The sequence below is a fragment of the Falco cherrug genome, chromosome W, assembly GCF_023634085.1.
Source record: "Falco cherrug isolate bFalChe1 chromosome W, bFalChe1.pri, whole genome shotgun sequence".
Lineage (NCBI taxonomy): Eukaryota > Metazoa > Chordata > Aves > Falconiformes > Falconidae > Falco > Falco cherrug.
Genome location: NC_073719.1, coordinates 8,239,033 through 8,383,211, shown reverse-complemented (window position 1 = coordinate 8,383,211; position 144,179 = coordinate 8,239,033). Strand labels below are relative to the sequence as shown.

Sequence of the window (144,179 nt, the reverse complement as noted above, 5' to 3'; positions counted from 1 at the left end):
TTGTTTTTACTCGTTCGGTTTCAAAGGTTCTTTTTGTGCAACAGGAAGGGGGAGATGCAGGAGCGGGCTGGAAACTAGGACCATGCGTGGCAATCAGTTAGCTGAGGGGAATGTGCTCGAGCTTGTCTAGACAATAATTAACATGATGAGACATGTTTACAGAGCACAGGGGAGTGGGAGACCGATGGCACCAAGGATGGCGCCAAGGAAAGGTAACACCTTGCTGTTAATTGCTGGTAGTTAACCACCAATCAGGGATTGCCTAGTATGCAATGCTTAGCTTCAAGAACCAATCTGTTTAAAACGCGCAGCTTCTGAAAGTGTATAAAAACTCGTGCTTCTGTACAATAAATTGGCATTTGCTTGCATCAAGCTGCGTCCCGTCTCTTCATTCGCTGCAGAATCTGGCATTTCGACTTGTTACATTTCATGCCACTGATGATTGCCCAGTGCTCCAGCCATCTAGATCCCTCTCCAATGCCTCTTGTCCCTCGAGAGAGTCAACAGCATCTCCCAGCTTCGTATCATCAGCAAACTTGCTAATGATGCATTCAGGTTCTGCATCCAGATCACTGATAAAAAGGTATGTATGTGGGCAGAAGCTTCCCATTATAGGTGTTATGACTGAAGTTATATTCTATTCTAAAGTACAAGTAGAGAAGGCTAGTTGTAGAGGTTTGTTTCTTTGCAGGTGAATTTGTATCATCTGATATGATAGACAAGCTGTTGTGGTTTGTTACTATGTGAATTATCTATTTCAACAGTGAATAATGTAGGGAAAAAACCTCACAGTTTAATAATAAGCCTGTTTTTCAATGACCAGGAAGATGAAAATTACTATTGGAGATATGATAATTTCTTTTGCTATCATTTGTCCATGTTTGTAATTGGTGGAGAATGAGGAGTACCTTGGCAGGCAGAAGTCAGGAGTGGAGATTCAAAGTGAGAGAGGAATAGCTGGGGATTGTGTTTGAAAGATGGCAAGAAAAGCTGTTGGCACAGTGTATTGACGTGCGGAATTAGACTCTATAACTCGCAAGTTATAAAGTAGGTATGTTTATTGCGCGCAGATGCACGGGGGATCGCTCCTCCACAAGCGTGCATACCCGAAGTGACGAACCATCTCACATTTATACAATGAACAAATGAATATTCAATTAACGCCTATACATATTCGTTACCTAAACCCCGCTTCGTATGTTAATTAGCTTATCAGTCCATTTCCTGGAATGTGGTGGTCTTGCAGGTTTGTAGGTGATTCATGTTCTTGTGACCATCCGATCTTCTTCAGCAAGGAAAGGTGATTCATGTCCTTGTGACCATCTGATCTTCTCCAGCAAGGAGACTTAGCACTCCCTCCCTCTAGATAGCATTTGAATGTCTCTCATCCTTTTCTCATTCTCTTTTAAATAGCCCCTTTGTTAGAGGAAGAGGGGCAGGCATCTCCCCGTCTCCCCTTTGTTAGGGGAAGAAGGGCAGGCGTCTCCTCAAAACTGTTATTGTCTCCTCAGAGCTGTGTGCCTATGTGACCAGACACCGCACGCATGACTAGTCACCATACCCACATTCCTGAGCAGACATATACAATCACAGTCCGTGTCCATTGTCCTCATCTCACACTATTTCTCCATATCAATCCCCCCTTTTTCTATTAAATTAAGTAAATTCTTTTACTTAAGCAGTCTTCCCGAATGATATAAAGCATCATACATAAGTGTTACCCTTTTAAACATTCTCCAAACCCACAAATATAACATAATGGTTAGTATTAAGGAAATTCCTAAACTGATCAATAAGATCACAATGGGGTGTACCATAGTGTTAAGAATTCCTGTTGCAGAAGGTGACCAGCCAAAGAGAGTATCCCACTGATATGGAGAAATAATGTGAAATGGGGATAATGGACATGGATTGTGATTGTATGTGTCTGCTTAAGGAATGTGGGTATGGTGACTAGTCATGGGTGCGGTGACAACTACAGTTTTGAGGAGACGCCTGCCCCTCTTCCTCTAACAAAGGGGAGACGCCTGCCCTCTTCCTCTAACAAAGGGGCTATTTAAAAGAGAATAAGAAAAGATGAGAGACATTCTAATGCTATCTAGAGGGAGGGAGTGCTAAGTCTCCTTGCTGGAAAAGATTGGGTGGTCACAATCACCTGAAGAAGATCGGATGGTCACAAGAACATGAATCACCTACAAACCTGCAAGACCACCACATTCCAGGCAAAGGACTGATAAGCTAATTAACATACGAAGCGGGGTTTAGGTAACGAATATGTATAGGCGTTAATTGAATATTCATTTGTTTTATTGTATAAATGTGAGATGGTTCGTCACTTCGGGTATGCACGCTTGTGGAGGAGCGATCCCCCATGCATCTGCGCGCAATAAACATACCTACTTTATAACTTGCGAGTTATAGAGTCTAATTCTGCACGTCAGTTTGGCGAGCCAGGCAGGAGGATTTCTGCTCGGCTGAGGGACCAGCTGCGGAGCGGACGCTCCTAGGCGCGCCCCGGGAGATTTCCTCGGAGGAGCCTCCTCTTCTCAGCTGTTCACCCGGGAGCAGAAGAGAAACCCCTGGATCCACGGATAAAACGGTATGTTTAGTAACGGGGCGGCTGGTGAGACGCACGGAGACGTCCGGCGCGCAGCGTAGTCCCCAGGAGGAAAGGTACCTTGGGAGGGGGTTTGCTGACCAAGGGGTGGCCACTAGCGATCTTGAGGGCAGATCGAGCAAACCCGAGGTTACTGCCATTCCTAAAAGCCCGGAGGCCTCGTGACGGAAAGCGGGGGGCGGGACGCAATAAGGCGGAATCTCACAGGAACCAGAGGGACCTCACAGCAAAAGTAAAAGGGAAACTTTTGCGTAGGAAAAAGAGGAAGCTAAAAACTTCCTTTAGGTTGTTTTAAGAATTGGGGAATTCCTGGAATGTAACAACTGAAATAGCGCTCTGTGTCTTGTTTGTTCTATGTGTTGTCTTGTTATATGTTCAAAACTCGGAGTTATGAAATGTATGTTGAAAAATATTAACATTCTGGTAATTCGTGGCAAATAGCGGAAAACTTAACACTCTGCTTAAGACCAGGAAAAATTGGTTTTTGTTTATTGTTTGGTTTTTGGCAATTCATTGAAATGCATACTTTGTGAACTGTTAGTGTTCCTAAGAGTTTGTACATAAGTGCACGGTACCGTATAACATACTGCTTGCGTGACTGCGGGCTGCCCGGAGAGTGTGAATGGTGTGATTGAGATGCGCATTTTGATTTTCCGTGTATAGCTTAATTATTTTGACTGAGTGTGAGTGCAAGAGTGCTTGAGACAGGCGTTTGAGTGCAAAACGAGTAAGAAGCTCTATCCGCGTTTCTGACCTTGGGTGGCTAAGGCGGCCGGAGAAAAACAAAGTAATTAAAATTGCAAAATGGGAAATGGAAGGAGTAAGCCCTGTGAAAAATCGCCCTTGGGTTGTATATTAAAACATTGGAGTGATATTGTAGGACATGGTGGTACCGAAAATAGAAGGAAATTGGTTAAATATTGTAATCAGTGGTGGCCTTTGTATAAATTGGAGAGCGATGCGAAATGGCCTCAGGAGGGAGGAACGTTAGATTATAACACTCTCCTGCAATTAATGTTGTTTCTGAGGAGAGAGGAAAAATGGGATGAAGTATCATATGCAGACATGTTCTTCGTCCTCCGGGACAAACCTGAGTGGCAAAAGGACTGCAGCTTAGTACCCCCTCGGGATCCTATGGTACTAGCACTAGAAAGAGAGGACAGGAGGGAGCGTAAAGGAAAGTTGAATAGATGTTGCTCAGCATGTAGTATTGGACAAAGGTGTATCAAATTAAACGGAGAACAAGAGCCCGAATTAAATGATTTATTTAATCCACCTTATAGAGTGGAGAGACAAGGTTCGGCCGGGGCTCCCAGTCCACCCCCAGGCGAACAAGAGGAAGAAATTCCACAAAAAAAAAGAAAGCCAAACACCCGGTGCCACACAAGGAAACACAAAAACTGCCATTACGGCTCCAAATAGTCCGGTGTCTTCACGCACCAGACAGAAGTCTATTTTACAGGCACCCCTCCGAGAAGCTGTAAATCCGGACGGAGGAACAATGAAAATAAAAGTTCCGTTCACGGGCGCTGATCTGAGAGAATGGAAAGAGGCTGCCCGAGAATACCGTAATGATCCGATAAAGACAGCACAGAATTTTAAATTTCTAATAAAACAGCACAATCCTGACTGGAGTGATATACAATTATTATTAGATTGTTTGACTGAAACTGAAAAACAATTAGTCATAAAAACAGCGGGGGATCTCGCAAAGGAACATTATAATATAAAGGGAGATAATTATAGAGAATGGTTTCCTTTGTTGGACCCGGAATGGGACCCAAACCGCGCCGCTGAAATGGGAAGATTACAGGCATACCAGGAATGGATATTCAGAGGAATGGAGAAAGCAATTCCTAGAACAATAAATTGGGCAGCGTTATATGAGGTCAGACAGGGTCCTTCTGAAACACCTTCAGAATTCTTAGACAGAATAAGAGATGCAACGCGCCGGCACACGTCTCTGGACCCAAATTCGGAGGTAGGCGCACAGCAACTAATATCCCTCTTTTTAGGACAATCACAGGGGGATATTAGGCGCAAGTTGCAAAAATTGAGACCTCCTGAAAATAGAGACTTGGAAAAATTAGTAGAGGAAGCATGGAGAATATTTAGTAATCGAGAAGAAGGTTACAAGCAGGACCTAAAGAAAATATTAGCAGTAGTAAGAGAAAATGAGAATCAAAAATCTAAAGTTAAATCAAGGCGTGGGCTGACACCCCTGGGTAGGAATCAGTGTGCAATATGCAAAAGGACAGGACACTGGAAAAACGAATGCCCTGAACGCAGACATCAAGAAAACACTAAATGGCGCAATAATCAAGGGAAAACAATAGCTCACATGGAAGAAGAAAATTGACTAGCCGACCCATTAATAAAATTAAAATTAGGAGAAGAACAGGAGGAGGTGGAATTTTTAATAGACACAGGAGCCACCTATTCGGTTTTGAACCAGGCTTTAATGCCTTTGGGAAATGATTATGTTTCAGTAAAAGGTGCAACTGGCCAAACTGAAAAGGCTTATTTTTGTAAACCTTTAAAATATAAGTTGGGAAAACAGATGGGGATCCATAAATTCCTATTTATGCCAAATTCCCCAAAGGCCCTTCTTGGTAGGGACTTATTAGAACAATTGGAGGCAACAATCAAATTTAAAAAAGGGGAAGTTACTCTGGAGGTAAATAATCATCAATACATACAGGTTATGAGCCTATCTCTGGCCAATACTCCTATAAAAAGGGAAATCGATACCAGAATTATTGATCAGGTATATCCCGGAGTATGGGCAATTGACATACTGGGATGTGCCAAGAATGCATCACCTGTAATAGTAAAATTGAAGGATGGACAGAGTGCGGTAAGAATTAAACAATACCCACTGAAAAGGGAAGATAGGGAAGGAATTCGTCCAAACATAGAGCGATTCATAGAACTAAAACTACTAAAAGAATGTGAGTCAGAATTTAACACACCTATCCTCCCAGTTAAAAAACCTGATGGGTCTTATAGGATAGTTCAAGATTTAAGGGCCATTAACAAAATAACAGAGGATCTGTATCCTGTAGTAGCTAACCCCTATACCTTACTAACCACCCTGACACCTGACCTAGCTTGGTTCACAGTTTTAGACTTAAAAGATGCCTTCTTTTGCCTCCCTCTCCATGAAGCCAGCCAAAGAATTTTTGCTTTTGAATGGGAAAATCCCAGAAGCGGTCGAAAGACCCAGCTCACATGGACGGTGTTGCCACAGGGGTTTAAAAATAGCCCCACAATTTTTGGAAACCAATTAGCAAAGGATTTGGAGTTATGGGAACCACCGTCAGAAGAAGGGAAAGTGTTACAATATGTAGATGATCTTCTTATTGCAACCAGAACCGAAGAATCTTGTATTATTTGGACTGTGAGTCTGCTGAACTTTCTGGGACTACAAGGATATCGAGTTTCTAAGAAGAAGGCACAGGTGGTGTTACAACAGGTCACATACCTGGGGTACGAGATCAGTGCCGGACAACGGGTCCTGGGGAAGGCCCGAAAAGAAGCCATATGCCAAGCCCCCCGACCACGAACTGTAAAGGAACTGCAGACATTTCTGGGAATGACAGGATGGTGCCGGCTTTGGATATGTAATTATGGCTTGCTTGTTAAACCATTATATTCCCTGATAGCAGCTAATCAGAAGGATCTTCAGTGGGATGCTGAATCAGACAGAGCTTTCCATGAACTGAAGAAAGCCTTGATGTCGGCACCAGCACTAGGACTTCCTGATGTGAGTAAGCCATTTTTCCTATTTTCCCATGAGAAACAGGGAATGGCATTAGGAATACTGGCACAAGATTTGGGACCATACAGACGGGCAGTGGCATACTTCTCTAAACAGCTGGATGCCACTGCAAAAGGGTGGCCTGGTTGCCTGAGAGCAGTAGCAGCCGTCATCCTAAACATCCAAGAGGCCCGGAAGTTTACCCTGGGCCAGAAAATGACTGTCTTAGTATCCCACACAGTGTCTGCAGTCCTTGAAACAAAAGGGGGGCATTGGCTCTCCCCACAGAGATTCCTAAAATACCAGGCCATAATGGTGGAACAAGATGATGTTGAGATCGTGACTACAAACATCGTCAATCCGGCCTCATTTCTTAATGGGAATATTGGAGAATCAGTCGATCATGACTGTCTAGAAACAATCGAAGCCACTTATTCTAGTCGGACGGATCTCAAGGATGTTCCTATTAATGGAGCTGAACATTGGTTCACGGATGGGAGCAGCTATATGCTGAATGGAAAGCGACATTCCGGATATCCTGTTACAACCTCTGAAGAAGTGATAGAATCGGGGCCGCTACCGGCTGACACTTCGGCACAGAAGGCTGAAATCATAGCCCTTACTCGAGCTCTGGAGAGAGCTCGGGGAAAACCTATAAATATTTGGACTGATTCTAAATATGCCTTTGGAGTGGTACATGCTCATGGAGCAATATGGAAAGAAAGGGGACTGTTAAACTCCCAAGGAAAAATCATCAAACATGCGGAAGAAATTTTGAAACTCCTAAATGCGGTCCAGCTTCCTGAAAGGGTGGCAATTATGCACATTAAGGCACACCAGAAAGTGAGCACAGAACTGGAAAGAGGAAATGAACTGGCAGACAGGGAAGCAAAACAGGCAGCCTGAAAAGCAATCAAGGTAGAGGGTGCGCTAATACCCGATGGACAAATATCTCTAGAAGGTAAAACAGACTATACTAAAGAAGATCGCAAACTGATTTCCGACCTAAAGGGATCATATAATGAGGAAGGGTGGGCTATAATCTCACATGGGAGAATAGTGATTCCTTCCTACATGGTATGGTCAGTAGTCAGGGAAGAACATAGAAAAAGGCACTGGGGGGCAGAAGCTCTATATAAGGATCTCACTAAAAACATAATAGCACGAAATTTGTATACTACTATTAGACAAGTAACCCAACAATGTGATCTTTGTCTCCAGACTAATCCTAAGATTACCAAGGGGCCAAAGTTGGGAAAAATTGGGAGAGGAAATGTTCCTGGGCAACATTGGCAGATCGATTTCTCGGAACTTCCTAGAAAAGGGGGGTATCGATATTTATTGGTACTAACAGATACCTTTTCAGATTGGCCAGAAGCCTTCCCGTGCAGAACTGCTAAAGCCTGGGAAGTGACCAAAATACTACTGCAAGAGATAATACCTAGGTTTGGAGTCCCAGCGGTAATATCCTCGGATAGAGGACCACATTTTGTGTCCAGAATAGTGCAACAGATTAGCCACCATCTAGGAATAGATTGGCAATTACATACCTCATACCGACCACAATCGAGTGGCCAGGTGGAAAAGATGAATCATCTAATCAAACAAATGATTGTCAAGTTAGGCCAAGAAACAAATCTAACTTGGCCCCAGTCTTTGCCATTAGCTCTTACACGAATTCGAACTAGACCGAGAGCAAAAGAGGGGCTTAGCCCATTTGAAATTTTATATGGACGACCCTATGGGGTACAAAAGGGGATGTCTTCACAGATTGGTGAAGAAACAATGACTTCCTATATGGTGGCACTAAACAAACAATTAATAAGAATTGAGAAGCATGTGATGGGAACACGCAGTAGGGGTCTGGATGGACCTGTTCACGATATACAACCAGGAGACTATGTATACGTTAAGTGTTTTGCAGATAAAACCCTGGAACCACAGTGGACCGGAACTTTTCAAGTCCTACTCACGACCTACACTGCAATCAAGGTTGAGGGACAGAATTCTTGGATTCACCATACCCGGATTAAGAAAGCCCCTGCAACTTCGTGGAAAGTAACCCCAGATAAAAAAGAACTGAAACTCAAATTTACTCGGACAAATGGGAACAATGTGGGTGGCAAGTAAGTGAACCTGAGCGGTTGCGGATCCACCATATGGGAAGGGCACCACAACAAACAATATAGAACAAAAGAGTCGGGGACTGAGCCAGTGGCCAGTCTTGCCCAACTTGTTATCAGTAAGCCCCAACTCAAACAAAGATATTTTTGATCAAAACAGATTTTAACGTTTAGATTCTTAAAATGATCAATAGTGGGTTTAAACCATTTGTGGTTTTTTGCACCCTCTCTCTTGCCTACAACCAAGAGCCTGATAATTGGCCTTGGAATCATGCCCAGAAAAAACACACTGGAATAATGGGAAAAGTGGACTCAAAGACGAAACTAGCTATGGTGTTTTTTTCTGAAAATGAGGTGTACCAAAGGAATCAATGGGATTGGGAGGATGTACACAAAGTCGACCAATTATGGGGAAAATTAGGAGATAGGATAAAAGTAGGATGTCAAACATATAATGAAAAGGATAACACCAAGATTTCAGGAGACACCCTGATTAATGTCAGAAAGGTAGATAAGGAATTTACCCTTCTAAATACAACCATGTGCTTTAATTCACGGGAATGTTGGCACAATTTTACCTTAACCGAGCCCATCTTTATAATATGCCTAGGAAAGGAATCCCCAAGAACAGCTCTGACTTATAAGATCAAAATAACAATCATGCTAACCACTGTTCCTACCACCACCACAGTTACAACAACCCCATTAACGCTTGATCTTAAATTAACTAAACCAGATCCAAAAATTTATACAATTGGACCATATGTAATCAGAAATACAGGTCAGCAACAAATGTTGGTTAACCCAGAATGGTCTCTTAAAAGAATAGAGTTAAAAATACAAGTCAATGTTTCTGATGTTAAGCCATCCTGTTCCCCCTTCTTACGAACCTCTTATGAGGGATGGACAACTTGGTTAAGAAAAAGGGGAAATATTTATCGAAACAGAATAGTGAGAGATGTAACTGGAATGTTGGGAACAGGACTCGGAGTATTAAATTCCATAGACTCAGAGGTGATAATGAATAAACTAGCCGCCACCACGGCCGATCTATCGAAACTACAACAACCACTAAAATCTTCATTATTGGCATTAGGGGCACATCAATGGTTGATATCGAAGGTACTCCCCAGGTGGGAACAAATAAACATGGAAGATCATCAACTCATCACTAAGGCGTTAGGTGGTTTACAGGATGACGTCGCCCTGGCTCTAAGTTGCATCCAAGCCCAAATGTGGGTGCAATCAATAGCTGCATCCATAATAAGAGAAGGAGAGGAAGGCATATTTCCTACAGAAATTTGAAAGATGGTTTGGGACAATGCTACGGAGGTAGAAAGAAAACTCCAGTCATGGTGGAATATGGTGAACTTTACCTATGACCCCAACACACACACCATCACAGCTTTTGTATTAACCATACATAATGCAGTAATAATTACCGTACACCCCATTGTAGCCCTTGGAATTAACCATAATGGGGTGCTCCTATACCCTTTTGAACATAGAACATGGGCCAGAAAGATAGGAGACAAGTGGCAAACAGTAGATTTAGAATCTTGTATTATGCGAGAACAGCAGGGCTTCCTCTGTGAAAGCAATACTATAATGGCTCAGGATACTTGTTTAGATACAGGTCAGAAAATATGTCATTTCGAGGCCCGACCAAATGCAAACTTGAAAACAGTAATTATATATGCAGGGAAGGGATGTGCGTGTTTGAGAACTAAGTGTAACACAATAACCATAGATGGGGAGGTAAAAGAGACTGCAGAGTATTCAAATTATTGTATTTGTAATTTTACTACTATCACAGGATGCGATTTTAGTTACTCAGCCCCAGTAGTGTCTCATCAATTCTTAAAATCCAATTTTACCCTATCACAGATAATAATTCCTACCCCCATAGGACTAAATATAAGCAGTATAAAAGAACTATTAAAACATGCAGGTTTACAACGTATACTGGAAGAAACCAAAGAAAAGGGACACGAAACTCTTCTTATGATCCATCATGATGTAGAGGGGATCAAGAAAGTTTTAAAAAAGGTAGAACAGGATGGAAACCATAATTGGTGGCATACTCTCTTTGGCTGGTCACCCTCTGCAACAGGAATTCTTAACACTCTGGTACACCCCATTGTGATCTTATTGATCAGTTTAGGAATTTCCTTAATACTAACCATTATGTTATATTTGTGGGTTTGGAGAATGTTTAAAAGGGTAACACTTATGTATGATGCTTTATATCATTCGGGAAGGCTGCTTAAGGAAAAGAATTTACTTAATTTAATAGAAAAGGGGGGATTGATATGGAGAAATAATGTGAAATGGGGATAATGGACATGGATTGTGATTGTATGTGTCTGCTTAAGAAATGTGGGTATGGTGACTAGTCATGGGTGCGGTGACAACTACAGTTTTGAGGAGAGGCCTGCCCCTCTTCCTCTAACAAAGGGGAGACGCCTGCCCTTCTTCCTCTAACAAAGGGGCTATTTAAAAGAGAATAAGAAAAGATGAGAGACATTCTAATGGTATCTAGAGGGAGGGAGTGCTAAGTCTCCTTGCTGGAAAAGATTGGGTGGTCACAATCACCTGAAGAAGATCGGATGGTCACAAGAACATGAATCACCTACAAACCTGCAAGACCACCACATTCCAGGCAAAGGACTGATAAGCTAATTAACATACGAAGCGGGGTTTAGGTAACGAATATGTATAGGCGTTAATTGAATATTCATTTGTTCATTGTATAAATGTGAGATGGTTCGTCACTTCGGGTATGCACGCTTGTGGAGGAGCGATCCCCCGTGCATCTGCGCGCAATAAACATACCTACTTTATAACTTGCGAGTTATAGAGTCTAATTCCGCACGTCACCACCAATTATGGTTTCCATCCTGTTCTACCTTTTTAAAACTTTCTTGATCCCCTCTACATCATGATGGATCATAAGAAGAGTTTCGTGTCCTTTTTTTTGGTTTCTTCCAGTATACGTTGTAAATCGCATGTTTTAATAGTTCTTTTATACTATTTATATTTAGTCCTATGGGGGTAGGAATTATCATCTGTGATAGGGTAAAGTTGGATTTTAAGAATTAATGAGACACTACTGGGGCTGAGTAACTAAAATCGCATCCTGTGATAGTAGTAAAATTACAAATACAGTAATTTGAATATTGTGCAGTCTCCTTTACCTCCCCATCTACAGTTACTGTGTTACACTTAGTTCTCAAACACGCACATCCCTTCCCTGCATATATAATTACTGTTTTCAAGTTTGCATTTGGTCGGGCCTCGAAATGACATATTTTCTGACCTGTATCTAAACAAGTATCCTGAGCCATTATAGTATTGCTTTCACAGAGGAAGCCCTGCTGTTCTCGCATAATACAAGATTCTAAATCTACTGTTTGCCACTTGTCTCCTATCTTTCTGGCCCATGTTCTATGTTCAAAAGGGTATAGGAGCACCCCATTATGGTTAATTCCAAGGGCTACAATGGGGTGTACAGTAATTATTACTGCATTATGTATGGTTAATACAAAAGCTGTGATGGTGTGTGTGTTGGGGTCATAGGTAAAGTTCACCATATTCCACCATGACTGGAGTTTTCTTTCTACCTCCGTAGCATTGTCCCAAACCATCTTTCAAATTTCCGTAGGAAATATGCCTTCCTCTCCTTCTCTTATTATGGATGCAGCTATTGATTGCACCCACATTTGGGCTTGGATACAACTTAGAGCCAGGGCGACGTCGTCCTGTAAACCACCTAACGCCTTAGTGATGAGTTGATGATCTTCCATGTTTATTTGTTCCCACCTGGGGAGTACCTTCGATATCAACCATTGGTGTGCCCCTAATGCCAATAATGAAGATTTTAGTGGTTGTTGTAGTTTCGATAGATCGGCCGTGGTGGCGGCTAGTTTATTCATTATCACCTCTGAGTCTATGGAATTTAATACTCCGAGTCCTGTTCCCAACATTCCAGTTACATCTCTCACTATTCTGTTTCGATAAATATTTCCCCTTTTTCTTAACCAAGTTGTCCATCCCTCATAAGAGGTTCGTAAGAAGGGGGAACAGGATGGCTTAACATCAGAAACATTGACTTGTATTTTTAACTCTATTCTTTTAAGAGACCATTCTGGGTTAACCAACATTTGTTGCTGACCTGTATTTCTGATTACATATGGTCCAATTGTATAAATTTTTGTATCTGGTTTAGTTAATTTAAGATCAAGCGTTAATGGGGTTGTTGTAACTGTGGTGGTGGTAGGAACAGTGGTTAGCATGATTGTTATTTTGATCTTATAAGTCAGAGCTGTTCTTGGGGATTCCTTTCCTAGGCATATTATAAAGATGGGCTCGGTTAAGGTAAAATTGTGCCAACATTCCCGTGAATTAAAGCACACGGTTGTATTTAGAAGGGTAAATTCCTTATCTACCTTTCTGACATTAATCTGGGCGTCTCCCGAAATCTTGGTGTTATCCTTTTCATTATATGTTTGACATCCTACTTTTATCTTATCTCCTAATTTTCCCCATAATCGGTCGACTTTGTGTACATCCTCCCGATCCCATCGATTCCTTTGGTATACCTCATTTTCAGAAAAAATCACCATAGCTAGTTTCGTCTTTGAGTCCACCTTTCCCATTATTCCAGTGTGTTTTTTCTGGGCATGATTCCAAGGCCAATTATCAGGCTCTTGGTTGTAGGCAAGAGAGAGGGTACAAAAACCCACAAATGGTTTAAACCCACTATTGATCATTTTAAGAATCTAAACGTTCCTCATATATACATATAAAATCTGTTTTGATCAAAAATATCTTTGTTTGAGTTGGGGCTTACTGATAACAAGTTGGGCAAGACTGGCCACTGGCTCAGTCCCAGACTCTTTTGCTCTATATTGTTTGTTGTGGTGCCCTTCCCATATGGTGGATCCACAACCGCTCAGGTTCACTTACTTGCCACCCACATTGTTCCCATTTGTCCGAGTAAATTTGAGTTTCAGTTCTTTTTTATCTGGGGTTTCTTTCCATGAAGTTGCAGGGGCTTTCTTAGTTCGGGTATGGTGAATCCAAGAATTCTGTCCCTCAGCCTTGATTGCAGTGTAGGTGGTATACTTGTTAAAAGTTCTTCTGAAGTTCAGTGAAATACTCATATTGACTGCCTTTGTATTTCTCAGCAGGTGAAGGGTTGAGCCTTGAGAAGCAGGAAAATCAGTACAGGTCCCATCATCAGCTTTTGGTGGTGATCCCCCTAGTATTGCAAACTTGGGAGCTCGCGAGCTCTGAGAGGATTTATAGGTTAGGAGATGATTGACTTTAGTCACCAGTAATTTTCCATCCTGGCCACAATCCAATTTGGTAATTAATGGATTTTTTAAAAAAAATTCTAGCGACAGTGGTACCATACCATTCAGAGTCATAATAAAGAATGTTCTCAGGCTTGTTAGGGATGTTGTGTTCCAGATAAGGAATCCTCCAAGGCTAGCAGGTGGTGGTGGTGTGCAGATAAGGGATGTTTCTGGTACAGCCAGTGCAGTTTCCCACCTCAGCTGTGCGAGAGTTGCTAGAATGGTCAAGGGACACTTAACCACCCAACTCATTATACAGAGGCTAAGTCCTAACAGGGATTCCTGAGGTGGTAAAGTGGCCCAGGGGAGGGGGTGACATGTACCACTACAAATATAAGGTTCATGCTTCTGGGACAGAATTAGATCCCTAAGTTGGTTCAAGATGCTTCTGTTCAGATGACATACAATTAGCAGATTAATTATCTACTTTATCTGATTTACCCTTTAGATAAAAATTATCTGATTTATCCTTTAGATAAAAATTACAAGTTTTGCTGTAGTCACTCCAGGTTTACAGGATTTGTCAGCACCAGTGTGACAAGTAAGCAGCTCTGCAGCGCAGATTAGAGCCAGGAGAAGGTTTTATCTCCTTGCTTTCTTACCCTGTACTTCAGAAATGATTCATTGTCCTGCTGTAGTAATTCCTATAACATGAAACTCAAATCATGGGTGTTTTGCTGATTGACTGGATACCAAGCAAAAATGAATTCCAAATCAAATACAAGAATAAATGCAGTTTATTATATTACACTATAAAGGAAAAATAGCATGCAATGTGATAAAAGGAAACAGTACTACTTATTATGCACAATATGATAAAAGAGCAATAGAAGTAAAGCATCAGATCATTACTGCAAAGCATTACAGAGACTAAGAAAAGAATACATCACCAATTATCGCCTTAACATCATCCAGGCCCACACTTTGGCTGGGAAGCCCCATTGCAGCTGGCACCAGGAGTGTCTCGGTAACTGGGAAAATTCCTACGTGGTGCGTCCACCCATAGGTGAGGCTTCTGGCCCAGTCCCAGAGCTTGCTCGCCTTTATATTCAGTGAAAAACAAAAACAGTTTACACACCTAGTGTATGCAAACTTTTAAGTTTAGGCTAAGTGCCGGTGTGCACTATTCATGATTTGTAAGGTTCACACATGCCAGGGATGTTGGCCAGATGCCCGGCATGGTGGAGATACTGTCAGGACATAGCTGCAAACAATATTTATTGTCTGGATGGTCCTGCTCACATCTTGCTTGTTCAGGGGACTCAAGACAAACACCACCTGCTCATTAAAGTTGCCCGTGAGCTCCCTGAGCTCACTGTCCAAGTTAAGCGATCCCTAAAGACAAAGGCTTTTTCATAAGCAGTAATCAATTTAATAAAATTTTACCACAATAGGTTAAAACAATTTAAAGTTATATCCATTACAATCAACACCCCTGGTCCCTTCGGACCAGCCCATAGGGTTTAACATGGCAATAAATTCCTCCCCTTGCCCCTGCTCTGGCTTGGACTTATCAAAAGACTGCTGTCCCTTAGGGTTGTACCTGCTACAAGTGGAGCCTCAGCTATGAACCACAGTCTCTCCAGCAGCATACCTGCTGCGGCATAGACTCATCCACAGCCACAGTCACTTCAAGGTGCACCTGTTCCAACATGGCCTTATCCATGGGCCATCACCATAGGCCTGCTCCAGTGTGACCTTACCCACAGCCGTAGTCCCTTCAGCAGTAAATCTACTCCAGAATGGCCTTATCTCTGACTGTAATCCCTCCAGAGGTATACCTGCTATGTTGCGGGCTTATCCATGACCACATGCTTTGAGGTGCTCCAGCATGACCTCATGCACAGCCACAGATACTTTGAGGTGTACCTTCTCCAACATGGACTTGCCCTTGGGCCACAATTCCTCCAGAGGCATACCTGCTGTGGCACAGACATAACCATGGCCACAGACGCTCCAAGATATACCTGCTTGGGCATGGACTTCTTGGCCACTTATGCTTCAAGGTATACCTGCTCCCACGTGGACTCATCCACAGGTCACAGTCCCTTTGAGTCAAGTTCACACTGGAGTTCCAGCCTGTCCAGTACAGCAGCACGGAAACAGCAGTGATGCCCTGGCCATCTGCCAGCTCCGGTGCATTGCCATTGCTGTTATCAAAATGTTCCTGGGCCCAGCACAGTGAGATGATAAGCAGTACAGCAAGCAGTGAAAGCAAGAAGCAGCCACTAGCAAGCACTAGACTAATATACAGTAAGACAAGCAACCCCCATGGTAAGCACAGAAACCTGCCCCTTCATAGCTAAACAGCAATAACAGCTATTAATTTGAATTAGCACATTCCAATCAAGTCTGTTATTATCTCGAACCCTTCGAGCCCCACGTTGGGCACCAAAAAGGACTGTTGTGGTTTAATCCCGGCCGACAACCAAGGACCACGCAGCTGCTCCTTTACCTTCCACAGTAGGATGGGGGAGAGGATCGGAAGAATAACTGAGAAAACTCAAGGGTTGAGATAAGAACAATTTAATAGGTAAAGCAAAAGCCACGCATGCAAGCAAAGCAAAACAAGGAATTCATTCACTACTTCCCATCGGCAGGCAGGTGTTCAGCCATCTCCAGGAAAGCAGGGCTCCATCATGCATAAGGGTTACTTGGGAAGACAAACGCCATAATGCCAGATGTCCCCCCTTCCTTCTTCTCCCATTTTATATACTCGGCATGACGTCATATGGTATGGAATATACTTTGGCTAGTTCAGGTCAGCTGACCTGGCTGTGTCCCCTCCCAGTTTCCCGTGTCCCCCCAGCCCTCTTGCTGGCAGGGCATGAGAAACCGAAAAGGCCTTGACTTAGTATAAACATTATCCAGCAACAACCAAAAACATAAGTGTGCTATCAGCATTGTTCTCACACCAAATCCAAAACACAGCACTGTACTAGCTTCTAAGAAGAAAATTAACTCTATCCCAGCTGAAATCAGGACATCCATGAGACCTGATTTTCAAGAAATGACATTACTTCTTTTCTGTTGGAAATGTATTTGTATGGGATAGATTGGTTAGCAGCATAAGTTGATGTTTGGCACGTCAGACTTGGGTCTGTTGAAAAGATATCCTTACTTACAACTCTGATATCACCTCAAGATATCTAGTCGAACATCAAGATTCACAGGAAGTAGATTTGCGTATTTTAGAAAACTCTTCTGGAGACCACGTATTTGTGAGAAAATATGTGCAAAGGCAGTTTTATGTTTTATTATCTGAGGAGATTGAGACACGGACTCCTGAATCTGACCAGAAGACCCTTTATTAGTCCAAAACCCATTTATATATCCTCGTTCATTGTTCACGTGCAACATACTAAAATATTGGTTAATTAATACTGTTCACATGCTACTTGGCTACTTATAATTGGTTAATTACTAAGCTCCAAACACACTGAATTTGTTGCATTTTTTTTCTCTCTTCTTTCTTATCTCTGCGAGTTTTGTGTTCTAAGCCAGCCGCTTAGACGTGGCATCGCACATCTGTTTCGGCCTCACTTCATATCCCATTTTTCTTCCAGGCGTCCAGCCAACCTTATCTTACTTTCTTTCTTGTTTAGCCTTCAAGGTCCTTCACAGGCATCATGGCCTCCAGCACTTGCCATAAAACTCTCTACAATTATAGAATTGTTTTGGTTGGAAGGGACCTTTAAAGGTCATCTAGTCCAGGGGTCCTCAAATTTTTCAAACAGGGGGCCGGCGTGCGGATGAAGTGGCAGGAGGTCATCTGCGGCTGCTTGGTTTCTCCCCCCAACCCCCGGCAAGGGGGGGGGGGGGGGGGCAGAGGGGTTCTGTAAATACAAGGGGCCAGATTGAGGACCCTGGAGGGCCGTATCTGGCCCGTGGGCCGTAGTTTGAGGACCCCTGATCTAGTCCAACCCCTATCAAACCAGATGTACCTGTAAAGGGACTCATGGCCTCAAGAATTGAACAATATGGTAGACAAAGCATTTCTTACATGTTAGGGGATAGATAAGTCCATTTTTGAGCTGTTCTGAGGATAGAAACACTTCCCTTCTTATAATTCAGATAAATAATGACACAGCATGAAACTGGTTAATTGAAAGTTCATATTACTGAAACCATTGCTATTAGAAGTATGCCTGCCAGTATTTGCAGCCAGGCATCTTGTGGCTAGCAATTTGGTTTCTCAAGATTAATTGTATTGGGTCCACTGCTACTTTTGTGATAGTAGCATTACAGCATCTGATTTGCTTACTTAGTTGAAAGTATTTTCCTTATGACTTATCACAACTTTCTCAGTTCTTGAGTTTTGGAAAACACTTAAGCAATTTGTTCAAGGACAGTTGTTGGCATGGTTAATCCATACAAGGATTATAATAGCTAGACTAATGCCCTGACTGAAGAACAAGATAAAACCCAGCCTTAATCATTTTAAGCATAAGATCATTCTTTAAAATGTGAACAGTTATAGGTTTTTAGGAAGTGTAGGAGAAGAATTCATGAAATCATTTTGTTTATCAGCCTATATCAGTCTAATATTTGCAAGTATGTCAAACATCTAATTTCCAAAGATGGAATGCACCCACAGCAGAGTCATCTACAGGAACTCAGGATCTTGCAGACTTAATCTCATTTAAAATCTCTATAACTTTGCTGTGGAGATTTAATTTAATTAAAAACATACTACAAGTTAATTTATTCCTGGAATTCACAATGAAAAAACAATAACAGATACTGGATATATCTTTTCAGTTTAGCAACATTGGTTGTGACCTGGATGATGCCTATGATGAAATTACAGAACACACAGCCACATCTCTTCTGTTACAGCCCTTGGAGAAACATGCAAATTCTCATTTAAGTCAACGGGAAGGAGACATACACATATCTGGTCCACAGAGGTTTTTTGTTTGGTTTTTTTTTTTTTTTTTTGTGGCAGAAAACTAGAAATACAAAGTTATAATGGAAGAAAATTGGCTCTTGTTAAAACTCCTGTAACTCATTTGTTGTAGAGCAAGACTTTCTACTCTTTATTTTCAGACTGCAGGGTCTTTCATTCTGGAACTGCAGAAATAGTAATCAGTTGCCCTGTTTTTGGAAATGTTTGAGGATTATTTCATCTGGAAAAGCATATTTTATCTGCAATAGAGAGTGCAAAAAATGGAGCCATGTAATTAAATAGATAATTACTACCCAGCAGCAAGAAGGCCAGGCAGACTTTCATTTGAATGTCTTTTGGGGGAAAGCATTCTCTTTTTACAGTCTGTGAATCACTTGAAATGCTGAGGCTAGAAGAGGCAATATGTTATTATATGGTACCTGATAAGAACCAATTCAAAGTAAATTTTTACAGTAATCAGCTAGATATAGGAAATAAATCATTGATGATCCCCTATTGACATATTTTGGTATGTATATAGGATAGTTGTATATATGTTTACAAGTCTTGTTTGGGCTTTGGTACTTCACTGTAATATAATCTAAACATATCCTGGCCTCAAAAGGAAGGTAGGGGGGAGCTTAGGACAGAGGCTAAAATAGGTTCAGCCTTCTGTCTCTGACACAATTTCCTTTATGAAGTTCATCAATCAACAACTTTTCTTGACTTTTTTTTTTTTTTTTTAACTTTTAAGGGCACAGCTCAGCACAGCTGGGCCCTGGTTTTGTGGTTGGGCAGACACAGCCCCTTCCCCACAGCTGATAGTGTGGCCAGCAGCTGACTGACATGAAGGTGAGCCACGGACTGCCAGCGACATCTTGACTGTGTGTCAGGAAGCAGAAGCTAAATTACGTGCATATACCATATCTCAACCTCAAAACTTGAGCAGACCCCTGTGTTTCCTTGTGGGGAACTACACTATTCTGTGCCTTAGAAAGCTTTGGCAAGAGCAGAGGGGAAGGGGTGCTGGCATGTTAGGAAGGGAGCTCTGTTTGGGAATTCAGTTTTGGTTATTCCTGCTTTTCCATGCCAGAGCACGACTATATTCCCAGGCAGGTTTACCAAAAGGGGATAAAATAGCTCCTGTTACCTAAAGTCTTTCCAGAGTGTTGATGACTTCATCTTGGAGGCCTCTTACAGGTCACCCCTCCTCTCACCACTTTCTCTGTTTGCAATCCACAGTCTCCTAGTTCAAACAGGGTTTTTTGCTGTCTTGTGACTTAGCAGACTGGGCCACTGACAGTTACAGCTTTAACAGATATATGTTCAGTCAGATGAAGCAGAGGCTTTTATCTTCAAAGGCTGCTGCAGGCAGGCTGGGAGTGTTAGGTTCCCCCAGCCACTTTCAGCTTGGACTGAACGCTGCAGGTTTGGGATTCCCTCCCTCACCTCAGTAGTTTCTCCACCATCATTGCCAAGAAGATGACTTGGCTTCTTCCCACAAGAAACCTTTGTTGGGTCCCACTTTAGTATTCTCTTCTCATTTTCCAGCACTGAAGTTTCTGTAATACTTTACCCTACTTTATTCCTGCTCAGCATTTCCTCTTGTACTCCTGCTTTGTTCTGTGAGGCTGTTTCCCCCCCCCCCCCCCCAGCACTTGTCCTGCTCAGTCCCAAGCAGTGAAGTCTCTTCCCTGGTACTTTCTCTTTTCAGGTATCCTCACAAGCTCTCCTGCATTAATTCTTCATTTCTTATTTTTCCCTTGTATTACCGTTCATGCCTTCTCCTGTTCCCTGCTATGGTACTGGGGTGGGGTGGGGGTGGGGGTGTCCTTAATCAGAAACTACTGCAGTACCTGGGCAATAGTTCAGTTACAGGAGTACAGCTTTACCCTCAAATGCAAGGAAACGTCTTGACAATTTTCTAAAATGAAGAGTTGAAACCCAGTTTGAAGCCAGCTGTGTCTGTAACAGTCCATCTTTTCTGCTGGAAAGATTTGTTTTACATCTCTTGCACTAAGAAATAATTTAGCGTGTTATACTTATTGGTTATCATTTCCATTTGGGAAGTTGGGTGATTACAAGATGACCTGAGCAGAGCATGATGGAAACCATCTGAAAGGGAAAAGGATCTGGAGCTGCTTGTGGAGGTATACAAAGTAGGATCCATCTGAGCAGGGAGGGCTGGGCAATTTCTGAGGACTTTGGGTGTGTGGAGCTGTGCAGCTGTGTGCTTCTGGCTGCTGGGAGATAAGGAGGCTATTGGGAGTTGCAGAGGAGGAAGATGAAGAGGAAGCAAGAGGTCAGCCAGGACTTTCCTCAGAGAGGTGAGAAAACACAGAAGGAGAGCAAACTCCTGTGAAGAGGGCATGAGGCTGCCAGAGCTCTCTGATGCTCAGAGCATGACATGAAAGGTTATCATAGTTGCAGAGTAGTTTAGGATATCCGGTTGTAGGCAGCGGCACACTGTAAAGATGCATTATTTTGTCTGAGAAAGGGCCAAGCTGGCAAGCAAGGGAATGCCAGCACAACATCTAATACACACTTGGCTGCTGAAAGTCCAAGCTAAGGGGACTACTGTGTTGGAATATGGCAGGGAAGGAAAATGAGATAAAGTGCTAAATTGCCATTGAGCATGGGGGAGAGTATTAGTAACTTCAAAGAAATAAAGTGAAGGTTTCAGTGTTTGGTTAGATTGGTCAGCTCATCTCCAGTGGTACCAAGATGGGCATGTGGGAACCAGTAGAAACCCAGCAGATTGTAAATAGAATAGAAAAATAGACAAAAATTCAGGTTTTCACTGATAAAGTTTTGCAGCTGATGTTCTCAGCAACCATAAATTTCTTCCATCAAACAGTGCTCAGTGTGAGACTCTTGTGCTACCCACTGAGAAACATTTTACTGTGGCATATGTGCATGCCAAGGTCCCTTACCTCTATTGGAGTAGGTGAGATGCTGAGAACTTCTTTACACCCCCCTGTCCTAGTGATGCAGAGTAAGAGAGTGCTGGCTGCCCCCCAAGAGGGTGGGGGGATAGTGGGAGAGTAGCAGAGCTCCTTTTTAGTTTGATTTTTGCTTCCAGGCCTCATATCCAAGACTGTTAGTGCTGTTATATATAGGTTGCAAACATTAGGAGAATATTTAAATTCAACAATGGCTGTGTTTTCACTGAAATGCAATAAAAAAGATGGAAGTGGCTCTTTCAAGATGGGGGGGCTAACTGATGCTTAGCTCCTCTCTTCAGTGTGCCTGGTGCGGTGGTGAAGGAAATCGGTGGGTTTGAGCTGTGCTTCCTTCCACAACACAGGCAGCCGGCACTCTGATGCTGTACAGCCCACCAAGCTACCCAAAATTCTCCCCTTCCTGTGTCGCCCTTCACCTTTTCCTTCTCACTGAGCCTTAGTTCCTCTGCAGCCCACTCCAAGGTCTTTGCTCTGAAGGATCAGTATTGAGGGAATGTAATGCCATGAAAAAAAATGGCCCACAGCCTTTTTACCTGTTTAAGCTGAGGCAGGTTGTTGCTTCAGCCTCCTTTATAGAACTGTGGTTGTGAGGTGGTGGTTTTCTTTCCTTTTCTGCTGATTCAGAACAAGCAACTGATGGTTTGGAGGGCACTGATTCTCACCAGTTGGATGGCAGTGGAAAAGGTTATGGCAAATGTTGTGAAATGCATCTTGTCTTCTCTGCTTCTTTTGGGGACAGAATAATTAACACAGCCTGATATTTCCTTCCCTAACTCAGGAACCTCTCAAATTTACTATCCATAATTTAGTTACTTATTTAGCAGTTTCAGACCTGTTATTGGGCTGTCCTGAATAGAACCACTTGATGCTTCATTGGCTTTTGAAGCCAAACATGGGCAGTGACCAGCCCTCATAGCTGTGCCTGAGCAATGGCCCCACAAGAAGAGAAGTCTTCCATTACCTCTGTGTTGCTGAAAATTCAGAAGCATTTGGCTTTTCCCCTATACAGTGCTTGATCTTGACTTAATTGCAAAGCTGGTGTCTGCTGCACAGAAACCCCATGCAGTGACATGACCTAATATGGCTGATAGCCAGCAAAGGAGCTTCGGTATCATTTCAGGGCTTGGTGTCCTGATTTCAGCTGGAATAGAGTTAATTTTCTTCTCAGTAGTTAGTACAGTGCTGTGTTTTGAATTTGGTGTGAGAACAGTGTTTATAGGACACTGATGGTTTTAGTTGTTGATGGGTGATGTTTATACTAAGTCAAGGGCTTTTCGGTTTCTTGGGCCCTGCCAGCCAGAGGGCTGGAGAGGCACAGGAAATTGGGAGGGGACATAGCCAGGACAGGTGACCCAAACTAGCCAAAGGGATATTTATTCCATACTATATGACGTTATGCTGAGTATATAAACTGGGGGAAGAAGAAGGAAGGGGGGGACATTTAGCATTAAGGTGTTCGTCTTCCCAAGTAACTGTTACACATGATGGAGCCCTGCTTTCCTGGGGATGGCTGAACACCTGCCTGCCCATGGGAAGTGGTGAATGAATTCTTTGCTTTGCTTGTGTGTGCAGCTTTTGTTTTACTTATTAAATTGGTCTTATCTCAACCCTTGAGTTTTACATTCTTTTCTTTTCCCCATTCCTCTGGATGAGGGGGAGTGAGCAAGTTGCTGCATGGTGCTTGGTTGCCGGCTGGGGTTAAACCACAACACTTGGGACGATCTTTGAGTCTCCACATTTCCTTCCCTCCCAACTAATGGGGACTCTCACCACATATATAAAATTTGTTAAAAGCTAATGGGAAATTTGCCCTCCCCTCTCCTAAAAACAGGAGTCTACAGGCTCATGCTTTGTTTTAAGAGAAGTCCAATAAGTAAGATCACACCAATATCAAAAAAACAAATCACAAATCCTCCACATGCTGTCATTTTGCCAAAGCAACCCACATGAAGGCTTATAAATTGACTCTTTTTTGGCTTTTTCTGTGGGTAGCAAAATATACTTAATAGTCTGAGTCTCCCATCAGTAGCTTTCCCTTCTACCTCCTGTCCCCTGTGCTGTATTCCTGTCCCTGTTTCCATATTCTAACATCAGTAATGCCATCAGAAATAGTATTTTTACATGGGTTTGGTCATGAACAAGCATCTTTTATTTGCTTAATAAATGGGAAAAGATGCATGAGCAAATGACATAGTTAATTTACTGTTGAAAAGAGCAGGGGTCTTATCCTTTTCCTCAGCTTGAAGTAGGCAGTGGTAACCTCTTATGGTAAGTGCTTCACCTTATATGACCCTAAGACAATTTTAAAGGGAAAAAAAATTGTGCAGGTTTTGAGAGATCATCTGTTTATAATTTTAAACAATTAATTCTCCTGCCTCAGCTTAAGGTATTTCAGGTACATCGAAATCTGCATATGGCTGCAGTCCTCTGCAATGACTGCAGGTATGGAGGTATGGACTTTGCCTTGGAGCATTGTCCATGAGCAACCCTTCCCAATGCCAACAGCCATGCTTCCAACTTAATCCCAAATCCCCTCTGCTTGTGTCAACCTGCACTGAGTACGGTGTCCAAGTAGGCTTTTTAATCATTGATCTTCTTATTGTTAGGAATTTTTCTTCTGTTTGTTTTGCAGCATTTCCAAGCGGGCCAGGGGTGATCTCCAAGGTGCTTGGGCTTGCAGAGGCTCCCCTTTCTTTTTGTGCAAGGACCTTTTTGCCTCTGGTCAGCTTCTTGTGTTCAGTGGGGCCTACAGTCATCGAGGTGGATGGAAAGCAGCTGTGGAGGCAGGTCTTAGGCACCACTCTGTGGGTAATGGAACTAGTGCTCCATTCAGCTCCTTGGCACTACCCTCACCCCTTTTCCTATAACCAGTGTGGAGTGCTGTGACCACCACATCAGCTGGTCTGTGCCTGCCTCGTTAGCTCTGGTCTGATTAAAATGGGATTCCTGAATCATTTCACAGGGCTGAAGGCATCTGTTATGCATCTGCTGAGTAGGAGGCCATCACTTTGGTTGTCTGTTGGTGGATGAAGCAGTCAAAAGCACATGAATGGTGACCTGGTGGTATTCCTGCTGGATAGGAGTTTGTCAGGGAAAGTTTGCATATGTGAAAGCCTCCTTGGGTTAAAGTAGCATAGTGCGTATGTACAAATATTTTAAGCATGAAATTATTCAGGTAGCATATTGACACATTTGGAAATATAAGCAATAAAGGCAGGTTTATTTTGCCTGGCTGGTGCAATGCCCTTGGGCTGAAGCGTTAATCTCTTGCAGTTGTGCAGAATGATCAGGATCATTGCCACTGAGGAAGCGACCTGCCTGTGCAGTGTTTGGCAAGGCTAATTCCTCCCTGCCTGTACCCTTTTATCTCTTCATCTCTTAAAATGTTGTTCAGTTGTGCTGCTCCATGGGAGCCTGTTGCGTTGCCACCTCATTGATCACAGCTGCTAAATTTCTTGTTTCTTCAGCAGCATTTAAAAGCTTTTTTGCTATTTTTCTAGGAAATGAGCAGATAGTTTCAGGCTTTGCAATGAAAATTGGCTTTGTTAGTATACACTGTTGTTTAATATGGCATGACAGCAACTGTGCAGGAGACTGTCAAAACTAAATAGCATGCCTTCACTTAGCTAAACAAGCACCTGCCTAACCCCTGTCTCAAGCGTTTGCAAGGATGGAATGAAAAAGCTTTTACTCAGAACTGACCCCAGCACTGACCAGCCTATAATATGACATACAAATGCACAATCAATAGATCAGTCTGTTGGTTTTCCATGATGTTAGCCTAGCAGCACTACTGCAAAAAAAACAAGGAGGAGCAATTGCTTCCTGCAGTTCCAGGCCCTTAGAAGAGGAAAAGTTCTTGGTGTACAAATACAAAAAGGATTCTCCTTTAGAAAAAGCATTACTAAACTGTCTTCAGAAACGTCTCACAGTGGTGCATTCTGCCATATTCATGTTGTTATTTAACAGTATGCTGCATTGTTTTGCTTTGGTGTTTTAGGAGAAAGGAGTTGCTTTTACATCATTTGAATATAGAAGGCCTGATGTTTAATAGGTTGTCTATGTTGTAATCAGGATCAGTAATTTTAGTCTAGTAATCCAAATAAAATCTAAACCTCATCAATTTTTTTTTCTTTGAAAGCAGGTAATTAGGAATTGATAATAAAATGTTATGTGGTCAAATTGCCTTCAGTGAAACATGGTAAAATGGTATAAGTCTGTCAGCAGAGAACAAAGAGTTTTAGACGAGGTCTCTGGTTTAAAAAAGTCACTTAAATAGTTTTCTGTTGTCATTCCTAGGCATCTGGTGGCATTGTGTAGCAGTCTTTCAGACCTCTATTTTAAGGTAACTGAGAGCTGGCAACAACTAAAAAGAAGTAAAATGTAGTTATGAAAAATTATCATACTGATTTTAAGAAGTAGGATAGAGCTAATTAAGAAGTAGAAACAAGAGTATGCATACAGCAGAAACTGCAACTCCCAGTAGTGAAGCTATGCTCAGAGAGAGGGTTAAATCTAGAACAGAGAAAGCCTGAGCTCTGAGAGCCTGTAAAGAAGCATAGTGACAAACAGTCTGTAATGTTCTCAAATGAATTTGTTCCTCCCAGAAGGTGGAACAAACAGTAATTAATCCACAGGTAGATTGGCTGTGAATTAAAACTCTCATTTACTGTATGTTAGCACGAGGAACTGGAAGTATTCCTTGCAGAAAACATTTATTCAGAGCACCAAATTTTTGTTCCCTGTTCTTTCTCTTGAAGATTGAACACAAAGACACTGGGACAAGAGTAGAAACTGATTTATTAAGAAAAAGAAATCTGTATCATTAATATTTACTGTCTTCCTGCCAGATCTGTCTCAAGGCAAACTGTCAACAGGAGATAACTATTGCTTCATCAGATTATGCTGACATAAAATTATACAACACAAAACTGAGCTTTGTACTTCCACAACTAACAAAAGCTTAAGTGCTTTAACCTTAATGTACAGCATTAAATGGCTTAGAAAGCAGCACAATCAGATTAAATATAGAATATTTGAATGAGTTAAATTTAAGAATAAGTAAAATTTAAGAAACCTGAGAGTTATAATAGTTAATTGAACCAGAAAGCAACTTTTATACACAAATCAGTAGATTGTGCTAGGAGCTGGTCTTGTGTTCCTGTGCACTGTGAGTGTAAATGAATGCCAAGGATAAGGTGCTTCGCTCCCCTTTCTGGTCCCTTACAAACTCCAGGCCATGCTCTCTGACAACTTTCATTCATTAGTGGGATACTTTGCTCTCTCCTCCACCACCACCACCCCCCATCCCCCAGGGACTCTTCAGAAAACAAAACCATGCACCCCCATGCTGCTTTTTGCTGTCCACAAGCAACTTAAAACCCATATATCTTCCTTTAACATTGTGGTGGGTTGACTTTGGCTGGATACCAGGTACCCACCAAGCTGCTCTATCACTCCCCTCCTCAGCTGGACAGGGGGAGAAAAATACTATGAAAGACTTGTGGGTCAAGATAAGGACAGGGAGAGAGCACTCACTAATTACCATCACAGACAAAACAGACAACTCAGGGAAATTAATTTATTACCAATCAAATCAGAATAGGGCAATGAGAAATAAAACCAAATCTTAAAACACCTTGCCTCACCCCTCTCTTCTCCCTGGGCTCAACTTCACTCCTAATTTCTCTACCTCCTTCCCCTGAGGAGTGCAGGGGGATGGGGAATGAGGGTTGCAGTCAGTTCATCACACATTGTCTCTGCTGCTCCTTCCTCCTCACACTCTTCCCCTGCTCCAGCAATGGGTCCTTTTCACTTATCCTTTTCATGGGGTGCAGTTCTTCAGGAACAGACTGCTCCAGCGTGTGTCCCCCACAGGGTCATAGGTTCTGCCAGGAGCCTGCTCCAGTGCAGGCTCTCCACAGGTTCACAGCTTCCTTCAGGGCACCTTCACCTGCTCCACCATGAGGTCCTCCACAGGCTGCAGGGTAGATATCTGCTCCACTATTAACCTCCATGGGCTGCAGGGGGACAACCTGTTTCACTACAGGCTGCAGGGGAATCTCTGCTCCCATGCCTAGAACACTTTCTCCTCCTCCTTCTTCACTGACCTTGGTGTCTGCAGAGTTCTTGCTCTCATTTATTCTCACTCCTCTCTTATGGCTGCTGTTGCACAGCAGTTTTCCTCCCCTTTCCTTCTTAAATATGTTATCATGAGGTGCTACCACCATCGCTGATTGGCTCAGCCTTGGCTACCAGTAGGTCCATCTTGGAGGCAGCTGGCATTGTCTCCATTGGACATGGGGGAAGCTTCTAGCAGCTTCTCACATAAGCCACCCCTGTAGCCTCCCTGCTACCAAAACCTTGCCACACAAACAATATATAATATTTTCTTGTCTTGTTGCAAAGTCTGTAAAATAAAACCTTGGTAATCATTGGGTTATGGATGTGATGAAACTATTGCTGGTGTACTGGTTGCGGTTGTCTCACTTCTGCCTTGCACTCTGTGTGTCTCATCTGAAAAGTAGGTTGTCAGCTATTGGAGGCAGAAACTGTGAGCAGAGCTGCCAGGCTCTGCAGTAACACAAATAAATAACCAAAATGAGAGATCTTCAGGCAGGTGAGTCCCAGGGACTGAGCAGTGGCTACAGAAAGGCAGGGATATAGGTAATTAAGCAAAAACTATCAAAGCAGCAGAGATGTAAGGGACCTGGCCAGGCTCTGCCCTGTGGATGCTGGTATGAGAAATCAGTGCTGAGGATTTACCATGGTTTCCCCTTGTGGATCGTCTAGCCACAGACTGGCCTGTAAGTGGTTTTTGCTCAACTGCAGTTGCTTGGATGTGTGTTAGATGTAGATCAAGGCTACAGCGTTAGCCATAGAAACAGCTCTCTGCCTTTTTCATGTTGCATAAAATGGTTGTGCGATGCTCCTTAGGTCAAAGGTGGAAGAGCATAGAGACTGCCGAGCTAGTTGTATCACATTTAACCATTTTGCCTGTTTAAAAGCAGACCTTGCCTTTCCAAGCATCATCATAACTTCTGACCTTGCTACCCCTGCTATATATTATCTTGTTATTTCCACATGGGTTTTTTTCCTTCCCTTCCCTCTGCATCTGTGTTCCCAGGAGCACAGAGGTGTTGTGGGTTTTTTGGGGTCTTTGGAAGCTGCTGCTCTGGTTGAGATGGTTGGACAGTTAAGTGCTTTGAATTGCTGGCTTCTGCTTTAGCCCACAGTTTGCTCTGTTTGTGAGTGGTAAAGCATCTTGTGTGTATTTTGATTAAGCTGCAGAAATCATTGAAATGAACTCTGTGGCTCTTTTGTAGTTACTAGGAAGCAGGAAGCAAAGCTCCTCTTGATCTTTTTATACACACACCCCTTTTTGGGCAGGGAGAGAGAGTCAGGAAGGGATCTTTGTACCCTGTGCAGCTCAGCCATTGTGCTGGGTACTGGAGCTTTGAGCTGAATATGTGAAGAGGAGTCTGTGCCTCGCCACTTGCTGTTAGTCAGCATGAAATCCAAAGAGTGTTGTTTCTGCTGTGGGTATGTTGAATTGGCTTAAATGAATTATCTTTGTTCACTTTTCCTAGCAAGTAGGAACCAGGTATTAATGAAATGAGAAATTATAATAAATATTAGTCATATTGAGAAGAGGTGCATGTCCTGAGAAGCTTTCTGTCTGCACTGAAATGGAGTAGAAGTGTGGTTCAGTAGTGAAAACATTATATATTTTTTTTCTTTTATTATGCTAGGCCAGTATAGGATTCACAAAATTAGCTATCTAAAGGAAAAAAAAACAACCCAGGTGAGAATCTGACTGTATTGACGGCCCATAATTAAGACTTTTCTCCACATTTTGTTTTCAGCTGTGAGAAAACAGCTGTAGTTTATAAAATTGTAAGCTGTAGTCAATATATATCCAGGATTTTTCTATACTCTTAAAAACTAATTCAGTAAAGTCCTGATGAATAGACTTGACAGTGCTGCAGCCTTTTGAGGGGGCTGGGTTTTGGGTAATGGCTTTTCAGCTTGGGGTATACATACAATGAACCAGTAGCTTTTAAGAGTTGTTCAGTGCTTTGTGGCATCTAGGTTTGTTAGTGACGGGAGGGGTAAACTTCAAAGGCTTCCTTGGTGACAGCAGCTACATTGATGTTTCAGATTCGGTTTCTTACTTCAGTGATGGTGATATTTAACTAACAAAGGGCTTGTAATCATTAGAGAAAAATGGCAACTGGACCATACCAATGTACAGTCAGAAAAATACATTGTGTAGTCATGCTTGTTATGCAGAACAGGAAACTAGTGATGAATAGAGGAGAAGGAGCCATTGGTTTTCAGTCTGAAACAGCTGCTGGGCTCAGCAGGATGAAAGCACAGCTTATCTGGGTCTGTCCAAGATAAAGCAGTACTTTATACTTAATGTAGTTTGGCCAATCAGCCAGGAAACACTACATAAAATTTGTCATTGGCTCTTAAATGTAAGCAGTGATGAAATTCCTTCACAGAGAATGGATATCATTCACTAATAGATTTTGCTGCCATGAATAATGACATTTAGTTTATTCATGCCCCTGGTGTTGTATCATTGTTAGAAAAACACTGGAGGAAGGACTCCCTTTTGTGAACTGTCTGGCATTCATAGACACTAATTTTAGACAATTGGATGGTAGGTTTTGCATTTTGTGTATATTAACTGCTTACTAGCTAGGACCCAGTTTTTCTTTCTCAATGAGAAAGGTTTTTTTGCATCTGGCTGAATTTCTTTAAACAAACAATTAAGAAAACCTAATATACTGCAGAATGGGCTAGTCTAACTGAATTGAAGAAGATGCAAACAAGTCTTTACAGCTGTTCTTGGTAATCTGTTAGTATAGGGTAGAAAAAAGACTACTGTTTTATTACTTAGTAGAAATTTTGGGATTGGATGAAATCTATGGATGAACCAGTGCCGTACATAAAAAGCACAATTTTCAGCCCACTTCTAGAAGATGATAACACCTTAACCAGCTATTTTCCTCAAGGTGCCAGGTTGAATAAAGGGCTTTACAGTGCAGGAAAACTAAATCAGTAACATTTATGGGATCTGGAAGGCTGTATTCATTTTCTGGATAAACTGGTTGTGTTTAAGCAAAAACTATTTTGCATAATTGTTCCTCTTCTTATAAGTAAAGTGTTAAAGAAAACAGAAATAAAGTTTTGATAACTATGAGCTGTCCTGATGTTTGGTTACATACCTTGTAGGAAGGAGATCTGTTTTTATCTCATTGTGTCTCACAGAAGCCACCCCTGTAGCCCTCCTGCTACCACCTTGTTGTGCAAACCCAGTACACAGGGCTCTTATGAGAGCATTGTCACCACTAGCACATTAGGCATTTTGATTAAATCTCTTACCTTTGTACAAAGACACATCACATGTACAGGGACTCTAACCTATAACGTGACTTTTAATTTCCTTAATGAAGCCCTTCACTGCTTGTATACAGACTGGTCCTCATAGGAGAAAAAATTATCCATATGAAAAACAATCAGAAGGGCAAAACATCTAGTTTCAGCTTTTTACTTCCTGGCTGAGGCACAGCAGAGTGTTCAGGTGGTTTAGCAAGATCAGGAGTTGAGGGTTTTGCTCATGCATGCTAGAAACGTGCTTTCCTTCTGCAGCAGTTGATCACCTGTTTAAAGGATCCCAGTGTTACCTATGCACTGGTGGTGGGTACTTAAATCCATTAGTTTGTCACTGACTCCAGAATCCCTTCATTGTGAAAGCAGCTTATTGAACTGGCTGTATTATTTGTCTACTATGTCCTACTGTGGCCAAATAAGCAGATGCAGTTTGAGATTTTATTTTTTCCAGGCAAAAAAATCAAGGTAGGAAAAATCCAGAGGAAAAAGGCAAATATGTTTTTCATGAATGACTACATGTCATGGTTTAACCCCAGCTGGCAACCAAGTACCACACAGCCACGTGCTCACACCCCCACACCCAGAGGGGTGGGGAGGAGAATCAGAAAGGAATGTAAAATTCAAGGGTTGAGATAAGAACAATTTAATAGGTAAAGCAAAAGCCACACACACAAGCAAAGCAAAGCAAGGAATTAATTCACTGCTTCCCATCGGCAGGCAGGTGTTCGGCCATCCCCAGGAAAGCAGGGCTTCATCATGCATAACGGTTGCTCAGGAAGACAAACACCTTTATGGCCAGATGTCCCCCCCCTTCATTCTTCTTCCCCCAGTTTTATATACTCAGCATGATGTCATATGGTATGGAATAACTCTTTGGCTAGTTCGAGTCACCTGTCCTGGCTGTGTCCCCTCCCAATTTCCTGTGCCCCCCCAGCCCTCTGGCTGGCAGGGCCCAAGAAACCGAAAAGCCCTTGATTTAATATAGATATCACACATCACCAACTAAAACCATCAGTGTCCTATAAACATTGTTTTCACACAAAATCCAAAACACAGCACTATACTAGCTACTAAGAACAAAATTAACTCTATTCCAGCTGAAACCTGGACACTAAATGTTGTGGTTTAACCCCAGCTGGTAATTAAGTACCACGCAGCCGCTCACTCACTCCCCCCTCACCCAGTGAGATAGGGAGAAGAGTTGGAAAGGAATGTAAAACTTGAGGGCTGAGATAAGAACAATTCAACAAATGAAAGAACAAAAGTAACAATGATGACAATAGCAGTTAGAATGAAAAGGGGGAGGGAAAGAATAAGATCCAGAGGGAAAGGAAGAAAGGAACATGTGGTGCACAATGGAACTGCTCACCACCCACTGACTGATGCCCAGCCAGTCCCCCCAAAAATGACCTGCCCGCCCCGGCCAACCCCCCAGGTATGACATCCCATGTATATACCAGGCATGACATCCCATGGTATGGAATACCTCTTTGGCTAGTTTGGGTCAGCTGACCTGGCTGTGTCCCCTCCCAATTCCTTGTGCCCCTCCAGCCTTCTTGCTAACAAGGCCTGAGGGACTGAAAAGTCTCACATCAAAACCCAAACACAGCAGGGTACTAGCTCCTAAGAAGATAATTAACCCCATCCCAGCTGAAACCAGGACAATAAATAAAGGTGAAAAGGACTACCTAAATATGAATTCAAAAGTGGATGCAAACATTCCTAAGTATTTGAAAAGTGAAAGTACAAACAGTAGGTAGAGATGCTCGAATGTTTTGTAAGTTCTCTATACCTAGCAATGATGTGTGAAAACAAAGGATGTAGAAAGAATACAGGTATTAAAATCAAGAACAAAATAATGAAATAAGCCTTTCATAAGAAAAATTGTAGGATAGCTCCAAGTTTAGATAAAACACTGCATGGTATATTCTAGGGAACAATCAGTAAAGGAAGAATGGATGGGGAAAAGTCACCTTCTCCCATTCATAGTACTTATGAGTGAGTAGTCACCATGATAACCATTACTACATGTGCTGTGTTTGATGTTAAACTGTTCATTTGTTAAACTCTTTTCTTTCTGTTTTTATTTTTAGGCCTATTCCTTATGTTAGGATTGATACTTTACCCTGCAGGTTGGGGATGCCAGAAAGCAATAAGCTATTGTGGACCTCATGCTTCTGCTTACAAGCTAGGAGACTGCTCCTTGGGCTGGGCTTTCTACACAGCTATTGGTAGCACTATTACATTCATCTGTGCAGTCTTCTCAGCACAAGCTGAAAAAGCCACATCCAGTGACAAAGTGCAAGAAGAAATAGAAGAAGGAGAAAACCTTATTTGCCTCCTTTAACTCCAGTGGGAAAAACACCAGCATGTAGATCTTAATTTGCTTTCCATTGACTGGATAAGCAGATCTGCTTACCCGTTTCCACCATTTGTGTGATTGAGCCCCATGCATTCCAGCCCTGAACTACTGAAATGGTCTTTCTTCCTTGCTGGGTAATAAGGATCAAAGGATCCCAAGAAAGCAGTATGTATTGGGAATTTTTTAGTTTCCTTCTATTATCAGGACACAGTGGAATTTATTAATCAAGTTGGGGAGGTGCAGAATCGTGTGTATATAGCAGAAATGTTGTTATAACTGACAAATTCTGATTGATTGGATTGCCTTACCTACCTTGGTCACTTTGAAGAATTTGGATTTAAAATAATAAAAGCCAGCACATTTTTTTTCCTTATACAAAGAAGCCAGCCTATTTTAATTAGGCTTTGTTTCCAAGGGCTCCCCTCACCTGTGAATATTTTGCCACCACCTGATTTGATACCATACTTTTCATTGAGGTGCTTTTTGATACTGAAATTCCTTAAAGTACAGTGCCTTCTTGGATAGTAAGTATATGAAAGAGAGAGAAAGGTTGATGTGACACCATTTACACCAATTTTCAAGCTGTTAAAGTTGAGTCTGCCAGGTTTCTTTGTATTGAAACTTACAGTGCAAGGTGTGTGACACTAGTTACTTAGCAGGTAACTGACTCTGGTTTTATTGACTGGGCAAAGAAGCTATTGTTACACTGGCTTTCACCTGATTCTGATAAAATTGTTAGAAATCCCATTGTTAAAAATATTTCTACAGCCTTTATTAGAAACTTCTGAAATCCCAAGCAGATACCTGCTCACCATGGCACAGCTGGGCTTTATGTTGTGAGAGCCAACAGCCTGGTTTGGGCTTTAGCTTCTCCTACAGATGTAGACCACACATTGGACAGTATTATTCTTTCTCTTGCCAGTGAAATCTCATCCCTAGTCTACAGATCAGTATGTTCCATGTCCCAGAGCCAGCCGAGTCCTTAAGAAATTTACATTTTTTCAAGAAGTCATGCCAAATTCTAAATGGCTAAGAAGATATTTTCCCTTTTTTTTTTTTTACCACATGTAGTATGGACCCTTTTTTAACTAAATCAGCAGAAATAAAACAGACCTTGCCACAAATGACATTCCTTTCTCAAAGGCAGTTGGTTGTATTATTTGTGGTGTCGCATCACTTACTAGAACTATTTCCAAAACCAAATATAAAAGGTATTTTTTAAAAAAAAAGAAAAGGAATTATACAACTGTGGCTTAGAAGCACTGGGAAGAATTAATCTGAGAAGTAATTTTAATGAAATACTAAGTGAATTTTAGACTCCTCTTCTTACTTCTTGGTAATTTTTAACATCTTCCAATGTCACTGTTGTTCTCCATCACTTCACTGTATAATATGGAGCAGAGATTCTAATTTACCCCTGATCAGTCCGTTAAAGCATGCCACTAGTTAGTTATAGATATTAAAATGAAGAGGATCCCCGTGGAGAGTCGGCCAAGAAACGACAATCACACCAATATGGCTACATGCCGTGCTCACTTTATTAAACAAACAGGTCATATTTATAACTTAAACCGACTGCTCACATGACTTTACACACAGGTGATTGGATAAGAGTCTCTGGCCACATGGGCGTCCGTGTCGATGATTGGTGAGCATGCTGCAGGCGCCTGATCAGAGTGTGCTGATGAGAGTGTGTTGATTTTGCGGTTCCCAGGACTTGCTCTGCACCTGGCTTCTTGTTTGTGCATAGCTTGTTTTCTTTCTCAAACTGCTTGTTTCAAGGACAATATAAAGTTGCTCTGCAGCTTCAACTAACAGGCCTGGGTTGTCCAACCCGGACAATGGTAACATATGTCTTCAGTCCTTTCAAAATCCCTCTACACATCCCCCCTTTTCTTTTTGGACAACCCATGTCTGTTTCACAATAGATGTTAAACCTTTCGTCTAACAAGAAAATAAACAGTTAAAAACTAAAAATATTACAACAATGATTATAACAAAGCGTATTCCTTCCATCAATAATGTCTTTAACCAACCTGTTATCCCCAATTCTCTCAACCATTCATCAAAGGGATTATCATCAGCAAGAATATGCTTCATGTTTCCCTGCAGTTGTGACAACTTCTTGTGCATCGATATGGAATGATCAGAAAGGTTCATACAACACATCCCTTCAAAATCCTCACAACCGTGTCCATGTGCTAATAACAAAAAAATCTATTGCAGCTCTATTTTGTAACGTAGCATGCCTAACACTACCTACATCAAGCAATAACGAACTTAAAATCTGCGATGTAAGATTAAATTGTTTCTCTCCCCAGCATGCTAACCTTCGGATATTCTTAGCATTTAATGCTGCCATTGCCCCCGGCATAAATATGGAGGCCAGGACATTTACTGTTACTGAATGTAGATCGACTCGGTCATTTCATGTTTCATTAAAGGTGCGCAGCGCCCTCCATGATCTGAGATTTTTGAGCCATTTTCAATAATTTTCATATGTGGAGCAAAGTCAAATGCCCTAAATAACATGGTCCACCAACAGGATACAAAGGAATCCCTGGCCACGCTCTGTCCCCACATATTAAAAAGTCTCCCGGTGGCAACTGATAACCCCCCGATGCATCTATATGGAAACCCCCAGTTTTTAATTTACCCCAAACAGGTGAACCGGTTAGATTTTGAAACCCTGTATAAAACCCCCGTTCACCTTGACGTGTTAGCCATAACTGCCATGGGTCACCAAACCAAATTACTCCAGTGCCATTCACGGGTTGAAGTGGTGATGACATGTGGGTACAGTCTGCCATATCAGTTGCAGTAACATTGACATATTCAACAGGTACAACGCTAGCCAATAGGTCTAACTCCTGCAAAGGCAAATGATGTGGCTGATTTAAATTCTCAATAACCGTCTTCTGCCACGCTGCATTACGCATAGAAGGCCAAACATATTGCCCATTTGGACTCATGCATGTACCATTCTGATTGGAAGTCAGATCCACTGTTCTAACATTCCAAAAAACATCAAAACTTGTTTCATTCTCTTGCAGGGGAATACCAATTAAACAAGTTCTGAAGGGGTTGTCTGCCTGTTGCAGACTTTAAACAAAAGTTTGTTACTCCCGTGGTATTTGCCCATGTCACCCATATGTTTGTCCTAGGCAAGATGTCAAAAATACTTTGGCCGATGGGTAAAAAAGTCATCAAGACCGTAAACCAAGTCCACCACTCAAACATGTTTACTCCTGCAATTTCCACTTTTTTTTTTCTTTTTCTTTTTTTTTTGAACTACATTCCACCCCACAAATCTGTGCCTTCATAGATTCTGTTGATGTATACTGTCTCCAATCAGCATGGTATTACACTAGTCATATGTTTTCTCTTGCTTCATGCCCAGTTACTAATCAAACACATACACTTTTTACACCATTTACATTTAAGCTTTAGCTTACAGAACCGCTTTACCCCACATAGAATACATTGGCGTAATACCCACAGGTTACATCCCTTACAACACAGACAGCTTATTCTGTCTGCTCGCTTTGAGTCTTCTCTTCCATCTTCTGATCTTGACATACAGGTCGCACAAACTTAGTAGGGACCCATATAGGTCCTTTATCTGTGGAGATACAAAAAGAGCCTCTACCGATAAATAACACCGGACTAGGTCCTTCTCATATACCTGAAGCCATATTTTTATACAAAACATTCAAACCAGGAACTGTAGTTGTTTGGTTCCCTCGCGCTGTTTGGTGATGTATAACAACAGGTGGTCCCTCTCTATCCTCCGTAAGGGAGAGATAGTTTAAGGTAAACCACATATTAGTCAACCATTTAGTTACATCGATGTCCTGCGATACTTTCTGTCTCTGAAAATAATCCTTCAGGGTACGGTTTGCCCTTTCAACAACTGCTTGCCCCGTTGGGGAGTGAGGAACCCCTTTGACGTGTTTAATTCCCCAAGTTGTCATAAACCTAGCGACTCGTTGGCTACTATACGCTGTGCCATTGCCTGTCTTTATTTCTACAGGAACTCCCATGACAGCCAAACAAGACATTAAGTGTCTCTCCACATGTAATGCCTTTTCACCGGTTTGTGCAGTGGCCCATATAAAATGAGAATAGGTGTCAATTGTGACATGCACATACTTAAGCTTCCCAAAGTCAGGTACATGTGTTACATCCATTTGCCAAACCTGAAGTGTCTTCAGACCTTTTGGGTTAGTGCCCACCCCTAAACCAGGTCCATGATGACTACATGGAGGACAGGAGCGGACAATACCCTTTGCATCTGCTATGGGTATTCGATACTGTCGATGTAAAGACTTTGCATTCTGATGAAACATCTCGTGGCTGTTACGAGCTTCTTCAGACTTCTTTGTTGGAGGAGTTATTGCCAGACAGCTGACTGCTTCATCAGCTCTAGCATTACCTTCGCCCAACCCAATGATCCACTGATGACTTCTAATATGCATAATACAAAATTCATGTTTTCTCTGTCGAAGAGTACTATGCAGTTGTATAAACATGTCACCAAGATGTTGGTTCTTTGTCTCCCTCAACAAGGCATCTTCAATGCGCTGTGCTACACCAACTACGTACAATGAGTCTGATACTATGTTTACAGGTATATTGTTCCAGCTTCCCAAAGCCCAACACACTGCTTTCAGTTCTAAGGTTTGAAGGTTGTCCCCTGGTTCACACCCGGTGATCACTTGTTTCTGCCACTGAATATCGGATTGCCAAACACACGCAGCCTTCTTCATCTTTCGTCCTGCATCTGTAAACAATGTTGGACCTTCAACTGGTCTTTTTGAGCATAACGGTCTCACAATCCACTGGTAATGTTCTAACATCTTCCAGAGGGGTCCTTTTAGCCGGTTGTTGTGTACAACACCTGTATAGCCCATCAAGGCTTCCTGTATGGCTGTTGAATGTCTCAGGAGCCACTCATAATCATCACCACGGACTGGAATACTGATATCTGCCTGTTCAGTCCCATCAATTTCAACAATCCTGTCTCTTCCTTTACTCACCAAGGCCGCTATTGCTTCAGGACAACTTAAAATACGATGTCTGGGTTGCAATGGCAAAAATAACCACTCTAAAATGATCGCCATATTCTCCCCCTTTTTCTTTTGCCATTGTAAAATAAGGGCAAAAGGTGAAGTGGCAACATTACAAACCAAAAAAGATAACGGATGTTTTGCCATTTGGCGACCACACCAACCAGTCTGAATCTTGCGGGACACAACTTCCAGGGCAGCCCGCTGTTCTGGTGACAGGTTCGAGGACTGTTGGTTTCGGTGCCATGCAACCAGGATCGGAACGATAGCAAATCATCATTAGTGAGGCTCTTTGCATGTCAACAGGTTTTAAGGGAATCGTAAAGAAACAGTCTTTCAAGTCTAACACAACAATTTTGCCAAATCTAAGGGATCATCATAGGAGTTGGAAGACCAGGTTGCAACACTCTCATCGCTAACATCTGATCATTAACCTTCCGTAAATCATGTAAAAGTTGCCATTTCCCAGTTTTCTTTTGTATCACAAAAATAGGAGTATTCCAAGGACTTGTAGAAGGTAGAATATAACCTATTTTCAGTTGTTCCTGCACTAATTTCTCAGCAATGTGCAGCCGTTCTTCTGTTATCGGCCACTGGTCTACCCAAATTGGCTTTTCTGTTAACCATGTAATCTTCAGAATGGGTGGCTGTCGATCAGTGGCCATGGTGCAAAATGCTGATCAGTTGTCATAACTAGTCCCAATTGTGACAAAACATTCCGTCCTATCAACCCAGATAATGTGGGTGGGAGTTGCATTACGTATGGCTGAATTACAATAGCCTGGCCGTCTTCAAACTGCAATGTAATCAAGTCTTTACTCTGTTTTGGGACTTTTGCACCTCCTACTCCTACCACTTGGGTGATTGGAGCTTGCTGTTCCCAAGTCTGGGGCCATAGATATTGATTAATGATGGTGACACCTGCCCCAGAGTCTAATAGAGGTTCCAGACTAATTTGCTGACTGCCTTTCTTCAATTGAATCTTCTGATATGGTCTTTGATTAAGATCTAATGTGAAAAACACCTCAGGTCCAGTAGATCCAAAACCGTCTTCTCCTCTTATCTTAGATGTCTGGCCTTGTTGTCTGAGTTGCTCATAAGATTGTCGATGCGCAACAAGACTCTCATAGGGAAGTATTTGAGCAATTTTACTTCCTTTTGGAAGAGTAACAGGTGGTTGTAATGCATAGGCCATAACTTGTACGTGTCCTGTAAAATCTGCATCAATTACTCCAGGTAAAACAATTACTCCTTGCCTTCCTGTGGAAGATCTCCCTAATAAAACTCCTCCAACTGGAGAATTCACGCTAGACAAAGGTCCTTTCACTTCAGTTGGAATTAAAGTCACTTCTTTATTATTCAAAGTTACTTCTACTGTGGTTGCCACGTCCACCCCGAGGCTCCCCCGGGTGGGTGGGATGAATTGGTATAAGAAACCATATTTCTCATCTGCGTTGTTGGGGCCTGTACTTGTGTCTTCGTGCGTAGACCCGACACGCTGCACTGCATGTTTCCTGACCTGTGATATCTATATACAGCAGTAGCATGTGTATCTAAGTTACATTTGTTACACCAGACAGTCTTTGAACAAGTACGCCTCATGTGTCCAGATTCACCACAACGATAACAAATACCAAATCCTGATTTACCATTATTCCCCTTTCGATGTCCACCTATATGATTTGTTAAGGCTGCTGCGATTATATGCCCTTGCTCCCTCAATGCAGCAGTAAAGGCAGCAGCTTGATTATTTCGTTCGGCTCGAGTAGCTCTAATCAACATTTCATCGACAGGACTTCCTTGGGGTAGTGTTGCTAAGATCGCCCTTGTTCTTGGGTTAACCCCTTCACAGGCGAGGGTGCAGAACAAATGTTCCTGCAGGTCCAAAGGTAAATCAGAATTGTCCTTTAACGCTGCAGACAAATGGTCTACAAATTGTCCATAGGGCTCCGTTGCTCCCTGACGAACAGTGGTATAGGAAGCAGGTTTCTTCTTGTCTGGCACAGACAAAAGGGCTCGATGGGCTAAAGTTTGAACAAGTTGATGCATTTGTACAGGATACTGCAACTGAACCTGCGTAGTAGAATAAGGTCCTTGCCCAGTTAACATATCTGCCTGTATACCATAAAGCGGATCTCCTATATCTGGATCTTGATGTCTATTTGCTTCCTCTACGGCTAGTCTCTTCCACTCCCTCTCAAACATTAAATATTGAGAAGGAGTCAATAACAGAGAAGCAAGTCCAGCACAATCAGCAGGTGAGAGAAAGTCTGCTGTGAAAATAAACTGTATGATCTGTCGCGCAGCCTCTGAATGCAGGCCATGAGTAGTTGTTTTGCTTGTTGCAATATTTTCCAATCATGCGGCTCCCATTGTACACCAAGGTTATTAACCACTATTGGACAAGCTAACGAGCTAGTCACCTGCCAGTCACCCTCCAAAATAGCATCACGAACAACACCGGACCAACACTGTAGAATTGGATCTTTTCTCGAGTTCAGCATCGGAGGGGTAGTTGGGCTAACTGGAGGAACTACAGGTATTGAAGTAGTAGGCAGGTTCATTTCAACTCGCTTTTCCAGGTTTCTTAATTTATCTATTACCTCCTGTAAGGTTTTCTCTGTATTGTTATCACAAAGCTTCTCCCCTCCTTCCTCCTCAAATTCGTCTGATGATGTTTCAGGAAGAGGAGGATATGACATCAGACAGCGCTTTTGCCCTCCCTGATTTGACCAATGAGCTGTAGCCACCTTCAGTTTTGACCTTGCTCCACCCGCAGCTCCGATTGGCGCAGCATTACTTGCTGCTCCTCCTTCCCGGGGAGGCTCAGCCGCCTCTTCCGGTTTCGGCTCAGTTACAACAGACCCCCGAGGAGTAACTTCCGGTTTGTCTGCTGTCTTACCTAAAAGCTCCGGCACTGTTGAACACGCAGGGGCGGACATACCCTTCATAGGATGAGTATGCCCAACTCTGAAAAATGTAGCCAAGAGAGAAGGCTTAAGCGAATCACCCTTCTGCTCTATTGGCTTTTCTACCACATCTCTCCCCAACGCTTCTATGGCTGCTGCTGCTACTTTTTTTCCCGCCTTCATAGTTTCCAGAGTGTTAACTATCGACCACCACGTAGCTCCTAACGCCTTAGCTTCTTTTCCTTCTTTACCTCCCTCGATCGTAGTATCCCAGAGGCAATTCCCCACTTCTCTCCATTCTGTAATACTAAATAATAATGCGGGGTCAGGGGTCTTATCCTTTTTTCGTGCCCAGTGAACTAGTGTCTCCTCTTCTGTTTCTTTAATACTCTCCCCTCTCTTAAAGAGGATGCTAGTTAACAGTTTAATTGCCGCGTCTAATTCCATCGTGGTGGTCCTCAGAGCTCCCCTCTCTCACAGAAAGGATATCAACAGGGAAGCCCTGCCACACTCGTCGCGGTCTTTCTTAGTGCCCACCCCCCCACCCCCCCGAGAGGAATTTAGCGGAGAGCCCTGCTGCGCTTTACTCGTCGCGGTTTTACCACCGGCGGGGGTGCAATCTGCAGCTCTACACCGAACTCTGGACTCCGCTTTTCGCCTTCCAGGTTCCGCCCGTCTCCGACCTCCAGCTCCCTAATCAGACAACTTCACTTCGGGTCCGATGCACGGAGACTGCCGCATTTAAGCTAAACCGCATTTAAGCGAACCGCATTTAAGCGAACCGCATTTAAGTGACTAAATGGGTCCCTGTTCGGGCGCCAGACAAAGAGGGTCCCCCGTGAAGAATCGGCCAAGTTACGACAATCACACCAATATGGCTACATGCCGTGCTCACTTTATTAAACAAACAGGTCATATTTATAACTTAAACGACCGCTCTCATGACTTTACACACAGGTGATTGGATAAGAGTCTCTGGCCACATGGGCGTCTGTGTCGATGATTGGTGAGCATGCTGCAGGCGCCTGATCAGAGTGTGCTGATGATTCTGCGGTTCCCAGGGCCTGCTCTTCGCCTGGCTTCTTGTTTGTGCAGAGCTTGTTTTCTTTCTCACCCTGCTTGTTCCAAGGACAATTTAAAGCTGCTCTGCAGTTTCAACTAACAGGCCTGGGTTGTCCAACCCAGACAATGGTAACATATGTCCTCCGTCCTTTAAAAATCCCTCTACATTAAAAAATTGTTGTTACTGTACAGGTAGACAGCTAATTTCAATACATTGCTTAAGTCATTCACAATACAAGAGTTGCTCAGCAGTCATGACCACAAGCCCAGGGCTAGCCTTGAGCATGGGTGAACACCAGCAGTTGCGGTCTTTGAGGACCCCTTCCGTGCCTGCTGTACAGCAGAGACACTGTCTGGGCCCATCCAAGCAATGGTGGAAACCAGACCCAGCTCCCAGCTTTTGCACATCTGTGCCCAGTGTGCATTCAAGCCACATTTTGGATTGATATGGAGGTGATCACTGAGCCACTGTGCAAAACCCAAGGTCAACTTCTGCTGATATTAAAGAGAGATTGTTTAAATCTAGCCTCTCCTTGTATTCACCTGCTTTTGTAGCCCACTTCCACCATATTCTAGTTTAAAATGGATAATTACCTTTTAAAGATTCAATTAAAACCCCCAAAGTTATGATGGACTGGAACCATTTATGCCAACTGCCTGCACAAAGCAAGATTTTTAAAAATCAAAATTACTAGCACAAAGCAGTGTCTGAGGACAAAAAATCACAGCCAGCATGTCCTATCCACACCTGTGTTTTTCTTGTTTGTTTGTGTGGGTTTTTTTCCTATAACACACAAACATACCACTTGAAGAGCATGCACTTGACTTGTCCAGCACAGCTGCAAGGTGATTCAAACCATCCTTCTGATGTTCCACCTGAGCCCCCTACTGGAGTGTGTGCTACCGAGGCTGGGGCACTAGTTCAGCTGTGCTTTGGCTTAGAAGTAAACAATGACCAACCTTCATATACATTACTAACTGATCTCTGCTGTGATCTACAGAACTCTTAGAAAAATTTATTAGTGGGAGTTTTAAGTACAAAGGAAGTATTTTCAGTGGCATGTTTTGCTTTTGTTTGCATTCGTAACCAAGAAGATCCAGCTTTACTGCTTGTTGTTGGTATACTATCAACTTGCTCTGCAACAGCATAATCAACTAACTTGCAAGAATATCCATGTTCATCACAAAGCACAGATAGAAGACAGGCTAAGAAAAAATACAGGGGAAAAAAGTCAGAATTTATTTTTCTCGGGGTTTTGTTTTTCTAACAAGTAATAAAATGGTATATATTACAGACTCAGGTGTAGGGTGCACTCATTAAATTTGACAGCTGTTTAAACTTGTTCCTGAATTTCACCTCAGCAGTAGCTTTCAACAATGTTTTGGGGAAAAAGACAAAGTTAGTTCAATTTAACTGATTTAGTGGTATTGAAGAATTCTTCAAACATTTGTGCTTTGATTGACTTTGTAAACTTATATTCTGTAAAGTGCCATAGACATTTTTTTTAAAAAATGTAGCATTTTTTAATATATTTTTTAATATATAAACTTGTGTGAGATGTGCAATAACAGGAATGGTTTGGGGTTTTTTTGTTTATTTTTTATGGGTTTGGTTTCAAACAAGATATTTGAAAAGTGACTTCCTAGGGAAGAAGTGGCTGGAGTTTTGACGATATGGACAAACCAAGCATAGACTAATGCAAGAAAATCACTGATTTTGAAGATGAATACAACAGTAGTAACAGCAGCTTAAAGATTTAAACAAAAACCTCTTCTAGACTGATATGAAATAGTCAGATCCATATAACACAGGCAATTAAAATGTGATGCTGTATGCATCTCTGGCAATATACAATATACAATCTAAAAGCTGAAAAGGCTCAGCAAATTTTCTTAATGTGCTTTATTTATAATGTGGCACTGCAAAAAGCATTCCTATTGAGCTATTTCTGGGTTATTCACAACACCTTTGTATCTATTTTCCTCAATAAAGTTCTCAGGATTCTGAGGTTTGTTTTTTTCCCATCCAAATAATTTCCATTTTGCATTGTTATTCCACATCAGAGTATCTCAGATCCTAGTGGTAAACGGAGAAGAGTTCATCTTCCTTGAAAGCAGCAGGCACTGGTACCTACAACAAGGAATCGACAGAGCCCAACGAAAGCAGAGCATGGCAGCAATGTATACACCACAGCTGCCTCGTATAGGAAGAGAGGCTGTGGCAATCCAGCTAGAGTAGATTTTGAACCATGGTTTAATTGTGCTACTGTTATTCTGCTCTTAAGTCACCACTATGTACATTTGTTAGCATGAATGATATACCTAATATGTTATTTTTAATGTAAATTTCAATTAAAATGTGAGCATTTTTCTTCCCTGTGCTGTCTTCTCTGTGTGTGCTTGCTTTCCCAACTTAGTGCTTATAACTAGCCTGTGCAAATCAGGGGAATTATCTCCCCACAACACTTAAATTGTGCAATAATTTTAATCATAAAACATGACTGTATCATGCTGCACAACCGTGCTTACCATTTACAAGAAAGTTCAAAAACTGTTTAGTCTGCTGCCACTGCCACCCTAGATTTGTGTATTACAAAGAAACAGATCGAGTCAATGAAGAATTTCACTACTAAATGATGCATGCATGCGCAGGTGTCTCCAAAAACTCACATCTGCTATCTCCCAAAATAATCCCAATTATACCTTGGAGCACTGTTCTCTGTATTGTGTATCTGCATACGTAATCACGTCACAATGGTCTAGATGAACTCATTTTGCCCTTCAAAGAAAACTTGGTAATAAATTCAGTACTAGAGAGCAGGTGTTACAGTTGATATCGAAAAAAAAAATCAACAGACTATGATAGTGCCTGAAATAAAATGGAAGACACAGCAGTGATACAGAAGTGTCAATTCATAGAGAGAAATTAGGAAAATAAATAGTACCAAAGCAATGCTGTTTTCAGCAACTTCATTTTACTTGCAATAATGTTTTAGGATTCACTTAATACCTGTAGAATTTCATTCAGTAATGACAAAACATGTTGAGATTTTAACCCTCTTAAGTATACAGCACAAGAAAGTGGTCTGCAAATGTTTAAGAATTTTCTTCATTACAGTTGAGTAGACTAATTTTCGTTACCCTGATGTATTATTTTGATAGCGAAGATTTTGTTTCCCCATTTCAGCAGAATTACAGCATTTATATACAGAATTAAAAAAAACAAATGAGACTTTGTTGTGGTTTAACCCCAGATGGCAACCAAGTACCACGCAGCTGCTCACTCACTTCCCCTCACCCAGAGGAATGGGGAGAAGAATTGGAAAGGAATGCAAAACTTGAGGGTTGAGATAAGAATAATTTAATAGGTAAAACAAAAGCTGCACACACAAGCAAAGCAAACCAAGGAATTCATTCACCACTTCCAATGGGCACGCAGGTGTTCAGCCATCCCCAGGAAAGCAGGGCTCCATCACGCATAATGATTGCTCGGGACCACAAATGCCATAATGCCAGATGTCGCCCCTTCCTTCTTCTTCCCCCAGTTTATATACTCAGCATGACGTCATATGGTATGGAATATCCCTTTGGCTAGTTTGGGTCACCTGTCCTGGCTGTGTCCCCTCCCAATTTCCTGTGCCTCTCCAGCCCTCTGGCTGGCAGGGCCCAAGAAACCGAAAAGCCCTTGACTTAGTATAAACATCACCCATCAACAACTAAAACCATCAGTGTCCTATAAACACTGTTCTCACACCAAATCCAAAACACAGCACTGTATTAGCTACTAAGAAGAAAATTAACTCTATCCCAGCTGAAAACAGGACAGACTTTTACATAGATCAAGCCGCCATGTGTTACCCTGACCTTTAAAAGAAAAATCCCTATATTCTTCAAAACTGTTCAGAGCAAACATCCAGGAAAAAAGTTTTTTTTTAATTCTATGACACTGTGTTAATACAATAAATACACAAAACTTCTGATTTACTCAGACATGAAACAGAGGGACAGAAGAAGTGCATTTGTAGGGAACCATGACATTCACCAGGATGGCAGAGCATTGTTAGCAATTTACAAAATATACAAACATCCCCCAGATAAATAAAAACATATCCTACATTACAGATCAATGACTACAGACATTCCAGTGTTTAAACTTCATACTATGTACTCAATTTGCCACAATACTAAAAAATTAAAGCTTAAGTGCATGCCATACTCTGATAAATAAGACTGCAAAATCTAGTTTTAGTCGGGTACAAAATATTTTAACAAATATCATCAACCTTCTGTTGTCAAAGCTAAACTCAAACTTCTCCCTCCCTTTTGGGCTGCAAAGTATCAGAGGTTTCTGATTTTAACAATTCATGTATAACTGAATCTTCAGTTTCATTTAGGAGGTTTAAATGTGTACATTCAACCCATGTCATTACAAATCAACAGTCCCTATACACAGAACATTAAATATGTTTTCTCAAAGAGCAGTTAATCATTTTGGGGAAAAAAAAAGAAATCTACTTGCCAAATTCAAGTTTTATTCCTAATATTTTTTCCAGTATATATTATGGTAATGTATGTTATTATGCAATCTTAAAACTTAAATTAAATTGCAAGAACGATGTCCCTAGGATTCATATCCAAGAGATATCCAAGAGAATTGCTTAAATTTAGATTTAAAAGTAATCCATAGAAGAGTGCCTAGATACAACTCTCAAGTTAATGAAAAAAATTATGAAAAGAACAATCTTGATATACACCTGGTAGAAGTGTGATGCCTGATCTCAACAGAAAATGGTGACTTTTGTCTGGAAAGCTTTTAATAACATTCCACACAAATTTAAGTTAAATGATAGCATGTCCACTAGTATAGAATTTTAGACCCCCTATTACAGAGAATATTTAAATTACTTTTAACTTCATGATGCAAAGAATATTTAGAAGCAAGTATATTTATTAATACAAACTTCAGCATAGATGAAACTACTACATTTATCCAAATTCAAGTTGGATTTAAAGAAATTGGTAAAAGAAAGGACACTAATAGGGACTTCATGCTAACAGTACAATACTGATTCAGGGATTAAGCTAAGGGTTTTATTTTTTTGTAATGCTCTTATGTTATTAAGAATAGACTGTAGTGAAAAAGAATTAATTATGAAAATCTGTCCACATTCAGAATATGGAGGGGCCTCAGAGTTTTATGCTCAGTCTTACTAAAGGTAATTCACCTTAAGAGCTGAATTCATTTCAGCTACAGTGTATACTTATACCGGTTGTGGGATGTGATCCCTTCCTGTTTTAATTTTCTAAAATAGTTTTAAAAAAAACCCTAAGTATTGTGCAGAAGACTCATGAGGCAATCCAAGAATATCAAATAACCTTCAAAGAAGAGAAACATCACTTTATAGTAAGACCTGGTTAAATTTTAGGGTATTTTGATGGCATATACCATTATGGATTGTTCAGTTCCACAACACCAATTTAACCTCTTAGGCCTTCAGTTCAATAAGTTAAAATTTAACTTTGTGAAAGATGAAGATTTCTCACTTTTCTAATTCAAAAAAGTTTAAAAGCTTTTTTCCCCAGTTCAAATCACAGAGATGGCTGAATTACGTTAAAATGAAATCATATATCTGTTAAGCGTCATTGCTTAAAAAGCTTGATTTTAGACAATATTCCTGGTAGAAAATTAAATACTGTATATTTAGATTTTTGGACAAGTAAACACAGTGGCTGACAAGGCTAGAGATTTAGTACCACTGTTAAACAAATCTACACTAAAAAAATATTTTAAAAATCCCAAACACAACAAAAATACCACTGCATGTAAGAGGGAAGGGGGGCATGAAACTAGTGTTCCAAAGGGTTGTTTCTTTTCCAGCAAAATTATTACCACAACACATGAATATTGAAATTAAAAATAGCAAGTATATAATAATTTATTTCTGTGATTGAAACCATCAATTAACATCCTTAAACTGTACACTGTATTACACATTCTATTACAAGGAATGTTTCTGCACCATAGTAATTTCTCACAGGTAAAGAATACTCCATGGAAATAGATACAAACAAACACTATAATTATAAAGTGGTGCAGGTAAATCCTGGACCAAAACATTATTTAAAAAAGATCAGATAACAGTATTCATGCAAACTTACAGGTTTATATCAAAAGCCTTATCTTAAAAAAACCCAAGAAAATAATTTATAATATCTACTTGTATTTGTTCTCCAGCAGCTGCTGAAATTGCAAAAGCAATAGACAAATCTAACTTTCTATATCTCTCAGTCTATTCCACTTCTTATAGTAGAAATAGGGAAAACAGTTCTTACAAAGAAGAAAAAATTGATCCAAAGTGCTTTCCTGAAGTTAAAAAAAATACCAGTGAACCACTAAGGAAACCCCCAAATTCTTAATATATTTATTTGATTGTTATACATGATAATTCATCCTTAGGCCAATTGTTGAAATTATTTATCCTCCATAAAATATGAAAGGCTTTATATTCTGAAATGCAACATTTTCAAGACGGGCAAAGAATGGTTGTCTTTTTAATATAAATAAATTTATAATAAAATAAACAGTTCCCATTTTACCCATGCACAGCTGCAGAAAAGACAAACATGCTGTGTGTATTTTGATCTATGTTTTTAGAGAATATAAGTGACTGGAAAATAAAGTACAATCGAAGAGAACCATCATGACTTTTCATATTTCTCTACATTCAGTTACTCTTGAACACATTCTGAGCTGCAATGGTTGCTGCTGTTGATGTGGTGTTGGATGCAGTAGTTTGTACAGTTTTGTTGGACATCACTCCTGTTGCAAACTCCTGCTGTGCTTTCTCAAAACTAGCACCAGTTGTGCGGTAGAGACCATGCACCTAGGGAGATAGAAAAGCAGTGAAAAAAGTGTGCTGAGCCTTCCATTTCTTGGTAATCTCAGTCTCAAACACGAAGCAGAGCTCTGTGGTGGAGAAATCTGGTTTGCTCATATGTTTGGGAGGATCTGGAAATGAGTAAATAGACTTTTTTCCCCCCCAAATCCTACAACTTTTGATTGCACTGCTGTGCATGCACAGTTTGACTGTAGGGATACTTGTAACTTTTTACAAATTAAGGAGGTCTTGTAAGTCTTCACTAAAATGTATGTGGTATCTACTCTCTGAAATAACATATTTAAATACACAAAGAGACTGCATCCTTAGCATAATACAGGACCCATAGCCTGTAAAAGCACCTTCTTTCTCAATTTGTATACAACTTGGTATACTCATTAAAAGAGTTTGTAAGTGTGCATGTTAAAACAAACAGCAGGAAACAAAACCAAAAAAAGTACTTTTTAATCTACTGTGTCAATAACATGCTGAACTTTTTTCAACATCAATTTTTTAGAAACATCTTAATTTCTCTGATTGACATGGTTATAAGAACCTATTAAGCTAAGCTATGAGTGAACATTAAAAAGTATAAAATGTCCCAATAATGCAGATAAATATCCACTAGTGTGATGACCAGTTGCTCTGCATAATAAGCAAAGGTATTAAACAATATGACTTATAATCTCTAGTACAACAAAAAAACAAATCCTGAGTAACTTCCAAGTACCTGAGTATTAAAACTGAAATTCTATTTCTGATTCATATTCAGTGAAGTCATAATAAAGTTGTCAAATAATATTACGAAGACATTTTCATTCAAGTGTAGAAGGAAAATGCATGCTGTAACTTTTTTGTTATAAATGTGACTGTTTCTCATACACAAAGATATACCAGGTCATATCTGAGTATGCATGTTTTTTGAAAAGAATCCAGATGAATGTGGTAGAGCATAAAAAAATGCTCACCATACATTTTTATTGTTTATTTCTTTCTCCCATACCTGAGTATTTATGCAGAAAACAAGAAGGGACATCTCCAGGCTATTCTTAAAATTTCTAACTTACTGTAACTAGGCCAGAAGAGTTTGGGTATGTGAAAACCTTTAAGCATAACTCTAACTGAGGTTGAATTATTAGAATTGCCAGCACATCATCAGGAGATTTCTCAGTTACATTTGATTGAAACAACATAAAAAACTTACTAGCACATTAGTATCTAAACTTAGGATGGAATCCACAAAAAGAAACCAAGGGAGAAAAGCATCTTTGAGCTTTTATGCTATGCAATCATTAACTGACAGCAAAATGTTACAATAAGCAGAGAAATAAAAAACCTTTTCTGAGGTGCCAGGCATCTCCCTCTTCTACTGATTTTAATGGGAATGATTTTGATAAGAGCTGAAACTTAGCAATTATTTGAATCACAATTCACTCAGCCTGATGAATCACCACAGATTTGAAAATTGCAACCTGGCATCTACAGGTCCTACTTTAGTGTGCAGTGCATTCACATACCCTTTCATTGTGGCCTTACCTCCCAGCTTCTCTTATTCAAAGCTATCCTTTCCCATTTTAGTTTGCAGAAATAAGTGCACTGTAAAAACAGCATTTCATAACTCCATGACAGTATAGGCAAAAAAGTACTATAGAAGCATAGTTGTTAAAAGGTAAGGTACACCCCCAAGAATATCATTTAATCCCCATTACTTTGTGAGAGAGTACCTCTCAAGCAGGAAAGCGAAATCCACATCAAACATCGGAAACAAGAGGGGAATAATAAGTAACTTACCTTTTTAAACATAACTAATGAAATAACAGCAGATGCTGTGAAAAGTGCAGCTATGATTATCATCATAATGCCAACAGGGATACTCTTATTAAGACCAGTAAGAGATGAAATCCACCCACTGAAGGAAAAATAAAAGACAAATTTTACTAGCACAGTACATGAACTATTCAACCACAGGTATCATCAAGGGAAGTTTTATAACCTCCTGGTTTTGATCAGCTGAATATTTTTGAAGAAAAAGTCATGGAAATTATACATGAGCATATTTCTGTTCTATAATAAACTTGCACAGCTTAGTTGTCATTTTCTCAATGCATGCAGTGAAACTATAAGGAAAATTTTAGCAAAGATGATTAGCCTTGAAGAGAGTTGTGAAGAAATTAAGAGAGACATTAGAGAGTTGCTCATCAACCTTTTGGGTTTTTTTGGTCATACTGTCATTTCAAAATAATTTAGAACTACATGTTTATTTACATTTTCTCTTCATGGAAGATAAAACGTCCCTAATTCAAAAATGAAACAAAAACATGCCACACAGAGTTTCTATGTGGGAAAACTCATTTAGTAGTATCCACACAGTGATGCTTTCTCAATTGGGGTTAATATAATATTTTTTAAAGTAGATAGTGCCAGATTAATTAAGAGAAAAGACTGCTATATCACTATCTACTTCAAATATTTCCCCATTCTTCAAAATTGAAGCACCAATATAAAAGTACAATATCAAACTCGAAGCCACAAAAAGCAGGTTGTCTTAAGAAAAATAAAACATTAAGACAGAAAAGATTATTTCACCAAAAAGAGCAAAACATTTCTGTAAGCCCAAACAACTGTAAAACTTTCCTCTACTTGTTTCAAATTGCTTTGATATCCCCTATGTCCAACTGGACTCTACCAGAGAACTCAAAAATCAAAACTGTAATTAGCATCTTCTAATGATCTGGCTACTTTTCATACCCCTTCCCCAAGTATCTTTAAAAGCACACTCCACATGGAGAGTTGGCCCTCTAAAATTACTGTTTTACTTTGTTCATGTCAATTGAATAGTTAATGCTGTATCACTTATCTAAAGGATGACGCACCTATGTTTAATTAAAAGTCAGGAAATGTCCAAGGACCCTTATTGCCACATGACAGATGCACAGACTGCTAAGTCCTTGGGTTGGTTATCTTTAGAAGGGACGTTTTGTCTTAGATTTCTGTTGTACATGCAACGTGGCGAAGATGAAGACTTTAAATATGGCCGCTAAGGAATAGAGTCTGTGTAGAGACAATTCCTCAAGGACATTGCACAGGCGCGGGATATGTAAATGAATTATCAGAATTGTAATGAATATGTAAACGATTTCCTGGAAAACTAATGAATAGGTGTGAGTAGCTTGTATAAAGGGGGGACTGAAAAGTCCCCTCGGGGTGCATGACTTTGGTGGAGCGATCCCCCATGCACCCAGCGCTGCCGAATAAAGATAACCTCCGCTCGCCTGCATATTGCTGACTGATTCTTTAAATCAATTTGGCGACCCAGATGGGACCTGCTCGGCTCGGCTGCGGGACCCATTGAGAGCGGGGACTCCCTAGGGTACCCCCGGGGATTTTTCCGGAGGGGCTCCTCATCTCATCTGGATCACCGCAGGAGCAGACAAAGACTGCATCTTACGGAGCGAAGGTACTATCTTTATTCAATTATTATATTAATTGTAAATATTCTATAAATATTATATTTTAAACAGTACTGTTTCGGATTCTGATCTGGGACCAGTCCATCTGTAAAGCTGTCCGTAAGGTGTAAGATCATTGGATGCTTATGCAGGATGGCGTATACCGGGCAGCTAGCACCACAGGTATACATCTGATTCTGTTCTGGTACCTGTTCTGATATTAAGAAAATATCGGAACTCTGATTCTGTTTTGGTCGGGAGCCTAAAAAAAAAAAAAAAAAAAGTTTGATAATACAGGATTAATAATTATAAGGTTACTAATAATAATTGTTATACTCATTTATGCTGGAAATGTGAGAACATTTCTTTATTAAGTATATTATAAATGTTGGTATGTGGTTATTGTCTTGAACATCCGAGGGGTGAATGTGAACCTCTATATGTTTTAAAGTGTATATGGTGTAAAGAATTATTTTATGTATGGTGGGGACAAGAAATTGAATGCCCTAACTGTAAGGTTTGGATGCCTTGGGATAAGAGAGAGCTGTAAGTGAAATTAGAGTGGTCTGTGGCTGGGATAGTGATTGAGATAATATGGGGGGAAAACAAAGTGGTGGAATAGTAATAAAGAGTCCGTTGGGATGTGTTCTAAGTCACTGGAAGGAAATAGGAGGGCAACCTGGAGGAAGTGTGAATAAGAGGACTTTGGTTAAGTACTGCAATCAGTGGTGGCCCCTGTATAAGTTAGGGGAGGGAGAGAAATGGCCCTTAAATGGGACACTGAATTATAATGTTTTATTACATTAACTGTTATTCTTGAGATGAGAGTAAAAATGGGATGAAGTAATGTGTGCAGATATGTTTGTGTGACAGAAGGAGTGTGGGATTAACATCACCTGATCTTTGATTACGGCTCTAGAAAAGGATAGGGAAAAACGGAGACCTAAACTAGAAAGATGTTCTTGTTGAAATTTTTGTGTAAACTAAAAAAAAAAAGAGAGAGAGCTCAGGTTGTGGTTCCTTCTGTGGAGCAACCAGAATGAAACATGTTGTAAGACAAAAAATTGTACTAATGTATGTAAGACATGAAGCAGGGGGTGGAGAGTCAAAGACCCTGTGAAAGTGTTAACATATTGGGGTGATTTTCTACAAATCCCCGTACCCACTTGAAGGTGCAACTGAGTCATGCTGGGCACATGGCAGGCTGTTTGCTGTTTGCCTGCGAAGGCATGATATGTAAGAACACAGGCTTAAAGCAACAAGTAGCAGATTTGCATTCAGGGTAAGAAAGAGTTAAAGTAGAAGTGCTGTTGCAGAGGCAGGCTTGTGTAACCTGCAGAGCAGGAGGAGCATCTCCTGCCCCGAATCCTTCTGATGGTTAGGAGGAGGGGGTTGCTGTTGCTGACAATTGAGCAGAAGGACCTGAAAATGTTACCCCAAGTGCTGCAGCATTTGCAGTAGAACAGGACCGGTAACGGCCCCTTTAGGGCAGGCAATGGGTCTGAGGAGAATAAAGGTGAATCTTTGATGGGGAAATTAGGAATGTCAGGCAGAAGTGAAAGAGTGAACCCCTCTCCTATGGGATCGGATCACTGTGCATATTGTAGGGAAAGGGGACACTGGAAACGAGATTGCCCTAAACTAAAGAACCAGCAAGGGGTTCTGGTGAACTAGGGACTAGAAAAAATGAGGTGAAATTTTTAGTGAATACAAAACCAACTTATTTGGTGTTAAACTTCAGTGAAAAGAATTTGTTACGGTTGTGGGAGCTGCCGGCCACCAGGAAAACATCCTGAAACCTTTAAAGTACAAACTAAGAAAACAAATAAGAATGCCAAATTCACCAAAATCTTTGTTGGGATGAGATTTATTAGAACATCTAGACGTTTAAAGAAGGAGAAATGAAACTAAAAGTTAAAGATGTTCAATTAATGGAAATCTTGAGCTTATCTTTAATTCAACAGAAAAGTGGAAAAAGAGACCTCCCTGAAGTAAAAGAAATCTATAACCAGGTATATCTGGGAATAAATTCCAGGTAAGGCAAAAAATGCTTTACCTGCTACAGTAAAAATGATAAGCGGGAGGCCTGCCTAGTTCAGGTAAAACAATATCCCTTGGTCAGCAGGGCTGTGGGGGATATGGCATGAAAATTAAAATAAAATACACTCTGTAGTAGTTCTACTAATGTAAATCTGTGTGTTTTGCCATGACAGTGACTTGTTATGGGATGTGCAGATGAAACTCTGCATTGACAACGAAGTACAAGGAATAAGGTTGGTCAGGTGCCTCCTACCATAGTCAAGGGCAAGACTGGGTTGGCCTCTGTGTTTGCCACCGAGAAGAATCTTGAGCTCCACTGTTGGCTGCAACCCAGTAGGCTTTGAGCAGTGGGAACATATGCCATGCCAGACCTTGATGTGAGGAATGGCCCCCTCTGTTATAAGAGGGTCATCCAGGAAGGAAGAACATAATATGGCCCATTGAGGCACTGATTTAGAAATTGGAAACCGCCTGGCTGACCATGAGGCCAGACGAGTAGCAGAGGAGGTGGGAAAGGAGGAATTATCCTTAATACCAGACGGTAAAATCCAAACTGTAAGTACAGATCAGGAGCCAAACTATTCTAAAGAAAGCCTAAAGCTAATTCAGGACATGAATGGCAAAATAAAATTAAATAAGTGGGCTTATTTGACAGATGGCCGTATAGAGGTACCATCCAATTTAATATGGACCACAGCCCTAACAGAACATAAAAAGACTCATTGGGGAGCTGATACGTTATATAAAAGTCTAAATCAGAAATTGATAGGGCAAACTTATATACTGTAATAAAGCAGGTGACTCAGCAATGCGAAGTGTGTTTACATAATAATCCCAATGTAGCAAATAGAATAAAACTAGGGAACATTAGTAGAGGGAATTATCCAGGACAACAGTGGCAAGTTGATTTTTCCGAACTCCCAAGAAAAGGGGGGGGGTACCGATATTTATTAGTTATGACTGATACATTTTCAGGTTGGCCAGAAGCTTTTCCTTGACGAACAAATAAAACAAGAGAGGTAACGAAGGGATTGTTGAATGAGATTATTCCCTGTTTTGGGGTACCAGCAACAATCTCTTCTGATAGAGGCTCACACTTTTGCGCCAAAATAATACAAGTGAGCACAGTATTAGGAATAGATTGGTAATTACATACTCCTTACAGACCTCAAGTAAGTGGGCAAGTGGAAAAAATGAACCATTTAATTAAACAACAAATAGCAAAAATAGGGCAAGAAACAAATCTAACTTGGCCACAATCTCTCCCTTTAGCATTATTAAGAATCCGAACTAAGCCAAGAACAAAGGAAAATTTAAACCCTTTCGAAATATTATACGGGAGACTGTACCAGTTACAATTTGCTGGAGAAGATCTAAGACAGCTGGGAGAGGGATATTTGTGTGAATATGTGAAGGCCTTCCAGGGACAATTAAAGGTTATAAATAAACAAATATTGGGAACAAGGGCCAGGGGGTTAGATCAACCAATTCACTCCTTTAAACCTGGTGACTATGTGTATATAAAGACTTTATCAGGGAAACCTTTGGAAGAAAAGTGGGAAGGACCCTATCAGGTGCTGCTGACGACCTTCACCGTGGTCAAGATAAGAGAACAACCAGCCTGGATTCACTATTCTCGGATAAAGAAAGCTCCTGAGAAATCATGGGCCGTCACCTCAGCAGGACCCATGATACTATGATTTATTAGATCATAACTGTAATAGTAATAATTTCTGTAATAGCAATAATTTCTTTAATTTTAATAACTTCTAGAAACACAATGGATTGTCAAAAGGATCAGGGATATTTGTGTAGAGTTATTCTGATCTTAATTATAACTGTTGTAGAGATTTTAGAAACTGAAACATGGGTAAACAATACCCGTCTTCAAACATTGCAAATAATTGTTAATGCTACGAAAGCTAAGGAATGCTGGATATGTACCTCTCTTCCTAAAGGCGGCTTGATAACACCCCTGTATGGGGTGGCCTCTCAAAACTGGAATTATCTTGATGGCAAATGGCCTACCTGGCCAGACTTTTGAAAAAGCCAAATGATGGTATAGGATATTGCCTATTTGATAATAAAACATATGAGTTGGGTCCCAGATTTGATTTACAAATATTAAACCTAACCACCACAAGTAGTTATGAAAAGTGATAATAACTGTCATTGGAAAGCTCAAACAAGACAGGAGGAACATGTCCTGGAAACCCAGGGCAAAATACTTGTTCGCAATCTGATGGATGGAATGATTAAACAGACATCCATAAGATATGGAACAAGGTGCAGATCCTGCATGACATTACTAAAGACAATTTCTCATGAAGTTTTGAAACTATATGGAACAAACTGACTTCGTGGTTACCTAATTTGGAATGGTTAAAGCATGCTTTTATTATAATACTTATTGTAATAGTTTTAGGAATAATATGTGTATTACTTCAATGTTTTGTTTGGTGCTGTCAAAGACTGATCATAAGGCATAATGATTTTTTTTGTAGTTGCAAAAGAATTTGCAAAAGTTGTTAGAAAAGGGGGAAATGAATAGTGAATGCTGTACCACTTATCTAAAGGATGACGCACCTATGTTTAGTTAAAAGTCAGGAAATGTCCAAGGACCCTTATTGCCACATGACAGATGTACAGACTGCTAAGTCCTTGGGTTGCTTATCTTTAGAAGGGACATTTGGTCTTAGATTTCTGTTATAAATGATCGTGGCAAAGATGAAGACTTTAAACATGGCCGCTAAGGAATAGAATCTGCGCAAAGACAAGTCCTCAAGGACATTGCGCAGGCACGAGATATATAAATGGATTCTCAGAATTGTAATGAATATGTAAACAATTTCCTGGAAAACTAATGAATAAGTATGAGTAGTTTGTATAAGTCCCCTCGGTGTGCATGACTTCGGTGGAGTGATCCCCCATGCACCCAGTGCTGTCGAATAAAGATAACCTCCGCTCACTGGAATATTGGTGACTGATTCTTCAAATCACAATCAAGGTATCTATGAAAAAGCAAAATATTGGATTTGAGACCAAAAATAAAAACCCCAGGATTTTTCCTTACACTCCACTTCTAAAGCAATGATGTTTTGTCTGCCTTAAATACATTTGGAGGTTAGAAGAAAACCACTGATACACAGAAATATCATTACCCAGGTACATTAATGCCAGTCATAGCTCTCCATGCTATCAGTTGGCTGCTACAACCGTACTTTTTGTTAATTCAAGTTTGTTGAGGTTTTTTTTTCCAAGAAGGTTGAGTAATTGCCAATAGCTTTTCCTTGTAAAATCTAAATATTAGACCCTGAAGCTTCAAATAAAACTATATATAAAAATGCTTATATATTTATAAGCATCAAAATGAAATATCAACTATCACAGAATAAGAAGCTGACTCAGACAAATGAGTTTTTCACATATTATCAAAGGTATACCACTATATTCACCCAAATACAATGTTGACTCATTCTTCAAATTCTAGCCATAAGTTTCATTAGTAAGTATATTGATATAATTAGAAATAACTAATGATACAAAACAATAGTCAAACAGTATATTATTACAGCCTAAATTATTCTCATTTTCTTTAAATTTTACTTATTTTTTTATCCTAAATATAGAGCAAATAATATCTCCATGCACCACTAAAATAGGGGAGGGTAATATATAAAAGAATAGTTCAAAGTGGCTTACATGGAAACATAAAATTTTGACCAGCCTAATAACAGAAGTACCTCACACTCTTAGGGTATGTTTCACACACTTTTCCTAGTTAAGAGCACTCTAAAAAAGATTTTTTGAGTGCTAAATGTAACAATTACAGTGAACACAAGATTTTTTTTTAAAAAAACAGACAGACTGTATTGCAGTTGCTATGTCAAATACCAGTGTCTTGCAGACAGTACAACGCTACATAAATGTCATGGCTTAACACTAGCTGGTAATTAAGTACCATGCAGCTGCTCTCTCACTCCTCCCTCATCCAGAGACATGGGGAGAAGAGTTGGAAAGAAATGTAAAACCTGAGGGCTGAGATAAGAACAATTCAACAAATGAAATAAAATAAAAATGAAAACAATAAATGAAAACAATAGTAACAATGATGACAATAACAGTTAGAATGAAAAGGGGGAGGGAAAGAATAAGATCCAGAGGGAAAGGAAGAAAGGATCACGTGGTGCACAATGGAACTGCACACCACCCACTGACTGATGCCCAGCCAGTCCCCCCAAAAATGACCTGCCCGCCCTGGCCAACCCCCCAGGTATGACATCCCATGTATATACCAGGCGTGACATCCCATGGTATGGAATACCTCTTTGGCTAGTTTGGGTCAGCTGACCTGGCTGTGTCCCCTCCCAATTCCTTGTGCCCCTCCAGCCTTCTTGCTAACAAGGCCTGAGGGACTGAAAAGTCTCACATCAAAACCCAAACACAGCAGGGTACTAGCTCCTAAGAAGATAATTAACCCCATCCCAGCTGAAACCAGGACAATAAAACAGAATACTCACCAGTTTCCCCATCTTTGAAATCCTGCAGCTTGAAGTACATGTACAGCAAACTGACATATATATACAAAGAAGAACACAAAGAACCTGTATGAACTGTCACTCCTGAAAGAGGGGGGGGGGGGGAAATTAAAGCAGCCAGGAAATGTATGACATTATGACATTTTACAAATACTGTAGTACCAATCTAATATTTTTTTTCTGCATTAACTAGAGGAAAAGTGCTTTGATTTATTGATGGTGACTTGAAATACCAGTAATCCTGTGGTTTTGTAGAGTGTTTATTTACAAGAGCTGCTGCTGCTTCTTTAACATAGTATTTTTGGCACTTGCACCTCTAACAGAGGTGAGAATAGCGAGATACTATTCCTTAGTGTTATGTTCAGCACACAGCATGACCTCTTAAGCTGAACATAGAACTTTTGCTACAGTGCATGAAGAACAAAAGTCTGCTCCACTTTCAGACTGAAATTCACAGTGCTGGCAGGTTGGGAAGAAAATATTTTACTTGTAAGAGGAAATAACATATAGTATGGAATTACTGAAACATAATGCAGATCAGAATACTGAAGCATCTGTTGTTTAAAAACAAAATATATAAAATATGTTTGCTGTTTAAATTACTAAAATGTTAGTCTGACAAAACCCTAAAGTGTTAAAAGTCTGTCAAAAACCCCACATATAAACATATGGGCAAAATATTAACAAGGACCTCAACGCATTACTATCAAAACTAATGAGTGCATGATATGCTTCCTACCAAAATTTAAAAGGAAGTAAAAATCAATTAATTCACGGAACCAGATTTTGCCAGTAATAGCTCTTTCTGCAGAAGGGAATTTGTTCATTTCTATTTATTCAACAAGTTCAGTTCAATAACTATTTCGTTTTCAGCTGAAGAAATGACTGAAAGTTGAATATGCAAGTAGTAGTTTTCCTTTCCCAAACAATATTCATTAAGAAACACTAAGGATTTACTACATCTAAAACCCTGAAAGATAACATCACACTGAACTCCACCAAATACGTAATAATAATTTAATATAAAACAACACTACTAAGAAAGAGTATGTAAGATTTATAATTAGTTAATGAAAGCTACCATTTTAAAATACTGGCAATTCTCTGTATTTTTAATTTATCTAAATTTGTACCCACATTGTAACCCAAGCCATGAACAAAAGTTAGACTAGTAAATGAAAAATACCCTTCTCATTTTTTAGCTTTAAGGATATAAGAATTTAGTGTATGAGCACATGCAAGTTAAACTATATGATTCCCCAAGAATGTGTGGGTACAGCAATATCTCTTTGGCTAGCAAGAAGAAACATCTCATTTAGCCTAAAGGTTACACTCAACTATATTTTATGGCGATCAATCTTTCTCTACAAAAATTAGTGCATTTAAACTGAGAACACCCTGATTCATTTCAATGTAAAAAATAATTCCCATGAAATACTGTAAGAGTACAGGAATTCAGAATCTTGACACGCTGATTTTCACAAAAAAACACAACTTAACTTTTGCATGCAAACTAACCATTCTATTTTTAAAGACTAAGATACCACACCTCAAACTTCTGAGGTCTTCAAAATCCAGATTGCTATATGCTAGGAAAAATACTGGAGTTAGATTACTATATACCTGGTCTACTCATTCTTAAGAATCTCAGTCTACTTCAATTACAAACACTGCAGGTCACTTAACAATTTAACAAGATTTTTTTAAGTGTAGAGTTTTATGAAGTTCATTAAGGAAGTCAAAACCTGAAGGCACCCTTAACTATTAACCTGCTTGTGAAGGGATAGAAATTTATTGAAAATTTTCCTTAAATCTGTTATCAGCCCAATACAGTTAAATATTTCTTACAACTATTATGTCAATTGTAGAAGCTATAAATAGAATAGAATAGAATAGTTCAGTTGGAAGGTACCTATAACGATCATCTAGTCCAACTGCCTCACTAATTCAGGGCTGACCAAACATTGGGCACGTTGTTGTTAAGGGCATTATCCAAATGCCTCTTAAACACTGACAGGCATGGAGCATTGACCACCTCTCCAGGAAGCCTGTTCCAGTGTTTGACAACCCTCTTGGTAAAGAAATGCTTCCTAATGTCAACTCTGAACCTCCCCTGATGCAGCTTTGCAGCTTTGAACCATTCCCACACATCCTGTCACTGGATACCTGGGAGAAGAGATCAGCACCTCCCTCTCCACTTCCCCTCCTCAGGAAGCTGCAGAGAGCAATGAGGTCACCCCTCAGCCTCCTTTGCTCCAAATTAGACAACCCCAGAGTCCTTAACCGCTCCTCATAGGACATTCCTTCCAGCCCTTTCACCAGCTTTGTTGCCCTCCTCTGGATGCATTCAAGGACCTTCACATCCTTCTTAAATTGTCGGGCCCAGAACTGCACACATTACTCAAGGTGAGGCCGCACCAATGCTGAATACAGTGGGCTAATCACCTCTCTTGACCAGCTGGTTATACTGTGTTTGATGCACCCCAGGATGCAGTTTGGCCTCTTGGCTGCCAGGCCACACTGCTGACTCATATTGAGCCTGCTGTCAACCAGCACTGCCAGATCCTTTCCTGCAGGGCTGCTCTCCAGCCACTCCTCTCCCACTTTATACTTGTGCCCGGTGTTACTCTGTCCCAGGTGCAGAATCTGGCATTTCGACTTGTTACATTTCATGCCACTGATGATTGCCCAGTGCTCCAGCCATCTAGATCCCTCTCCAATGCCTCTTGTCCCTCGAGAGAGTCAACAGCATCTCCCAGCTTCGTATCATCAGCAAACTTGCTAATGATGCATTCAGGTCCTGCATCCAGATCACTGATAAATATATTGAACGTAACTGGCCCTGGAACTGAAGGGGGCCAGATGATGTCTGGGAAGCTGAAATCTCCCATAAGGACAAGGGCTACTAATCCAGATATTTCTCCTAATTCCCTATAGAATAACTCATCAGTGCTATCATCCTGGCTGGTTGATCAGTAGTAGATACCCACTACGACATCTTTGTTTACCATCCTCCTAATCCTCACCCAGAGGCTCTCAACCACATCATCACTAACTGTAAAGGCTGTACAATCAAACCTCTCCCTTACAGTGCAACTCCTCCACCTTGTCTGCCCTGCCTATCCCTCCTGAACAGCCTTCCATCCCAGCACTCCAGTCCTGGGAGTCATTCCACCAAGTCTTGCTAATACCAATGATATTATAGCTCTTGGAACAGATCAATGCTTTCAGTTAATCCAGCTTGTTTCTCATATTGTGTGCACTCATGCAAAAGCATTTCAGATGTGCTTTTGAACCATCCATGCTCCCAGGAGCAAATATTTTAAAAATATTTTAAAGGACATTCTATGATACTCCTAATTGTTGCCATCGACATTTCAGATACAGCAACTGAATTATTGGCAAACATTCTACTTGTTTCTAATGAAATTGTGTTAAAGGATTATCATAATGATAAACAAGCAAATTCTGGAATGTTAATGCATTTCAGTAAGTAGTATGTTTTTAAATATATTAAGTCAAGCTGAAGTTCTTACCTGAAAGCTCCATAAAGTGGTCTGTACCAGCAGACAAAAGAACAAGGGGTAAAAAGCAAGAACCAGAGGATACTCAATCCAAAATCAACCCCTCGTGTAGCATCAATGTAAAACCAGGCCAAACATCCAAAGATATTAAGAAATAGTGTAACTGTATTGACTGTAAAAGCAAAAAAGTATTAATTAAATTATGTTCATATTAATACATTATTACAACTGCTAAAGTAATACTCAAACTGTGCATGTTTTAAAAAAACCATAAGCATGCTGACAATAAATCAATATCCTCTCTCAGCCATAAGCTGATTTTTATAGTCTTCTAACTTTCAGGTTAAAGCCAGTATTCACAAGTGAAAGTACTGAACATGAAAATTCAAGTAGTATCAGATGTATATCAAAGAAAAAAAAAGTTCATAAAAATGAAATATTTTCAAACTTAAAATTATGAAAAAAAGAGGTTTCTACAGCTGCAATAACTGATACTTCTTCTACAGCAATTACTGCATACAGATATTTGCACTTTTTTAACATGCTGGTTATTTATTTTCTCTTACAATCAGGCAAGTAAATGAGTGCAGGACTGTCAGCCTTAATATTACAATACAAAACTACTAGATTTTATTATTATTTTTTTAGAGAAAAGCTTATAATTTCTAGAAAATAAATAATAAATTTAGCACTGTAAACATTCTAATTTCAAAGGAAATTTTCCCCCAAAATATCTTTTAATGAAAAGCTGTCTTACATGTAATAAAGCAAAAAATCATACTTCGTAAAAGTGTTTCTCAGTAAAACAAGATCTGCAAGAAGCTGTTATACATCCTTTAATACATACTGCATATTCAAATATTTACTGTAACATTGGTCTTAAACATCTGCCTTATTGGTGCTCAGTTCTTAGCTCAATACTGACATTTTCTCATTGGCAGACCTTGTTACAGGTTAACTACTGAATTTCTACTAAAGAAAATGCATTGGCATTACAATTTCAGTTTATTTCAAATACATTTAGTCCTTGGAACAGAAAAAGATACAGCAGTAGTAAGAAACATTGCAGCTACCACTTTCATGCTATCTGGCACAGACGTTAGCTCTGCCAGACTTAAAAGATGAACATGAATTTATGTCTTTATTCAGCAATAACCAGTGATTCAGGAGAGATTTTGCTATCTCAGAGGACAGTTTCTAACCTTGTCAACCAGGATACAGTATGTATAGCTGAAAGTGCACAAGCAACTCCTTGCAGCAACGATTTTTTATTTAAGTCTAGAGAAACATTCTCATCATTCTACTGGAAGGTAAAGGCAAACAGAAGAATCATAGAATCACAGAATGGTATGGGTTGGAAGAGACCTTTAAAGGTCATTTAGTCCATCCCCCCTGCAATTAGCAGGGACATCTTCAACTAGATCAGGTTGTTCAGAGCCCTGTCCAACCTGACCTTGAATGTTTCCAGAGATGGGGCATCTACAACCTCTCTGGGAAACCTGTTCCGTTGTTTCACCACCCTCACTGTAAAAAATGTCTTCCTTACATGTAGTCTGAATTGATCCTCTTTTATTTTACAACCCTTACCCCTTGTTCTATCACTACAGTCCCTACTAAAAAGTCTGTCTCCATCTTTCTTATAAACCCCCTTAAAGTATTGAAAGGCTGCAATAAGGTCTCCCTGGAGCTTCTCTTCTCCAGGCTGAACAGCCCCAACTCTCTCAGATTTTCCTCATAGGAGAGATGTTCCAGCCCTCTGATCATTTTGTGGCCCTCCTCTGGACCCGCTCCAACAGGTCCATGTCTGTCTTGTACTGAGGACTCCAGAACTGAATGCAGTACTCCAGGTGGGGTCTCACCAGAGTGGAGTAGAGGGGAAGAATCACCTCCCTCGACCTGCTGGCCATGCTTCTTTTGATGCAGCCCAGCATACGGTTGGCTTTCTGAGCTGTGAGCAGACAGTGCTGGCTCATGTCCAGCTTTTCATCCACCAATACCCCCAAGTCCTTCTCTGCAGGGTTGCTCTCAATCCCTTTGTTCCCCAGCTTATATTGATACTGGGGGTTGCCCCAACCCAGGTGCAGGACCTTGCACTTGGCCTTGTCGAAGCTCATGAGGTTCACGTGGGCCCACTCCTTGAGCTTGTCCAGGTCCCTTTGAATGGCATCCTGTCTCTCAGGCATGTCAACTGCACCATTCAGCTTGGTGTCATCTGCAAATTTGCTGAGGGTGCACTCGATCCCACGATGTCACTGATGAAGACATTAAACAGTACTGGTCCAAATACAGACCCCTGAGGGACACCATTTGTTACTGATCTCCATCTAGACATTGAGCTTTTGACCACTACCCTCTGGATGCGACTATCCAACTAATTTGTCATCCACCAAATAGTCCATCCATCAAATACATATCGCTCCAATTTAGAGAGAAGGATGTTGTGGGGGACCATGTCAAAGGCCTTACAGGAGTCCAGAGAGGTGACATCCATAGCTCTTCCCTTGTCCACTGATGTAGTCACTCCATCGTAGAAGGCCACTAGGTTGGTCAGGCAATATTTGTCCTTGGTGAAGTCATGCTGGCTGTCTCAAATCACCTCCCTGTCCTCCATGTGCCTTAGCATAGATTTTAGGAGGATCTGTTCCATGATCTTCCCAGGCACAGAGGAGAGGCCGACAGCTCAGTAGTTCCCAGGGTCCTCCTTTCTACGCCTTTTAAAAATGGGTGCAATGTCTCCCTTTTTCTAGTTGCTGGGGTCTTCACTTGACTGCCATGACTTTTTCAAATATCATGGAGAGTGGCTTGGCATCTACATTAGCCAGTTCCCTCAGGACTCTGGGATGCATCTCGTCAGGTCCCATAGACTTATGTATGTTCAGGTTTCTCAGGTGGTCTCAAACGTGATCTTCTCTTACAGTGGGAGGGACCTTGTTCCCCCAGTCCCTGCCTTGAGGTCCATCCACTTGAGAGGTGTGGCTTAAATAAGCCCTAAATCAACTTAGTGGAAAAAAATCTTAAAGCAAAAAGGCCCCATTAATGCATAAAGGGCTGAAGGAACTCGAAACACATTTCCCACAGACAATTCATATTTTCCTCCAAGACTCACCAGAAAAAAATGTACTTTTAAACAAAGAGCATTTAATGCATCTACATATCTTAGCACTGTTCTAAGAGGTTAGGAAAGCAACTCATTTCCGAATTTGTATGCCTCATAAAGCACAACAAAGGTTACAAATCCAAATACCTACCTTTCTTTGATGAATATGAGAAAGCTTACTAAGGGGTATTCTTTCTTTTTCTAGTCAATATTGGAAAACAGGGAGACCCCCCTAGATTACTAGAAAAGTCCACATTCTGGTGGAGTTTGAACTTTCTAAAATTATTACTTCTTTTTTTTTTTTTTTTGGTAATTGCAGTTACGATAACAGGACAAGTTTTAAAAGAACACCATCACTGCAGAAGAGGGTTGAAACAATGTCACAGCCACTACTGACACTTATTGCACAGTAAAACTGGTAACATAGGGGTCTACTTCACTACTGTCATGTAGAATCTCAGCTGTAAAAACTGAGTATCAGGCAAGCTACAGATGAAGACACAAGATTTTGCTGACAGTTCTCCCTTCACTCCACTTGCCCTTCTCTCTGCCTGCTTTAAGCTACAGAGAGATATTTGTTCTTTGAGATAATGCTTTCACTAAGTGACGTAAATAACCTTTGCTGTTGTATGAACACACAGGTGTTTTCATGTTCAGGGTAATGTTTTCAAGTACCTTCAACCTACTTGACTCTTCAAATTCAACCCTGATACAAGTTATTAGAAGATAATGACCACCTGAGAGTTGAAATGACCTAAGGCTTTGGCAAAAGTCTGCATCATGCAATGTCTAGATGACATTTATGAGTGACTAGTCCCACCTTCTACAGTGGATTTACTTGCTTATTTAAAGATTAATGACCCAACAATGAATACAGAAAGCTGTGAATTACGATTAAGTGGAATTCACTTGATTCAATGCTGACTGCTCATTTTATGTTTTTCAATTACATTGTTCAATCACAGTAATAAGACTACCAGATTAACAAATAAAATTATGCAGATTTGCTAACTAAATCTGGAGCATTGAAAAAATACAGAAGAGTTCTGAAATTCATATCCCCTTAGTATGCTAAAAATATATTAATGGCATCAAAGCACCTAAATCTTTGGAATTTCATCACTCGGTATTTATTAGGCTCTCACCACACTGGACAAGGCAGAAGAAACAAATGTTGTGGCATTTGTACATTTGGTGCATCCAGCATTTCTCTAGTCAAAGCATAGCACCTGAATGAGGGCAAAATTAACCCCACAAAGACTGTAGAGCACTTTTGGTATACAAAGGATAGTTGTAACATGGACTGATTCTTTATCTAATTTACTTTATACTATTTTTCTTTAAATAGACTAAAATGATATTGTTTCCACTATAGACTAAAACTATGCTAAACTATATACAACTATGTCTATTATAAAGCAAATTGATATTACACTTCTTAAACTCACAAGTCTATTGACACTGATTGTGAATTATATTTCTTAATATATAAGCTGATTTTAAAAACAGTAAAATTATTTCTAAGGTAATAAATGGTCAAAGATCATTTTACAGCAACAGGGATATTTAAAAAAGAAAACTGCAATATACTATAACAAACTGCCTTAGGGTAATCCTCTCCCTTTTTTTCTATGGAAGTTTCTATGAAATAATCCAATACTTTTAAGATTGAAGCTAACAAAAATATTTCACTTCAACATTTGATTTCTGGATTTAAAACAATTTCTCATTACAGATGTTGCAAAAGCCAAAGTAGCAGGTATGTTTGAATAGGCACTTTTTCTTTTCTTTTAAAAAATACTTACACATCCATAAATAGTACATAATCTTTACTGTCTTCTGGAATTCTACAGGAATGTCTACAGAAAAGTCCTGGTAGAAACATGGACCCACTGGAAAATTCTCAGGAAGAGGTGGCCAGTTATTTTTTCTATCTGTAAAACAGGAAAAAGAAAAAAAAAGAAAAAACAGCACTTTATAATACAGTTTAAATCCCTGTATACTAGAAAGAGATACACATTTGGACTTGTTCAAATTGTTTTATGCACAAGTTTCACGAGTGTATGAATAACTTGAGCTACCAAACCCCAAGAGTTTTATTAGCAATCCTCACACAATACTGAAAATAAACTTCAGAAATAAAAGACAATGAAGTGCAGACAGATGAAATTACAATATTTTATCTATGTGAAAGATTAAGCAGGCATCTGACAGTTCCTATAAAGTAATGAGAAAAGATAATTCTTCACAAAATTTCTCAGAGTTCCCTGACTTATAAATGCACATTTCCCTAAGTCCTACCACACTCTCATATTTTGTGGAACAGAGGGGACTGAAAAGCATTCTCCATTCTTACAGTCTTGATATTTCTAACACCTGGATATCTCTAACACTTAGAACTAGTTCCCAATACAGTTTACAGCCAAAGCTTTACCTAAAATCCCATAAGCCTGAAGAAAGGCAGCTATTTAAATGATCTAAACTACTTTTTTGTTACAAGAAGCCCTACGGCACCAATATATTTTGATACAGTTGTGTGACAGAGTGAGGACATCACAAAAGACAACACAATATCAGACACTTGGATTTCCTGTATGCTGATCTGCTCACAGACTAGAGTATACATTCTGCTGAACACAAGTCATACCAAGCATAGACTCAGAGATTCAACTGAGAGAACTGCAACAAACCTTTACCGTAACATTTCAAATTCTGGATGTAAGAGATACATTAATCACCATATTCCAAAAGTGGAGCTGAACTAGTGACTAACCTAAAGGCACCTTTATTTGAAACTATGATGAGGTTTTGCTTGCAGTTTTTATCTTTAACCATATCTTTACTAGCAGTTCATCTGGTAAAAACAGAAAACTTGCAAAACTTACACACTTGCATTATTTCTTATTTCTTTCCCCACTCAGACAAGATGAAGTTGACAGTTCTGTCCAAACAGGTCCAAAGCACTAAGTATCTGTTAAATTTCCTGCCTCTTCCACTGAACATTTTTTATCAAGCCTTTTAGAGTAGGGGATTTACAGAGGGAGCATACAGAAGGTAATCAAGTAATATTCCCATCCATATTAAAAACTTCTTTGGGATTTCTTATATGAAAAATATTTTATAATAATTCAGATCATTCTGTAGTATATGGTTATTTCTTTCAGGACAGACAGTGTCAAGATAGAGTCACAGAAAAAATCAGATATCTGATGATAGTTCAAGTTCTTACTTAAGAATTTTATTTGATGTGCTTTCCCACCCCTGTGGCACAGGTTTCAAAATTTTCAACTAAGACTGAAAGACAGCTTGGTGAGATTGTTTGAGATCAAAAACCAAGTGGCCTTTTTCTAAATACACTTTGGATACTCATATTCCAAGATTGTATCTTGATAAGCAAAGAGCTAGCTCAGTTATTTCATTCAATGCAACAAATTACCATCTCAAGGCCTATTAACATAACTTTAATGGCATGCCTACATTATGAATGCAGACACCCCCGAACTAGCTTCATGCAAGCCCAGAAATGGATTTTCAGGCATGCCCAAATGAACTAGCTGAAATAGGAAGCAGCACACTTTAATAAGCTAAAGTGCAATACTGCACAGGACCTGAGCAGAGAAGACCAAAGGCATTGAGCTGAGCAGACCTACTAGCTTGAAAATTTGTAGCCAATTGCATATGAAAACAGTGTCCTAGATGTGCATCCAGCATCTTAAATCAAATGCAAATAGCTAGAGTACTGTTGCAAAAGACCTTGCCCTCCAATCAAAAAATCTCTACAGTGTTTCCAAGAGTGTGCAAAAGAAAAAAAATCAGAAGGAAAAGAATATTGTTCTCCTCAGTAACAACATACAATTTCTGGTTTGCAGCATCTTTTATGCAATCATTTGGCAAAATTCCAATATCCTCTTTAAAGCTTTAAGAGCTCTCTCTATTCAGCCTTCCTAAAGAATCCTTTAGATTCTTCACGGACTCTTCAAGCACTTTGATGTGAACAACTGCAACCTAATAACACAGTCCATATCCATTTTAGAAATATCCTGAAGCATACACGGGGTATCAGAGTTATGTTCTACAATACAGATGAACAAAACTGTCCCTGAAGCCTGGAAGAGTCAAGTCATCAATCCAGACCATAACATAAGTTAGTGAAATTAGATGAAGAGCAATATATGGAGAAGGAATTGAAATAAAAATGAAAAAAAAAATCATTATCTGGGAGAAGAGGTACAGAGATTAATAAAGAGACTGAAAAGAATAAATACTGAGAAAATAAAAATGCTTTAATGTAGGGACAATATCACCGTGATTCTTTTCCTTAGAAGAAAAATAGCAATTCCCCATTCCCAGCTTCTAGCATATGACTGGCATAAATTTCCCTGAGAATTTGAATTACTAAATGATTATGCAATCTGGAATTGTACCACAGGAGCAAAAAAACCAGCACATGAAAAAACAAGAGTCAGAATTCTAGATACAAGTGAAAAGATGACACAAAGTCAACCTTGCATACAGTGTTTTGGGTTTTTAGTTTTGTTTTCTGTTTTTTTTCTAACTTCAGTCTTAAGTTTTTCCTTTTGAAAAGGAATATTCCCATAGATCTATTTCTAGAAAAGTATCTTCAGTTAAGAGGCTGTAAATCTTCTCATTTGTGAAACTGCAGTACAAAAACTGATGGTTTCACATAGCACACTTACAGTTTGTCTCAAAATGACATAAGGATCTTGACTGTTGGTTCCAGTGTCATATGAAAAAATAAATAAAAGATTAATAATAGAATAAATCCTTCTGCTATTTGCATAGAATATTGTGTCTGTAACATACCAAAAGATAAGAAAATATTTCAAAATAGGAAAGTTCTCCCACAGCTATAAATGCTGACAGAAGAGAGACCAAAGAGATGTTCCTTGTGAAGTTACTTTTACTTCTTCTCAAACTGCTTACTTGGATATTAGCCTTAAATAAAAATAGCTGATAGCAGAGAGCAACATGTAACATATGACTGTTGTGACTTAACCCCAGCCAGCAACTAAGTACCATGCAGTCAATCAACCACTCCCGCCCACCCCGACCCCAATGGGATGGGGAAGAGAATCAGGAAAAAGGTAAAACCCATGGGTTCTGATAAGAACAGTTTAATAATTGAAATAAATTAAAAATAATAATAGTAACAACAACAACAATAATTGCAATAAGAGGAGAGGGAGAGAAAAGAATAAAACCCAAGGGGGAAAAAAAGTCATGCACAATACAATTACTCACCATGTGCTAACCGATGCCCAGCCAGTCCCCAAGCATTGATCAGTGGCCCCCAGCCAACTCCCCCTGGTTTATATACCAAGCATGACATTCTATGGTATGGAATATCCCTTTGGCTAGTTTGGGTCACCTGTCCTGGCTGTGTCCCCTCCCAATTTCTTGTGCACCTGCTCGCTGGCAGGCCATGGGAAACTTGAAAAGTCCTTGACTTAGGGTAAGGACTACTTAGCAACAACTAAAACATCAGTGTGTTATCAACATTATTCTCATACTAAATCTAAAACACAGCACTGTACCAGCTACTAGGAAGAAAATTAACTCCATCCCAGCCGAAATCAGGACAGTAGCCACCCCATATTCCATACCATTTCCATCATGCCCAGGTCCATCCCACACATCCCTGTTAACCACCATCACATTTCCAGTAACACGATATGTTCATATATACACACACAGAGATATCATTCCCTTAGTCTATGAGCCATCCCTCTAAAATGTCCATTCAGTTTGTTTAGTCCATGACTTTGGGCTCCATATGTCGTAACAGTCCTTCAGGGCAGGAAAGATGGTGTGTGGTGTTGGACTGTTGCAGGTTGAAGCTAGTTCTGATTCCATCACCTGCTCTACTTCTCCTGTCTTGCTAAAGTTCAATCTTAATTAATGTAACTTCATTAATGTCCCTCGGGAGTCAGGTTCAGATCGCCAAATCCGGAGTGGCTTAGATGGGAGCCGTGAGGTACCCAGTGCGGTGATGGGCATGTAGCCGCCATAGAAGTGATAATATACAGTGTTGTATAGCATTTAACATCAGAATTTAATTCATTGGCTATTCTCCCAAAATCAAATCCCCTTGAGGCATACATCGAACTTCCCCATCTACCTACATTACCCACCAAGTGCATCCAGGTCTTTGAGCAAATGCAATCCCATGGATGGATTTCCCTTTGCCTGAGGCAGGAACGACCCACACTGTTTTCCCAACATATTTCTAAGGTGCACTACAGGAATTTTAACCCCCTCTACAGTACATAAAAGCTTTGACTGGCCAGGGCCAGCTCGATTGGCAGATCCCCTAGCACTGCCTAACTAGGTGACTTTTGCTAAATGTGCATCTCAATGTTTGAAAGTTGCACCACCCATTGCTCACTGTGGTCTTTAACAGTCCATTACATCATTCGAATTTCCCAGAGTCTGGTGCATGGTAGGGAATGTGATATACCCACTAAATGCCATGATCTTTGGCCCAGGTGTCTATGAGGTTGTTTTGGAAATGAGTCGCATTGTCTGACTCAATTCTTTCTGGGGAACCATGTTGCCATAAACACTGCTTTTAAAGGCCCAGGATAGTGTTCTGGGCAGTGGCATGGGGCTCAGGGTATGTTTCCAGCCATCTGGTGGCTGCTTCCAGCACTGTAAGCACATGGCACTTGTCTTGGCAGGTTTGTGGGAGTGTGATATAGTCAATCTGCCAAGTCTCCCCATATTTATATTTCAGCCAACGTTCTCCATACCAGCGAGGCTTTAACCGCTTGCCTCACTTAATTGCATCACGATTCACATTCATGAATAACCTGTGCGACAGTGTCCATGCTCAAGTCCACCCCTCGATCACGAGCCCATCCATATGTTACATCTCCTCAATGGCCTGAAGTGTCATGGGCCCACCGAGCACCTTTATGTTGCAAATCTATATCTACCTGAGCCACTTCAATTTTGGCTGCCTGATCTACCTGTTGGTTGTTTAGATGTTCTTCAGTGGCCTGACTCCTGGGTACATGAGCATCCATGTGAAGTACCTTAACAACCAGGTCCTCCACCTGGGCAGCAATATCTTGCTATAGTGTGGCAGCCCAGATGGGTTTACCTCTGCTTTGCCAATTACTCTGCTTCCATTGCTGCAACCACACCCACAGGGCATTTGCCACCATCCATCAGTCAGTATAGAGGTAAAGTATTGGCCATTTTTCTCCTTCAGCAATGTCTAAAGCCAGCTTGGATAATGCCAAAATGACTCAATTCACTTTCTCCTTCAGCAGTTTCTGCAACTTGTTGTAGGGGGCTCCATACAGCTCCCACCTCTGATGCTTTCCTACAGTATGGCAGGACCCATCAGTGAACAAGGCATATTGCTTCTCATGTTCTGGCAATTTATTATACAGTAGAGCCTCTTCAGCATGCGTCACCTCCTCCCCTCTAGTGACATTCCAATATCTTTGTCTTCTGGCCAGTCCATGATCACTTCCAAGACTCCTGGATGACTGGGGTTTCCTATTTGAGCACATTGTGTGATCAGTATGACCCACTTGCTCCACGTAGCATCAGTTGCATGATGTGTAGTGGAAACCCTCCCTTTGAACATCCAGCCCAGCACTGGCAACCAGGATGCCAGGAGGAGCTGCGCTTCAGTATCGATTACTTCTGAAGCAGCTCGAACCCCCTTCATAAGCTGCCAGTATCTCTTTTTCAGTTGGAGGATAGTGGGCCTCAGATCTTCTCTATCCCTGACTCCAAAAGCCCAAGGGTCTAGCTTGAGTCTCCCCTCGTGCTTTCTGCCAGAGGCTGCAGGTAGGGCCTTTCTCTCCGGCTGTGGTGTAGAGCACACCTTTCCCTGTCCAGACCGGCCCAAGGGCTACAGCTTGAACTATCTCCTATTTAAATTGTTCAAAGGCTTGTCATTGCTAGGGACCCATCTGAAATCATCCTTCTTCCAGGTCACCTGATAGAGAGGGCTTACAATCATACTGTAGTTTGGAATGTGCATTCTCCAAAAGCCCACAGCACCTATGAAAGCCTGAGTTTCTTTCCTACTAGATGGTGGAGACATAGCTGTTATTTTGTTGATCACATCCATTGGGATCTGATGACATCCATCTTGCCATTTTATTCCCAAAACCTGAATCTCCTGTGCAGGTCCCTTGACCTTACTTTGTTTTATGGCTAACTGGCTTTCAGAAGAATTTGAATTATGTTCTTCCTTTTCTCAAAAACTTCTGCTGTATTGCCCCACACAATGATGTCATCAATGTATTGCAGGTGTTCCAGAGCTCCACCCTGTTCCAGTGCAGCCTGGATCAGACCATGGCAGATGGTAGGGCTGTTTCTACCCCTGGGACAGTCGATTCCAGGTGCATTGGATGCCCCTCCAAATGAAAGTGAACTGTTGCCTGCACTCTGCTGCCAAAGGGATTCAGAAAAACGCATTAGTGATATCAATGGTGGCATACCACTCAGCTGTCTGACTCCAGTTCATACTGAACTTCTAGCATGTCTGGTACAGCAGCACTCAACACTGGCGTTGCGACTTCATTCAGGCCACAATACTGTCAGTCTCCACTCTCCTTTCACCCCAGACTGTACATACCCATACACCCCAGACTTTCACACTGGCCATATGGGGCTATTAAAGGGTGAGTGGGTCCTGCTGATCACTTCTTGGCTCTCCAGCTGGCGAATCAGCATACAGATGGGAATCGGGGAGTCTTGGTTGGTGCAATATTGCTGCCAGTGCACCGTTTGTGGTAACAATAGGCACCTGTTGTTCTTCAACCTTCAGCAACCCCACAACAGAAAGGTCCTCTGAGAGAACAGGCAAGGTAGACAGCTGCTTCATTTCCTCCACCTCCAAGGCAGCTTTACCAAAAACTCACTAGTACCCTTTTGGGTCCTTAAAATACGCTCTCCTTAGGTAGTGTATGCCAAGGATGCATGGAGCCTCTGGGCCAGTCACAATGGGGTGTTTTTCCCACTCATTCCCAGTCAGGCTTATTTCAGTCTCCAAGACAGTTATCTGTTGGGATTCCCCTGTCACCCCAGAAATACAAATGTGTTCTGCCCCCTTATAGCTTGATGTCATTCGGGTATACTCTGCACCAGTATCTACTAGAGCCTTATACTCCTGTGGGTCTGATGTGCCAGGCCATTGGAACCACACAGTCCAGTAAAGCTGGTTCTCCCTCTCCTCCACCTGGCTGGAAGCAGGGCCCCTCTAGTCTTCGTCATATGATTCACCACCAGGGCAGCAAGCAGTGTGTAGCAGCTGTAGAGCAGAGCAGCCCTGACCACTTCCTTCTTGTGAAAATAGATTAGAATTTATTTCCATAGGATCAGGAATAAGATCAGTCCTTCCACTTTGTGTGGGAAATTGCCCATTGGAGACTGGAACAGGCTTCCTATAAGAACCCCCATTTGTGATTGTGTTTCCTTGCAATTCATGTACCTGTGCCTCTAGGGTCGAGGTATGATTTCCATCTCACTTCCTCATGTCCGTTTTGTGGTCCCACAGCAAAAAACACAGAGTGTACCATGGTGCGTACCTCATATATTCTCTCTTTCAAGCAGAAAAGCACTTACTGTTAATAACTGAGATGTGGGTATGTACAGATGAGGAGTAGTATCTAGCCTCGCCAAGTCACTGGACCAGCTTCTCCACAGCTGAGGAGGGAGGAAAAGATACTGTCTTTGTATTCATGGAGTTGGTGAGCCACTTCATCCACTGTCAGTGTCTCTTCATTGCTCCAGCTCGTTACTGCCAATGAGTTGGTATACAATGATAGTGTGCTCTGTATAAATTTCGACAACACAGAACTGAAGAATCATAGAATGGTTTGGGTTGGAAGGGACCTTAAAGGTCATCTAGTTCCACTCCCCCTGACATGGGCAGGGACATCTTCCACTAGACCAAGTTGCTCAAAGCCCCATCCAACCTGGCCTCAAACACTTCCAGGGATAGGGCATCCACAAGTTCTCTGGGCAACCTGTTCCAGTGTCTCACCACCCTCACAGTAAAGAATTTCTTCCTAGTATCTAATCTAAATCTACCCTCTTTCAGTTTAAAACCACTACCCCTTGGGCCTGTCTCTACAGGCCCTACTAAAAAGTCTGTCCCCATCTTTCCTATAAAGTATTTTCCCTTAAAGTATTGAAAGGACGCAATAAGGTCTCCCCAGAGCCTTCTCTTCTCCAGGCTGAACCACCCAAACTCTCTCAGCCTGTCTTCAATAGGGGAGGTGCTCCAGCCCTCTGATCATCTTTGTGGACCTCCTCTGGACCTGCTCCAAAAGGTCCCTGTCCTTCTTATGTTGGGGTCTCCAGAGCAGGATCCAGTACTGCAGGTGGGGTCTCATGAGAGCTGAGTAGAGGGGCAGAATCAGCTCCCTTGACCTGCTGGCCATATTTCTTTTGATGCAGCCCAGGATACAGTTGGTTTTCTGGGCTTCAAGTGCATGTTGTCAGGTCATGTTGAGCTTCTCGTCCATCAGTGCCCACAATTTGTTCTTACAGCTGCTTTTGATCCATTCTCCACTCAGCCTGTATTTGTGCTTGGGATTGCCCTGACCCATGTGCAGGACCTTGCACTTGGCCTTGTTGAACTTCATGAGTTTCACACAGGCCCACCTCTCAATCCTGTCAAGGTCTACAAATCCAGGTAGATGATGTCAGTTGCTCTTCCCTCATCTGTCAATGCTGCATTCCCATCATAGAAGGCCACCAAATTTATCAGGCATGATTTACCCTTAGTGAAGCCATGTTGGCTGCCACCAATCACCTCCTTATTTTCCATGTGCCTTAGCATAGCTTCCAGGAGGATCTGTTCCATGATCTTACCAAGCACTGAGGTGAGACTGACCACCGTGTAGTTCCCCAGGTCTTCCTTATTTCCCTTTTTAAAATTGGGGGTTACATTTCCCCTTTTCCAGTCCGTGTGAACCACCAGACTGCCATGACTCCTCAAATATGATGCATAGTTGTTGCAGAATGGATGAAAGAGAACGGCCACGGTTCCATAGAAGGACTGTGTGATACAGCTTTTGACATAAGTCTGGAGTGAACCAAGCTAGGCCGCAGCAAGAAATTACCAGACTTGCTAGAAATGGAAAATTACCAGGCTTGCTAAAAAGGGAAGAGAGATAAGGTCATGCTGACCTTGTGCCTAATGTTGTAAATAACTTTGAGGAATTCGCGTAGACAAGAGAAGAAAAAAAAAATATATGTAGTTAGCTATCCGCAGAAACCACAAATAGGAGGACGTATGAAAGTGTAATCCTTTAGAGCTTAGCCAATCAGCAGATGATTTGTAGGCATAATTAACTGGAACTGTATATAAGACATAATTGCGCCGTAATAAATCGAAGCTTGCTCTATCACTCATATTGAGTCGGCTGCTTGCTTTCCCTCGCTCGTCAAAGTGGCGCCCGAACAAGGGACCCCTAACCTTGTTCTTCACCGGACAGCGAGGACGGAGAAGCACTGGTAGCAGCGACCAGAGAGCAGAAGATCGGCTGATGCTGGCATCGTACCCGATCCGTGCTTGAGCCCAGGATAATTCAAGAAGGGGTTCGCCGTCCGTGAGCTGCTACCCAAGGGAAAAGGCTGCAACAAAGAGGACTTTAACGAGCGCGCAATGGAAAAAGAGGTAGCGCTAGCACTTTTACAACGCTTTTTAGAAAAGCGGGGAGTAGGCCCTTTAAAAGATCTGGCCAGGTTAATTGCATTAGGTAAAGCAAAAGGATATTTTGCAGATCCTGAGCATATGTTTGAAGTAGAAGAATGGCGTAATTATGGGGATTGTTTATGGGATTCAGTAATAGATGATGATAAAGCTGCTAAGAAATTAATGAAACCTTGGAGAGAAGTTATTAATTGTTTAAAAAGATATAAAGTTGAAAAACAAATGGCAGCAGCTGCTTCCAGCTGACTCGAACGGTCTGACCCGGCTGCTGGGTGACTTACGGCAGGAGGTGATTATTTTACCCCCCCTGCCTCGGGAATCCCTGTTCCTGTTGTCCGCCGACCCTCAGACCATCCTCCTCCCCCTCCTCCTCCGGAAGAAAAAGCTTGTCCCTCGGCACCACCTCAAGAGGAGGTGCAGGGAGAATCACAAGAAAGTGAAACTGAGGAGGAGACAAGTGACAAAAATGAGAGGGCAGACGATGGGAAGTTAAAAACTGATTCAGCTAATAAAACTTTTAAACTGCCTTGCCTTCACCCGCAGCCACGACTAATTCGAGTCGGTTGGGACAAAATAGTCCGAGAAGCGATGGAACAAAAAGACTTTGATGTCGTAGCTCAAATTAATCATCAAGCCTATCCAGTAATTTACACTGTTGATAATGCAGGAGTAATGACAGGAGAACATCATACTTTAGACTGGAAAATATTAAATCGGTTACGGAGTACAGTTAATGAGTCAGGTTTACATGGCGAACCTGCAAGGCAAATGTTAAACTATATTTGGAGTAGCGGAATGCTTTGTCCAGAAGACATTAAAAATATAATGAGACTCATTTTGAAACAATCACAACAGTTGTTATGGCAAGCCCACTGGCAGAAACTTTGTGAACTGTCTGTACATATGCCTCGTGCACCGAATGATCGTTTAGCGGGTTTAACAGTAGAACAATTGATGGGAACCGGGCCCTTTGCTTCTGTAGAAATGCAGATGCAATCTGGCCCAGATGTCTTATTAGAGTCTATGAGGCTAGCACGAGAAGCCTTACAAAAAGTCAAAACTACACCGGCTACGCCCTCATATATGTCAGTCAAACAAGGAAGGGATGAATCTTTTGCCTCTTTTGTAGATAGGGTTACAGATGCTATTAATCGTGCAGATATGGCTGAGTTTATGAAAGGACCTTTGTTAAGACAATGTGTGCTGGAAAATTGTAACTCTTATACAAAAGGCATTTTAGTTACTCTTCCTCTGGATGCCTCTATTGAAACCATGTTAGAGCGAATGAGCAGAGTTCCTGTAGGACCCCAAGCTCTGTTAGTTGAAGCGCTTAGGGAGGTAGGGAACAATTTAGTTAAGGCTCAGCAGCAAACATTTGCAGCCCTCGCTCCACTGAAACCTCCGGATGAACATCGAGACAGAATACACCATCGAAGGGACTATATATGTTTTCGTTGTGGACGTTTGGGTCATACGCGCCGGCAATGTCAAGAACGCCAAGTATGGTGCCGAAACTGTCAAATGAATAATCATAATACCGCAGCTTGCCGGCGTTTGGGAAACGGGAAGCGGAGCGCCAGGAGTCGCGGCGCGCCGACCCCAATAGCGGCTCCAGCAACCTGCATACCAACGACTGTCCCCAACCAGCTCCCCAACCAACAACCAACACCTCCCGCCTTCAACCAGCCACAAATTTACGACCGGCAACCCGAGGGAGCCTCGGATTGGATCTGGCAACAGCAATAGACATTACTCTACTTGATAATCATCCACAGAAAGTTGCCACAGGAATCAAAGGACCTATAATGATAAATGGACAACTTCATGGAGCTTTGCTGCTGGGTCATTCTTCCAGTGGCCTCAAGGGACTCTTTGTTTTACCAGGACTTATTGATTGTGACTATAAAGGAGAAATTTTTATAATTGTTCAAACAAGTTTTCCACCTATATATATTCCTAAAGGTAGTCGCATTGCTCAATTGATACCACTCCAACACTTAACTCACCAAATGTCTGCAATCTCCAATCACGATCGAGGGACAGATGGTTTTGGATCCACAGGAGGCTTAGCGATGTTGACTGTACCTATGAATCAACGACCACTCGCCCAAATTATTCTTGTACATGGGACTGATAAAAAACACATGACTGCACTTTTGGACACTGGTGCCGATATCACAATCATCGCACGTGGTCAGTGGCCTTCTTATTGGCCACTGCAACACGTCCCTGGAGGAGTTGAAGGAGTAGGGGGAATAGCGCCTGTTCAGCGCAGTCAACAAAGAATACAAATCATCATAGATGGAAAAACAGCGATACTACATGTTACTGTCATGCCCTTACCTAGTGGAGTGAATGCACTCATCGGAAGAGATGTGTTGAATCAATTAGGAGTAATACTTACCACAAATTCACCTTTTTAGGAACGGTCACTGTCAAATGGACTTTCCCGATTCCTTTGAAATGGCTAACAGAAGAGTCTGTTTGGATCGGACAGTGGCCGTTGAAAAAGGAAAGTCTGCAACAAGCACATTTGCTAGTTCAAGACCAGTTAACACAAGGTCATCTTAAACCGTCAACCAGTCCTTGGAATACACCGATATTTGTAATCCAGAAAAAATCAGGAAAATATCGGCTTTTACATGATCTACGAGCAGTGAATCAACAAATGCAAGCAATGGGAGCCTTACAACCGGGTCTTCCTAATCCTGCTATGTTGCCCACCGAATGGCATTTATTAATAATTGACTTAAAAGACTGCTTTTTTACAATTCAGCTACACCCCAATGACACTCAACGATTTGCATTTACATTGCCATCGGTTAACAGAGAGGGACCTGACCAGCGATTTGAATGGACTGTGTTACCACAAGGCATGAAAAATAGCCCTACCCTGTGTCAGCTATTTGTTGATGCTGCTCTCCAACCTATTCGAAAAGCATGGCCTCATGTTATTATTTACCATTATATGGATGATATTCTATTTGCTCAAAAACAGCCTTTCACTGAACAACAGGAGACCTTTTTACAACGACAGTTAGAGACGCAAAATCTCGTCATAGCAACTGAAAAGGTCCAGCGTTCACCCGCATGGAAATATCTTGGCTGGAATATTACTCAGTCACAAGTGAGTCCACAAAAATTAACCATTTGTAAAGATCTGCATACCCTCAATGATGCTCAAAAGTTATTAGGTGACCTCCAATGGCTACGCCCAGTAGCAGGCATCACCAATGATGAACTAGACGTGTTACGACCTTTATTAAAAGGAACAGATCCATCTAATCCTGTTATTGTTTCTAAGGATCAACAAGTTATGATTCAACAACTCAGTGAGCGGGTTGTAGAGCGTGCAGTAGATCGAATTGACCCTAATCTTCCTATAGACCTCACTGTGTTAAACTGTCCCTCACACTTTATTGGTGCACTTACACAGTGCAAAAAGAATAAGGGGGAGACTGTGAGAGTATTAGAGTGGATCTTTACCAAAATGCAACCAAAGACTACCATCCAAGAAAAAACGCAAAATTTGGCAGAAATCATTCGAAAAGGAAGTACACGAATTTTACAAATTACCGGAATGGAGCCAAATGTCGTGTATCTACCAATACGCAGAGAAGACTTGGAGTGGTGGTTGCAGAATTCATCAGCTTTACAATTAAGTTTACTAAGTGATGCTCTGGAGATTAAAGTTGAGCCTTTAAAAGCACCTATATTAAAATGGATTAGTAATTATGACTGGTTAAAGCGTCCGAAACGAAGTGAGCGACCCTTAGCGGATGCTATCACAGTTTATACGGATGCAGGGAAACGCTCAAGAAAAGCAGCAGCAACATGGCACAAGAACAATCAATGGCACCACCAAATCCTTCCTGCGAAAGCAGGAGATTCGTTACAAACTTTAGAGCTAGCTGCTGTTGTATGGGTATGTACCCAATGGATACATACGAGGTTAAACATTGTAACGGACTCGATGTATGTTGCAGGAATCGTAAGCCGAATTGAAGATGCTCGCCTTAAAGAAGTGCAAAGTCAACGGCTGTTTGAACTCCTTAGGCAACTGTTGTCAGCAATACAGCAGCGCACGCAACCCTACTGCGTTATACATATTAGAAGTCATAAATGGTCTGAAGGTTTGGGGGAAGGGAATGCGCGCGCTGACCAGCTCGTGTCTGTAGCAGCTCCACTAAGCGAGTTTGTTAAAGCACGAGAATCACACAACACATTTCACCAAAACGCGCGGGGACTGCATCGACAATTTGACATTACAATGGAAGAAGCTAGAGGAATTGTACGAGCTTGTCCTACGTGCAGTCATCATGGACCGGGACTAGGTATCGGAGTGAACCCCAGAGGACTTAAAGCCAGAGAGTTGTGGTAAATGGATGTCACTCACGTTGCTGAATTTGGCAGATTAAAATATGTACACGTTACAATTGATACATATAGTAAATTTGTATGGGCTACAGCACAAACAGGGGAACGAGCACTCCATGTAATACGGCATTTAACAAGTTGTTTTGCTGTCATGGGAGTGCCGCAGACAATAAAGACTGATAATGGCCCTGCTTATGTCGGTGAAAAAATGAGACGTTTTTGTCAAGCATGGGGAGTGCGACATATTACAGGTATTTCTCACTCTCCCACGGGACAAGCAATCATTGAAAGAACACATCAGACATTAAAGCAATATTTACAAAAGTTTGAGAAGATTACAGATGTACAAGAGAGACTTGCTAAAGTTCTTTTTGTGTTGAATCATCTATGTATATTTGCAGAACAGCAAGAATCACCTGCATGGTTACATGGGTATCTTAAAACATGTAAAGATGATGTTCCAATGTTTGTTATGTATAGGGATCCTTCAACTGGTTTGTGGAAAGGGCCAGCAGAAGTAAAGTATGCTGGAAGAGGTTATATGTGTGTACTTACCCCCACAGGGCCGCAGTGGATCCCAGCAAAATGGACCAAAGCAGCAGTGACTGATGCTCCAGTAACCAATGTCAACTCGTGATTGATTTATTAATATTGTTTTAGCTATATTTTAAGCATAATGTTGAGAATTGTTGTGTTAATTAATTTTGTTGTCGTAGTTGTAGCTTTTGTGCCTAAATCATTGTTTGATTTGCGAGAAAATGTATGGGTAACTTTAAGTAGAGCTGTTAACACAACCACGTTTTGTGCAAGTTTGTCAACCCCTAGCGTACCCTTTTTAACTTGTTTAGTAGGTGTGCCGTTAAATGACTCAGATTGGATCGCCCTTAACCAGTCTCTTAACCAGATGCCAAAAGTTACCATATTGGCTCGAGGTAATAATATGAGCAGCTTTTTTGAAAAATTTGATAACTGGGATGACAAACTCCCTATTGGTCCTAGCCCTCAAGAAATCGAACTAGTCGATTCACTAAATGCCTCTTACTGTGTATATTTGAATTCTTCCCGGTACCCTTGTGCTGGTGAAGCCTCTAACATGCCTTGTAGTACAACTGCTATCACTCCCGTATATCCAATTAAGAATCAGTTTAATTGGAGTGTTTGGTGTAACCATACCAGTCGAAATCTGTCTAATCCTGCACCTGGAGTATTATATCCTAGGAAATTACCCCCTGGTTTGTTTTTTATTTGTGGTAATAGAGCATGGAATGGAATACCCTCAATGCCTGTAGGTGGTCCATGTACCATCGGTCGTCTGAGTTTAGCCTTACCACATATTCATCCTAACAAATCAAACCCAGTGAGATGGAGAAGAGACACTTCCCAGATCCTTGGTAACACCTGTGATGATAACGTTCAACTTTGGAACAAATGGGAGGTATTTTTTGCTTCGTTATTTATCCCAGGTGCCGCCGCTGCTCGGGCCCACAAAAATTTAGAAACGCTGTCTTGTTGGGTGGTTAAACAAGCCAACCTCAGCAGCAGAGTTTTATCAGACCTAGCTGATAGTTTAACTATTGTTCAACATGCTGTTTTGCAAAACCGCATGGCCATTGACTTTTTACTATTAGCACATGGACATGGCTGTGAAGATTTTGAAGGCATGTGTTGTATGGACCTTGAAGATAATTCAAGCTCCATACATAAAGAAATCAAACAATTGATGGAACATTCTCAAAAAATTCAACAAGATGTTGGATTTTTTGGCCTTGAAAGCTTAACAAATTGGCTTGGGATAGGAGGCTGGTTAAAAAGACTGTTGCAAAGTGTGTTGCTTATAGTAATAATTGTTATCATTGGATTTATATGTTTAAGCTGTGCTCTCTCTTGTATTCGAAAATTATTTGAGCGTATAACTGGACCAGTTTTCCTTGTCCAAAAAGAAAAAGGGGGAATTGTTGCAGAATGGATGAAAGAGAACGGCCACGGTTCCATAGAAGGACTGTGTGATACAGCTTTTGACATAAGTCTGGAGTGAACCAAGCTAGGCCGCAGCGAGAAATTACCAGACTTGCTAGAAATGGAAAATTACCAGGTTTGCTAAAAATGGAAAATTACCAGGCTTGCTAATAAGGGAAGAGAGATAAGGTCATGCTGACCTTGTGCCTAATGTTGTAAATAACTTTGAGGAATTCGCGTAGACAAGAGAAGAAAAAAAAAATATATGTAGTTAGCTATCCGCAGAAACCGCAAATAGGAGGACGTATGAAAGTGTAATCCTTTAGAGCTTAGCCAATCAGCAGATGATTTGTAGGCATAATTAACTGGAATTGTATAAATGCCATAATCGCGCCGTAATAAATCGAAGCTTGCTCTATCACTCACATTGAGTCGGCTGCTTGCTTCCCCTCGCTCGTCACATAGTGGCTTAGCCACTTCATCCACCAGTTCCCTCAGGACCCACAGATCCATCTCATCAGGTCCCATGGACTTGTGCACCTTCAGGTTCCTTAGATGGTCTTGAACCTCATCTTCTCCTACAACAGGTGGTTCTTCATTCTCCCAGTCCCTGCATTTGCCTTCTGTGACTTGGGTGGTGTGGCTGGAGCACTTGTCAGTGAAGACTGAGGCAAAAAAGTCATTGAGTACCTCAGCCTTCTAAATGTCCTGAGTAACCAGGTCTCCCATTTCCTTCTGGAGAGGGCCCATGTTTTTCCTAGTCTGCCTTTTATCAGCAACGTACCTGTAGAAGCTTTTCTTGTTGCCCTTGACATCATTGGCTAGATTTAATGCTATCAGGGCTTTAGCTTTCCTAACCAGATCCCTAGCTGCTCAGACAACTTCTCTGTATTCCTCCCAGGCTACCTGTCCTTGCTTCCACCCTCTGTAGGCTTCCTTTTTTGTGTTTTATTTTGTCCAGGAGCTCCTTGTTCATCCATGGAGGCCTCATGGCTTTTTTGCCCAATTTCCTCTTTGTTGGGACACATCACTCCTGAGCTTGGAGGAGGTGATCCTTGAATATTAATCAGCTTTCTTGGGCCCCTCTTCCCTCCAGGGCTTTGCCCCATGGTATTCTACCAAACAGAACCCTGAAGAGGCCAAAGTCTGCTCTCCTGAAGTCCAGTGTAGCGGTCTTGCTGTGCACCCTCTTCTCTGCCCTAAGGATCTTGAACACCACCATTTCATGGTCACTGCAGCCAAGGCTGCCCTTGAGATTCACATTCCCCACCAGCCCCTCCCTGTTGGTGAGAACAAAGTCCAGCATAGTACCTCTCCTCGTTGGCTCCTCTATCACTTGAAGGAGGAAGTTATCATCAACACATTCCAGGAACTTCCTGGATTGACTGTGCCCTGCTGTGTTGTCCCTCCAACAGATCTCAGGGTGACTGAAGTCCCCCATGAAGACCAGGGCTTGTGAATGTGAGGCAGCTCCTATCTGCCTATAGAAGGCTTACGCTGCTTGGTCTTCCTGCTCAGGTGGCCTGTAGCAGACCCCCACTATAATGTCTCCTGGGCCTGCCCCTGCCCTCCCTTTAATCCTGACCCATAAGCTCTTGGTCGGCTCCTCATCCATCCCCAGGTGGAACTCCATGTGCTCCAGCTGGTCAATGACATAGATGGCAACACCCCCTCCTCTTCTCCCCTTCCCATCCTTCCTAAAGAGCTTGTATCCTTCCATTCCAACATTACATTCATAAGTCATCCCACCATGTCCCCATGATGCCAATAAGATCATAGCCCTGCAGACATACACACATCTCTAACTGCTCTTGTTTATGCTATGCACATTTGCATAGAGGCATTTAAGTTGGGCTCCTGATGTAGCTGACTTACTGGCTGGAGCAGCTGGAATTCCTTTGTGCTGCTCTTCAGGTGCTCTCCTGCTGACCTGTAATCCTTCTCCAGGCTCTGGGCATCTCCTGCTGGCACTGGCATCAAACTTGTAGGAGTGGGATAGACTGAGGTTCCCCTCCCCCAGCAACTTGAGTTGGGTCACGTGCATTGGATTTCATCAGGATCTGTGGGTAACTGTGTGCTGTTCAGGTCATAATAAATCATCTCTTTCATGGATAATTCCCTCAGGTACTGGATACATCTCTCTATTGCAGTCCACTTGCTTGAGTAACATATAATATTCTCCTTGAAGGGATACCTTTCCTTCACACTTGATAGGAGTCACCTCCAGAGGCTGAGGACTTGTGTCCCTCTTCCAATTGCCTTGTCAATGCCCCCTTCTCTAGAAAGGGATCCCAGCTGCTTGGCTTCCCTACCCTCTAATTCAAAACTATTAGCCCCATTATCCCAGCATCAGAGCAGCCAGGTGATAATGTGCCTAACTGGATGATGGTGAAATCTTTTTGCATATCCCACAGCTCATTTGGGGATAGGGATTGAGAGATCTTGTTCTGCCTCTTCCTCTTGTTCCTGTGATGGCCCTGCTTTGAACTCCTTTACTAAGCAAGCCAACTTTTGTGTCCATTTGTTCTTGTGTATACAAAAAACTGATACTGACACGGGTTGGTTCTCTGGTTCGGCTGCATCACCCATCACCAGGGTCTGAGTAGGTGTAGTGCCTGTTGCCAGGTTTTGAGTAGTTGCAGTGCCTCTCACCGAGGTTTGAGTAGCCACAGTGCTTGTCACAGGGACTGAAGTATCTGTAGTACCTGTCCCTGGGGTTGGAGTAGCTGCAGAGGCTATTGGGGGGGGGGGGGCGGGGTGTGTTGGAGTAGTCACAGATAGCTGCTTAATCCTAAAAAAGATCTGAATCACATTCAGCATTCCTAGCAACAGGGCCAACAACAGCCTATGATCAACATCCCAAGGTTATTTAAAATTTTCAAAATTCTCAAATACTTCTGTGATTAGCCTGGAGGAGAAAGAAGATGTCAGAAGGAAGGAAAGAAAGGACAAAGGAAAGAAGAAAGGACGGATGATGTAGGAAGATGTTTCCCCTATAGGTTGGCTCTCTGAGGAGAAATGGTAAAAGGTATAATTATTAATAGTTCCCATAAAATGGCTCCTGAAGTACAGAGGTGATGACAGTGCTGAGTACACATACCAGATTAGTTTCACAACCAGCAATTCTATCATAAACCAGTATTACAAAGTACAACACAATGATAACCTTAGCTTAGGCCCCAAGGATGATAAACCGCACAACAGGGAACACATACTGCAAGTAAGGCATTACATAACCCTGAGATCACATGCAGATCTTTTGAAAGCAAATAAATCAATACTGTGACCAGGGACTATTAAACTAATATAATAAATGCTTATAACAGATTTGTTTCAACATGCTTTGATCAGATGATTCATTATCTCAGCCCTTTGAGCCCAACACTGGGTGCCAAAATGGACTGTCATGGTTTAACCCCAGCCAGCAACTAGAGCACCATGCAGCCACTCACTCACTTCCCCCCACCTCCCCCCGTTACGAGGGGGAGGAGAATCAGAAAATCTAAAACCATGGGTTGAAATAAAAAAAGTTCATAATTGAAATAAAGTACAAATGTAATAAAAACAACAATAATTGTAATGAAGAGAGAGAGAGAGGGGGGAATAAAACCCAAGGGAAATAAAAACAAGTTAAGCACAATACAATTGCTCACTACCTGCTTACCGATGCCCAGCTTGTCCCTGAGCAGTGATTGGTGGCTCACAATAAACTCCCTACAGTTTATATATTGAGCATGATATATGGTATGGAATATTGTAGAGGGATTTATAAAGGACCGAGGACATATGTTACCATTGTCTGGGTTGGACAACCCAGGCCTGTTAGTTGAAGCTGCAGAGCAACTTTAAATTGTCCTTGAAACAAGCAGGGTGAGAAAGAAAACAAGCTATGCACAAACAAGAAGCCAGGTGCAGAGCAATTCCTGGGAACCACGGAATCAACACACTCTCATTGGCACACTCTGATCAGGCGCCTGCAGCATGCTCACCGATCAGCGACACTGACGGTCATGTGGCCAGAAACTCTTATCCAATCACCTGTGTGTAAAGTCAGGTGAGTGGTCGATTTAAGTTATAAATATGACCTGTTTGTTTAATAAAGTGAGCACGGCATGTAGCCATATTGGTGTGATTGTCGTTTCTTGGCCGACTCTCCACGGGGGACCCTCTTCATCTGGTGCCCTAACAGGGACCCATTTAGTCGCTTAAACGCGGTTTAGCTTAAATGCTGTTCACTTAAATGCGGCAGTCTCTGTGCATCGGACCCGAAGGGAAGTTGTCCGATTAGGGAGCTGGAGGTCGGAGGCGGGCGGAACCTGGAAGGCGAAAAGCGGAGTCCAGAGTTCGGTGTAGAGCTGCAGATGGCACCCCCGCCGGAGGTAAGACCGCGTTGAGTAAATCACGGCAGGGCTCCCCGCTGAATTCCTCTCTGTGTGGGGAGGGGAGGGGAGGGGGGGGCACTAAGGAAGACCGCGACGGGTGTGGCGGGGCTCTCCACTGATATCCTTTCTGTGAGAGGGCGGAGCTCTGAGGAAGACCGCAATTGAATTAGACGCGGCAATTAAACTGTTAATTAGCATCCTCTTTAAGAGAGGGGAGAGTATTAAAGAAACAGAAGAGGAGACACTAGTTCACTGGGCACGAAAAAAGGATAAGATTTCTGAGCCCGCGTTATTGTTTAGTATTACGGAATGATGTGGGAAATTGCCTCTGGGATACTACGATCAAGGGAGGTAAAGAAGGAAAAGAAGCTAAGGCGTTAGGAGCTACGTGGTGCTCTATAATTAACACTCTGGAAACTATGAAGGCGGGAAAAAAAATAGCGGCAGCAGCTATAGAAGCGTTGGGGGGAGATGTGGTAGAAAAGCCAATAGAGCAGAAGGGTGATTCGCCTAAGCCTTCTCTCTTGGCTACATTTTTCGGAGTTGGGCACACTCATCCTATGAAGGGTATGTCAGCCTCTGCGTGTTCAACAGTGCAGGAGTTTTTAGATAAGACAGCGGACAAACCGGAAGTTACTCCTCGGGGGTCTGTTGTAACTGAGCTGAAACCGGAAGAGGCTGTTGAGCCTCCCCAGGAAGGAGGAGCAGCAAGTAATGCTGCGCCAATCGGAGCTGTGGGTGGAGGAAGACCAAAACGGAGGGTGGCTACAGCTCGTAGGTCAAATCAGGGAGGGCAAAAGCGCTGTCTGATGTCGTATCCTCCTCTTCCTGAAACATCATCAGACGAATTTGAGGAGGAAGGAGGGGAGAAGCTTTGTGATAACAATACAGAGAAAACCTTACAGGAGGTAATAGATAAATTAAGAAACCTGGAAAAGCGAGTTGAAATGAACCTGCCTACTACTTCAATACCTGTAGTTCCTCCAGTTAGCCCGACTACACCTCTGATGCTGAACTCGAGAAAAGATCCAATACTACAGCGTTGGTCTGGTGGTGTTCGTGATGCTGTTTTGGAAGGTGACTGGCAGGTGACTAGCTCATTAGCTTGTCCAGTAGTGGTTAATAATCTGGATGCACATAACTGGGACATGATTTATGAAAGGTTAATGATCAGATTTTAGCAATGGGAATGTTGCAACCTGGTCTTCCAACTCCTACAACGATCCCTCAGAATTGGCAAATTGTCGTGATAGACTTCAAAGACTGTTTCTTCACGATTCCCTTACATCCTGATGACACGGAAAGATTTGCATTCACTCCGCCATCAATAAACCGTGCCGCTCTGGCTAAACGGTATGAATGGGTTGTCTTACCACAAGGAATGAAGAACTCTCCTACGATGTGTCAGACTTTTGTAGATCGGGCACTTGTTCCGGTACGACAACGTTCGCCTCACATCCTGATCTATCATTATATGGACGATATTTTATTGGCCGCTGAACAAGGGATTTCAGATGGTCAAATGAAATGGCTTGTTGACCACCTTCTATCATGTGGTTTGATTGCGACGCCTGAGAAGGTTTAACATTCGGCCCCATGGAAATATTTGGGCTGGCTCATCTCGGATGCTCAGACCCAACCACAGAAGGTAACTCTTACTACACAAATAACTACTCTGCATGATGCTCAAAGGCTTTTAGAAGACCTACAGTGGGTTCGTAATATAGTTGGCCTCACTAACGATGATTTGCAACCGTTCCGATCCTGCTTGCATGGCACCGAAGCCAACAGCCCTCGAACTTGTTCACCAGAACAGTGGGCTGCCCTAGAAGTTGTGTCCCGCAAGATTAAGACTGGCTGGTGTGGTCGCCGAATGGCGAATCATCCATTATCTTTTTTGGTTTGTAATGCTGCCACTTCACCTTTTGCCCTTACTTTACAATGGCAAAAGAAAAAGGGGGAAAATACAGCGAGCGTTTTAGAGTGGTTGTTTTTGCCATTGCAACCCAGACATCTTATTTTAAGTCGTCCTGAAGCAGTAGCGGCCTTGGTGAGAAAAGGAAGAGACAGGATTGTTGAAATTGATGGGACTGAACCGGCAGATATCAATATTCCAGTCCGTGGGTGTCGCGACGGAGGGAAGACACAGTCATTCAATATGAGTGATCAGCAGACTTCGTTTATTGTCTCTTACAGTCACCTTTTATGCCTTCTTATAATTAGCTCATACATATTACAAAAGTTAAGCTCATTATTGGTTAGTTGCCTAAATACCAAGCCCGCCCCTAGTTTCTCTTCTGTAGTTTTCTGTTCCCACCTGCAACATTCTTTTCCCACCGAAATCTTCCTGTTACTGTGTAACAAGGACAGCCAAAGACAGTGTATTTTGCTTTACTTCAGATAAGCTGAGAGCGATGTGCATTTTTGTCCAGCCAGCTGGACTATGTCTATGAGACCTTTTTCAGCTAGCCAGTTATCCACAATTCCCCCGTTTTTATTTTGGGCGACACAGGCTTGGTTGACCATTTTCAATAACAGCGTTTTAACACAGGAAAATACACAGCCAACTTATAAAATCTCAGTTCAGAAGTATAATTCCAGAAATACTTGAAAAATAAAGTTAGCTTGAAGCTTTAATTTAGATGCTCTTTCTGTTCCAGTGATATAAAAAGTTTAAAAAATTCAAAGGTAATTTTAAAGTTCTGAACATGGACTAATGCAAGCTCAAAACCCAAAAAGAAACCAAACTGATGTTTGACTAGGAATATTTGCAAATATTTTAGTGAAAAATCCCTGACCATTAACAATTTTCTGTCCAAATAACAACTGCCCTTATGCAACCAACCAGTCCATACATTTTCTGAAGAATACCTCATTGATATCAAAGAATTAACAAAGGGGAAAAATTAGTTCTAAGCTATATACATTCATAAGTGTTTTTTTCAATAGTTACATACAGATTTACACAGTAAGCCATAATGGCTTGTAGGTGATACACACAAGAAGAGTACGTTGCTTATCTGTCTGAATGTCTATGCTAAATTTGACAACTGTGCCACAAGCCAAGCCTACATGGGTGCTGTATGTTATGCACGTTCCTTAACAAACAGAAGTATAATAGGTAAATTCCCAAGATCTAGTCCCCAACCTAATTATATTATTTTGTAGCCAATTAAGGAAAATAACACAAATGTGCATATCTACATGTGCACACACCTTTTAGTTCAGAACCAATCTGTGATAAAAGGCCTTAGCCTTATGGCATCATCGAATCTTAACGAGTACAGTAATTAAAAATGCAGTCTTACTGTAAGTGCGATTTATGCTGACATTCCCTCAGATGCTACACGTGAGTATTTCTCACTCAACTGCCTCAAGTTAAAATAGTAGTATTTGTTAATATGTATTAAAAAATCATTAATTCTCTACAGTAGCAGTTGACTTCCATAACACTATGTAAGCAAAAGAGGCTTAAGATGGGTTTTCTGAATACTAACAACTTATTTTAGACTGTCTAAACTCAGGTCTTGAAAGATTTCACTCTGCCAGACATAGAAACACTGTTGCACTCCAGTTGTGATATCCCTTTTCCCAAGTTGTCACATGCACATCTCGCTCAAGCAACATTATTGTTAAAGTTTCTCTCTGCTACATAAAAGCATATTGCACTTGTAGATATAAAAGACAGCACCCTTACTTAGATTATTACCTGATTACCTCATAACTCTTAGTATCTCTGATTTCATCACTTCAAAAATTCACCAGTAGCAGATAAAACCACAGCCTCAGACTAAACTACACCTTAACTGCTGATTCAAATAAAGGCATTCTCTTCAGATATGCCTAATGCTTACAAATAATTTTGGCTGGTTTTGATCAAAAAACTATTATTACAATAATGATCAAAAATAATAATCCCGTTTGCAAAATGCCTTTAAGCCAGCCTCCTAGTCCCAACCAATTTCCACATTCAGAATACAGCATAAATACAGAATACAGAATAAATTATCTCCATCAAGGCAAAAAGGCTTCTCTTTAAGCACAGAGATGTTTGCTAGTTCAAGGCAGAAACCCATTTCTTGTAGGGGACATCTGAAGCACTTTTTTTGGTGGGTTTGTAATCAATTCCGTATTTTTCCTTGAGAAGCTTAAGCTGTTCCTCTTGTTTCAGGAGTGTTTCCAACTCTGAGTTGTCCAATAGGTCCGTATTTCCCAAAAATATCACACATTTCCTCCGCTGTGATTTTATACGGCAGGTTCCGAATATAAAGGATCCGATTGACCTCTGGGGGCAGCCAGATGTTAGCTCGCTTGGCTGCTTGCATCGCCATGGCGCCGATCGGAGGGGGGTGGGGTGCCGCCTTGGAGAGAAACCGTGGCCGGGAAGGGGCCTGCCGGGCCGCGCCGCCGCTCGCCGCTGCCGCGGGGGTCCCGGATGCTATCCCATACGCTAATAACCCGGGCAATTCCTTTTTACAATCTATGTCCTGAACGCTCCGCTTTTCTAAAAAGCATATGAGCGAATCATACGTCGCTTGTCTCTCCATACCTTCGTCAGCGCTGTTGCAGCCTTTGCGAGACTTCGGCGACGCGTGGCCGGCGGGACCCTCTGTAGGTGCTCCCGGGCGCGGGGACTGTGCCCTTCCGCCTCCTGCGCTGCTTTCAGGACCGGTACCCGAATCTCCGTCGAACCGTGGCTCGCAGGTTCAGCCCTCTCTAGGGTCCCTGTTCGGGCGCCATTTGTCGCGACGGAGGGAAGACACAGTCACTCAATATGAGTGATCAGCAGACTTCGTTTATTGTCTCTTACATTCACCTTTTATGCCTTCTTATAATTAGCTCATACATATTACAAAAGTTAAGCTCATTATTGGTTAGTTGCCTAAATACCAAGCCCGCCCCTAGTTTCTCTTCTGTAGTTTTCTGTTCCCACCTGCAACATTCTTTTCCCACTGAAAACTTCCTGTTACTGTGTAACAAGGACAGCCAAAGACAGTGTATTTTGCTTTACTTCAGATAAGCTGAGAGCGATGTGCATTTTTGTCCAGCCAGCTGGACTATGTCTATGAGACCTTTTTCAGCTAGCCAGTTATCCACATGTGGGGATGTTTATGAGTGGCTCCTGAGACATTCAACAGCCATACAGGAAGCCTTGATGGGTTATACAGGTGTTGTACACAACAACCGGCCAAAAGGAGCTCTCTGGAAGATGTTAGAACATTACCAGTGGATTGCGAGACCGTTATGCTCAAAAAGACCAGTTGAAGGGCCAACGGTGTTCACAGATGCAGGACGAAAGATGAAGAAGGCTGCGTGTGTTTGGCAATCCGATATTCAGTGGCAGAAACACACGATCACCGGTGAACCAGGGGACAACCTTCAAACCTTAGAACTGAAAGCAGTGTGTTGGGCATTGGGAAGCTGGAACAATATACCTGTAAACATAGTATCAGACTCATTGTACGTAGTTGGTGTAGTACAGCGCATTGAAGATGCCTTGTTGAGAGAGACAACGAACCAACATCTTGGTGACATGTTTATACAACTGCGTAGCACTCTTCGACAGAGAAAACATGAATTTTGTATTATGCATATTAGAAGTCATCAGTGGACCACTCGGTTGGGAGAAGGTTATGCTAGAGCTGATGAAGCAGTCAGCTGTCTGGCAATAACTCCTCCAACAAAGAAGTTTGAAGAAGCTCGTAACAGCCACGAGATGTTCCATCAAAATGCAAAGTCTTTACATCGACAGTATCAAATGCCCATAGCAGATGCAAAGGGTATTGTCTGCTCCTGTCCTCCATGTAGTCATCACGGACCTGGTTTAGGGGTGGGCACTAACCCAAAAGGTCTGAAGGCACTTCAGGTTTGGCAAATGGATGTAACACATGTACCTGACTTTGGGAAGCTTAAGTATGTGCATGTCACAATTGACACCTATTCTCATTTTATATGGGCCACTGCACAAACAAAGGCATTACATGTGGAGAGCAACTTAATGTCTTGTTTGGCTGTCATGGGAGTTCCTGTAGAAATAAAGACAGGCAATGGCACAGCGTATAGTAGCCAACGAGTCGCTAGGTTTATGACAACTTGGGGAATTAAACACGTCAAAGGGGTTCCTCACTCCCCAACGGGGCAAGCAGTTGTTGAAAGGGCAAACCGTACCCTGAAGGATTATTTTCAGAGACAGAAAGTATCGCAGGACATCGATGTAACTAAATGGTTGACTAAGATGTGGTTTACCTTAAACTATCTCTCCCTTACGGAGGATAGAGAGGGACCACCTGTTGTTATACATCACCAAACAGCGCGAGGGAACCAAACAACTACAGTTCCTGGTTTTAATGTTTTGTATAAAAATACGGCTTCAGGTATATGGGAAGGACCTAATCTGGTGTTATTTATCGGTAGAGGCTCTTTTTGTATCTCCACAGATAAAGGACCTATATGGGTCCCTACTAAGTTTGTGCGACCTGTATGTCAAGATCAGAAGACGGAAGAGAAGACTCAAAGCGAGCAGACAGAATAAACTGTCTATGTTGTAAGGGATGTAAACCATGGGTATTATGCCAATGTATGCTATGTGGGGTAAAACAGTTCTGTAAGCCAAAGCTTAAATGTAAATGGTGTAAAAAGTGTATGTGTTTGATTAGTAACCGGGCATGAAGCAAGAGAAAACATATGACTAGTGTAATACCATGCTGATTGGAGACAGTATACATCAACAGAATCTATGAAAGCACAGATTTGTGGGGTGGAATGTAGTAAAAAAAAAAAAAAAAAAAAAAAAAGTGGAAATTGCAGGAGTAAACATGATTGAGTGGTGGACTTGGTTTACGGTCTTGATGAATTTTTTACCCATTGACAAAGTATTTTTGACATCTTGCCTAGGACAAACATATGGGTGACTGAGGATAACTGGCTAGCTGAAAAAGTTCACATAGACATAGTCCAGCTGGCTGGACAAAAATGCACATCGCTCTCAGCTTATCTGAAGTAAAGCAAAATACACTGTCTTTGGCTGTCCTTGTTACACAATAACAGGAAGATCGCGGTGGGAAAAGAATGTTGCAGGTGGGAACAGATAACTACAGAAGAGAAACTAGGGGCGGGCTTGGTATTTAGGCAACTAACCAATAATGAGCTTAACTTTTGTAATATGTATGAGCTAATTATAACAAGGCATAAAAGGTGACTGTAAGGTAGAATAAACGAAGTCTGCTGATCACTCATATTGAGTGACTGTGTCTTCCCTCTGTCGTGACAAATGGCGCCCAAACAGGGACCCTAGAGAGGGCTGAACCTGCAAGCCACGGTTCGACGGAGATTCGGGTACCGGTCCTGAAAGCAGCGCAGGAGGCGGAAGGGCACAGTCCCCGCGCCCGGGAGCACCTACAGAGGGTCCCGCCGGCCACGCGTCGCCGAAGTCTCGCAAAGGCTGCAACAGCGCTGACGAAGGTATGGAGAGACAAGCGACGTACGATTCGCTCATATGCTTTTTAGAAAAGCGGAGCGTTCGGGACATAGATTGTAAAAAGGCATTACCCGGGTTATTAGCGTATGGGATAGCATCCGGGACCCCCGCGGCAGTGGCGAGCGGCAGCGCACGGCCCAGCAGGCCCCTTCCCGGCCGCGGTTTCTCTCCAAGGCAGCACCCCCCCTGCCCCGATCAGCGCCATGGCGATGCAAGCGGCCAAGCGAGCTAACATCTGGCTGCCCCCAGAGGTCAATCGGATCCTTTATATTCGGAACCTGCCGTATAAAATCACAGCGGAGGAAATGTATGATATTTTTGGGAAATACGGACCTATTCGACACATCAGAGTTGGAAACACTCCTGAAACAAGAGGAACAGCTTAAGCTTCTCAAGGGAAAAAACGGAATTGATTACAAACCCACCAAAAAAAGTGCTTCAGATGTCCCCTACAAGAAATGGGTTTCTGCCTTGACCTAGCAAACATCTCTGTGCTTAAAGAGAAGCCTTTTTGCCTTGATGGAGATAATTTATTCTGTATTCTGTATTTATGCTGTATTCTGAATGTGGAAATTGGTTGGGACTAGGAGGCTGGCTTAAAGGCATTTTGCAAACGGGATTATTATTTTTGATCATTATTGTAATAATAGTTTTTTGTTCAAAACCAGCCAAAATTATTTGTAAGCATTAGGCATATCTGAAGAGAATGCCTTTATTTGAATCAGCAGTTAAGGTGTAGTTTAGTCTGAGGCTGTGGTTTTATCTGCTTCTGGTGAATTTTTGAAGTGATGAAATCAGAGATACAAGGTATACTAAGAGTTATGAGGTAATAAGGTAATAATCTAAGTAAGGGTGCTGTCTTTTATATCTACAAGTGCAATATGCTTTTATGTAGCAGAGAGAAACTTTAACAATAATGTTGCTTGAGCGAGATGTGCATGTGACAACTTGGGAAAAGGGATATCACAACTGGAGTGCAACAGTGTTTCTATGTCTGGCAGAGTGAAATCTTTCAAGACCTGAGTTTAGACAGTCTAAAATAAGTTGTTAGTATTCAGAAAGCCCATCTTAAGCCTCTTTTGCTTACACAGTGTTATAGAAGTCAACTGCTATTGTAGAGAATTAATGATTTTTTAATACATATTAACAAATACTACTATTTTAACTTGAGGCAGTTGAGTGAGAAATACTCACGTGTAGCATTTGAGGGAATGTCAGCATAAATCGCCCTTACAGTAAGACTGCATTTTTAATTACTGTACTCGTTAAGATTCGATGATGCCATAAGGCTAAGGCCTTTTATCACAGATTGGTTCTGAACTAAAAGGTGTGTGCACATGTAGATATGCACATTTGTGTTATTTTCCTTAATTGGCTACAAAATAATATAATTAGGTTGGGGAGACTAGATCTTGGGAATTTACCTATTATACTTCTGTTTGTTAAGGAACGTGCATAACATACAGCACCCATGTAGGCTTGGCTTGTGGCACAGTTGTCAAATTTAGCATAGACATTCAGACAGATAAGCAACGTACTCTTCTTGTGTGTATCACCTACAAGCCATTATGGCTTACTGTGTAAATCTGTATGTAACTATTGAAAAATCCACTTATGAATGTATATAGCTCAGAACTAATTTCTTCCCTTTGTTAATTCTTTGATATCAATGAGGTATTCTTCAGAAAATGTATGGACTGGTTGGTTGCATAAGGGCAGTTGTTATTTGGACAGAAAATTGTTAATGGTCAGGGATTTTTCACTAAAATATTTGCAAATATTCCTAGTCAAACATCAGATTGGTTTCTTTTTGGGTTTTGAGCTTGCATTAGTCCAGGTTCAGAACTTTAAAATTACCTTTGAAGTTTTTAAACTTTTTATATCACTGGAACAGAAAGAGCATCTAAATTAAAGCTTCAAGCTAACTTTATTTTTCAAGTATTTCTGGAATTATACTTCTGAACTGAGGTTTTATAAGTTGGCTGTGTATTTTCCTGTGTTAAAACACTGTTATTGAAAATGGTCAACCAAGCCTATGTCGCCCAAAATAAAAACGGGGGAATTGTGGTTAACTGGCTAGCTGAAAAAGTTCACATAGACATAGTCCAGCTGGCTGGACAAAAATGCACATCGCTCTCAGCTTATCTGAAGTAAAGCAAAAATACACTATCCCTGGCTGTTCTTGTTACACAGTAACAGGAAGATTGCGGTGGGAAAAGAATGTTGCAGGTGGGAACAGATAACTACAGAAGAGAAACTAGGGGCGGGCTTGGTATTTAGGCAACTAACCAATAATGAGCTTAACTTTTGTAATATGTATGAGCTAATTATAAGAAGGCATAAAAGGTGACTGTAAGGGACAATAAACGAAGTCTGCTGATCACTCATATTGAGCGACTGTGTCTTCCCTCCGTCGCAACAGGTAGTGTTAGGCATGCTACGTTACAAAATAGAGCTGCAATAGATTTTTTGTTATTAGCACATGGACACGGTTGTGAGGATTTTGAAGGGATGTGTTGTATGAACCTTTCTGATCATTCCATATCGATGCACAAGAAGTTGTCACAACTGCAGGGAAACATGAAGCATATTCTTGCTGATGATAATCCCTTTGATGAATGGTTGAGAGGATTGGGGATAACAGGTTGGTTAAAGACATTATTGATGGAAGGCATACACTTTGTTATAATCGTTGTTGTAATGTTTTTAGTTTTTAGCTGTTTATTTTCTTGTTTGAAGAAAGGTTTACCATCTATTGTGAAACAGACATGGGTTGTCCAAAAAGAAAAAGTGGGATATGTAGAGGGATTTTTAAAGGACCGAGGACATATGTTACCATTGTCCGAGTTGGACAACCCAGGCCTGTTAGTTTGAAGCTGCAGAGCAACTATAAATTGTCCTGGGAACAAGCAGTGTGAGAAAGAAAACAAGCTATGCCCAAACAAGAAGCCAGGTGCAGAGCAAGTCCTGGGAACCGCAAAATCAACACACTCTCATCGGCACACTCTGATCAGGCGCCTGCAGCATGCTCACCGATCAGCGACACGAACGCCCGCATGACCAGAGACTTTTATCCAATCACCTGTGTGTAAAGTCATCTGAGCAGTTGGTTTAAGTTATAAATATGACCTGTTTGTTTAATAAAGTGAGCACGGCATGTAGCCATATTGGTGTGGTTGTCGTGACTTGGCCGACTCTCCACGGGGGACCCTCTTCGGAATATCCCTATTGCTAATATGGGTCAGCTGTCCTGGCTCTGCTCCCTCCCAGTTTCTTGTGCGCTTGCTCACTGGCAGAGTATGGGAAACCTGAAAAATCCTTGAATTAGGGTAAGCACTACTTAGCAACAACTGAAACATCAGTGTGTTATCAACATTATTCTCATACTAAATCTAAAACACAGCATAGTACTAGCAACTAGGAAGAAAATTAAGTCCGTCCCAGCCAAAATCAGGACAAGGCCACAATTAAAATTTTTGCTTTGAAATTTTTCACAGGCCAGGACAGTTTTTATTCACTGTATGCATTATCTCAAAGGAGATCAATTTTCCTTTCCTGAAGAAATTATAAAAACCCCTCTTTTATCAGTTTCACAATGTCACTGTAAAACTAAACCAGCTTCTAAGAAAAAGTTAAATTTCTGCAATTTAAGAAAGTATTTTTTTCATGCATACCCCTCTGCTGATTGAGACTCTGCATTTCCCTTTCTCTGCGATCTAGTTCAGCTGCTTTTCTTTCCAGTTCTTCTTGACGCTTTAGCAGTTCTGCCTGGGCCAAGGCATGCTCCTGAAGAAAACAAGCATCATTAGATATTGATAAAAAAATACAAAGAAAATAAATATTCCAATTCTATTTTCCATAATTAAGCATCTCCAGTTATGGATAGACACTGACCTAATATTACATGAATTCATGCAGTAACTGATTACTTTAAGGCAGTATTAATTTTCATAAATCATAAGAAAAGCAATGCTTATTTATAAAAGACACTATTCCAGAAACATATTTATATGATTATAATTGGAAGGAACCTAGTGCCTGAAAGTTATAGACAAACCTTTGCAATCTGCATGTAAGCAGGTGGTTCTTCTGTTGGTTTCATTATTGCTGGCTGGGCACTGGGTACATTAGGCATTTTCACATTTCCTGGAGGAGTCTAAGAAAACAAGAGACAATTATAGGGAAACAGTCTCCTATTATAATAAACATCTTTTCATTAACTCTTTAAGAACTAATCCAGTTGTTTTAAAGGAAGTGCTACTGATAAACTGAAAATCTGATATGCTGCCTGCAATATTTATAACTTTTAGGAAAAAGAAGATAAATATATTCAAGTGTTCTACTTGTTTGTTCTTACACTGCACTACTTGCCATAAACACATATGGAATTTTATGGATCATCAGAAAGTAAACAGAATTTTAATTTTTTCAGACATGAACATGAATTAAGGGTAAGTTAAGAGAATTGCAGGATTTAAGAGTGATCTATTCATATTCTCTAAAATGATGTCATTTATTAGTAATGTCTTCCAGAGCTTTCTACTTAACAAAGGCTTATATCACCTGGTTAACTAGAGAAGCAATGTACCGTATTAAATTTTTCAATTGATGATCCATAACCTATTGCTTAACTATTCCACCAGTATGTACTATAGTATCTAGTTTCAACTACCACTAGCAACTCAGTCACTTGGCCATTTCCTATGAGAACACATCTTACAAGAACCTTTTAGTAGCTCAGTTTTTTCAATTTTATGGTTTTGTTTGTTTTTAAATCCTCTCCTGCTTATTCCTGTTTGTCCTCATCTCTTGACTTTCTCCACAACTCTCTATCATACACAGTATTAACCATTACCTATCAAACCAAGAAAATTACTACTACCTAGATTAAAGTTATAAACTGAACTTTACCAAAGCAGACCAGTAGAGCCCTACTATGATGTTATTTTATTCTTAAATATGCCTGGGAGAAAACTACAATTCACATCTTTGTGCAGAGCTTGCAACATGAAAGACTTCCCCATACTGTGATCTTTTAAGACAGAGAACCACATGTTCCTAATATGATGGAAATCAAGAACAAAAATATGGTGACAGTGTGATGTTTTAAATAAAAAAGCACGTTAAAACAAAGCAGGAATAAACTGAATACCACTAACATGTCAAATTATGACTTGGCCCAGCTTATCTGTATCTTTTCCAACTGTGGTGGGTTGACCCTGGCTGGACACCAGGTGCCACTATCATTCTCCCTCCTCAGCTGGACAAGGAGAGAAAAATATAACAAAAAGATCGTGGATTGAGATAAGGACAGGGAGAGATCACTCAGCAATTACCATCGCAGGCAAAATAGACTCGACTCAAGGAAATTAATATAATTTTTTACCAATTAAATCAGAGTAGGATAATGAGAAATACACCCAAATATTAAAACACCTAGTTTGAGGGCTCAACTTCACTCCCAACTTTCTCTACCTCCTCTCCCCAAGCAGCACAGGGAGACAAGGGAAGGGGGATTGCAGTCAGTTCATCACACATTGTTTCTGCTGCTCCTTCCTCCTCAGGAGGATGACTCCTCACACTATTCCCTTGCTCCAGCGATGGGTCCCTCCCATGGCAGACAGCCCTCCATGAACTTCTCCAACATGAGTCCTTCTCACAGGCTGCAGTCCTTCACAAACTGCTCCAGAGTGGGCCCTTTCCACAGGGTGAAGTCCTTCAGGAACAGACTGCTCCAGCATGGGTCCCCCACAGGGTCACAAGCCCTGCCAGCAAACCTGCTCCAGCATGGGATCTTCTCTCTTCACAGGATCACAAGTCCTGCCAGGAGCCTGCTTCAGCATGGGCTTCCTACAACAGGGGTCCTCAAACTTTTTAAACAGGAGGCCGGCGCGTGGATGAAGTGGCAGGAAGTAATCTGCGGCTGCTTGGTTTCCCCCCCAACCCCTGGCGGGGGGGGGGGGCACACGCGGAGATTCTGTAAATACCAGGGGCCGGATTGAGGACCCTGGGGGGCCGTATCCAGCCCACGGGCCATAGTTTGAGTACCCCTGTCCTACAGGGTCACAGCCTCCTTCAGGTGCATCCACCTGCTCCAGTGTAGGGTCCTTTACGGGCTGCAGGTGAATATCTGCTCCACCATTAACCTCCATGGCCTGCAGGGGAACAGCCTGCCTCATCATGGTCTTCACCACAGGCTGCAAGGGAATCTCTGCTCTGGCACCTGGAGAACCTCCTCCCCCTCCTTCTTCACTGACCTTGGTGTCTGCAGAGTTGTTGCTCCCACGTATTCTCACTCCTCTTGCTTACAGCTGCTGTTGTGCAGCAGTTCCCCCACCCCCCTTCTTAAAAATGTTCTCACAGTGGAGCTACCACCATTGCTGATTGGCTCAGCCTTGGCCAGTGGTGGGTCCATCTTGGAGCCGGCTGGCATTGGCTCTATCAGACATAGGGGAAGCTTCTAGCAGCTTCTCACAGAAGCCACCCCTATAAGCCACACACACACCTCAAAACCTTGCCACGCAAACCCAATAGACCAATCATCTTTTGAAATGCACAAATGCAATACATTGTGGAGAAAACATCATGCCCTAGTAAACTCCACTATAGGTTCCACTATATGCTAGCTGACCACCTATACAGTGTTAAAATTGCTGTCCACTATGCACATGCCTAGGTAAGAGCCTGTGCTCACTACAAGAGAGACTAAACCAGTGATTTGTAGCAGGGGCTGTGCATCCTGGAATCCTAAGGTCAGGAGAGGTTGGGAGACAAAAGCTACCTCTTCCAGCTGACTCTGAGATCCGGGACAACTCCTTTCCAACTGCTGGAGCTTAATCCAGCACATCTTCAGACCCTCTGAGGGCTCTCCGTCAGATGGATATAGCTGCTGCTTTCCTGTTTCCAGGTTCAGCTAGTAGCAAGACTGAGTGCGTATCCCAGAGATGCACACAAATACACACACAACCACACGTACCAAGGATACTAGCACAGCCAGCTACACAAGCTGCCACAGGTAGGGCACTGCCTTTAACAACACCTCCACATACCACTATCAGAACTACATAAAATATAGGTACACAGAGTCGTGTTCCATTCCTCCTCTCCAGCTGATCAGCATTGAAGTTCACTATTAAAAAACACATGCCTCTCCAGAATTACAAACATGCCAACAACTGCAGATCCCTCAGATATAAGGATGGGCCCTTAGCCTGTCTGATATACCTGCCCGGATCCAGGGCCCTCTTACCTGGTATATGGGTTTCCTCCTGTTTGCCAGTTAGCCCAGCTTGATGTTCACTAGCAGATTCATGCATTCAAACACTAGTCTCACAAGCATCCCCCACCCTCGCAGCTCCCTCAAACACCAGCACAGGCTCTCAGCTTGCCATATATCTAAGTCCAGACACTGGACTCCCTTACTCACTTTTGGCTCAGAATTTGAGTCTTCCCAGAGACAGGTTTTCCTCCTATTTGCCAGGTAGTCCAGCGTGAAGTTTGCTAGTAAATTACGCATATACATAGAGAGGAAAACACATACACATATATATGTAAATTACACATATACACACAGAGGAAAACACACTGGTCCCTCCAGTTGCTGGCACCCCAAACACATAGGCCTTATGACCCATGGTCCCTCCAGCTGCTGACACTGGGATGCTCAGTTGTTCACACCACAGACATACAGACCACTACTACTGGGGTCTGACCAGATCGCTGACACCCACCTAATTCACTCTAGTCTCTCCAGTTGCTGGCACCTAGACTTTGCAGCACTCACAGATGGTATAGAGTGAATTTCACAGAAAGAGTTAAGAAAGGATTTAACAATAACTTCAGTGATTAGATGCATAGCTCTGTCATACAAGTGTACTGACTGATAACAACTTACATACAACCAGCCCCTTTTATCCATCCTCTTCACTAGTCTCCTCCTTGTTCCTCCCCAGTTCCCAACTGACCTTTGACTATTTCCCTAATATTCCTTAATAAAGTTTGCATAGTCTCACAGGCTCCCCTTGACTATCCATAATATTCATGTTTATCTCCTTTTGCCCTTCTTATCAGTTACAAAGTCCAGGTTGAATCTCTTCAAAGCTACACCTGCTGTTTCTTAATGGCCTATCAATTAGTGGCTGAAGAGTTTTACTTTATGTCTCTGTTATCACTCATCTATCTGGGTTTTTTCATCACTTTCCCTGTTACTTATTACTCCCTTTAAACTGAAAAGGTCTATAACCTCAATGAAACAGATGCTCTCACATTCCACATATCTTTACAGTAACCAGTATGGCTGATTGGAATATTTGGATAGTCATGACCATCATGGAGGTTTACAACTGAAAGGCTATCATGACTATTTCAAGGATAGTACATGATTAGGAATTAATTGGCCCTTTGGATACTCTGTAATAATACAACTGGGATTATGATCTTACTTCAGGCCTCAGCCCCCCAAAAAACATACAGCCAGCCATATCACTTTATTAACATGAAGGAGGACACTCCAGATTATTTCTTCAAGCACTACAGTGCAAGAAAGCAGCTGAACTTAGTCCCACTTTGTCAGATCTGTGCACTGCAGTCCATTACTTAATGCAGGAATGACTCGGCAGTCAAGACAACTGCCATGTCTGTTTGAAGGTTAAAACCCCTGTATATGTAGAGTTCACTAAAAACAAACCAACCAACCACCCCAAAATAAACAAAAAACCCACCCAACCAACAAACATTTATGATTAGTAGACTTCCTTGCCCTCCCTTTCTACATGTCCAGTAAAGAACCTGTACCTCCTGGCCTCTTAATTTCTTGAATCCTTTTTAAGAACTTTTTCTATAGTGAATGTGACAGCCATCACTTTTCCTTCCTCTAGTATAAAGCCAGTTGAGGTACATTCTAGTTCATGCTTTAGCAATTTTCCACATTAGTTTTCTTAACACTCAGCTGAATGCTACCTGTTTCAAGCAAGTTATTGCTTCTCTAAAGCCTATTTATTAGGAATTCAAGTTTAAGACACTTCCCTTGTAAAGAAACAATTAATTTGGCTTTTTCCTACATTGTTATCTTCTATTAGTACTCTTACAACCTTAAAGATGGTAGAAGCTTCCTGCTTCTGGGAAAGAAAGTTTCCCAAGTTGCTCTACAAGATTTTTCCTCAGAGCTTTGAGCTTGCCTTAGTTTCACACTTAGCTTACCATAGTTTAAGCTCTTAAGTTTTCTTTGAAAATAGTTTCCACTTTTCTAAATGCCGTCTTACCCCAGTAGCATGCTTGACACCGTGTAAATCAAAAGAAGTAAAAAGCCAGCACTGTGGCGTATGAAGGCACAGACTCCAGTTGTGGTGCAACCAGAGACACTTTATTGTACAGAGAAGCTCTTATTTATATCTCTGAGCCCAGATACAAATTCCAGCTGTATGTACAACCAGGCTCAGGGCAGAAACCATTCATGTGGTTACATAGCTATATATCACTACAAGCATGCAGACACCTATTTGCTACTAGATAACCACATTTATATTTCCTACTCTCCTTCACAATACCCAGCTGTTCTCTCATCTCCTGCCAGGTCAGACATTCTCCATCCTCCTCTCATACATCTCTCTTCAGACATTCTCCATCCTCCTCTTCCACACAGCATGGTTAGTCTCTTATGGTACATCTAAAGTAGCTATTTTTGTGCTACAGTAGGTATGCCTACACCATTAGTTTAAGTTATTGTGTGTTTAATATCACTTGTGTTATTTAATATCACTTGCTAGAATTAATAAACAATGTAAGAAAAAGTAGAGAGAAGAGCTTGTAAGAGAATCCAAGGTATTAAGGAAAGGATAAGAAAAATCATGTATCTGCCTCAACATCTGTTTTTAATTTTTGCTGGATATCACTGCAGAATTTCTGCTAGGTTGATATATATAAAAAATGAAATCTTAGCTTCATAATGTGTACACAGGGGAATGAAGTGTCAGTGTTCAAATCTACCTCTAACAGTGGAAGTTCAATATTGCTTTAATGTGCTTATTTTTACAGGTCATTATTTAAAGTTCATAATTCAATGCATAACAGGCACAGGTATTACAAACCATCTTCTAAGAAATTTTTTACAATCAGGGTGGTGAAACACTGGTTTCAGCTAGGATGGAGTTAATTTTCTTCTTAGTAGTTGGTGCAGTGATGTGGTTTTGGATTTGGTGCGAGAACAGTGTTAATAACACATCGATGGTTTTGGTTGTTGCTGGGTGATGTTTATACTAAGTCAAGGACTTTTCGGTTTCTCAGGCCCTGCCAGCAAGAAGGCTGGAGGGGCACAGGAATTTGGAAGGGGACACAGCCAGGACAGGTGACCCAAGCTAGCCAAAGGGATATTCCATACCATATGACGTCATGCTGAGTATATAAGCTGGGGGAAGAAGAAGGACATTCAGAGTGATGGTATTTGTCTTCCCAAGTAACGGTTACACGTGATGGAGCCCTGCTTTCCTGAAAAGTAGCAAATAAATTCCTTGTTTTGCTTTGCTTGTGTGTGTGGCTTTTGCTTTACCTATTAAACTGTCTTTATCTCAACCCATGAGTTTTCTAACTTTTACTCTTCTGATCCTCTCCCCCATCCCACTGTAGGGGGAGCAAGCGAGTGGCTGCATGGTGCTTAGTTGTCAGCCAGGGTTAAACTATCAACACTCCTGTATTGAAAAATTGTCTGAAATGACATAAGTGCTGTTGTACAAGATGCAAGAAGTCTGAAATTGGAGGCATTTTTAAGCCATTCTGGAAAGCAATGGCTTAGATTTAGGTTTTAAAAAGGTTGGCAAGGGACATCAATTTAATACAGACAAAAATTGCATATATTAAGTGTAAATTTAAATCTTATTGAGGAAATACTATTACCAAGTGGTCAGATTAGAGCTAGTTTAAGTATAGGAGCAATTGATTTGCTATTTAAATCTAAAAGCAAACATCCACTTTCCGAGGTCAACTCAAATGTTTTATCAGCACAAAAGATGCAAGTGGGAGAAAGACACTTGGTCAATAACTATCAAAATCCTGAAGATGTCAAACTAGGTAACTGTAGGAACTAATTCTAATAAGTAATGGACACTTCATAAAGACACCAAGATCCATAACTATTAAATAAGCAGAACAGGAATTCTTGTCATACAGTATACTTTTGTCTCTTTATGTTATTTTGATTTTTATTCACATAGGATTTCTAGGGATAAAAATTGCTGAGGTAGCTTTGAAAGAAACTATTGAATCTGGCATTTTCCAGGTAACTCCTTTAACCTGGATGAACATCTTATGCAGTTCATACCAGAGCATACCAAAAATTACTGTTCCTCCTTTTGTCTCAGAAGCAGATGGGTAGACATAGGCTTCTCAGGTGGCTTCAGGGCAGCAGAAGTCAAGCCTCTTCTTTCCCCTCTCAAATTTAGCAGTTCAATCCATCCTTCTGGAACCTAGAAGACTTGGCCCCACATCATGCATAATGAAAATTTTAAAACAAGACTTGATTGGTGTTTCTTACCTGATAAGAATGTCAGTCACCCCATAAGAATTCTTTCATTTCTTAATCTCATACTGAAGCAAAGCCTGGCTTATCCACTTATTAGGCTAACGCTGCAGAATTCTGCCCTAAATAATACATAATGTACTATGTATAAGAAATGAAACAGATACATTTTGACTCCCTTATTGATCAGCATACACATGGGATTGCTGGGAAAAGATGACGCTGCTTTTATTACACAGCATGTTACTTGCTGGAACACAGCAAACTAATTGGATATTAGGGGGGAAACAATTCACTGCAAGAACTGCCAAACACTGGGACAGGTTGCCCAGTGAGGTCAGAGAATCTCCATCCCTGGATATAGTCAAAACTCACCAGGACAAGATGCTGAGAAATGTGACTTAGTGACCAACTTTGAATAGGGAGGGATCGAAAAAGATGACCTCCAGAGGTCCCTTGTAACCTATGACTTGGCACTTATTTTGTCATACCTGTCTGTCCATGGGGTGTTGGTGGCTTAGGAATTTGGGTATGGAAGAGAGATATTTGACTGACTTACAGCCTAGATAGGACTGACAAGACATTTGCAGCAAGACAGATGTTTAGCAAGTCTGTCTTTTTAAGGGTGTAACTCTAACACTAATTACTCAGACTTGTATTGTGAGGACTGCAATAACCTCCAGCCATCACTGAATAATATCATGTCATGATATACCACCCACATTTGGCCAGGGGAACCAAATCAACTGTTTTTAGAGAGACTTTACTTCACAGATCCATGGTCTTTGACCCTCACTGACAAATTTTATCCTGAAATTCAACAAACCTCTCTCTAAAGCACCTCTTTGTCCCTACCCCAAATGGTACTTCTGGAACAGATATTTTTATTTCATGCCTTGCTGTCACAGCTACAATAGGAGAAAAATCAAATTAGTATGACCTCTCCTGAAGAGAAGAGGTTGGCTGGAGATAAATGCTCAAAAGAAGTTCTCTATTGAACAGATTTTTCCCATGTAAGTGGTTTATTCAAGGGGGGGGGGGGGGGGGGGGGGGTAGTGTTCCAAAAGAAGCCAGGTGTAGCTGATCAATCTGATTTCCTATAAACACTTCACTGTGAGTGGATGCAAGACATAAGGAGAGGAGCTGTCCAGGAATTTACTGAAAAAATCCATTGAAATATGCCTCTTAAAACCAGCAACAAGAAGAAAAACCCATCTCTAGTAATGATTTTTTTCAAAATTTTAACATATCAATTTGAAAGAGCATGCTATACGTTATACATATATACACACAGTGCTCAGAGGAGTTCAGCCTGCATTAGCAATACTTGTAGAAGCTGGAAGAGTTTAAAAGCCTTCTTTAACAGTAGCTTCATTAAATGATGAAGCAGAAATAATAATTGTCTAATCTGTTCCTTGTTGTTTTCAGAAACATGAAAAAAGACACAAAGTCCTCTCCATGGCAACTGTTAGACCTGGAGACAAAACCACTGAAGATGCAGGCAATTATATTTAGTCTAACATTTATACCATTCACTGAAAACTTTGTTTGGTTTAACAATCAAAAATAAGACAAGCTTTGACATTTGATAAGAAGCCAAAAAAGAAAAAACTCCTGATTTCTCATGTTAGATATCAAGGTGGTGACACTTGGGACCTAAAGTCTCCTATGCCCGTTCATTTTCCTCATTATGTCTTACGTGTTATTTTCCTACCAAGTTTCCCACTGCAGATGTAAAGGATGTAAGTTGACAGAGAAAAGGTGAATGCACCAAAATACTAAAAAAAACCAAACCAAATTAGAAGGGGGGGGGATAAAATACAGTTTACCTTTTTTTTTCCCCTGTCCTATCCTGAAAACCAAGAAAGATCTGATAGGCAGCATTTCCCTTGGCAAAGGGAGAACACAACTGAGCTAAGATAATGAGTGTCAGTATTCAGAGTTTGAAGTCACTTTCTCACAGAAGAAATATATCCCTGCCTGGATTTGCAATGGAGTTTGTGCAGTCCAGAATTTTTTGTTAACTTGAATTTGGAGGGAAGGTTAATGCTATAGACTGTAAGATACCATCTTAGAATTAGCTAAGATGTAGAAATTCAAATTTTTCTTGTTTATAATTGAAGCATATAATTCTCAGTTTCCTTAAAAACTAGAGCTACACACTGTTACTTGTTGTGAAACACAATCATTTAAAGTCTTACAGGCCAGTGATTCTCAAATTGAAGAGCACAAGTCTCCAGGACATATTTTGCTACCACCAGCATATATCCTTTCTGCTCACTAGTGCCATCATGGTTTTCAAATGTTAGAAGCAGGATTACCTGCACAAAGCTGTTCAAGATGGCTCAGCTTCCCAACAAAGGTAGAACAAAAAACAGCAGCAAATCCAAGCCCCTGGAAACTATCTGGACGTTTTTTCTCTGAGCAGCACACAAAATATAGAGTAATTTCTATCCCTACCCTGATGGGCATTATAATCCTCCAAGTCTAATATTCACAGACCTTGCTTTCCTACCTCTGTTCATCCAGTCTTTAAAAGGCATTCACTTCCACTTTATCTTCCCTTACTCCTGTTGCATATACATTTGTACATGCATAGTATGCCCTTCTCTTGCACACAAAGCTGGTAGAAAAAGAGGTGAGTACACGGAATTGTGAGCATGTCCTCAGGTATCTAAGCACATTCCTGCAAATGCATATAATTATGAAATACTTCTTTACATATTCAGCATCCACAAGATACAGAAAGAGGAAGAGGAGTATAAAGGTTGATTATTACTACACTCTTAGATGAATATATATTGTACTGAAGAGAAAGCCTGAAGAAGTTCCTTTTTTTCCTCTGCAGAAAGATCTATTCATTCAATAGACAGTTTTTATGAATTTGGTAACATCCCATAGATTATTAATTTAATCACAGTGCATGAACATAGCACATATTCAGTAGATCTGAACACTGACTTCAAGATTCCCCCATCCTCCCAATTTTTCTGTATGAGTGACATCTGTAATGAACAATTAGAATTTATAAATGCACAGCTAGCTGACTGTTAGAAGCCAGATAAACTTAGCCATATATTTCAGTTTTCCTTCTCTGACAGAGCTGCATGTTAAAATAAGTAGAAAAGTAATTAAAAATGTCAGAGTAGCTCAAGTAGCTCCAGATATTTTTTTTATTTAAACAAGACCTATTATTTTTAAACACACCTACCTGACATTTATAACTTATTGTCTGTACAAAGCAATTTTGAAACTCTTCAAGCTTCAGAAAAATAAATCAAATACAGCGCAGAGGGGGACAATCTCTTCCCTTGACCTATGCTGTGCTCCATGCACCCCAGAACACAGTTGGCCCTTTTGACTGCCAGGGCACACTGTTGACTCATATTCAGCTTGCCATCAACCCAGACCCCCCAGATTTCTTTCCGTGAGACCGCTCTCCAGCCTTTCATCCCCCAATTTGTATGTTTTACAACTCTGAAAACAATACCCCACAAATCTTAACTGAAAAGATTAACAGCATTATTAATAAATGTGCTTACTGTTCTTGAATTGGAGAAAGGATTGTACTCATCTAGCCCCAGAGGAATATTTCTTATCGCTTGTGAAACAGAAGGATTCTAGAAGAGACAACAGTTCTGTAAATGTATGCATATGTACACAAGCAACAAGTCAACACATATAGTTATCTCTGCTCTGGTGCCTGGAGCACTTCCTCCCCTTTCTTCTTCACTGACCCTGGTGTCTGCAGTTATTTCTCTCGCATAGTCTCACTCCTCTGTCTTCCGGCTGCTGTTGCGCAGCAGTTCCACATACCACACCACACCATACACCCTCCTCCTTGAATTGCAGTGAGTCGTATGATTATGAGAGAAGTACCAACTATTTCACCAAGACATGATCCATTACCCAAATATGTTGAAACAAAAGATATATGAATAAAGTGAAAGTATTGAAATAATGATTTTCAACACTTTCAAAGGGGGGAAATGTTACCGATTAGTTAATAAGTTAAAATTGATTGATTCTATAAAATCATTTAATAGAATTAAAATGTAGAAGGCTAAGGAAAAAAAAATTTATAGGAAACTTGCATCTACGCAATAAGAGACGTTATGGAATCTTTTGTACGTCTTGTACCAAGGCTAGAAGAAGGGCCTGGAACTATTGTAATAACTCTAGGGTTGGAAGGTTCCATTGTATTTAACCAGTCTTCTGTACGCAGAGGTGCATTGAAATGTCAGAATATGAGATTAATGGGAACTGGGGAGAGTCGACTGGAACAGCTTGTAGGTGCCTGCCAAGAAATTGTGAACTTTAGTAAAAGGTAATTCCGGCAGGGGGAGATCGCGACCACCGACTCATATACCACCTACCCAAATCGTACCCTAGACCCATTTCTAGACCTTTCTAAGCTTTACTGCGCATAATCGGATATAGGAGGAGAGTATGTAAATGATTTATGGGAAATGTTATGATTATGTACGAATAATTAATGAATATGTATGAATAAGTTCTATATATGGAATCTGATTTTGGGACCTGGTGTGCGTTGATCGTGAGAGGACTCGCTCACGCACCCGGCCGTCAATAAAGAAGTGTCTGCTTATCTACATCACATTGGTGTCGATAAGTTCTTCATTCCGAGATTTCGGTAACAGTATCTGGGTATGAAAAATGGCCTGTTCTTAAATTCCACTCCCTGGTTGGTATGACTAATAGTTAAATAAAATTACCAGAAACTCAAGGTGCTGAACTGACAAGAGCTTGGGTGAGATAAGGTTGGAGAAAGAAGTGTGAGCTGGAAAGAGGGAACAAGGAGTTGAGTAAGCAAAAATGAGAATTACTGGGATCAGCACTATAAGGAGCAGGTACTGGGACTGGCTGGGTGGCTGAAGACAATCAGGTTGCGGCAAGGAGTTTGTGCAAGGGCAGAACCATTTCAGGCAGAAGTACTGGTCCACCAGGACATAGCCTTCTCAGTTTGAGATTGGACCAGGCATTTTACTGTTGCTGCATTCAGTAGCTGACATCAGATATTTAAAGTCTGTCCCAGAAATTCCCCATTTTCTGTATTTGCAGAGGATAACACAATTTTTAATCACTCTAAATCATGCAGCAGGTTGAGGTCTCTGGATATTTGGTGTTTCCAGCCATGTTGCTGTTCTGTGTTGCTGTCTGTATATTATTACCTATTGGAACTTGTCTTTGTGGCTTTTTTCTGTTTCTTAATATTAACAAACAAAAATAACTCAAAAATAATACATTTTAACTTTATTATCTAGGTGGAATATCAAATATGGAAAAATAAATTATGCCAGTCTTGATTTACTTATTCCTATAGAATATTACAGTTTTCACTTTTTTAACCACTAGGATACAAGTCATGCAACATATAGATTTGATAGCATTAATTTAAATGTCATTTTTTCTGAGTATGTGATCCTGCACAACACTTGTTGCTCATGTTAATTACACTGATTAATTTATGAATTAAATATTTTATTATTCTGCAGCAATAAGTACAAGTTCTTTGTAGTTATTCTCACTGCATCTAGATGAGTTGGCATTTGCTCCATTTTTAAGTAAGATGCAATAAGCATAAAGTACACAATTCATAGTAATTCTCTGTGTTCCTCGGGACGTCAGGTCTAATCTTTTCAGAAATATTGTTAAGTACCATTTTGAAATCTGAAGTGTAGCTCCTGTTGGCATCAGTAATTCACTGCACTATATGTGTTCAGAACAATTCAAAGTCCAGCAGCCTACACCTGGACCTCCAAAACTATGAAGATATTTTTTCTTTCCATACTGAGGTTAGTTCTAGCATTACAGAAGATCTCAGTGAATGAGTGGAGAGATGTGGATATCCAAGCTAGTATTTGCTGCCTTCAGCTATGAAATTACTCTTCCTGTGATCTCTGGTTTACTTCTCCTTGAGTCTTCTAGCTAGTGGAAGAGATAATGCCATGAACTTCTGTTGAAGTCCAGACTGTATAACTGAGGTTTCCTGAGGTGTCTTGGTTTCAGTTGGGATATGTATATGTACACAAGCAACAAGTAAACACATATAGTTATATCATATAAAACTCAAAAAAGTTTGTGTTCACTAAAAAAAGCCTGTAAATATCCACCTCTTTCTTTGTCCCCAAAATGACATTGTTCCATCCTGAGCTTCTTACAAAACTAGATTAACATAGTCTAAAAGAAACTCCATCTGTTATACATTTGATTTATAAGGGAAAAAGGCTCTCAATAGAGAAAGGAAGAAAACTATGCTGACCACTGGACTCCACAACTACACACTCAAAGAGCACAACAGAAGAAAAGAGGTTTTTGTAAACTTTTGGTTTTCCCTACCCAGAAATACCTCCAACACCTTCAGGAACAGGAAAAGCATTTCAGAAAAATGAAACTGAAGAAACAGTGCCCCATAATGCCAAAAGCACCTCTGGTTCAGCTTCTACCTGAACTGGCAAAATTAAGAAAAAGGTGTAGTTTTTTTCCTCCAATGAACTCTACAGTAAAAAAGACTGCTTAAGTTTAGCCTGAAAAAGCAATTTCAGGAATGAAACATTTCTCTGTGCTAGAGACAGGCAGGCTTGATTCTGCAAAAGTACCCACTACCATAGACAACACTAACTCCATATAAAGAAAAATTGTACATATTTCATGTGATGCCTGGTTCCGCTATGTTGTATCTGTGGCTTAATTATAAGATTTTTGCATCTTCAGAACATAATAATGAATGAAAGGAAGGTTTTCTTGAAAATTAAGAATTCCACTTATTTGATAAGGCTAGTTACATTTATATTTACATATATAGACAAAACAAGTGCACAATATTTCATATGTATATCAAATATACAAAATAGCTATAAATATACTATTTATAAATGTTATGTATATATATACACACATTTCTTAATTTCTACATTCTGGTTCAACAGCAGAAAACAAACTAGAGTCAATAGGCTGGGATGAAGATAAGTATTTATATACGTTTATATTTCCTCTTAAGACCTTTAAATTTAAAATCTCAATATGAAATATTTGTCATTTTTTTAAAAAGTGACTGAATCTACACTTAAATACAAAAACTATTAAGCTACTGAAAAATAAAATCTAGATTCTTAGAATCAGCATCTATTACAACATTATCTTAATCTTAACAGCAGTAGCTTAATCTACAGGTGCAGCAATAATATTTTCTTAATGGCTGCAGTCAACTTGTTTATACCTAGAGAAAAAAATAGGGAAGAACATCTATCAACTTGTCCTGGTTTCAGCTAGAATAGAGTTAATTTTTTTCTTAGTAGCTGGTGCAGTGCTGTGCTTTAGATTTGGTGTAACAACAATGTTGATAGGACACTGATGGTTTAGTATAAACATCACCCAGCAACAACTAAAATCAAGGGCTTTTCGGTTTCTTGGGCCCTGCCAGCCAGAGGGCTAGAGGGGCACAGGAAATTGGGAGGGGACACAGCCAGGACAGGTGACCCAAACTAGCCAAAGGGATATTCCATACCATATGACATCATGCTGAGTATATAAACTGGGGGAAGGAGGAAGGGGGGGACATTTGGCTTTACGGTGTATGTCTTCCTGAGTAACCCTTACACATGATGAAGCCCTGCTTTCCTGGGGATGGCCGAACACCTGCCTGCCCATGGGAAATAGTGAATTAATTCCTTGCTTTGCTTGTGTGCGCAGCTTTTGTTTTACCTATTAAATTATTCTTATCTCAACCCTCAAGTTTTACATTCCTTTCCAATTCTCCTCCCCACCCCTCTGGGGGGGGGGGGTGAGCAAGCAGCTGTGTGGTGCTTGGTTGCCAGCTGGGGTTAAACCAGGACACCAGCTTACATACCTAGTATATGCAAGCTTTTAAGTTTGTGCCAAGTGCAGGCATGCACTGTCTCATGATCCGTAAGTTCCACACATGCCAGGGATTCTGGCTAGATGTCCGAGCATGGCTGAGTTACTGTCATGACACAGCTGCACACAGTATTTATTGTCCGGATGGTCCTGCTCACATCCTGCCTGTTCAGGGGGCTCAGGACAAGCACAGTGTGTCAGGTTCATCAAATGCAATTTATAGTTGTCCTTGAACTCACTGCCAAGTTAAACAATTCCTAATTAAATATATAATGAAAGACTTTTCCATAAGCAATAATCAATCATTGTTTAATAAACTTCCACCAGAGCACCCTCGGTAAGTCTGCAGACAACACCAAGTTGAGCAGGAGCGTTGATCTGCTTGAGGGTAGGAAGGCTCTGAAGAGGAATCTGGACAGGATGAGGCCAATTGCATGAGGTTCAACAAAGCTAAGTGCTAGGTCCTACACTTGGGTCACAACAACCCCACACAATGCTACAGGCTTGGGGAAGAGTGACTAGAAAGCTGCCTGGTGGAAAAGGACCCAGGAGTGCTGGTTGACAGCTGGCTGAACAGGAGCTAGCAGTGTGGCCAAGGCGGCCAATAGCATCCTGGTTTGTATCAGAAATAGTGTGGCCAACAGGACAAGGAAAGTGATTGCATCCTGTACTTGGCACTGGTAAGGCCATGCCTCAAATACTGCGTTCAGTTTGGGGCCCCTCACTACAAGAAAGACAATGAGGGGCCGAAGCACGCCCAAAAGAAGAGCAACAAAGCCTGTGAAGAGTCTGGAGCACAAGTCTTATGAGGAGCATCTAAGGCAACTGGGGTAGTTTAGTCTGGAGAAAAGGAGGCTCAGGGGAGACCTTATTGCTCTCTACAACTACCTGAGAGGAGGTTGTAGGCAGGTGGGTGTTGGTCTCTTCTCCCAGGTAACAAGCTATAGGACAAGAGGAAATGGCCTCAAGTTGTGCGAGGGGAGGTTTAGACTGCATATTAGGAAAAAATTATTCACTGAAAAGGTGGTCAAGCATTGGAACAGGCTGTCCAGGGATATGGTGGAATCACCATCCCTGGAAGTATTCAAAAAACATAGACATGGTGCTTAGAGGCATGGTTTAGTGGTGGACTCAGCAGTCCTGGGTTAACGGTTGGACTTTATGGTCTCAAAGGTCTTTTCCAACCTAAATGATATGATTCTATGATTCAAATATCAAAGAAAGAACAGATAAGGAGGGGAAGCATCCAAGGAGGTCAACTCATCGTGACAGCTGAAGCCAAAACAGCAGGTAAAGAAACAAGTCTCATCTGTATGACAGGTCAGTAGTGCAAAAACTAAAATCTGTAGAATATATTATAACACAGCATTTTGAGATGCAGGGTAGAACTTATGCCTAACCATCAGTACCCTGCATGCTTCAGAAATAATGTAAAGAAGTGGGTAAGCTTGACGGGAGCTTGGAGGAGGCAAGAGATGAAAAAGGGAGTAAATTCAATAAATTTAACTACCTAGGTCAGTCAAATAGAAGAAAAAAAATGTTGTAGCATTATGGATGCATATACTAAGTTACTGCCAAAATCAAAAAATTTTTTTTCTTTTCCTTCAAAATAATGCACCTGAAACGCAATTTGCGTTATTTTAGCAATAGAAGGCAAGATGAAACACAGACGCCTGAACTTGTGAAACGGCTATGCCCGTTTCTAGGGCTTCCAAAAGCGCTGCTTATCCTATAAGCTTCCCAGACCAGCGGAAGGCAGGCGCCTCCGGCACTGCCGAGCAGCGCCCCCTAGCCCATCAGCCCCCCACTCCCCCCCTCCCCGAGGCCAGCGCTACCCCGCAGCGCTAACGCTTCCCCACCTCCCCGCCACCGCAGTAGTGCCAGTGCCCCTCCCTCCCTGAGATGCCCACGGCTCCACGCAGCTCACTCTGCCCCCACCGCGGCACCGAGGAAAGCTCGCGGCCCCCCACCGGCCGCTGTCTGCAGCCTCACCTTGAAGGGGTTGTTGAGGTCCGGGTCAGCGAAGGGGTTGCTGTCGAAGTCCGACATGGCAGGGGCGGGCGGGCAGGCAGGCAGGCAGGCACTACAGTCACTGGGCGGCGGCTCTTGCCCTGCAGCACTCCCCACACACGCCAGCTCTTGGACTATCCCCCGCCAATATCACCAGCTTCTGCAGCCTAGGACCAAACCAACCAGCCACAGAACACCGACCTCCTAAAATGGCTGTCCCGGAAGTGAGGTTGGGGGGCGGAATAGTTCTGGAAGAAAGAGGGAGGTATCCACTCCTAGAGCGCGCAGGGCTTGGAAGAACCATTCCCAGGGTGGGGAGGGAGGAGAGCTGGAAGAGCCCATTCCCGTAGAGGGGGATGGCTGCGAGGGTTGGAGACCTGCTGCGGTGAGGGCTGTTAGGCGCCCGTCGCCCTCGCCGCACCGGCTGAGCAGATGGGGGGGCTCTCTCCCACCGCCCTCGCTTGTCAGCACCAGTCTGGAATCGGGGGGGGGGGGCGGCGGGGAAGTAAGCTCGAGGCTTCCCACCCAGCAAGGCAGCTGGGGAACCACGTGTGTACATTCTCAACGGCCGTGGGGGGGAACAGGGTGCCTCTCCTCACAGAGCGGCACCCGGCCTGGCAGCTCTGAGTCGCCGGCTCGGCCAGGGTAGAAAGCTTAGAAATAACAAGATTAATAGGATATTAATTAAAACTCTCACTGTATGTACAAAGAGGAGCTTCACAGTATGACTTTCCAAATTAGGCCCAGTCCTAGTAACCTTTGTACTAATAAGATGGACCTGGGGTGCTCCTGTGCTGATATAGAAGACACTGGCATGCGAACACCTCTGCCTTGAGATAGGAAAACTAGATCTGTCTTGTTTTTTTCCATTTTACTGATAAGATGTACCTGGGATGCTCTGTGTACTGATAAGAAGACAGTGGTATGCAGTCCAAGAGGGTCCCCTGTGGAGAGTCGGCCAAGTCACGACAACCACACCAATATGGCTACATGCCGTGCTCACTTTATTAAACAGGTCATATTTATAACTTAAACCGACCGCTCACCCGACTTTACACACAGGTGATTGGATAAAAGTCTCTGGCCACGTGGGAATCAGTGCCGCTGATCGGTGAGCATGCTGCAGGCGCCTGATCAGAGTGTGCCGATGAGAGTGTGTTGATTCCGCGGTTCCCAGGACTTGCTCTGCACCTGGCTTCTTGTTTGTGCATAGCTTGTTTTCTTTCTCCCACTGCTTGTTCCCAGGACAATTTATAGTTGCTCTGCAGCTTCAACTAACAGGCCTGGGTTGTCCAACTCGGACAATGGTAACATATGTCCTCGGTCCTTTAAAAATCCCTCTACATATCCCACTTTTTCTTTTTGGACAACCCATGTCTGTTTCACAATAGATGGTAAACCTTTCTTCAAACAAGAAAATAAACAGCTAAAAACTAAAAACATTACAACAACGATTATAACAAAGTGTATGCCTTCCATCAATAATGTCTTTAACCAACCTGTTATCCCCAATCCTCTCAACCATTCATCAAAGGGATTATCATCAGCAAGAATATGCTTCATGTTTCCCTGCAGTTGTGACAACTTCTTGTGCATCGATATGGAATGATCAGAAAGGTTCATACAACACATCCCTTCAAAATCCTCACAACCGTGTCCATGTGCTAATAACAAAAAATCTATTGCAGCTCTATTTTGTAACGTAGCATGCCTAGTACTATCTACATCAAGCAATAACAAACTTAAAATCTGTGATGTAAGATTAAATTGTTTCTCTCCCCAGCATGCTAACCTTCGGATATTCTTAGCATTTAATGCTGCCATTGCCTCCAGCATAAATATGGAGGCTAGGACATTTGCTGTTACTGAATGTAGATCGACTCGGTCATTACATGTTTCATCAAAGCTGCACAGTACCCTCCGTGATCTGAGATTGTTGAGCCATTTTCAATAATTTTCATATGTGGAGCAAACAAAGTCAAACGCCCTAAATAACATGGTCCAACAACTGATACAAAGGAATCCCTGGCCACGCTCTGTCCCCACATATCAGAAAGACTCCCGGTGGCAAATGATAAACCCCTGATGCATCTATATGGAAACCCCCAGATTTCAATTCACCCCAACTAGGTGAACCGGTTAGATTTTGAAACCCTGTATAAAACCCCCGTTCACCTTGATGTGTTAGCCATAACTGCCATGGGTCACCAAACCAAATTACTCCAGTGCCATTCAGGGGTTGAAGTGGTGATGACATGTGGGTACAGTCTGCCGTACCAGTTGCAGTAACGTTGACATACTCAACAGGTACAACACTATCCAATAGGTCTAATTCCTGCAAAGGTAAATGATGTGGCTGATTTAAATTCTCAATAACCGTCTTCTGCCACGCTGCATTACGCATAGAAGGCCAAACATATTGCCCATTTGGACTCATGCATGTACCATTCTGATTGGAAGTCAGATCCACTGTTCTAACATTCCAAAAAACATCAAAACTTGTTTCATTCTCTTGCAGGGGAATACCAATTAAACAAGTTCTGAAGGGGTTGTCTGCCTGTTGTAGACTTAAACAAAAGTTTCTTACTCCCGTGATATTTGCCATGTCACCTGTCACGACGGAGGGAAGACACAGTCGCTCAATATGAGTGATCAGCAGACTTCCTTTATTGTCTCTTACAGTCACCTTTTATGCCTTCTTATAATTAGCTCATACATATTACAAAAGTTAAGCTCATTATTGGTTAGTTGCCTAAATACCAAGCCCGCCCCTAGTTTCTCTTCTGTAGTCATCTGTTCCCACCTGCAACATTCTTTTCCCACCAAAATCTTCCTGTTATTGTGTAACAAGGACAGCCAAAGACAGTGTATTTTGCTTTACTTCAGATAAGCTGAGAGCGATGTGCATTTTTGTCCAGCCAGCTGGACTATGTCTATGAGACCTTTTTCAGCTAGCCAGTTAACCACAATTCCCCCGTTTTTATTTTGGGCGACATAGGCTTGGTTGACCATTTTCAATAACAGTGTTTTAACACAGGAAAATACACAGCCAACTTATAAAACCTCAGTTCAGAAGTATAATTCCTGAAATACTTGAAAAATAAAGTTAGCTTGAAGCTTTAATTTAGATGCTCTTTCTGTTCCAGTGATATAAAAAGTTTAAAAACTTCAAAGGTAATTTTAAAGTTCTGAACCTGGACTAATGCAAGCTCAAAACCCAAAAAGAAACCAAACTGGTGTTTGACTAGGAATATTTGCAAATATTTTAGTGAAAAATCCCTGACCATTAACAATTTTCTGTCCAAATAACAACTGCCCTTATGCAACCAACCAGTCCATACATTTTCTGAAGAATACCTCATTGATATCAAAGAATTAACAAAGGGAAGAAATTAGTTCTGAGCTATATACATTCATAAGTGGATTTTTCAATAGTTACATACAGATTTACACACTAAGCCATAATGGCTTGTAGGTGATACACACAAGAAGAGTACGTTGCTTATCTGTCTGAATGTCTATGCTAAATTTGACAACTATGCCACAAGCCAAGCCCACATGGGTGCTGTATGTTATGCACGTTCCTTAACAAACAGAAGTATAATAGACAAATTCCCAAGATCTAGTCCCCAACCTAATTATATTATTTTGTAGCCAATTAAGGAAAATAACACAAATGTGCATATCTACATGTGCACACACCTTTTAGTTCAGAACCAATCTGTGATAAAAGGCCTTAGCCTTATGGCATCATCGAATCTTAACGAGTACAGTAATTAAAAATGCAGTCTTACTGTAAGGGCGATTTATGCTGACATTCCCTCAAATGCTACACGTGAGTATTTCTCACTCAACTGCCTCAAGTTAAAATAGTAGTATTTGTTAATATGTATTAAAAAATCATTAATTCTCTACAATAGCAGTTGACTTCCATAACACTATGTAAGCAAAAGAGGCTTAAGATGGGTTTTCTGAATACTAACAACTTATTTTAGACTGTCTAAACTCAGGTCTTGAAAGATTTCACTCTGCCAGACATAGAAACACTGTTGCACTCCAGTTGTGATATCCCTTTTCCCAAGTTGTCACATGCACATCTCGCTCAAGCAACGTTATTGTTAAAGTTTCTCTCTGCTACATAAAAGCATATTGCACTTGTAGATATAAAAGACAGCACCCTTACTTAGATTATTACCTTATTCCCTCATAACTCTTAGTATCTCTGATTTCATCACTTCAAAAATTCACCAGAAGCAGATAAAACCACAGCCTCAGACTAAACTACACCTTAACTGCTGATTCAAATAAAGGCATTCTCTTCAGATATGCCTAATGCTTACAAATAATTTTGGCTGGTTTTGATCAAAAAACTATTATTACAATAATGATCAAAAATAATAATCCCGTTTGCAAAATGCCTTTAAGCCAGCCTCCTAGTCCCAACCAATTTCCACATTCAGAATACAGCATAAATACAGAATACAGAATAAATTATCTCCATCAAGGCAAAAAGGCTTCTCTTTAAGCACAGAGATGTTTGCTAGGTCAAGGCAGAAACCCATTTCTTGTAGGGGACATCTGAAGCACTTTTTTTGGTGGGTTTGTAATCAATTCCGTTTTTTCCCTTGAGAAGCTTAAGCTGTTCCTCTTGTTTCAGGAGTGTTTCCAACTCTGATGTGTCGAATAGGTCCGTATTTCCCAAAAATATCATACATTTCCTCCGCTGTGATTTTATACGGCAGGTTCCGAATATAAAGGATCCGATTGACCTCTGGGGGCAGCCAGATGTTAGCTCGCTTGGCCGCTTGCATCGCCATGGCGCTGATCGGGGCAGGGGGGGTGCTGCCTTGGAGAGAAACCGCGGCCGGGAAGGGGCCTGCTGGGCCGTGCGCTGCCGCTCGCCACTGCCGCGGGGGTCCCGGATGCTATCCCATACGCTAATAACCCGGGTAATGCCTTTTTACAATCTATGTCCCGAACGCTCCGCTTTTCTAAAAAGCATATGAGCGAATCGTACGTCGCTTGTCTCTCCATACCTTCGTCAGCGCTGTTGCAGCCTTTGCGAGACTTCGGCGACGCGTGGCCGGCGGGACCCTCTGTAGGTGCTCCCGGGCGCGGGGACTGTGCCCTTCCGCCTCCTGCGCTGCTTTCAGGACCGGTACCCGAATCTCCGTCGAACCGTGGCTTGCAGGTTCAGCCCTCTCTAGGGTCCCTGTTTGGGCGCCATTTGTCACGACAGAGGGAAGACACAGTCACTCAATATGAGTGATCAGCAGACTTCGTTTATTCTACCTTACAGTCACCTTTTATGCCTTGTTATAATTAGCTCATACATATTACAAAAGTTAAGCTCATTATTGGTTAGTTGCCTAAATACCAAGCCCGCCCCTAGTTTCTCTTCTGTAGTTATCTGTTCCCACCTGCAACATTCTTTTCCCACCGCGATCTTCCTGTTATTGTGTAACAAGGACAGCCAAAGACAGTGTATTTTGCTTTACTTCAGATAAGCTGAGAGCGATGTGCATTTTTGTCCAGCCAGCTGGACTATGTCTATGTGAACTTTTTCAGCTAGCCAGTTATCCTCAGTCACCCATATGTTTGTCCTAGGCAAGATGTCAAAAATACTTTGTCAATGGGTAAAAAATTCATCAAGACCGTAAACCAAGTCCACCACTCAATCATGTTTACTCCTGCAATTTCCACTTTTTTTTTTTTTTTTTTTTTTTTTACTACATTCCACCCCACAAATCTGTGCTTTCATAGATTCTGTTGATGTATACTGTCTCCAATCAGCATGGTATTACACTAGTCATATGTTTTCTCTTGCTTCATGCCCGGTTACTAATCAAACACATACACTTTTTACACCATTTACATTTAAGCTTTGGCTTACAGAACTGTTTTACCCCACATAGCATACATTGGCATAATACCCATGGTTTACATCCCTTACAACATAGACAGTTTATTCTGTCTGCTCGCTTTGAGTCTTCTCTTCCGTCTTCTGATCTTGACATACAGGTCGCACAAACTTAGTAGGGACCCATATAGGTCCTTTATCTGTGGAGATACAAAAAGAGCCTCTACCGATAAATAACACCAGATTAGGTCCTTCCCATATACCTGAAGCCATATTTTTATACAAAACATTAAAACCAGGAACTGTAGTTGTTTGGTTCCCTCGTGCTGTTGGGCAATGTATAACAACAGGTGGTCCCGCTCTATCCTCCGTAAGAGACAGATAGTTTATGTAAACAACTTATTAGTCACCCATTTAGTTACATCGATGTCCTGCGAGACTTTCTGTCTCTGAAGACAATCCTTCAGGGTACGGTTTGCCCTTTCAATAACTGCTTGCCCCGTTGGGGAGTGACGAATCCCTTTAACATGTTTAATTCCCCAAGTTGTCATAAACCTAGCAACTCATTGGCTACTATACGCTGTGCCATTGCCTGTCTTTATTTCTACAGGTACTCCCATGACAGCCAAACAAGACATTAAGTGTCTCTCCACATGTAATGCCTTTTCACCGGTTTGTGCAGTGGCCCATATAAAATGAGAATAGGTGTCAATTGTGACATGCACATACTTAAGCTTCCCAAAGTCAGGTACATGTGTTACATCCATTTGCCAAACCTGAAGTGCCTTCAGACCTTTTGGGTTAGTGCCCACCCCTAAACCAGGTCCATGATGACTACATGGAGGACAGGAGCGGACAATACCCTTTGCATCTGCTATTAGTATTTGATACTGTCGATGTAAAGACTTTGCATTCTGATGAAACATCTCGTGGCTGTTACAAGCTTCTTCAAACTTCTTTGTTGGAGGAGTTATTGCCAGACAGCTGACTGCTTCATCAGCTCTAGCATAACCTTCTCCCAACCGAGTGGTCCACTGATGACTTCTAATATGCATAATACAAAATTCATGTTTTCTCTGTCGAAGAGTGCTACGCAGTTGTATAAACATGTCACCAAGATGTTGGTTCTTTGTCTCTCTCAACAAGGCATCTTCAATGCGCTGTACTACACCAACTACGTACAATGAGTCTGATACTATGTTTACAGGTATATTGTTCCAGCTTCCCAATGCCCAACACACTGCTTTCAGTTCTAAGGTTTGAAGGTTGTCCCCTGGTTCACCGGTGATCGTGTGTTTCTGCCACTGAATATCGGATTGCCAAACACACGCAGCCTTCTTCATCTTTCGTCCTGCATCTGTGAACACCGTTGGCCCTTCAACTGGTCTTTTTGAGCATAACGGTCTCGCAATCCACTGGTAATGTTCTAACATCTTCCAGAGAGCTCCTTTTGGCCGGTTGTTGTGTACAACACCTGTATAACCCATCAAGGCTTCCTGTATGGCTGTTGAATGTCTCAGGAGCCACTCATAAACATCCCCACATGTGGATAACTGGCTAGCTGAAAAAGGTCTCATAGACATAGTCCAGCTGGCTGGACAAAAATGCACATCGCTCTCAGCTTATCTGAAGTAAAGCAAAATACACTGTCTTTGGCTGTCCTTGTTACACAGTAACAGGAAGATTTCAGTGGGAAAAGAATGTTGCAGGTGGGAACAGATGACTACAGAAGAGAAACTAGGGGCGGGCTTGGTATTTAGGCAACTAACCAATAATGAGCTTAACTTTTGTAATATGTATGAGCTAACTATAAGAAGGCATAAAAGGTGACTGTAAGGTAGAATAAACGAAGTCTGCTGATCACTCATATTGAGTGACTGTGTCTTCCCTCCGTCGCGACAAATGGCGCCCAAACAGGGACCCTAGAGAGGGCTGAACCTGCAAGCCACGGTTCGACGGAGATTCGGGTACCGGTCCTGAAAGCAGCGCAGGAGGCGGAAGGGCACAGTCCCCGCGCCCGGGAGCACCTACAGAGGGTCCTGCCAGCCACGCGTCGCCGAAGTCTCGCAAAGGCTGCAACAGCGCTGACGAAGGTGTGGAGAGACAAGCAACGTATGATTCGCTCATATGCTTTTTAGAAAAGCGGAGCGTTCGGGACATAGATTGTAAAAAGGAATTACCCGGGTTATTAGCGTATGGGATAGCATCTGGGACCCCCGCGGCAGCGGCGAGCGGTGGCGCGGCCCGGCAGGCCCCTTCCCGGCCACGGTTTCTCTCCAAGGCGGCACCCCCCCCCCCTCCGATCGGCGCCATGGCGATGCAAGCGGCCAAGCAAGCTAACATCTGGCTGCCCCCAGAGGTCAATCGGATCCTTTATATTCGGAACCTGCCGTATAAAATCACAGCGGAGGAAATGTGTGATATTTTTGGGAAATACGGACCTATTCGACACATCAGAGTTGGAAACACTCCTGAAACAAGAGGAACAGCTTAAGCTTCTCAAGGAAAAATACGGAATCGATTACAAACCCACAAAAAAAAGTGCTTCAGATGTCCCCTACAAGAAATGGGTTTCTGCCTTGAACTAGCAAACATCTCTGTGCTTAAAGAGAAGCCTTTTTGCCTTGATGGAGATAATTTATTCTGTATTCTGTATTTATGCTGTATTCTGAATGTGGAAATTGGTTGGGACTAGGAGGCTGGCTTAAAGGCATTTTGCAAATGGGATTATTATTTTTGATCATTATTGTAATAATAGTTTTTGATCAAAACCAGCCAAAATTATTTGTAAGCATTAGGCATATCTGAAGAGAATGCCTTTATTTGAATCAGCAGTTAAGGTGTAGTTTAGTCTGAGGCTGTGGTTTTATCTGCTTCTGGTGAATTTTTGAAGTGATGAAATCAGAGATACTAAGAGTTATGAGGGAATAAGGTAATAATCTAAGTAAGGGTGCTGTCTTTTATATCTACAAGTGCAATATGCTTTTATGTAGCAGAGAGAAACTTTAACAATAATGTTGCTTGAGCGAGATGTGCATGTGACAACTTGGGAAAAGGGATATCACAACTGGAGTGCAACAGTGTTTCTATGTCTGGCAGAGTGAAATCTTTCAAGACCTGAGTTTAGACAGTCTAAAATAAGTTGTTAGTATTCAGAAAACCCATCTTAAGCCTCTTTTGCTTACATAGTGTTATGGAAGTCAACTGCTATTGTAGAGAATTAATGATTTTTTAATACATATTAACAAATACTACTATTTTAACTTGAGGCAGTTGAGTGAGAAATACTCACGTGTAGCATTTGAGGGAATGTCAGCATAAATCGCCCTTACAGTAAGACTGCATTTTTAATTACTGTACTCGTTAAGATTCGATGATGCCATAAGGCTAAGGCCTTTTATCACAGATTGGTTCTGAACTAAAAGGTGTGTGCACATGTAGATATGCACATTTGTGTTATTTTCCTTAATTGGCTACAAAATAATATAATTAGGTTGGGGACTAGATCTTGGGAATTTGTCTATTATACTTCTGTTTGTTAAGGAACGTGCATAACACACAGCACCCATGTAGGCTTGGCTTGTGGCATAGTTGTCAAATTTAGCATAGACATTCAGACAGATAAGCAACGTACTCTTCTTGTGTGTATCACCTACAAGCCATTATGGCTTAGTGTGTAAATCTGTATGTAACTATTGAAAAATCCACTTATGAATGTATATAGCTCAGAACTAATTTCTTCCCTTTGTTAATTCTTTGATATCAATGAGGTATTCTTCAGAAAATGTATGGACTGGTTGGTTGCATAAGGGCAGTTGTTATTTGGACAGAAAATTGTTAATGGTCAGGGATTTTTCACTAAAATATTTGCAAATATTCCTAGTCAAACACCAGTTTGGTTTCTTTTTGGGTTTTGAGCTTGCATTAGTCCATGTTCAGAACTTTAAAATTACCTTTGAAGTTTTTAAACTTTTTATATCACTGGAACAGAAAGAGCATCTAAATTAAAGCTTCAAGCTAACTTTATTTTTCAAGTATTTCTGGAATTATACTTCTGAACTGAGGTTTTATAAGTTGGCTGTGTATTTTCCTGTGTTAAAACGCTGTTATTGAAAATGTTCAACCAAGCCTGTGTCGCCCAAAATAAAAACGGGGGAATTGTGGATAACTGGCTAGCTGAAAAAGGTCTCATAGACATAGTCCAGCTGGCTGGACAAAAATGCACATCGCTCTCAGCTTATCTGAAGTAAAGCAAAATACACTGTCTTTGGCTGTCCTTGTTACACAGTAACAGGAAGATTTCGGTGGTAAAGAATGTTGCAGGTGGGAACAGAAAACTACAGAAGAGAAACTAGGGGCAGGCTTGGTATTTAGGCAACTAACCAATAATGAGCTTAACTTTTGTAATATGTATGAGCTAATTATAAGAAGGCATAAAAGGTGACTGTAAGAGACAATAAACGAAGTCTGCTGATCACTCATATTGTGTGACTGTGTCTTCCCTCCGTCGCGACACCCACGGACTGGAATATTGATATCTGCCGGTTCAGTCCCATCAATTTCAACAATCCTGTCTCTTCCTTTTCTCACCAAGGCCGCTACTGCTTCAGGACGACTTAAAATAAGATGTCTGGGTTGCAATGGCAAAAACAACCACTCTAAAACACTCGCTGTATTTTCCCCCTTTTTCTTTTGCCATTGCAAAATAAGGGCAAAAGGTGAAGTGGCAGCATTACAAACCAAAAAAGATAATGGATGATTCGCCATTCGGCGACCACACCAGCCAGTCTGAATCTTGCGGGACACAACTTCTAGGGCAGCCCACTGTTCTGGTGAACAAGTTCGAGGGCTGTTGGCTTCGGTGCCATGCAAGCAGGATCGGAACGGTTGCAAATCATCGTTAGTGAGGCCAACTATATTACGAACCCACTGTAGGTCTTCTAAAAGCCTTTGAGCATCATGCAGAGTAGTTATTTGTGTAGTAAGAGTTACCTTCTGTGGTTGGGTCTGAGCATCCGAGATGAGCCAGCCCAAATATTTCCATGGGGCCGAATGTTAAACCTTCTCAGGCGTCGCAATCAAACCACATGATAGAAGGTGGTCAACAAGCCATTTCATTTGACCATCTGAAATCCCTTGTTCAGCAGCCAATAAAATATCGTCCATATAATGATAGATCAGGACGTGAGGCGAACGTTGTCGTACCGGAACAAGTGCCCGATCTACAAAAGTCTGACACATCGTAGGAGAGTTCTTCATTCCTTGTGTAAGACAACCCATTCATACCGTTTAGCCAGAGCGGCACGGTTTATTGATGGCGGAGTGAATGCAAATCTTTGCGTGTCATCAGGATGTAAGGGAATCGTGAAGAAACAGTCTTTGAAGTCTATCACGACAATTTGCCAATTCTGAGGGATCGTTGTAGGAGTTGGAAGACCAGGTTGCAACATTCCCATTGCTAAAATCTGATCATTAACCTTTCATAAATCATGTCCCAGTTATGTGCATCCAGATTATTAACCACTACTGGACAAGCCAATGAGCTAGTCACCTGCCAGTCACCTTCCAAAACAGCATCACGAACACCACCAGACCAACGCTGTAGTATTGGATCTTTTCTCGAGTTCAGCATCAGAGGTGTAGTCGGGCTAACTGGAGGAACTACAGGTATTGAAGTAGTAGGCAGGTTCATTTCAACTCGCTTTTCCAGGTTTCTTAATTTATCTATTACCTCCTGTAAGGTTTTCTCTGTATTGTTATCACAAAGCTTCTCCCCTCCTTCCTCCTCAAATTCGTCTGATGATGTTTCAGGAAGAGGAGGATACGACATCAGACAGCGCTTTTGCCCTCCCTGATTTGACCTACGAGCTGTAGCCACCCTCCGTTTTGGTCTTCCTCCACCCACAGCTCCGATTGGCGCAGCATTACTTGCTGCTCCTCCTTCCTGGGGAGGCTCAACAGCCTCTTCCGGTTTCAGCTCAGTTACAACAGACCCCCGAGGAGTAACTTCCGGTTTGTCCGCTGTCTTATCTAAAAACTCCTGCACTGTTGAACACGCAGAGGCTGACATACCCTTCATAGGATGAGTGTGCCCAACTCCGAAAAATGTAGCCAAGAGAGAAGGCTTAGGCGAATCACCCTTCTGCTCTATTGGCTTTTCTACCACATCTCCCCCCAACGCTTCTATAGCTGCTGCCGCTATTTTTTTTCCCGCCTTCATAGTTTCCAGAGTGTTAATTAAAGAGCACCACGTAGCTCCTAACGCTTTAGCATCTTTTCCTTCTTTACCTCCCTTGATCGTAGTATCCCAGAGGCAATTTCCCACATCATTCCGTAATACTAAACAATAACGCGGGCTCAGAAATCTTATCCTTTTTTCGTGCCCAGTGAACTAGTGTCTCCTCTTCTGTTTCTTTAATACTCTCCCCTCTCTTAAAGAGGATGCTAATTAACAGTTTAATTGCCGCGTCTAATTCAATTGCGGTCTTCCTCAGAGCTCCGCCCTCTCACAGAAAGGATATCAGTGGAGAGCCCCGCCACACCCGTCGCGGTCTTCCTTAGTGCCCCCCCCTCCCCTCCCCTCCCCACACAGAGAGGAATTCAGCGGGGAGCCCTGCCGTGATTTACTCAACGCGGTCTTACCTCCGGCGGGGGTGCCATCTGCAGCTCTACACCGAACTCTGGACTCCGCTTTTCGCCTTCCAGGTTCCGCCCGCCTCCGACCTCCAGCTCCCTAATCGGACAACTTCCCTTCGGGTCCGATGCACAGAGACTGCCGCATTTAAGTGAACAGCATTTAAGCTAAACCGCGTTTAAGCGACTAAATGGGTCCCTGTTAGGGCACCAGATGAAGAGGGTCCCCCGTGGAGAGTCGGCCAAGAAACGACAATCACACCAATATGGCTACATGCCGTGCTCACTTTATTAAACAAACAGGTCATATTTATAACTTAAATCGACCACTCACCCGACTTTACACACAGGTGGTTGGATAAGAGTTTCTGGCCACATGACCGTCAGTGTCGCTGATCGGTGAGCATGCTGCAGGCGCCTGATCAGTGTGCCAATGAGAGTGTGTTGATTCCGCGGTTCCCAGGACTTGCTCTGCACCTGGCTTCTTGTTTGTGCATAGCTTGTTTTCTTTCTCACCCTGCTTGTTTCAAGGACAATTTAAAGTTGCTCTGCAGCTTCAACTAACAGGCCTGGGTTGTCCAACCCCGACAATGGTAACATATGTCCTCGGTCCTTTAAAAATCCCTCTACATGCAATCTGTCCTGTTTTTTTGTTTTGAAGAAACTCAAGACAACGACCCCCACCAGGAGACAGTGCGCAAGTGCAAATGGGCGGAAACTTATGTTAATGACTTCTCAGTAGACTAATTATCCTAACCCAACCTATTCTCAGGCATCTATTGAATATGTATGAATGTATACTTTAAATCAAATGTGTACAAAGAAGTGGAGGCAGCAGGTACTTTTGGAATTATCCACCCTGATACCCACCGGTGAATTAAACATACCTTCTTTATAACGTATCCTGATTTATAAAGTTTAATTCCGCATGTCAGTACTTTGCAGATGGTACCCAAGGGGAGGAGGTGCATGGCCTCTCCTTTCCTCCATCCTGCCCCTCAGAATGGGTCAGGACAGCCTGCCTTGTCTGGAAAGTGAAATGCACATGCAAACGTAACGACAAAGCTTTCATATTTGAGACTTATTTGGTAAAATACATATTTTCTCCCTTATTCCCTTCTCCTGTTGGCATGATAAATAGCATGCCAAGTGTTTGGTTTCTCAGATGTCTTGTACAGAGGTTCAACAAGGGCTGTATGTAGGTATGGCTTTGAACCATGGTCACACAATCCTGCTTAATTGGATGTGTTACTTTCAATACAAAATACACACAAAGTATGTTTACAGAGGAGATATTGTTTTATTCTGCACAAGGTGAAAGGTGGAAGATTTCCACAAATCAAGCACACCTACTAGGTATTGTTTACTGGATATTTGTATACAAAAGTTACAGCATTCCACCTATCTAATACAATTATTCTGGCTATCTAATACATATTCATTCTGCTGAGCAAGCAGACTTCTATGCCTGTGTGGGGGTCTCAGAGGACCTTCAGCGGTCACTTGGGGAAAAATATCCCTACTCATTTTGTCCTTTTATGGTTATGTGTTGTCGCGACGGAGGGAAGACACAGTCGCTCAATATGAGTGATCAGCAGACTTCGTTTATTGTCTCTTACAGTCACCTTTTATGCCTTGTTATAATTAGCTCATACATATTACAAAAGTTAAGCTCATTATTGGTTAGTTGCCTAAATACCAAGCCCGCCCCTTGTTTCTCTTCTGTAGTCATCTGTTCCCACCTGCAACATTCTTTTCCCACCAAAATCTTCCTGTTACTGTGTAACAAGGACAGCCAAAGACAGTGTATTTTGCTTTACTTCAGATAAGCTGAGAGCGATGTGCATTTTTGTCCAGCCAGCTGGACTATGTCTATGTGACCCTTTTCAGCTAGCCAGTTATCCACAATGTGTCACCTGAGGACACCAGAGTTCTTGCTTATCTTGCCAACTTCTTGTTAAGAACATGTATGTCCTTGGTTGAGCAAGTCTGTAACCCTGAGAGGTTCCTTATCTGTAACACTGGCAGCTATTCACTTACTTCCTAAGTTTTATCTGTGAATAATAGGGCCATAAATTAAGTAGACTTTATATATAATCTAAACAGTCCTTGAATACCATGTATACCATGTTTCTCCTGAGTTAGTATCTATCCCTAAGTTATAACTTCATTCTTTAACTGTTAGTTTGTTTTTACCTAAATATATAAAATATAACTAAGTGTATGTCTACAAGGTAACAGGTGGACACATTGAAAGAGCTTCTTGGAAATGTTCAACCATTTTGAACTGTTCCAAAGACTTTTCAAATACTTCCTAAGAAATGCTGACACTGCACTTTGAAGAACCCAGTCTGACTTATGCAAATAAGTGGGAACAGCTGTTTGAAGCACTGAAGAACCTCTAGTTCAGAGCTATCATTAAAATCTGAAATCCTGTATTGCTTGATATTGAAAAGTAATGGTCTACATTGATGCAACACTTTTAAAACCAATGAATTCTGGATTTCTTTACATGCTTTCTAATGAAATTATTTAAATTTTCTTTTAAATGCAAAAAGAGAGGTTTGAGACAGGTTAGCCTGTAGCCTACCTAAAAGAAATTGCTACGAGAGTGAAACTGGCCTTTTAAATTTTTGGTATTCAAATGTGAGTTTTTTTCCCTATGTAGTAATCATAGACTAAGTTTGAGGCACGCTGTCAAGGATTTGTCAAAGGGTGACTCAGAATGTTATCACTTTTATGTATTTTAATGGCTGTACATATATCATTACTCTGATCCTGACACTGGCAGTCATTGCGAATGTGATGTTTTATCAACAAGTCAGGAAAAATCCCACATGTACAAGAGAATTGATTTTGCATGGATCAGTAAAGAAAGCAATAATTGCCTCAAGGCTTGCTCTAATTTATGCAGAAGTTTCTCATTTATTTATGAAAGACTGTCAGATATAAGTTGGTATGCAAATGGAACAAATCATTAAAACATAGCTTCTAAAGAACAAAACACTTTCAACTTTTTTGTTGTTATGAAGTGTAAAAAGCTTCATACTTCAAAAAACACAAAGACATCTGTTGTACAATCAACAAAAGTATGTTACAGTACTAGTCATAGTCATTCATATAGCTCATTCATATAGGTGACAGCAAATTAAATCATGTTTTCCAATATCCATCCATGGCTCAATATATCATGGCTCAATATACAATAGCTCAATGATACATGTTGATAGTTCAAAAGCTGTGTGCATTGGTAATTGTGCATTTGCTCTTCTTTCAACTTAACATGAATAAATTAATCCATGCATGAATTAATTAATGTTTGGCTGAAAAGAATATATTTTCCTGTGTGTCTGCTGGTGATTCAAATTATGGCCATTGCAACATTTCTCTGATAATATTTTGTTTGTGCACAGTTAAAGGGGAATAATCTGTCATCATATATGACTTTCAAGGCAAAAATGAAACTGCATTAGAATGTTTTTAGAAAGAATAATAAGTATTTTACAGTTAAATGATAGAACTTTGACAGTGTATCATTGCTTGCTACTAAAAATGTTAACTTTGGGAGATACCAACTGACTGCCAGCTAATAGAAAATGAGAATGAATATATGCTGCCAGCTAATTGAATAGTTTATACTATACATATACAACATAGGCAATATAAATGGTCATCATTTGATGCTGAGAGTTGACATTGTCAGTTATTTTCCTCATCTTCCAAAGGAGTCAGAATTAGAAAAGGTACATGTGTCCCCCCCCCCCAAGTCCTCTCTACACCTTGCTTTCCAAATAGTAGAATTTAATTTTTTACTGTTTCTAATTCTGGTACAAGATATAGCTCATAAATACATCAGTCTGAATTTTAATATGCTGATAAGTAAGTTCATTGAAAAATAAGTTCTAGTAGAGAATGGGTGACATTATTTAGATAAAAATATCTCTCAACTAAAAATTCCCCAGCCTCACAGAATTGGTTTCATTCAGTGGTTTTCAATAATTCTGAAATAGTTGCCTTCTTAGCAAACAAAATTATCTTAATCTGAATTGGCCATTTTCTCAGAAAGAAGAGATTAAACTTCAACAAACAATATATTTGAACTATTTGTGTGAGTACTGTACTTGTATACTCGTGTTTCAGAAATCTTGTGTAAGGTAACTGACTTGATATTCCTTCAAGTCCTGGTTCTCTCAATTTTCTATCACTTGTGGAATTTGCAATGTTTACGCCAACCTCAGATGGTGGCAAGGAATGCTCAGATCAGCTGACAGGAAAATCCATCAGGTTTTCCTCAATCCAAAATGCTTGAATGCTGAGTAGCCAACCAAGTGATGTGTCTTGATCAGCTCTCTGTCCCAGTAAAGTAGATCACAGTTTTACAGAGGATGAACCTTCAAAAAATAAAACAAGCTGTAACAAGTAAGTCCTAGTAACCCTTCTAAAGAAGTGTTTCATTTCATAGAATGGAGAAGTCTATGCAGCATCAAATGTAAGCATAACTGTTAGAAAAAAACAGGGATGGAGAATGTCCATGTGCTACATGAGCACTTAGCTAAGGCTCTGCTATAGAAGTTAAGCAAAATGACTGATTGCTAGAAACTCATATAGAAGAAACAAGCAAGGGAACTCTATGGCACTGTAAGTGTAAGGTACAGCTTTAAATTAGGTCATATGCAGATACTAGTTTTAAAGTCTTGCTGAAAGTTTAGGGGAGAAGACACCTACTCTGTTAAGTAAAACTACCTGAACAGTTATTTGATAACAGCTCTTGGAAGAATTTAAAATAGTGAGAACCTTTTTCTAGGTTTTACAGCAGACAGTTTTACTTAGAAAATGCTGGAAATATTTTAACTTAGGAGAGAGAAAAGAGAAGTGTGATAAGTGGGCATTTCAATATAATACTTGAAGGTCATCATCTGCAATATTCCCCAAAATCTTTTGCCTCAATTTTAAAGAAATAAGTGCGGAGAAGAGAGGAGAAATTGCAGAAATAATAGCAGCATTCAGAACTCTCAAAATCTGCTACATGCAGACTCCCATTTAACCTCTCTCTTTCTTACAATCAATGAAGCCCTGGTTCTGCAAGATAATAAATCCACTTTCAGTATGCTGATTGCTGAATCAAAATTTCTGTGTTTCCATCATGCAAAGTGTTGAGCCAATATAAACTTGTTTAAAGTCTGAAGAGGTATCTTTAGTCTTTTTCTGGGAGCAAGGCAGCTTTGCCAGTTCTGCTGTTGTTACTTGCATCCTTTTCTGAGTAGAACCGGCTTAGCCAGCACACAGGGGGTGGTGCATGACCAAGCCAAACCTCTGGGGTCGCCTAACAAGTGCAACTGAATACTCACAAGCTGGTGAGTGTCTTGCCCTTTTTATGAGAACCCTGACCACTTTCTGAAGCTGCACACTTAGATTTTCCTATTGTGTTCCAAAACTGTAGCAGGTTGTTTGCAATTCTTCTCTGTGGACAGTTAACCTTTTCAGAGGTAGGAGAAGGATTCCCCAGGGCAATAGCTGAATCATAGCAGGGAACAGATAACTGATGCATAGCCAGGTTGTGGTCATTTTGCCAAAGGTCAGTCTAGTACTAGCAGTGATCTCATGCCCTGTATCTCCATGCTCTATCCCACTCTGTTGCTCTGACTGAACATGCCCTGTATGCTATACCCCAGACCTGCACTGACAAGAACATGTGCATCCAGCAACCATTCCTCATGTAGTGTTTCAGGGGCATCAGAACTGAACTTTACTTCACAGCAGAGAACCAAAATCTCATACTTGTTACTTTGAGTAACTGATTTTGCTAATGTCCAGGTGCTCTAAGGGTATACTGTATAGTAACAAAATTGAGTCATTCTTGGCTTGAGAAAAGAATCATTTTTGCTGACCTAGAATGACATTGCTCAATGTCATGTCATTCAAAATGAAGTTTAAATATGAAAAGTAAAAGCTTGTCCCAGTGGAGTCATCAGTCTCTGCTGCTCTTCGTATTTCCCTTAGGCCTATTCTGCTCTATCTGTTCTGGGACTCTACAAAGAATAGACCATCAGCAAACCATCCTTTCCTCTGCTTCTTTTTCCTGTGGACCAGTTGCTGGTCCTTGTCCAAGGAGTAGAGCCCTTCTCCCATGGCAGAGGATGCCTGTATCTTAGGAATGTGCAGACACAGCATAGCTATCACCAGCAAGTCATCTTCATTTTTCTCCCAGACTGAACTTGTCTGCCTGTTTCCCATCCCACAGGCAGCAAAGGTAAGCACGATCACACTTATAAAGCCCAGAAATCATTAGCACTGGCCAAGACAGCAGGATGTAATCATGGAAGGTTTATTCCTGCTGAAAGAATACTTATGTATGTGTCTAGCTGGAGACAGAACAGTAGCAATCTCCCCCTTATCTAAAGAGTCGTGACACCTGTGGATGCAGCCACACACTGCAACAAATGCTGCCTTTAAGAGGATGGCTAACCTACCGTGGGAGCCAGCATGTGGGAGCAATAAATAGGAAGCTACAGTAATGAGGGAAGATATGGCAAAGTGAACACATGCTATTTGGGAGTAAGGAGAGCATTCCAGGCAGCTGTGGAGTGGAAAAGTTGGTCTCTTCTCCCAAGTAACAAGGGAAAGGACAAGAGGAAATGGCCTCAAGTTACACCAGGGGAGGTTTAGATTGGATATTAAGAAAAAATTTCTTCACTGAAAGGGTTATGAAGCATTGGAACAGGATGCCCAGGGAAGTGGTTGAGGTGCCATCCCTGGAGATATTTAAAAGACATGTAAACATGGCTCTTAGGGACATGCTTTAGTGGTGTTGGACTTGGTAGTTGTGGATAACTGGCTAGCTGAAAAGGGTCACATAGACATAGTCCAGCTGGCTGGACAAAAATGCACATCGCTCTCAGCTTATCTGAAGTAAAGCAAAATACACTGTCTTTGGCTGTCCTTGTTACACAGTAACAGGAAGATTTTGGTGGGAAAAGAATGTTGCAGGTGGGAACAGATGACTACAGAAGAGAAACTAGGGGCGGGCTTGGTATTTAGGCAACTAACCAATAATGAGCTTAACTTTTGTAATATGTATGAGCTAATTATAAGAAGGCATAAAAGGTGACTGTAAGGTAGAATAAACGAAGTCTGCTGATCACTCATATTGAGTGACTGTGTCTTCCCTCTGTCGTGACAAATGGCGCCCGAACAGGGACCCTAGAGAGGGCTGAACCTGCAAGCCACGGTTCAACAGAGATTCGGGTACCGGTCCTGAAAGCAGCGCAGGAGGCGGAAGGGCACAGTCCCCGCGCCCGGGAGCACCTACAGAGGGTCCCGCCGGCCACGCGTCGCCGAAGTCTCGCAAAGGCTGCAACAGCGCTGACGAAGGTATGGAGAGACAAGCGACGTACGATTCGCTCATATGCTTTTTAGAAAAGCGGAGCGTTCGGGACATAGATTGTAAAAAGGCATTACCCGGGTTATTAGCGTATGGGATAGCATCCGGGACCCCCGCGGCAGTGGCGAGCGGCAGCGCACGGCCCAGCAGGCCCCTTCCCGGCCGCGGTTTCTCTCCAAGGCAGCACCCCCCCTGCCCCGATCAGCGCCATGGCGATGCAAGCGGCCAAGCGAGCTAACATCTGGCTGCCCCCAGAGGTCAATCGGATCCTTTATATTCGGAACCTGCCGTATAAAATCACAGCGGAGGAAATGTATGATATTTTTGGGAAATACGGACCTATTCGACACATCAGAGTTGGAAACACTCCTGAAACAAGAGGAACAGCTTAAGCTTCTCAAGGGAAAAAACGGAATTGATTACAAACCCACCAAAAAAAGTGCTTCAGATGTCCCCTACAAGAAATGGGTTTCTGCCTTGACCTAGCAAACATCTCTGTGCTTAAAGAGAAGCCTTTTTGCCTTGATGGAGATAATTTATTCTGTATTCTGTATTTATGCTGTATTCTGAATGTGGAAATTGGTTGGGACTAGGAGGCTGGCTTAAAGGCATTTTGCAAACGGGATTATTATTTTTGATCATTATTGTAATAATAGTTTTTTGATCAAAACCAGCCAAAATTATTTGTAAGCATTAGGCATATCTGAAGAGAATGCCTTTATTTGAATCAGCAGTTAAGGTGTAGTTTAGTCTGAGGCTGTGGTTTTATCTGCTTCTGGTGAATTTTTGAAGTGATGAAATCAGAGATACTAAGAGTTATGAGGGAATAAGGTAATAATCTAAGTAAGGGTGCTGTCTTTTATATCTACAAGTGCAATATGCTTTTATGTAGCAGAGAGAAACTTTAACAATAACGTTGCTTGAGCGAGATGTGCATGTGACAACTTGGGAAAAGGGATATCACAACTGGAGTGCAACAGTGTTTCTATGTCTGGCAGAGTGAAATCTTTCAAGACCTGAGTTTAGACAGTCTAAAATAAGTTGTTAGTATTCAGAAAACCCATCTTAAGCCTCTTTTGCTTACATAGTGTTATGGAAGTCAACTGCTATTGTAGAGAATTAATGATTTTTTAATACATATTAACAAATACTACTATTTTAACTTGAGGCAGTTGAGTGAGAAATACTCACGTGTAGCATTTGAGGGAATGTCAGCATAAATCGCCCTTACAGTAAGACTGCATTTTTAATTACTGTACTCGTTAAGTTTCGATGATGCCATAAGGCTAAGGCCTTTTATCACAGATTGGTTCTGAACTAAAAGGTGTGTGCACATGTAGATATGCACATTTGTGTTATTTTCCTTAATTGGCTACAAAATAATATAATTAGGTTGGGGACTAGATCTTGGGAATTTGTCTATTATACTTCTGTTTGTTAAGGAACGTGCATAACATACAGCACCCATGTAGGCTTGGCTTGTGGCATAGTTGTCAAATTTAGCATAGACATTCAGACAGATAAGCAACGTACTCTTCTTGTGTGTATCACCTACAAGCCATTATGGCTTAGTGTGTAAATCTGTATGTAACTATTGAAAAAAACACTTATGAATGTATATAGCTTAGAACTAATTTTTTCCCTTTGTTAATTCCTTGATATCAATGAGGTATTCTTCAGAAAATGTATGGACTGGTTGGTTGCATAAGGGCAGTTGTTATTTGGACAGAAAATTGTTAATGGTCAGGGATTTTTCACTAAAATGTTTGCAAATATTCCTAGTCAAACATCAGTTTGGTTTCTTTTTGGGTTTTGAGCTTGCATTAGTCCATGTTCAGAACTTTAAAATTACCTTTGAAGTTTTTAAACTTTTTATATTACTGGAACAGAAAGAGCATCTAAATTAAAGCTTCAAGCTAACTTTATTTTTCAAGTATTTCTGGAATTATACTTCTGAACTGAGGTTTTATAAGTTGGCTGTGTATTTTCCTGTGTTAAAACGCTGTTATTGAAAATGGTCAACCAAGCCTGTGTCGCCCAAAATAAAAACGGGGGAATTGTGGATAACTGGCTAGCTGAAAAGGGTCACATAGACATAGTCCAGCTGGCTGGACAAAAATGCACATCGCTCTCAGCTTATCTGAAGTAAAGCAAAATACACTGTCTTTGGCTGTCCTTGTTACACAATAACAGGAAGATTTTGGTGGGAAAAAATGTTGCAGGTGGGAACAGATGACTACAGAAGAGAAACTAGGGGCGGGCTTGGTATTTAGGCACCTAACCAATAATGAGCTTAACTTTTGTAATATGTATGAGCTAATTATAAGAGGGCATAAAAGGTGACTGTAAGAGACAATAAAGGAAGTCTGCTGATCACTCATATTGAGTGACTGTGTCTTCCCTCCGTCGCGACAGGTAGTGTTAGGTTAATGGTTGGACTTGAAGATCTTAAGAGTCTTTTCCAACCTAAATGATTCTATGATTCTAAATATTGAACTTGTTTGCTGGGGATGTTTGGCACTGTGACATTTACAGTGAATTACAATTAAAATACATATATACACTAAAGCTAGCCCATTAGTATCTTAATAGTTTCACTAAAATTATTAGAAAGAAAATGTCAAAATTCCACATTTAAATTTTTGGAATATCCTTCCTCTGAAAATATCTCATGTAAGAGAGGAAAAAAAACACTTTATCACTTCAAGATCCTTTGCTCTTCATGTAGCTCTGTAGTTTGCATTGTATAAAGGGATGTTGCTTTTCTAGGCATTTATTGCTTTAAGAAAAAATTTAGACTTGCAGAATATACAAAATATTTACGTTGTAGTAGGTCTTTTTTAAGAAATGTGACCACATTAGTTTGCTATTATGTTTGCAACAAGCAGGTTGGGAATGAAGTGAGACTTGTTTGTCTAATATTAGGCAAGAAAGCAGTATAACATGCTGGTATATTTGCAACATAAATAATAAAAAAAATTAAAGCTATTACTGTTAAAAAGTAAGTCTCTTGGTGTTAGCCTCTTAGATGAATCCCATAGTTTTGTTAGAGGTTCATCTAGCTTCTTAGAGGAGCTGGCAAAAAGACATAGAAATTCTGCATTAAATGTTTCCTAAGGAATTTACATTATTCAGTCAGTGTGTGCCCATGTGTATGCATCAATGCTACTGAAAAATATCACATTCCTTCAAGTTTCAAGGAATAGGTGTATAAGTGAGAGACCATATTAGTGCCCCAAATGAGGGAAAACTTGCAACATTAACTAAACTACATTATTAGGCACCAGAAAATTGATAGAGGGCACATTATGAATGCCTCCAATTATAGAGAAAGCTTTGGAGTTCATTCTTCACTAAACAACTTGAAATCTTACTGCTAATTTCAAAGCCAAAAGAAAGCTGGTTGTGTGAGTTATATCTTCTAGTCCTCCAGTTAATATAATGTGGTATCTGCTCTTTGTCTAAGTTAAGGTCCTGTACATTTTAATCTGAACACATCTAACAAAGGACTATATAGAAGACATACAGCCTTCCCTGCACTTCATTCCTCTGTTGGTTAGTATCTTCCTGGTGTTCCCTCTTACTAGTCTTCTTCAGCCCCTGTAACTGCTACCATCCACGTAAAGGGTATTTTTGTATAATGTAAGGGGGATGACCTGAACATCCAAGACTACTTTCTGCCACAGAAGCACAACCCAGCAGCTAACACTGGCTGAAGCATCCATTTCACTACAGCTTTGGTCCTACCCACTTCTGTGTTTAGAGGGTACTTCTTAAAGGGACATCTCCCAAGTTGTTACATATCTGCTATTAGTTAGAATTAATTAACCATATTTGATTTTAATAGGAATATAGAGTTATAAGAAATATCTTAGTGGAGTTTGTGTTTGCATAGCAACTGACAGCTACTATGAAATCCTCTGTACAGCCCCATACCAAGGCCGAAGGGATTGGTCAGAATCACCTAGTAGGAACGATTAGAAATTAGATAACAGTTTCATGATTGAATGCATGATTGGATACAGTGTTTACGTGTAGCCTAGGAGAATGTATTGAAATGTCAGAATGTAGAATTAATGGGAACTGGGGAGAGTCAAATGAAACAACTCATAGTTACCTGCCAAGAAACAGTGAATGTAGGTAAAAGGTAATTCTGGCAGGGGGCATCGCGACCACCGACTCATGTACCATCTACCCGAATAATACCTCAGACCCATTTCTGGACCTTTCTAACCTTTACTGCGCAGAATCGGATATGGGAGGAGAGTATGTTAATGATTTTTGGGAAATACTATGTTTATACATATTCATTAAGTATTCATGCATAAGTCCTATATAAGGTGTATGATTTTGAAACTTGGTGTGCGTTGATTGTGAAAGGACTCACTCGCACACCCGGCCGTTAATAAAGAAGTGTCTGCTTATCTACATCACATTGGTGTTGATAAGTTTTTTATTCCAAGATTTCGGTAACAGAGTGATACAAGCTTGGAGTAGAAGGAGCAGTCAAGGCACTTTAGGAGGCCACGTATGGAAGCTCCTATTAGTATTCTATGAACACATATGTCTCTCATTACACCCAATGCCATAGTAAGCAATACACCCTGAATTATGATATTCTTACTGGTACTGTTATTTATCCTATAGAATTTATATTTTCAAGACTTGAATGACAGGAAAGCTTTGCACTTTTTGCCATTTTTTTTTAGAGTATTAGAGTTTAGAGTAAATATTCTGGATTGTCCAAAGGGATCCTAAAGCCAGGACAGGACAAGCTGTTGAAGGGTGGCACTTGCACAGCTTAGCTGTGAAGGGGGTAAGAATATGTGGCTGAAACAGAATTATTTCAGAATTCCAGTCACAAAGAAATAGATAATTTATAGTTCTGTGTGTAACTTGTCCATTTCCCTTCTTATTTCAAATACAGCTGTATGTCACATACTTAGTTGAATATATATTAAGAAATAATATATAATGTACAATATACAATGTAAAAGATATAAACAATTTCATACCAAAGTAGTAATAGTATATTGTTATGCAATATTGTTATTATAAACATATTCAATATTACACAATAAAACACTATATTATTAGTATTTAAAAGATGATATGTGATATAAAATATTATTATTGAAATCCCTTGCTTGAGTTTTAAAATTAAAAACAGCTGGTCTAAGACAGAAATAAGAGAAGAAATATTTTAAATCTTATATGATGTGTATTTATGTGGTAGGTTGACCCTGCCTGGATGCCAGGTACTCACCAAAGCCTCTATATCACTTCCCTCCTCAATTAGACAGGGGAGGGAAAATATAACAAAAGGCTTGTGGATCAACATAAGGACAGGGAGAGATCATTCACCAATTACCGTCACAGGCAAAACAGACTTGACTTAGGGAAATTAATTTATTACCAATCAAATCAGAGTAGGATAATAAGAAATAAAACCAAATCTTAAAAACACCTTCCCCCACCCCTCCTTTCTTCCTTGACTTAACTTTACTCCTGATTTTCTCTACCTCCTCCCTCTGAGCAGCACAGGGGGACAGGGAATGGAGGTTGCGGTCAGTTCATCACATGTAGTCTCTGCTACTCCTTCCTCCTCAGGGGGATGACTCCTCACACTATTCCCCTGCTCCCAGCGATGGGTCCCTCCTATGTCAGCCAGTCCTCCACAAACTTCTCCAACATGAGTCCTTCTCACAGGCTGCAGTTCTTCACAAACTGCTCCATAGTGGGTCCCTTTCACAGGATGCAGTCCTTCAGGAACAGACTGCTCCAGCATGAGTCCCCCACAGGGTCACAAGCCCTGCCAGCAAACCTACTCCAGCATGGGATCTCTCTTCACAGGATCACAGGTCCTGCCAGGAGCCTGCTTCAGCATGGGCTTCCTACAGCAGGGTCCACAAGTCCTGCCAGGAGCTTGCTCCAGCATGGGCTTCCTACAGGGTCACAGCCTCCTTCAGGTGCATCCACCTGCTCCAGTGTGGGGTCCTCCACAGGCTGCAGGTGAATATCTGCTCCAGTGCCTGGAGCACCTCCTCCCCCTACTTCTTCACTGACATTGGTGTCTGCAGAGTTGTCTCACATATTCCCACTCCTCACTCTGGCTGCAATTGCTGTTCTACAGCAACTTTTCCCCCTTCTTAAATATGGTATCACAGAGGGGCTACCACAGTCACTGATTGGCTCGGCATTGGCCAGTTGCCTGTCTGTCTTGGAACTGGCTGGCATTGGCTCCATTGGACATAGGGGAAGTTTCTAGTAGCTTCTCACAGAAGCTACCCCTGAAGCCCCCTGCTACCAAAACCTGGCCATGCAAACCCAATACAATGTATCATGGCAATTTTCAAAGTTGCCTAAGTATAATCATACTATTTCCATTCAAAACAATGATCTGTTTGGTTAATGCTGATTCAAGCTAGAAAAAAATTTGAAAGAGTTTTAAAATGCATCAAGAGAAGTGTCTCTTCACTATTTCATAAAAGCCAGTTTTCATTCCTTCTTCTAAATTGAATCCACATATCATGTATTGAAAATGTTAAAGCTGTTAGACACTAAACAAAAAAAAAAACCAAAAAAAAAGCACATAAAGCATGATATTCTGTATTGATGTCATTTATTAAATGCAGTATATGTAATTTCTTGTATCAGTCAATCTGGTTGTCACATCCATCATATTAGTCAACAGACCTTTCAGCCACTGAATTAATACATTAGATGTGGGACAACTGAAAGTTAGCACATTCATATACTTTTCTGTTCTATAAAAGCATCCAGTAAGTAGTGCCTGGTAAAGCAAGTGTGTAAGAAAGGAATTACATTTCAGGTGTAGATATGTGCATGTATTTGTCCTGGTTTCAGCTGGGATAGAGTTAATTTTCTTCTTAGTAGCTGGTGCAGTGCTATGTTTTAGATTTGGTGTGACAACAATGTTTATAGGACACTGATGGTTTTAGTTGTTG

The 144,179-nt window shown here is 41.3% G+C and overlaps 4 protein-coding genes, 1 long non-coding RNA gene and 1 pseudogene across 8 annotated transcripts; 4 read left to right on the top strand and 2 right to left on the bottom strand.

Moving 5' to 3' along the window:
* The first annotated feature begins 3,875 nt into the window (after positions 1-3,875).
* LOC129734634 (uncharacterized) lies at positions 3,876-4,986 on the top strand. Its single transcript, XM_055698269.1, has one exon. It carries the CDS (start codon positions 3,876-3,878, stop codon positions 4,974-4,976), a length of 1,101 nt encoding a protein of 366 aa, XP_055554244.1. The 3' UTR covers positions 4,977-4,986.
* On the top strand, positions 4,977-8,587 carry LOC129734633 (protein NYNRIN-like; the record flags this gene model as incomplete). The annotated part of the gene is given in 2 exon segments (XM_055698267.1): positions 4,977-8,295; positions 8,577-8,587. Coding segments are annotated over 2 exon segments (3,330 nt in total), but the record flags the coding sequence as incomplete, so codon positions are not given.
* A 25,001-nt stretch (positions 8,588-33,588) lies between these two features.
* LOC129734632 (uncharacterized) lies at positions 33,589-34,791 on the top strand (annotated as a pseudogene).
* An 11,069-nt stretch (positions 34,792-45,860) lies between these two features.
* On the bottom strand, positions 45,861-117,556 carry LOC129734581 (secretory carrier-associated membrane protein 1-like). Of its 4 annotated transcripts, XM_055698209.1 has the most exons (9): positions 117,320-117,556; positions 110,992-111,069; positions 99,998-100,096; positions 99,615-99,726; positions 67,847-67,975; positions 62,957-63,116; positions 59,403-59,504; positions 51,185-51,302; positions 45,861-49,399 (listed from the first exon to the last, which is right to left on the bottom strand). In XM_055698209.1, the coding sequence occupies exons 1-9, from the start codon at positions 117,374-117,376 to the stop codon at positions 49,241-49,243; spliced, it is 1,014 nt and encodes a 337-aa protein (XP_055554184.1). In that variant the 5' UTR covers positions 117,377-117,556; the 3' UTR covers positions 45,861-49,240. The 4 variants fall into 4 exon arrangements, with proteins under 4 accessions (XP_055554184.1, XP_055554186.1, XP_055554188.1 ...); XM_055698211.1 differs by lacking the exon at positions 110,992-111,069; XM_055698213.1 differs by lacking the exons at positions 110,992-111,069; positions 117,320-117,556 and adding an exon at positions 106,316-106,414.
* LOC129734579 (uncharacterized) lies at positions 81,433-84,446 on the top strand. The gene has a single exon (XM_055698205.1). The coding sequence runs from the start codon at positions 82,802-82,804 to the stop codon at positions 84,158-84,160; it is 1,359 nt and encodes a 452-aa protein (XP_055554180.1). The 5' UTR covers positions 81,433-82,801; the 3' UTR covers positions 84,161-84,446.
* Positions 117,557-118,320: 764 nt separating the features above from the next.
* Positions 118,321-130,175, bottom strand: LOC129734586 (uncharacterized). Its single transcript, XR_008730120.1, has 2 exons — positions 129,840-130,175; positions 118,321-123,397 (listed from the first exon to the last, which is right to left on the bottom strand). It is a non-coding gene; the product is annotated as an uncharacterized LOC129734586 (long non-coding RNA).
* Positions 130,176-144,179: the final 14,004 nt, after the last annotated feature.

What these genes read in the sequence shown, in the direction of transcription:
- LOC129734581 (XM_055698209.1), bottom strand. Translation starts at nt 117,376, where the DNA reads ATGTCGGACTTCGACAGCAACCCCTTCGCTGACCCGGACCTCAACAAC. An exon ending in ACCTCAACAACCCCTTCAAG is followed by an intron (nt 111,070 to 117,319) that starts GTGAGGCTGCAG and finishes TGTCTCTTCTAG; the next exon opens with AATCCTTCTGTTTCACAAGC. An exon ending in TATGTACTATTTATGGATGT is followed by an intron (nt 63,117 to 67,846) that starts GTAAGTATTTTT and finishes TTGCTTTTACAG; the next exon opens with TCAATACAGTTACACTATTT.
- LOC129734634 (XM_055698269.1), top strand. Translation starts at nt 3,876, where the DNA reads ATGATTTATTTAATCCACCTTATAGAGTGGAGAGACAAGGTTCGGCCG.
- LOC129734579 (XM_055698205.1), top strand. Translation starts at nt 82,802, where the DNA reads ATGTTGAGAATTGTTGTGTTAATTAATTTTGTTGTCGTAGTTGTAGCT.